At 42.5% G+C, this 132778-nt stretch overlaps 1 protein-coding gene and 2 pseudogenes across 3 annotated transcripts; 2 read left to right on the plus strand and 1 right to left on the minus strand.

Annotated features, from left to right (window-relative positions):
- Positions 1-5265: 5265 nt before the first annotated feature.
- RAB30 (RAB30, member RAS oncogene family) lies at positions 5266-101218 on the plus strand. 3 transcript variants are annotated; one of them, XM_069564890.1, is made up of 5 exons: positions 5266-5477; positions 83101-83201; positions 87644-87727; positions 95119-95302; positions 100266-101218. In XM_069564890.1, exons 2-5 carry the CDS (start codon positions 83109-83111, stop codon positions 100514-100516), a joined length of 612 nt encoding a protein of 203 aa, XP_069420991.1. In that variant the 5' UTR covers positions 5266-5477; positions 83101-83108; the 3' UTR covers positions 100517-101218. The 3 variants fall into 3 exon arrangements, with proteins under 3 accessions (XP_069420991.1, XP_069420989.1, XP_069420990.1); XM_069564888.1 differs by having other exon boundaries at positions 5269-6109; XM_069564889.1 differs by lacking the exon at positions 5266-5477 and adding an exon at positions 81854-82860.
- On the plus strand, positions 56823-57218 carry LOC138427274 (ER membrane protein complex subunit 5 pseudogene; annotated as a pseudogene).
- Positions 62070-63134, minus strand: LOC138427275 (N-acetyllactosaminide alpha-1,3-galactosyltransferase pseudogene; annotated as a pseudogene).
- Positions 101219-132778: the final 31560 nt, after the last annotated feature.

The following is a 132778-nucleotide window of genomic DNA, read 5'->3' on the forward strand; positions in this document are numbered from 1 at the left end:
GAACCCAAAACAGCAACAAATTCAAAATAGGTTCCAAGAATGAGGAAGATGAGTGAGCAGAGTTTATCTGGAAAACAAGAAAATCCAGGACACATCTTTGGCAAATACGTTGCCAGATGAGATGCAACAAAAACTGTTCATCTCAGAACTATCAAGAAACAAGCAAACAATTTTAGAAAGACACAAACATGAATACTGAAAACAGAACAGCCATGGGACTGAAATTCAAAAGGCATAATGCCTAACATTAAAGATACCAACAGTAAACAAGAGCTGAAATGGAATTCTTCCATTGAGACTGTCAAATGTAAAATAAATAAATGTAAAGTTCATCACCAAAAACAGCACTTAATTTTCAATACATTATCAATTTTTGCATCCCATTACTAGAAAAGTATTCCACTGAAACAGCACAGGACCAATACGGGTCTTTTATATCACACTTATGTAAGATGCTGCTCAGCTGCAGTTAAGCAACTGCAATAAAGTGCTCTATTATGTTACTGTTATTTGCAATATACTTTTATACATCACCACTTAGGCAACTGCTTTATTTCAGCATGTTTAACATTTAAATTAACGTTTTCTATCATTTTTCTGTCTTAAAAGACTATGAAACATTCACTAGGAAATGCCTCTACATATGCTAACACTGAGTCAATAGCATAAATGCTCTCCAGTTCAATGTGGACAACTGCCAAGAAACTATGAAAGATTCTGCTTAATACTGTATTAATGGTCTGATGGTACAGGAATAGGAAGGAGGAAAGCTGAGTTTTATTTTGGCTCAAAGGTGGAAAAAAAAAAGATCATTTAGATTATGTCAAGGGTTATGGTTACTGAACTTTACCTTATGGAGGTGGAGGAACTCAAACAAGTCCCCAGGCTATTCCATTTACAAGCACCTATGTGCCAAATTCACCAAATCATGGCTTAGGAGTAAATAGATGATTCTGATGAACATTTCCTAAAATGTTTTAAGACAGAACTCACTGAGGATTAACCTTTACAGCAAGTTCAAAAACAGTACTATAAATAGTTCATAATTGAATTATGAATTATATGGACCTTACATAATTGCTTAAAACTGTACATCTCTGCAGTTTCCTTAAGTGGCTATATTCATGAACATATTTATATTGGATTAAGTTCAGCTTTATATACTTATTCTTGCAAAGAAATGTTGTTCTAGTGCCACTTTAATTATCCAAATTATCCTACTAAAAACTGAGAAATAAAAATCATGGAAGGCTAATTTTTCTGGCACAGCAGCTACAATTATATCAACCTGTTACAAAAACAAGTGGGTCAACTAAACAAGACTAGAAAACATATGTTTTAGTTTTCTGAATGCTGTTAAAGTGAAAGTGTAAATAAGAAATATTAGTTTCCAGAATAAGTTAAAAATCTTCCTGAGAAACTCCAAATGCTGAACCCTGTATAACACGCTCATCTGTGTCCACTTTAAAAATAAACGGTGTAGAAAACATTTAACTCAATATAAGTGTATCCAATATGATAATTTTGGTAAAATGTTTTTCATTTTCCCCCTTAAGTTTTGTCTTAATTCTGTGACCAACTTAAAATAATTCTTACTGTAACTGCTGGGGTTTACATCACCTTTGGATTGCTGGCATTTCATTTCTGAGGATGGTTAAGAAAAATGATTTTATTTTGGAAGAGATAAAGAAAGGCAGACAATGTAACTGATAGTTGCTCTCTCAAAGTTCATAGCTTGAAATATCAAAGCATTATTTTAGATCTCTGCAAGCATGAAACAAGTGTAACATTTTTCATAATTTGGGACATCACCTTTTAGAGAATTAACTAACTACACTGATTCTCAATGAAGACAGGGCCTAATTTTCATAACCAATTGAGGGTTTTTCAAACTATACAAGTACACAAACAAAATTTTATTGTTATGTAATTTTTTTCAACTTCAGCTATCCCAGGCACTACCATGAAAACACTAACAGGAATTTTACATTCCTTACGTGGTATGGGCTGAAAAAAATTGTCTTATACCATAATTCTATCAAAGGAGAAACTGGAACTATACTTTGTTAAGAATTTGGTCATACAAGTTTGACTTACCAACAAACTGTGAGAAGAGTTCATTTAAGGTAATCCCTGTCCTTGGGTCCTAAGTACTTTGAGGCTACTTTTTAAAAACTTAAAAAAAAAAACCCCACAACAAATTTACACGTTCCAAAGTCCTCTACTAAATGCTTTACATAACTTTGTTTAATCTTCCCCATCATCCCTGAGACTTAGAATGTTACAAATTTCCTATAAAAAATTAGCAAGCCATTCAAAACAGATCAGACACTGAAGCTGCAGGAACCCAGATAGGCCATTAATACTATCCAAAACACTAAAGTCAGTCTTCACATACTACTTCTAAGAGGATCTCCTTTTATAAAAGGACTCACAAAGTGTTTGACTCTTGGCGTTGCTTTAAAATTTTCATATATTTGTTCTCTGTCTTTATTCTTTAGTAGATATGGATAAAAAGAATGTTACATGATTTTGAATGTAAAGATCATAAATTTAGTAATGTCAAAGAATTTGCAGCTAAAAAAGATACTCTCTTTATATATCATGTACCCAAATACCAAGAATACTACAGATGATCAGTAATTTTTAAAAATTAGGATTGAGAGCAAGGAGTTAAAGAAAAATTATTTTCAGAAATTCAAATATCTTGTTGATTCCATCTAGATACTTCAGATAATTATCTGAATAACTTACCGTAAGGTTGTCATAGCTCTGAGCTTATTGCTAAGTGTCTTTTGCAATCAGAGTTTCTTAGACTAAATTTCACTCAAAGAAATATACAATAAGTCAGGATATTATGGTATTCTTAAGGTAAAATCGATGCCCCCCCGTCTACCATGCATAAATTAATCCTTAGGTCATCTACACGTCTTGCTAATTCATTTATGAATATATTAATAAACCTAAAATCTTGGCCAAAACTTTATTACCCATGTCACACACAAAAAGCTACTACCCTACTGCTGTAAAGCTACAAATCTGGGATGTAGAAGCTCTACCCTACTGCTGTAAACTCACCGATAGTGTTTTAAAGATATACAACAGCTGGTGACAACCCTGAACAAAAATAATTCAGCTGGGTGAATGGGTGGGAAATAGCTTCACATATCTAGAGTTCCACAGGTGATCCACACACTTGACCCTATTGAGAAAACCCTTGACCTAACAACTAACTCAATATTCTTTAATGAGGTATCTATAATATAAATCAATGTCTTAATTTTGTTTTGAGATGAAAAGAAAGCAGGTTTATCTATGTAAGGCGTTCCTAACTGCACTTCTCTGTTTTCTTTACTTCGGCCACCCCCCACAGCATGTGGGATCTTACTTCCCTGATGCTGCTGCTCAGTTGTGTCTGACAAGAGGGCCCCAAGCTCCGCTGTCCATGGGATTTTCCGGGCAAGAATACTGGAACGGGCTGCCATTTCCTTCTCCAGGGATCTTTCAGACACAGGGATCAAACCCACATCTCCTGTACTGGCAGGTGGACTCTTTACCACTGAGCCAGCTGGTAAACCTACACCTGCTGCATTGGGAGGTGGAGGCTTAACTACAGGATCAACAGGGAAGTCCCTAACACAGTTTTTATTCTGGAACACTGATGTTATTCTTTTAGAAGTTGGCATCATCAACTCTTGTAATACTAATTTTTTAAACAAAATATCCACATAGAGTACATAATTTTTTTCCTAAAAGTTAAGGGTCAGGAAGTTGTTTTTTGAGACAGTAACTAGATTTCATTTCTTTATGGCTTGATGCCCATTAGATAAAAGGCTGAAAAAAATTTCTAACTACCCAAACACATGACAAATTACAGAAATCACGATATTATATAGGTCTCATTTCTCTCATACAATGTTTCGGAGAAATCTGCTGGGTTCTCCCACCCCCAGCAAATTTTTTTTTAATAGTAACTTGAATTGAGGAGGTTATTGCTTATATAAAGAAGTCTCTTACAAAATGAACAAGATAAGTTCATATGAGACACAACAAAACCCATGAATCACCAACTCCTAAAAATAATTTGTATGAGTTTGAAAGGAAGCCTAAATGTAAATCTGTTCAGTCTATTTTCTCTCTCTTAAGGTTAAAACATATCTATAGTTATGCAAAGAAACGTAGATCACAAAGAAAACAGTACACATTTTGCTTCTTTTCCTATACTTACCAACATTACTTGTAAAGAAGGTATTTCTGAATAACAAAGAATTCCATGAGCTCCATGCATAACTGAGACCTACACATACTACCCCTGTTTAAAAATGAAAGCCATTCATCTGACTTGTTCCTAGAAACAGGACAATATGTAAGATCATTCTTTATAAAACTTTTTTGTAATTATCATCTGCATACATCTGAGAAATGTTTTGACCATGTTTTTGTCATTTATAATCACTCTGCCTAGTTTTTCCTTGATACAATAATCCATTTACCAGCTATAATTTTAACTCCTAAACAAGTGAAGCGCATACCCCTACTGACTCAAAGCGATGTTATGTTTTCAGGATAATATGCAAAAGGAAAGGAGAAAAACAGCATTAATATATCAGCCTTTTTAGACCTTCCGACACCCTCAGGAAGAAAGAAAATTTCTCATCTTTTCATAGTGTAGACAGACTCTGAAAAAGAACAAACACAGCATTGTTTTAATAACACAACTGGAGAAAATATAAATACAGTTCATTTGAGATATTGGGCAAAACAACTTAAAAGACCAATGACTTTTGTTTCAGCTTAGTTTGAAAGCAAATTAGTTGCTAAAGTAGTGGTATATATAGAGTCCTACAAATTAAACACTAATCGTATTTTAAAAATAAGTTGGTGGTCCATGGTCCTGAAGATCCCGTCTGGACAGTAATTTTAGTATTCACTCTAGGTTTATTCAAGAACCCTCTTACTCAGTAACCGATCTCCAGCCGTCAACAGGGCGATCATCAGTATTCCCTTTTAACGTCTCCCTGCCTTCGGTGGCAAGTATGAAGATGTCATTTTAAACAGGGACTTTGTGTTTTCTTTACTGCGGGGCCAAAGCGCCGTTCCCTTACAGCTTAGCTACCTTTCAACACTGGTATCTTTGGAACCTTTTGCAAATCATTTCTGCATGAAAGACCAATGAGGGTCCAACACCTTGGGAAAGGAGTAAGGAAGGTTGGAGAATGACAAAACAATTAAAAAAAAAAAATCTGGGAGCGACAGCCCAGTTCCGTAGGCTAAAGGCTGTGACGAAAGGCTAGAGGGTCGCCACCCGGGATCCCCGCAGCGCACCCCACTCCCCGAGGAAAAACACAACCGCCCCTTACTATCCTGTCAGCGGATCAATCTGATGCTCTGAGCCCAAAAGTAAACTGACTCCCTCAATCCCGCTGTCACAACATGGGGCAAGAGGCGTTGGCGACCTCCGCAACTCCTGCAGAACCGTAAGTCAGAGATCCACTCGGCCTCTCATGCCGCCACCAGCCGGACACGTCCTACTCGGCCCCAGACGCCGCCTCCATCCCCCGGTGCCCAGGTTCGGAACCCAGGCTCACCGACCGACTTGTCCTCCTTCTCACTGTCCCCTCTGCACCACCACTCGGCTCCCGCGTTCCCTAAAACCTCAGCCGGCTCCGCAGAATCTTTCCAGCACCCCTAACATGGCGGCCTTGGCCACTTCGCTCCCTTCGCCCGCTCCGGGCGCGTCCGACCATGGCGCATTTTGGGCATTGTAGTTCCGGGGGATGGCCCGGCTGTTCCACCGGGCCTTGAGGGAACTACAATTCCCAGAACACACTGCTCCTGAGCATGGCTATTGGGGCCTTTTGGACAGTGGGATGATGTCATTGCAAAAACCCCACTGCATTCATTGTGCTACGATCTATCCACCCCCCTGCTGCTGCTAGGCTTGCGATTGCCGCTCGCTCCAGCTGAGCTAAGCGTAGCAGCAGCACCAGGGCAAGGACTGACTTCAGCCCTTGGACTTAGGACATCGCAATACCCTCCATTGCTTGCGTGACTCATTCGCACATCCTTTCTGTTTATGCCTGGGGTGGGGAGAAAAATCCCAAACCAGGTGAGTTGAAGTGATTTATTCAAATGATTCTACCAAGTTATTCCTCCCGCTTAGTTCTCAAGGCTTTCTTTTGGGAAGATGGGGGCGGGAGGATTGGGAAGGTTGCTCGCAAGCGCTGCTAAGCGAAAAGCTCTCTGCAATTTGGGTCACTGCAAAGAACAACTCCAGCAGCCTTCCCCCGCCAGAGGACGGATGCTTGCCAATTCCCTAGTCGCAACTCCCCTCAACCTTTTTGAAGACTGGGAGAGGGAGCTGGGTTGGGGAGGATGTTGGGAAGTGCTCTTGGAAAATAATCAGAGGAAGGCAGTGGTGGGAGACTGCAGTCCTGTCACATACGGCCCGAGTGCTGAGATTTGAGTGGGAAGGGGTGATGCGTGGGGAGAAATGGAGACAGTGATTTCATGTGGTCGCACTACTTTGGAACATTTCGTGTCACTTGGGCGAGCACACACTATTCATTTTTAAGATGAGCGTGCTTCTGAGTAGGTTAAGTTTTGTGGGGCTTTATTTTGTGTGTGTGTGTGTCTACGTCGTTTGTTTCGCCTTTTCTGCCGATTTGAGGTGACAGTGTCCTTTAATGGTGCACTCCGTGCCAGTCAGAAACATTTCACGTGTCTGGGCAAGGTTCTCTGAGGCTGCTGAAAGCAACATTTTCGTTGAGTGTTTTTCCTCTCCCAACTGCAAGGTTTCAGGATTGTTTGGAAGTGGAGCCGACAGATTTGTACTTGTGCAAATGTTTTAAATTATATAGCAATAGGCTTCTTGCCACTGACAGTGGTACCGTAATGAGCTGTCCTTTCCTGAGTCAGTCACCAGTCGCAAATAACGGTTTGGAGAATGGATCATTAGGGTTCATTTTTAAGGCATTAGAGAAAGGAAAAGTTAGAAGCACTGTTAACCTTCATTTGCCATTACTGAAAGGTACGGCATGGAAGAGTGATCCTGGACTTGGAAACCGAAAAGCAGGTAGAGCTTTTTTGGCTTTTGGTTTTGTTTTTTAAAGCAAACTGACACGTCTAACAGGACAGAGAGCATTTTGACCCATGTGATACTAGCTCTGTTCTTGTAAGAGTTACTAGGATGATTAGTACAATAAATATGTCATTTTGGAATAAACAGCTGGCTGACTCCAGAACAGATGGGGCCAGTCTTAGCTGAGAGATCTACAACCTTTGAAATGAATGGACCTGGGGTCAACCACACCCCCTCTTGGAATGTCAAAAGGAGAAATGCCAGAGTGTTTTATGCTTAACTCCAAAATGCCAAACCTTTTCGGAGCCAAGTCAGCCTCTGGGGGAAAGTCATTACTGGTTATCTTCTGCTGCTGGACCAATTTTGTTCATTTTTAATTCAGACCCTTAGGTCTCCAAAGTTGCAGCAGGGCGATGCTTCATTACATGCCGCTTGTTACTGAATGCAAAGGGCAGTCCATTGTATGGGCTTTGTAGTAGAGTGATTTATTGGAATGCAACAAGCAGCTTTGGGATTTGGGGAAAAATGGTCTGCCTGGCTGTGCTTCTCTCTGTGTCCCTCTGTTGCTTATTGTCTGCTTTCCTGAGCACCCCTTCCACGCTGTCTTCCTTTCCACACCCCTCTGTGTCTCTTGAAGTTCTTCCAGTTTCTCTCCCTGTCTCTCAATTTGCAATTCTCATTTTTCCCTCTGTGTTTCAAAATCTCCCTATCACCAGTATATCACATCTCTCTCTCCAAGAGTCCTTCCCGGCTCTTGATACCCTTCCATCCCTTCTCTGCCTCACCCAGAACATCCAGCCTAGTTGAGACTTCAAATATTTATTCTACTGAGTCCTCATTGAAGAGGCTTTGCCTTTTCTTCTTATTGCAGTTGGTGCTTGGTCGGGTGAATGGCAATGAACCTAACCCCTTGGCCTGGTTTGTGGCTTCTGTCACGGATATAATTTGACCCCCGCAGCCCGAGGACAGTGAACTGTTCCAGTTGAGCTCATGATACTTTTCCTTTCATCGGTACCTGTTTTAAGAGCTGCCGGTGCATTAGCAAGTTCTGCTTTTTGTGTGTTTTTTAAAAAAATATAATTTAATTTATTTCTTTATTTTTGGCTGTGCTGGGTCTTCGTTGCTGCAAGGGCTTTTCCCTAGTTGTGGCGAGCCAGGGCTACTCTTGGTGGCGGTGCCTGGGCCTCTCGTTGCAGCGGCTTCGCTTGTTGCAGAGCGCGGGCTTCAGTAGGTGCGCTCCGCACACAGGCTTAGTTGCTCCACGGCACGTGGTATCTTCCCGGACTGGGGATTGAACCCGTGTCTCCTGCATTGGCAGGATTGTTTACCGCTGAGCCACCAGTGAAGCCCCTGGCAAGGTTTTTAAATGCTCTACACAAAATGTTCTCCTAATTCTCAAAGAATCAGTAGACTTTGAGGGGCTTCTTCCTAATTTATTCCTCCCCTGCCCTTCCCTGTGGCAGTTCAGTCTTTTCTACTCCCTTCCTGTTGATTGCTGAGGAGCCGGTCCAGGTGACCACACTGCCCATTTGGGTTTTTTTTTTGAAGATGCTTGGAGCAGTAACAGCTTTTCTTCCTGTCATTTCTTCTCTTCTTTGGATGAAAGAAGTCTGTTGTTTTACACCCACCGCCCCATTAAGGCACAGGAGGCGATAGTGGTCCTTTGTGTAGTAAGATGCTCCTCTAGGCAGGAAAAGTCTAACTGCTGCCCATCCAGGGGCAACTAGTGTGACAGGCAGATTCAGAAGCTCTCACTCACCACCTGAGACCTCTCACTCACCATCTTTTCATTCCTAATTTTCTTCTAAGTTGCTTCCTCTTCTACCCAGGCTTTTTAGTGTTTTAGGGAGGAGAAATGAGCTGAATGGGAGGTTAGTTTTGGCCCCATTTCTGCTATCTCTGTGACCTTGAATAACTCTGCATTTCTTTCTCCCTTTGTTTATATCCTTTGCAAAGGGCTAAGGATCCTTGCCCCTTTATTTAAGGATCCTTGCTTCTTGGCCTGGTGATATGGCCCTAGCCTGACCTTCTGACAACAGATATTGAGAGCAGCTAGATCTTCCCTGTAGCTCAGTTGGTAAAGAATCTGCCTGCAGTGCAGGAGACCTGGGTTCAATTCTTGAGTTGGGAAGATCCCCTGTAGAAGAAAATGGCAACCCACTCCAGTATTCTTGCCTGGAGAATCCCATGGACAGAAGAGCCTGGCAGGCTATAGGTTATGGGGTCGCAAGAGTTGGACATGACTTAATGACTAAACCTCCACCACCACTGTGGTCTAAGGACTGTGTGTGTGTGTGTGTGTGCGTGCACGTGTGTGCAGGCTCAGTCGTTCAGCCCTGTCTGGCTCTTTGCAACCCCGTGGGCTGTAACCCTCCAGGCTCCGTGAAAAGAGATGCTTCCACCACCATCAGGTAATTTATGTTCTGATAGGGGAGATAATCATTGGAGAAGCAATTGCAAGTGTGATGAATTCTCCTGCTAAAGTGGGATGTACAGCAAGATTAGAAGTGGAGTGATTAACTTGGTGTGCTTCCCTTGTCTGGAGGAATCAGGGAGGGCTTCCTGTAGGAAGTGACATTTCAAGAGACTTAGAGAGTGAGAGGAAGTAATTTAGGATGGCAACAGGAGGTGCCAAGATGAGGACGAGGAGTTTCTAACACGGGAACTATATGTTCAAAGTACAAAGGAAATAGGTGACTATAACAATTTAAAAGTTAGTTAGTTATGGAGGTTAGACAGTTTATGGGCATGAAGCAAGGAGAGAGAGACCAGAATGAAGAAGAATGAAGCTGGATAGGTGGACAGAGTCTAGAGAGTGGGCAGTTTTCTGAGTCACTGGTGAATTTGGTCTTTATCCTAAGTGAAGGATTTTAATTAGCTGGATGAATTCCATATGCAGGTAGGATGATATTAAAAACATCACCTTGGCTGTTACGTTGGAGAAGAGACTGGAGAGAATTAGCTAAAGTGAATACAAGATGAGGTGGAAAGTCATTTTTGTAGTCTTCCTGTGGGATGGTGGTAGCCTTCGATCTAGGGTGGTGGCTGGGGGCTTGGAGAGAAGGGAAGAGATTGGGAGACACTAAATTTGAACACTACAGTTGATACAGTTGTGGCTAGATTGGGTGTGGGGATAGAGAAAAGATGGAGTTAAGATGACTTCAGTTTTCCTTAGGCTACTAGAGATATCACTTCCAAGAGAAAGAGGTCGTTGGATGGGGACCAGATTTTTATTTGTTTTTTCAAGGAGGACGGACTTTTGGACATACTGAGTTTGAGGTTCCATGAAGACATCTAAGATCTCTAGCTCACTTTGTCTGTGTGTAGAATGCATCATGGTGGAACAGAAGAGACCTCTGGTGAGGCTTTTTATGACTAGCAACTTCTTATTTATGATTTTAGACACATCATATTGTTTTTGTGAGCTTTAGTTTCCTCATCTGTAAAATATATTTATTCCACTAATTTATACTGATTCCTGGCAGCTGTATGTGCACTGTGTTAGGAATGCAGCATTGAATAAGACAGGGTTTGCTTTGGAAAAATTCATGTAGGTGAGGGAGAGGAATATCAACAAATAACCACACACAGGGAGGTTTGTTGGCAGTGCTAGGAGAGGACAGTCCCAAGGGAAGTTTTCAGACTTCTTTGGGAGCTGAGTGGGGCGGAGAAGGGGGTGACCTGTGGTAGGTGACCTGTGACCTGAGACTTGGAGGCAAGAAACAACTCTCCACACTGAGTTACTATGCATCTAGTAGACTGCCTTGCACAAACTGGGGACTCACTGAATGTTTGTCGATTGAGTACATCAAAGGCAGGAAATATCAACACATCCAAAGAGGGCAATTAGTAATGCAAATATAAAATGTAAAACGCTTTTAACAAATGCATTGACATGAGGAGACCCGAGGCTGAGGAGACCTTTGAGATGTTTTGTGGATGACTTTCAGGGAAAATTCAGAATTATTTCAGACCTGGTTTCTTTGGGGGCTGAATTTCCTTTATTCCAGTTAATTTCTCAAAAATAATTTTGATTGTATAGAATGCCATAAATAATGGGTTTCAGACTTTTATTGATAAGTGAAAATACAAAAAATTAAGATAAAATTGGGTGAGATTTTGCCAACAGTTGTTCTTCTATAGTTAAAGATGTTTTAAAAAATATGTCCTCCTTTACTTTATCTCATGAAATAAAGTGTATTTAATACCAAAGCTTGTGGAAAGACCATCATTTTAAAATTAGAAATATATTTAGAAATTATATTTTATATAGAAATCTAATTAAAATTCGAAATATATTGTGAAAAATTCTCTACATTGTCTTTTTTTTTTTCATTTTGTTGCAGAATAGTAAAAAAAACAAGCCAAATACCAGAATGTTATAATAATTTATGGAGCCATTGCCCTATTTTCTTGGCTATGGTGGAAAGGTGGCCCATCTCCAAATAAGGTTTCCAAGTGTGGAAGAATTTTATGTGGCCCACAGATAATTTATTTTCAGTTTCTTCTCCATAGGAATTCAACTCTTGAAAGCTAGCTAGGCCTCCTCAAGACTAGTCTAAGGTAGGGCTTCTTAACTTGTCCCTGGAAGGTCCTCAGGGAGACCATGAACCCCAGAGATCGTATGTTGATGTGTGTGTGGGGGTTTGTGTGTGAGAATGAGTCCACGTGTGCAAGTGTACATTTTTCCTATCACTACATATGTGTCACTGGACAAGCAACTTAACCTCTTTGAACCGCTGCTTCTTTACAAGATTGTTGTGAAGTTTAAATGAGATTATATATTTTTAAATGTCTGGTACTATATCTGGAATAGCTGGTGTTCATTGAGGCTGTTTTTGGCTTTATTTACTATTTTGAATATCTTATTTATTGACCGATGGCTTTCCTGGTACCCACAGTGACATAAAGAAGAGGAAGATATCTCAGTGTAACTAGACAACCGAATGCAATGGCAAGCACACACCCATTGCCAAGGTAGAATTCTTGCCACAAATGTTTAACCTCAGTCTAATCATGAGGAAATAATCAGGCAAATTCAGATTGTGGGGCGTACTGTAGAACAGCTGGACTGTGATCTTCAAAAGTGTCAACGTCATCACAGAGAAACGAAGCAAAAGAAAACAAAATGTAGGGGACTGATCTAGATTAAAAAAGACTAAAGAGCTACGGCGGGCTTCCCTGGTGGCTCAGAGGTGAAGAGGCTGCCTACCAGTGTAGGAGACATGGGTTCGATCCCTGGTTGGGAAAGATCCCGTGGACAAGGAAATGGCAGCCCCCTCCAGTATTCTTGCCTGGAAAATCCCATGGACAGAGGAACCTGGTGGGCTACAAGGCCATGGGGTCACAAAGAGTTGGATATAACTTAGTGACTGAGCAAGCGTGAGCAAAGAGCTATGACAACCAAATGCCACATGCAACCCTTGATTGGATACTGGATTTAAAAAAGAAAAAGCTATAAAGGACATTGAGGGGACAGTTGGGGAAATTTGAATGGGAGCTGCATGGGAGATAGTCAGTAACAAGGTTAGTTTTCTTGGATATGGTAATGATTCTCTCTGCTTAGCCTGTCATGTGGTGAATGTTATTGTTCAAGTCAGTTGCCCACTCCTGAATGTCATCTTTAGGAATGTCACAGCAAATCTAGATGACATCAAGGCCTGCTTCAGAAGATAGTGACTATTTTGGTCACTGCATGTATTTAATCAGCCTATAGGCTGGAGTACTGTTTGTTGGCAGATATTGTAGGTGATCATTTCTGTCCTTTCTGACCACGATTCTGTCATTCCCTAAAGAGTGCAGACTCTGCAGCTGGCACTGTTTATTTCTAGAGGTAATGATGCAGGTGGCTGTTTCCTGAGTGAAAAAGAGAGATAGTAAGGAAATAACTCAGGAGTGGAGCATTTGACTGCAAAGAGGAAAGGATATGAAAGAGAACATAAACGTATATCTTAAATTAGTTTTTTGACTCTAGACATAAGAGAAATCAAAATCCATTACAGAAATGTCTAATGAATTACAAAGGGAAAATTCTCTTAATTCCACCTCACATAGTCAACTGTTGCGAGTTTGATGTGTGTTGCTGTCATTTTTCGGGCCTCCCTGGTAGCTCTGATGGTAAAGAATCCACCTGCAATGAAAGAGACTCAGGTTTGTTCCCTGGGTTGGGAAGATCCTGCGGAGAAGGGAAGGCAACCCACTCCAATATTCTTGCCTGGAGAATCCCATGGAGAGAGGAGCCTGGTGGGGAAGAGTTGGACGCAGCTGAGTGACTAAGCATGGACACACACGCTGTCATTTTCCCTCACATGTATGCTAATGATGTTATTATAATATGTATTCTGCTTGTTCTCTGTCACTTAATATCTTTTGGGCATTTGCCCCACGTATTTGCATGTTCCTCTAACTTACCCTTTACAGTGCCTGCCAGACATTGCTGCAGTGAGCATTTGAGCATTCATCCTTTTGTAATAAACTTGTGGGAGTATTTCTGTAGGATTCATTTCTAAGGTAGAAATGCTGGGGCAAAGGGCATAGATATTTTTCATTTAAACTGCCCCCCAATTTAAATTCTTATCACAATCTTTGATATGTCATTTTTATATACTTTTGCCAAGTCCATTTAGCCACTTAGACTAAGGGGAAGGAAGTTGTAATGGTTTTTGTGATCACTGTAAAGGTTGATACATCGATAACATGGAAACCTCTGGAAGAGAGAAATAAAATATATTATCCCAGACTGCAACAAAGCATGATGTTTAAAAAGTGAATAGGAACAGTAACACAGTCATGAGTCTTCCCCCAGAAAATTTTGCAGGGAAATTTTATTTTTGAGTTAAGGTTAACGTCACTAAAATGCAGACACCGTCAACCTTGAATTGAAAATCATCTCTTCTGCTCACTTCCTCTCCATCTCTGTTACGCAGCCACACAAGAAAGGGGAATTTAAGCTCTGCTGTTTTTATATCTGAAGCTGGTGGCTAAAAGGCCTGATTTTTCATCTTTTTGAATAGCCAGAGGAGCAATCCCAAGGCAGATTTTTGGCATTTTTTTTTGTAGAAAAGGCCTGAGTTTAGGAGTGGCCATCAGTGACTCACTGTCCTACAGAGACCCTGGGATCTCTGAGCTGTGAGGTATTTCCATTCTTTTAACCAGTTATTTTCGTTCTTCTGTGGTTGGGTTGGGCAAACAGAAATTTGAGTTGTGTGCTCAGTGGGTAATTTATTTTTTGAAACCTCAGTTTATTCATCTCTAAAATAAGGATTACTTTGAGGCTCAGATGAGATAATCTGTGTAGTAGGACTTTTGCTAATTTTGTTGTTCAGTCACTGAGTTGTGTCAGACTCTTTACAACCCCATGGACTGCAGTATGCCAGGCCTCCCTGTCCTTCACTATCTTCCAGAGTTTGCTCAAACTCATGTCACATAAATTGGCAAATTTATGTGCGCATAAATATGTGCTTTTGTTAAGGTGCTGCAGTCTCTGGCTGGGCCAGCTCATGTTAATCGTTCCTCTGATTCCAGTGGCATTTGTAGCCACAAAGACTTTCTTTAGGTATTCTATCTCATAATGTTACTATTACTTCTTCATCCAATATTTGGAGCATAAGCTAAATGCAAATTCCTGTGCTGGGTGTTCTGATAGGGAAACAAAGGTGGAACCCTCCTGGAGCTTTCCTTCTCTGCTTTTATTCTAGGAGATTAATCTTTTACTAAGTCTTCAGTAACGTATACTTTACAGAGGTGTACTATGTATGCTATCTTATTCTCTCAAATTAGCTTGTAGATTCCAGCTCCATTTTTCCATGTAAATGAGGAAATAATTTTTAGTGAGGTTAAGTAATGGTTCTGTTTTGTTTTTTAAAAGGTTACCGAACTTTAAAAAATTCACAGATGTAGGTCCCAGGTAGTTATTCTGGAACCAAAACCTTACTGAATCTCCAGGTGTTTCCTGTTTTTGTCTTGTCATCTGATCAGAAGTGTAAGCTTTCTGAAGGCAGCACTGTCTGCCTGGTGGCATTTACTTTGATTTGATTTGTGCTGGTGGTGCTAGTGGTAAAGAACCTTACTGCTAATGCAGGAGACATGAGATTTGGGTTCAATCCCTGGGCCAGGAAAATCTGCTGGAGGAGAACACGGCAACCCACTCCAGTATTCTTGCCAGGAGAATCCTATGGACAGAGGAGGCTGTTGGGCTTCAGTCCATAGAGTCACAAAGAGTCAGACATGACTGAAGTGACTTAGCCCAGCACATAGCATGGTTAGAGGGCAGGAGCTTTCTGTAGATCTGTTAAGTTGGTTGAAGCCATGATGGGAACTCTTATAGGACCTAATGGATGTCAGGTGATTTCCATGTTTTGTTTGATTTCCTCCCTCCCAACTTATTTTGAACATTTTCAAACATAGAGAAACTGCAAAAATATTACAGCAAAAACTCCTATACTGTTCATCTAGATTTATTTGCTTTCCCATCCTGATTGTGCGCATGCACACACACACACACACACACTGGCACACACATTGATTTTTATTTTTCAAAATCATTTGAAAGTAAGTTGCAGACACCACAACACTTTATATCTAAGCGCTGAAGTGTGTATGTCTAAAGAATAAGGACAGTCTCCCCTGTAACCACAATATCATTACACTGGAACAATAATATTTTTCAGATTTCCCCAGTTGTTCCAATGATATTTATAACCTTTTAGGGGAAGAAGGATGCAGAATTTAATCAAAGATTGCTTATACAGTGTAGTTGTGTCTCTTGAATTTCCTTTAATGTGGCTAAGTTCCCCTGCCTTTTTTTTTTTTTTTTGTCTTTCATAACATTGACAGTTTGAAAATTCTAAGCTGCTTTGTAGACAGTAGTTTGGATTTGTCTGCTGGTTTTGTCATTCTTATACTTAGGTTAAACATTCGCGATAAGAATTCCCCATAGGTGATGCTGTAGCCTTCCCCTTGTACCACATCAGGGTGACACATGGCAGTTTGTCCCGACACTGGTGATGGGAAGTTTGTATTTTCAATGTGGTGGCCTTGCCAGATCTCTACATTGTAAAGGAACCCTTTTCTCTTTCTAATTAATAACGTTGCCTTTGGGGTGATACTTTGAGATTGTTTCAATCTCCTGTTCCTCGACATCTTTTATCTCTCTGGTTTAAACATCTATTGATAATCCTGGCCTAGATCAATTAACATCTATAAAAGGATGATTTTCTATTTCTTTTTCTAAACTTTTTATTTTGTATTGGAGTATAACCAATTAACAATGTGATAGATTCAGGTGAACAGCAAAGGGACTCAGCCACACATACACGTGTATCCATTCTCCCCCAAACTCCCTTCCTGTCTAGACTGCCACATAGGACTGAGCAGTTCCCTGGGCTATGCAATAAGTAAAAGGATGATTTTTCTAATTTTCTCTTTTGTTCTGTATTTGTTTTCCAGCATTTTTCTGATAGATTAGCTTTCAACTCCCCTATTTATTTATTTTTAGTATCACTTGGATTCCTGGATTCTTCCCCCATGTGTTATAATCCATTTCCAACCTTCTGCCTCCCCTGCTCCCATATTTATGCTTTTTGATACAAAAATTGTCCCAAATTTGGCCAGTGGGAGCCTATTGAGCCCTAAAAGCAACCTGATAAAGGAGGTGGGATTTTGCCTACTTTATGAAGTGATGAAATTAAAGCTCAGAAGATAAAAGAAACCTTCCCAGTCATGGAGCTAATAGCTAGTCAGCAAAAGAGATTGTGCCTTCTCTAGTAGCTCAGATGGTAAAGCATCCGCCTGCAATGCAGAAGACCTGGCTTCAATCCCTGGGTGGGGAAGATTCCCTGGAGAAGGAAGTGGCAACCCACTCCAGTGTTCTTGCCTGGGAAATCCTATGGAGAGAGGAGCCTGGTGGGCTACCGTCCATGGGGTCACAAAGAGTTGAACATGACTGAACGACTAACATGCGCACGGACAAAAGAAGCTGTATGCAGACCCAGTTCCAGCTAACTCTGAGGAGGTCCCGCTGTTGATGCTGTCTCCCTTCAGTCCAGAAGGAGAATGTTACCTGATGAAACCAAGTTAAGAAGAAAGCACAAGCATTGCGTCACCATTGCTAATAGGAAACTATTGGAGACCACCTAAGTGTGCATCAGTGGGAAGCTGGTTAAATAAATGGGTATGTTCACAAAAGGGAAAGCTATTAAACTACCAACAAGAATTAGGGTTTCTCTAAGTGCTGATATGCAAAGATCTCCAAGGATATTTTAAGTGAAACAAAGATGTTTCTTCCACACCCCTCAAAAAGAAGACTGATGCAGAAGAGTGCATGTTTTGTGAAAGAAGTAGGGGGCTAAGCAAATAACATTTGAATTTGCACAAAGGAATCTGGGAAGGATATAAAATAACAAAATGATTACTGTCACATGAACTGTATGTATTCAGTCATTTGATTTAGGATGTTCACAGAGTCATGCAGTCATCACCAAAATTAATACTTAGAGCATAGTGGTATTGTGAGGGTTAAATAAGGCTCTGTGTTTTGAGTCTCAGTCTGGTGCCCTTTACCTGGTGGGCCTCGAAGTCCTGGCTGGGGAAGGCATTCAGTAGCCCTTAGCTGTTACTTGGGAGACAAATGAAAATTGACCTGTGGCATATAGGGGGCTTCCCAGGTAGCCCTAGTGGTAAAGAACGTGCCTTCTAATGTAGGGAACATGAGACTCGGATTCGATCCCTGGGTTGGGAAGATCTCCTGGAGGAGGGCCTGGAGAATCCTACAGAAAGAGGAGCCTGGTGGGCTACAGTCCAGAGAGACACGAAGAGTCCGACACAACTGAGCGACTAACCACTAGCGTTTGAACAACTTTCTCTTTCCTTCTCTTTTTCTTCCCTTTCCTCTCCTCCACCACACAACCAAGTTTCTGATTTTTGTCTCGGAGAGTCATTTAAATTAGCCATGAGGAATGTTAATTGTTTCAGCAGACAAAAAGAAACTCCAATAAGTTTTCCTTCTAAGACTTAAGAACTCTACTTTCTAAGAGCTAACTTTGGAAGGAATGTTTCTGGTCTGGAAAATTTGGAGAGCAACCTCAAAAGGAGTTCATGTCCAGGAGGAACTAGGAGTAGGGCGGGGAGCTCAGTTTCCTTTGAGACAGATTGAAATAAATATGTCTGTCTGAAATAGTCATAAAGATCTATTTCTTTCTTTCATCATTTTGCTAAAAAGTTCAAACTTGAATGATCAAATTCAAGACAGACTCAGCCAAGGCACCAAAAAAAAAACCCCCCAAACCCGTCAAGTCATCCTGATTAAAAAATGTGAGATCTTTGACAGGCTGCTTTGCTCAGTGAGGTGGTCCTCAGTACAATGTTTACGTCTGTCCCTTTGAAGTGGCAAAATTTCCAACATCCAGACCTGTAGCAGAATAGCTCAAGATTTCGGTAGACCGATACCAAACCGAATTAATTGTTTCTGCTGTGTAGTGTCTTTCTGTTTGGACTGTTACCTGTAATGACTTGTTTGCTTTCAGAATCCTGCATACTCTGCCTTTAAAATTATCATGGCCAGAAAACTAAATGGCCTGTTAGTATGTGCAGTAAGTTACTTTTATTACATAACTTTATAATCATAATACTGGCATACATTTTTTTTAAGTTTATGGTGTGCCAAGTGCTGGGGCCAACTGCTTTACATAAGTTATAATATTTAATTGTGGCAAAAACCACATAAGGAACTGAAACTCTGAGAGCTTAAGTAACACGCCTAAGATCATATGAGTAGGAAGAGGCAGATCCAAGATCAGAAATCAAGACTGTCTTATTGCAAAGCCTGTGTTTTTCTGCTGTGGAATACTGCCATTTGCAAATTCTTGCCTGGGAAATCCCATGGAAAGAGGAGCCTGCAGGGCTAGAGTGCATGGGGTCGCAGAGTTGGACACGACTTAGCCACTAAACAACTGTCTTATTTACTTGATAGGTATTTATTAAGTGCCATCACGTGTCAGGCACCTTGAGAACTATAGAGATGACTGAGACTCATCCATTGTCTTTGGGAAGTTCACATTTAAGTAGAGGAGGTAAGACAGATAAACCTCTATACACTCATGTTCATATCAGCATTATTCATGATAGCTAAGAAGTAGAAGCAGCTCAAGCCCCCATCAACAGATGAATGGATAAGCAAAATGTAGTATGTACATGCAGTGGAACATTGAATAAGTATTCCATGTATTCAGCCTTGAATGTATTTCAAAGTTAATAGCCTTTGAAGGAAATGCTGAACACATGCTACAACATGGATGAACCTTGAGGACATTTTGCTAAGCAATATAAATCAGACAGAAATGGACAAATATTGTATAATTCCATTTAAATGAGGTACCTAGAGTAATCAAACTCAGAGACAGAAGGTAGAATGCTTGCCAGGGGCTGGAGGAGGAAGCAATAGGGGGAGTTGTTGTTAATGAGTATAGAATTCTGGTTTCACAAGATAAAAAAGTTCTGGCAATTGGCTGCACAACAATGTGAATGTACTCAACACTGCTGAATTGTACACTTAAAAATGGTTAAGTTGGGGGACTTCTTGGTGGTTCAGCGGTTAAGACTCAGCTTCCACGGCAAGGGGCACAGGTTCGATCCCTCGTTGCAGAGCTAATATCCCACATGCTGTGTGGCACAGCCAAAAGGTGGTAAATTTCACATTGTGTGTATTTTACCAGAATTTAAAAAGCCAAACGGATACACCCCTCTGCTATATTAATTAGTGAGAGAGGAAGGACTAAGGACATCATAGGAATCAGAGACAGCTTTTTAGACAAGGTGTAACTTGCTGGGTGACAGAAGATGGGTAATTTGTGGGGCAGATTTGTGAAGCAAGGGCAACCAAGGTGAAAGGAACAGTGAACAACATTATAGAGGCTACTTGGCTTTAAGGTCTAATTCCAGCAAGAAACAAATTCCAAGTACATAGCTGTGTAATTATGGGTGATCCAGCCACCTTGTATGCAGGCAGAGATTTAAATACAAAGTCTAAACCAGGTTCTTGTGGTATGGTGGACAGGGACTCATTCATGATTCATTCAGTAAACGTTTGTTTGGCACTTAATGCTGGTTCTCTGCATGGCGCTTCATGTGTGTTGGCAGGTTTTATACCCCCAATAACTCTGGAGTTATTCGTAGCCCCAATTAACAGATGTAGCCATTGTGACTCAGAGAAATAAAGTAATTTATCCAAAAATCACATGACAGATAGGTAGCTGAAGACTTCACCCGGGAAGCCACCAGGCTACACTGCCTCCCCTTGGGAGTGAGTGTGAAGTGATATCTGTCTTTGAACTCACAGTCAAAATGGCATGTGACTGCTGCCACTTGTCATCTTCTTGCTGATTTTGAGGCCACGTGGGCTGAATCTTCTTATACCTCTGAGCCTCAGGTTCCTTATCTGTAAGATGAAGACCTTGGATTAGACCAGATGATGTCTAAAGTTTCTCCCAGATCTTTGTTGTTGTTGTTTAGTCACTTGATCGTGTCCCACTATTTGCAACTATTGGACTGCAACACGCCAGGCTTCCCTGTCCTTCACCATCTCCCAGAGTTTTCTCAAACTCATGTCCATTGAGTTGGTGATGCCATTCAACCATCTAGAAACCCTATTTATTTATTTATCCATCTGATACACCTCCAATATTAATTCAATGTCTATTACACACCAGGTACTGTTGTTGGTAGGTACTGGTAACTGAGATATGGCCGAACATTGTTCTTGCCTGAAAGGAGATTGTAGGGTAGTGACGAAAGCATAAAATAGACAGCTATTGTGTAGTATAGTCAAAGCATTGGTAGAGGGGTATATGAAGGACTGGAATATAGAGGATGGGTATGACCCTGACTTGGATAATAGCATGTCAAGAGGAAATGGTCCCAAAGACCCGGAAGATAATGAAGAACTCCACAAGAAACTCATCCGTGCTGTTGTTCCTATGTTCATAGGCACACTACACATTGATTGAACTCTATAAAGCTTTGGTGAACTCAGAACTCTTCGTTTTAAGCCTTGTGGAACGTTAGTTGAACTTGACTATTGTTAAGTTTTGAGGTGCAGCTATGTGCCAAATATCCATAAGCTTTGGATTCTCTTTCCAGCTGGAGAAAAGATGATAAGGTTGCAGGGTTTTTTGTTTGTTTGTTTGCTAAGGGAATTTAGGAAGCATGAAGTGGACTACTAAGAGACCCAGGGGTCTAGACTTACTTGAGATGTTCACAGCCAAAATCACAGATGGTTCTATTTCAAAGAGACTAGCAAAATGGCCAAGATATACATGATTCTCTCAAGACTACTGACTAGTGAATTTCTAAGAATTAAAATGACCAAGTTTTAAAGTTGCAATAATAAGGAATTGAAGTGAGGATTGCGAGGGCTCGCAAAAAGAGCTCACATTTATTGAGTGGCTCCTGTGTGTCAGGTGGTATGCCACGCCCTTTACATTTATAATTTTTCTTCATCCCCCTCCAAATCCTGAAAGGTCAGCCTTGTATCCTCTACAGATATTAAAACTGAGGCTCAAAGAGGTTGTGAGTTGTTTAAGGTCACAGCTAACAAGACACTGAGCCGTGGTTCAAGCCCAAGTTTGTTCAGATCAAGGCCATTGCCCCTTCCCTATTCCATATTCATCAAGATCTTGGATTTTCTATCTCTTGGGAGGTGCACCAGAATGAAGGCCCTTCCTCTCATCTTTGTTGCCTGGGAAGTAGTGATATTCAGGAGAGGCCCACTCGTCAAGTTTTCTAACACCCCAAAGGGCAGGTCCTTCAATTTCCCATGTCTTCTTTCCAAGGTGGTGGACTGCCAGCTGCCAGGGATAAATGGCTCTTGTGTGTGTGCTCAGTTGCTAAGTCATGTCCAACTCTTTGCAAGCCTATGGACTGTAGCCCGCTAGGGGCCTCTTTTCCATGGGATTCTCTGGGCAAGAATACTGGAGTGGGTTGCGCCTGCATCTCTTGTATCTCCTGCATTGGCAAGCAGATTCTTTACCACTAGGCCACCTGATTTTTTTTTTTTCTCTTTTTTTCGTCTTTCCCAGGTAATATGTGAGTGTTTGATCTTGGCAATTTGCCTCTCAGAGGTAGCTCATGAACTGTCTAAGGCCAGCTGAGTTTATGTATTTGATCCTCTTTCCCATCCCAGCAAAGGGTAAATTCAGTTCCTTTGCCCCAGATTCTATCTTTAGGATCCTGAGAGAGCTTGTGGCCTGGTTCTCAGAGGCTTCCGACTCTGAGGTTCTGCCAAGATCACACGGAGGCCTTAGCTCTCCTAACCCCGTGCCTCAAGCTCCTTCTTCTCTCAGGGCCTGCCGTTGGGCACAAGCTATGGTGTCTTGTCAGAGAGTATTTTCCCAGCTGAGTTTGGAGGCAGACCAGGCATTTATCCCAGGCCCTGTAACCCCCACCCTCCACTCCCCCCATCCCCTGCCACCACCCCCCCCACAAAAGTTCCCACATATGGCTGCACGAAGCAAAGAAAACCACCCTCTAAGTGGGTTGATGGATGTTATGGCATTGGGAAAAGTCTCCTCCAGCTGGGCCCTCTCTGCGTTCCATCATTTGGGGGACACTGAAATGGACAGCGGATGTGGGGTCAGGAAATGGGAGCTCAAGTCTTGGCTCAAACCACAAAGCCTGCGGCTCTGAGCACTTGACCTGTCTGAGCCTGTGTTCTTAGCTGTAAATAAAGAACTGATGACAATCCCAGCTTCCTACTGTCCTTGTGAGAGTCAGATTACTCGATGTGTAGTGCAAAAGTGCTCTGTAACTAGCCCCTAGAATGCATTATAGACGTCAGTGCTTGTTATAAATCTTGGCTCATTGAGAGACATTTCTCGAAAGTGAGCAGGATGCATGCTGTTGTCATCGCTGGCTCCCAGTTCAGGCAGAACTTTTCCTTGCTGATGTAGGCATTCATGGCATCGCTCTTCTGTTTATTTTTGTAATCTTTTCATTTATAGTCTTATAAATGCTCCCTTAAGCTTTATTGAGTCTTGAATATTTGTTTTTGAAAACTCTAGTCAGCCTTGTACTCTCATACCCAGAGCTCTGAGGTGCAGGGTAGTTATCTGACTTCTCAAAGTTGCTTGTGGGCCCATTTCCCAATAAGTCTGGGGACAACAGGGCTGACTTTGTGTGATAACTGACGTTTATCTTGCTTGCTAGGATTCTAGGTGGGTGTGAACTCATGAGTGTATATACCCTAACGCATGGCTATTACAACTTTATACGTGCTTCTGGTAGTAGAAGGAGACTGGAGAGAGGATCTCACTCTAAGTGGCTTATGAGTTTAGAGCTGGAAGCTCTTGGACACTGGAAAGAGTCTTGTGATTTGCCATTAGTTTGTTGGACTTATTACTCTGTTCTGAGAAATTTTCTGGTGTTCCCTAGACACTTAGGGACTGTTGCTTACCAGTCTATGTTCTTGCCATTTCAATTGATTGTAGTTCATTTCCCAGAACTCTTCAAGTTGTAAAGGAAAGACGTCCAGCTCCAACTAGTTTGGGTGAAGAGGGAATTTATGCGAAGAATAGTGGGGTGTTTCATGTAACCAGGGGAGGGATGGATATACCTGGAACCAAGGAAGATTAAAGCAGGTAATTGCCCTAATAATCCCTCCAAATATCAGTGCTTAACACAAATGAAGTTTATTTCTTGTTTATTCACCAGGTCAACATAGTTTTTCCCAGTTAGGCCACTTTCTATAACACACCAGGCTCCTGCCATCTTGTAGTTCCCTTCTCTTCTAGGTATTCCAGAGTGCTCTCCTTTTAATCTGCAGATGGAGAAGAAGCTTGGAGCATCTCATGTGGCAGGTTTTCATGAGCCAGGTCTGAAAGTAGTTTATATTACTTCTGGCCTCATTCTATCAGTTATTACTCCGTACCTGACCCCACCTAATGGTAAAGGAGGCTGAGAAATAAGGCCTAAGAAGAAAAAGAAATGGGTTTGGTGAGCATGTAGCTAATATGAGCCACACAGGGACTCAAATGATGTCAAGGCTCCATCTCTTGCCTTTGATTCTCTCCTCCATGGCAGGGAGCATGCCCAGGGATTGCTCCTGAACTCTCAATCTCACTGTGGCTAACACCAGAGACAAACTGACCTCCACTCTCATTGGGTGCCTGCGTGTATGCTCAGTTGCTAAGTTGTGTCCAATTCTTTGTGACACAGTGGACTGTAGCCCACCAGGCTTCTCTGTGCATGGGATTTCCCAGGCAAGAATACCAGAGTGGGTTGCCATTTCCTCCTCCCCCAGGGGATCTTCCCAACTCAGGGATTGAACCCGGGTCTCCTGAATTGGCAGACAGATTCTTTACCACACTCTCATTGGCTCCAAGTGAAAAAATCTTAGAGTAATGATTGGCTCACTTTGGATCATGTGACCACTGCTGGACCAATCAGTAGTGGGCAGAAGGACATTTATTTAGCATAGACTGGCCTCTGGGCTGCTTTTAGAGAAGGGGCAACCATGGTGAGAGAAATAGCCACTCCACTTGTACTGTGCTGTTGCTCAGTCGTGTCTGACTCTTTGCGACCTCATGGACTATAGCCCACCAGGCTCCTCTGTTCATGGGGATTCTCCAGGCAAGAGTACTGGAATGGATTGCCATGCCCTCCTCCAGAGGATCTTCCCAACTAAGGGATCAAACCCAGGTCTCCCACATTGCAGGTGGACTCTTTACTGTCTGAGCCACCAGGGAAACCCAAGAATACTGGGGTTGGTAGCCTATCCCTTCTCCAGGGGATCATCTGGACCCAGAAATTGAACCAGGGTCTCCCACATTGCAGGTGAATTCTTTACCAGCTGAGCTACCAGGGAAGCCCCTAAAAAGCCCAGACTCTCTTATTGTTTCTACTCTTGTGGAAAATTCAGTGCAATTTTACAGTTGTCTTTCCGACCCTTGTTACTACAGCCACATCAAACAGTTATATTTCACTAAATCTATGACACCATTATTTTTTAAAAATATTTTTTAGTTTTTTTAATTTTGGCCGTGCTGGTCTTTGTTGCCATGCGTGGGCCTTTCCTAGTTGCAGCGCATGGCCTTCTCTAGCTGTGGTACACAGATTTAGTTGCCCCATAGCCTGTGGGATCCTAGTTCCCCGACCCGGGATCAAACCCAAGTCCCCTGCATCGCAAAGCAGATTCTCAACATTGGACCAGCAGGGATGTCCCAATGCCATTATTTTTAGCATGTAAGACTTTTCTGTGTACCACTGAAGGAGGAAGGAAGAGAAAGTTCCAAATAAACTATAAGACAATGCCAAGTTGCCATCCATTGCAAAATGCATCCTGATTTACAAGCTGCCAGCAGGTAAGAACAGAGAAGGCAGTGGCACCCCACTCCAGTACTCCTGCCTGGAAAATCCCATGGACGGAGGAGCCTGGAAGGCTGCAGTCCATGGGGTCGCTGAGGGTCGGACACGACTGAGTGACTTCACTTTCACTTTTCTCTTTTGTGCATTGGAGAAGGAAATGGTAACCCACTCCAGTATTCTTGCCTGGAGAATCCCAGGGATGGGGGAGCCTGGTGGGCTGCCGTCTATGGGGTCACACAGAGTTGGACACGACTGAAGTGACTTAGCAGCAGCAGCAGCAGCAGAAGGTAAGAAAACATGTTTTAGAACTGAAGAAAGATGATACTTATTATGCCACAACCAAACTCTATATTTTCATGCTCTAATACCACTGCGCTTTTATTTCTTTCATCCATTCATTCAAAAAATATTTATAGGCCAGGTAACAATGAATAAGACAGATTCAGTTTCTGCTCTCTTAATACCTACTGCGTCTCTTGCTTTTCCATCTGGGTGTTGTGAAATACCTGCTAGGCGCTAGGCAGTCTCTTGGGTACTGAGGACTCAAGAAGGAATATGATGGGGTCCTTGTCTTCAAGGGACTTATAGTCTAGGGTAGTGAAGTGTGAGGAGAGTGAACATATGAGTAAATAAGAGGTCATAGGTCCTGTTATTAACATCCGTATGGGGTCCAGTGGGTCCACAAAGTGGAGGAAATAATTATTTCTGCTTTAAGGAGTAAGAATGGTTGTACCGTGTTTATAAGATGATTTGTTGTTGTTGTTGTTGTTCAATCATTAAGTCATGTCCGACTCTTAGCGACCCTGTGAACTGTAGCACACCCACTTTTCCTGTCCTTTACTTTCTCCCTGAATTTTCTCAAACTCCTATCCATTGAGTTGGTGAAGCCATCCAACCACCTCATTCTCTTTCAACCCCTTCTCCTCTTGCCCTCAATCTTTCCCAACATTAGGTTTCTAATGAGTTGGCTCTTTGCATCAGGTGGCCAAAGTATTGGAGCTTCAGCTTTAGCATCAGTCCTTCCAGTGAATGTCAGGGTTGATTTCGTATAGAATTGGCTGGTTTGATCTCCTTGCAGTCCAATGGACTCTAAAGAGTCTTCTCCAACACCGCAGTTCAAAAGCATCAATTCTTCAGTGCTCAGCTTTCTTTATGGTCCAAGTTTCACATCCGTACATGACTACTGGAAAGACCATCAGTTCAGTTCAGTTCACTTCAGTCACTCAGTCGTGTCCGACTCTTTGCGACCCCATGAATCGCAGTACGCCAGGCCTCCCTGTCCATCACCATCTCCCGGAGTTCACTCAGCCTCACGTCCATCGAGTCCGTGATGCCATCCAGCCATCTCATCCTGGGTCGTCCCCTTCTCCTCCTGCCCCCAATCTCTCCTAGCATCAGAGTCTTTTCCAATGAGTCAACTCATCGCATGAGGTGGCCAAAGTACTGGAGCTTCAGCTTTAGCATCACTCCTTCCAAGGAAATCCCAGGGTTGATCTCCTTTAGAATGGACTGGTTGGATCTCCTTGCAGTCCAAGGGACCCTCAAGAGTCTTCTCCAACACCACATAGCTTTGACTATACAGACCTTTGTTGGCAAAGTGATGTCTCTGCTTTTTAATATGCTGTCTAGGTTTGTCATAGCTTTTCTTCTAAGGAGTAAACATCTTTTAATTTTGTGGTTGCAGTCACCATCCACAGTGATTTTGGAGCCCAAGGAAATAGTCTATCACTGTTTCCATTGTTTCCCCATCTATTTGCCATGAAGTGATGGGACCGGATGCCAGGATCTTCATTTTCTGAATGTTGAGTTTTAAGACAGCATTTTCACTCTCCTCTTGTACTTTCATCAAAAGGCTCTTTAGTTATCCTTTCTGCCATTAGAGTGGTATCATCTGCATATCGGAGGTTGCTGATATTTCTCCCGGCAATCTTGATTCCAGCTGTGATTTATCCAGCCTGGATGATGTAAGATGATGATGCACTGTTAAAAGAATAAGCTGTAGTGTATTTTGAGCATTAATATGCATTTTCCCATATACAGTTTTTTCCATATATACTTGATAATAATATCTGAGTAGTCCATTGTGTTTTCTAACACCTACTTGAATCACCTTAAACCTTCCTATGAAACGTCACATTCAAAAGGCACATGTAGGGGACTTCCCTAGTGGTCCAGTGGTTAAGATTCCACGCTTCCAATACAGGGGCCCAGGTTCAAGAACTAAGATCCTTCATGCTGCAATTAAGACCTGGCATAGCCAAACTAACAAGTATGTTTTTTAAAAAGGCACATGTGGGTCTCTTTTCTTTATGCAAATATTAATGAATAGCCTGTAAATCTTTTATAGAGACAAAATCAGTAGATATTAGATTTATCTTATGTTGGAGGGGGTCTGCATTTCTGTACATTAATTACCTAGATGCTTTCTAGGGATTTTTTTTTTTTTTTAACCAAGTGATGATTTTCTTTTGGTGCTAAGGAGGGTCTGGATCCCATGCTCAACAGGGAGAAGAGCCAGAAATAGGTACTCAGGTCTGTGCTGGGTCCCCCAGCAGGGGTTACAGTGATGGCCATTTCCAGAAAATATAGGTGCAGCTGTTTGCTCCTGGAATCAGAGGACAGTCATTGCAGGATTCTTCCCTAGGGGCGGGGGGAACTCAGAGCTTCAATAATATAATCCGAGGAGTTGGATTCTTAACCTTTCAAGCAAAGATGCCAGCTGAGATTAAACTCATTTTTAATGGTTGAGAAACTCATGAGAATAACAAGCCTCTGAGAAGGAATGGGATTTCTTTTTTTTTTTTTTTTGAAGTTCATGCAGAGGTTGGCAGTGGGTCAGTGTCTGTCTGTCTGTCTTGGCTATTGGAAAAAGCTTACCTAATAAGTCAGGAAAGAATCCAAATTTAAACTGTTCTTCTGTCCTTTGGTTTCTGGAAGTAAGCTTTGAGATATACAGGTTGTTGTTATTGTTGTTTTTAAGCTTCCAGCTCAGTACATCAGGAGCATGGTGCCAGGGGCTGGAGGTGGGAGTGAGATGTGTGAGTCCACCACGTCACTGGGTGTGGGGGACCTTTCTCGGCCAGCTGGGAGAAGGGAGAGTTCCAAGTGTCTTCTTTAGAGGAGAAAGGAGAGGGCAGAAGCCTGGGATCAATTTGGTGATTCCTAAGGCTCAGTCTGATGAACGAGGTGGTGGTTGGCATGTGCTGCACGTGTGCTGAGGATGCTCAACTGAGGGATCTTAGAAAGCACCCTCAGGCCCATTCAGGAAGGTCCTCTGTAAGTATCCAGAAACAGGAGGAGTGAAGGCAAGATAGGAAAAGAAGGAAAACCAGAAGCCTGTACTTTGAAATCAGCAAGAGGTATATGCCCAGGAGTGAATTATGGATGTACAGAGAAGGAACATTAAAAGAATAATTGCTGGCTGTTTATTTTGGAAATGTACGTGCAGTGAGAGCGGGGGCAGGCTTTATTGTCTCTGTTAGCTTGCTTCAACTTCCATTAGTGTTAATAGGATCATATATTCTAGGCTTTCCTTGGCTTGCTGCCCTGACATAAATGTTTGAATTCCTTGTTTTGGTATTATGTATCCTTAACAACAGAGGGAAAGAGAATGTGGTGAGCTAAATTGTTCTATGTGCCTTGTTTTGGGTGGGATTTCCTCTCTTGGGTCCATGGCTATTAAGATAATCTGTTGAGATGATCTTTGTTTCGATAGCTACTTCTTGATAGCTTTATAATTTATCCGAGGGGTTTGTGCAGGGGATGGCTAAATGTATTTTTTATTTGGTGGAGCAAGGTGAGTCTTAATCCTGGTTATCTGAGCTCTGGGTCAGTTTTGGTGCCACTGTCATCCAAAGAGCCAGTGGAGCGGCTGCTCTGTCCCCTTGTTGTGGCAAGCGGATGCTGGGGACATCTATTAGGGCTTCATTTGATACACATTGACCCAATTTACCCTCTTAGTGGGGGATTTAGTTCTTAGGGTTACTGATGCAGAATCCATTTATTCAGTTAGACAAATGACAATTGAGCTCCCGCTGTGTGTACTGGTTGAGACTTGGGAATGCTTGGTACATGGAGCCAGAATGGGGCTGATCAAGCAGAATGAGAATGCAAAAATGTCCAGGTTTAAAGGGACCGTGTGTGTGTGTGTGTGTGTGTGTGTGTGTGTGTGTGTGTGTTAGTCACATCTAATCCAGAGTCTGCAAGCTTTTTTCTGTAAAGGGCCAGAATGTAAACATATTAGGTATAAAGAACCACATAGGCTTGGGGTTCTCTGATGGATGTTATTCTTTATTTGCTTTTATAACCCTTTAAAAAAATGTAAAAATAGCCCTAAACTGGAGGGGACCGTAAGCTGAGCTGGGTTTGGCCCAGGAGCCATAGTGTGCCAACCTGTGATCTAATCCTCATTTTATCAGAGAGGAAACTGATGAACTTCCATGGTGGTCCAATGGTTAAGAATTCACCTTGCAATGCAGAGGATTTTAGTTTGGTCCCTGACTGGGGAACTAAGATCCCATGTGCCTCGGGGCAGTTAAAGCCCTCTTGCCACAACTAGAGAGCCCAAGAGGAAAGCCTGGTATGTTGCAACTAACACCCCGTGCAAAGACATAATAATAAAAAATATTTTTTTAAAAAGAGGAAACTGAAACGATCCTCCCTCTCCCCTCCTACCCCAGGTCCTGCAGTTATTTCTTGACACTACTGGATCGGTGACCCTCTGTGAAGGATCCTGAGAGGTTTAGGCCCGCACCTCAAAATGCCTAGTCACTTTGCAAATGTATGGTTTTGTTCCTGAGGGCAGTATGAATTTTAGATAGTTATTAAGTCATTAGGTATCTGACACATTGCAGGCACTGGGTTGGGATTGAGGATGCAAAGTTAGCATGACAAAGTCTCAGCATGCAGTCATTCTAGTTGCTGACGCAGGCAGATAAGATGGCAGGGTGGGGAGTGGCATACTGGACAAATCAAGGTGCCCTGGGAGCAGAGGAAGGCCATCTTCCTTCAGTATTGTGCGAGCGAGTGAATGAATCTGCTCATTCATTGCAGCTCTGCCAATTGTATTTTGAAAGCCAAATCTGCCTGCAGTGCAGGAGACTGGGTTACCATCCCTCCATTGGGAAGATTCCCCTGGAGGAGGGCATGGCAACCCACTCCAGTATTCTTGCCTGGAGAATCCCATGGACAGAGGAGCCTGGCGGGCTACAGTTCAGGAGGTCTCAAAAGAGTCTGACATGACTGAGCGACTAACGCGTTCCCTTTCACCCAGCCTGAAGGAAGAGGGCATTGGCCTGGCTTTCCCTGGCCCTGCCTGTTTTCCTCTCTGAGGACTCATTCCTGTGCATATTCCGTATGTGCATAGGTAGGCTAAGAGATGAGAGGAACAGAAGGGAAAAAAGATTCAGTCACCAGGGAAAGGTGCTTTATTTGACCATTGTTCTGTTGTGCTAGTCTATCTAAGCAGTGATACTGAGGCACATACGAAGTCATATAACTCAATCACAGAGTCTTAAAAATTTGTTTAATATACCTTAAAATTTATTTGTTATTTATTTGGCTGGGTCAGGTCGTAGTGGTGGCACGCAGAATCTTTGTTGCGCTATGCAGCGCACGGGGTCTCTAATTGTGGCTCTTGGGCTTAGTTGCTCCAAGGCGTGTAGAATATTAGTTCCCTGACTAGGAATCATACCTGCATCCCCTGTATTGAAAGGCTGATTCTTAACCACTGGACCATCAGGGAAGTCCCATAGAGCCGTTTAATATTCTAGAGCTGGAAGGATTTTTAGAGATCCCTTAGCTATACCCTTTCATTTAACAGATAAAGACCCAGAGATGTTAAATTTCTTACTCCAGGTCAAAGCTAATTATAATCTCAAGGTCATAAAGGACCCAAAAAGATGTATAATGCAACTACCCAGATAATAATAAAGAATAGTAATCATAGCCAGCATTTATTGAAAGTTTATTGGCATGTGTAGTAATTTATTATATATTGGGTTTCCCTGTGGCTCAGACAGTAAAAAATCTGCCTGCAATACGGGAGACCCAGGTTCAATCCCTGGATCAGGAAGATCCCCTGGAGAAGGAAATGGCAACCCACTCCAGTGTTCTTGCCTTGAGAATTCCATGGACAGAGGAGCCTGATGGACTACGGTCCATGGGGTTGCAAAGAGTCGGACACAACTGAGCAAATAACACACACTGTAATATGTATTATCCCATTTGATTCTGACAATAACTCAATGTAAGAGGTGTGGTTACCATTGCTACTTTATATATAGCTAAGGAAGCTAAGCTTGGAGAGATTAAATAAAATTTGCCCAAAGTCACCCAGCCAAGTGGAAGAGCCTGGATTCATGTCCAGACTCAAGTGATTGACCTGTTCAGAGCTCTCTGCTCCTGCCTAAGTGTTTGTGCTGTGCATCTCTGTTAGTTTATGAGCTTCTTGTGGGAAGGGACTAGGCACCATATCCGCTTCATCTGTGTTTCCCCATTCTAGGTTTGGCATGCAAAATTTCCTCAATAGATATTTTCTGAATGAATGAATCAATGACCATATCAATTAATCTATGCTTTAAGCAGTTAACACTTTCAGTAAACAGTGAGTGGGGACTCAGTGGCTGAACCAGACCCGCACCCAGGTCGGCTGCTGTCTAGTCCGTCTACCAGACAGATATGCTTACATGCAGATGTGGGCCAGGAAAGCCTACCATTCAGCAGCTGTCTTCACAGTGTTAATGAACAATTTTGAGAATTAATGTGCACAGAATTCTCTTTGAACATAAAAGTTCCCTTGAAAACATGACAGCCTAGTGGTTTTCTCTGGATCAAGTTTGTGGAACCATTGGAGATACTCCCTGTATGTGATCTCTTCTTCCTTTTGCACAACCGTTTGAACCTACAGTGCTAGGTTCAAACTGTAGTCTGAGACGTCCTGGGGTTTGTGGGCTAGAGAACTGAGGGATTGTATAAGAAAAAGTGGGCATGGATTTGGCTTTGAGTCAAATGATGCCTTAACAAGTATTTCTGCTGCACTGAACATTTGGTTTTGATGGATGAGAACACCCAACTCATTAAAGGTATAGTACCATGAGACATTTTCTTTCCTATCTTATATTACTTGAATGTTTTTCTCACCTGACAATAGAAGTCCTGGGAATGCTTGATTGGAGCTTTTTGAAGTCAAAGAAATTTTAATAGATTTGTAGAGATTGTTCTAAAAAATTAATCGCTCCACCTAGATTACTTTTTTTATATGAGGAACAGTGCAGGCTTTGTTTGCTGTTCATTGTTAAGCAGACTTAAGGCACAGGAAAGCCAAGGTCCTTGAATTTCAGCTCAGAAAACTATATTCTTTGAACCTAGGCCCTTGGGTTGGTTCATATAAGTCAATATGCAGCGTTAATAATTGCTGCATATCACTTGGAGGAAAATTCAAATTAAATAATGGAGGCTTTCATCCAATTGTGAAAAAACGGATTTCCGCTCTATTGGTAAGAATCTTGAGGGATTTTCAGGGAGAAGAGATGTAATACAAGATACTCTTCTCATTTGTAGGCATTGGAGAAATCCCTTAAAATAGAGAAACACATGAGTATTTGTTTTCTAACCGAAAATAATTCAAAGACCTGCCCATGTTTCTTGCCAAAGCTTTTTCTCTTTTCATGCTCTAGCCAGCTTGGCATAGTTTTTTTTTTTTTTTTCCTGATTATATTAGGGAGAAAACCTCAGTGATTGCTTGCTACTTTTAAACATTTCTTATCTATGAATGAGTCTTTCTTTTAACTCTACCAGAGTATACCTCTGGTTTACCGTACTTTCTGTTCTGCCTCCCTTTTCAGCAACAATTGTGCTTAGTCGCTTGGTCATGTCTGAGTCTTTTCGACCCTATGGACTGCAGCCCACCAGGGCTACAGCCCACCAGGGCTGCAGTCCACTGGCTGGCAAAGAGTCAGACACAACTGAAGCGACTTAGCATGCCTGCAGACACGCATGTATGGACTGCAGCCCGCCACGCTCCTCTGTCCTTGGGATTTTTCGGGCAGGAATACTGGAGTGGTTGCCGTTTCCTTCTCCAGGGGATCTTCCTCACTCAGGGACTGAACCCGTATCTCCTGTGTCTCCTGCAGTGCAGGCAGATTCTTTACCTGCTGTCATCAGGGAAGCCTCAGAAACAGTAGTCATTATCAGTACAAAGGGGTGGGTGCGGGGAGGATGGAAAAAAGGCTTGAGAAGGATCTGTTCACTGCTAGGTGGTGTGCTGGGCTCCCAGATAAATACGCAGCATCACCATGTTCTGGAGACAGGTGGGTTATTTTTCCTTCTAACTGTATATTTTGAAAAATCTCAAATGAACAGATTAGTGCAAAGAACATTAAAGAAAACCCTTAGGTTTACTATTAACATTTTGCCACATTTGCTTTCTCTATATACACAGATTTATGTTTGGGGGGGCAGACATCATCATACCTGGTTTCTAAATATGTCAGCATTTATCACCTATGTGTAAGGACAACCTTCTGTGTAACCACAATACCAGTCTCATGCCCTGGAAACTTACATTGACTGCATATTGGCTAATATACAGTCTATATTTAAATCTTACTTTCGACCAGTTACCTTTCACTGCATAATAAATCCTTCCAAAACTTTGTGGCTTCACATAACCCCTATTTAGTAATGCTCATAATTCTGTGGATCAGCTGAGTGCTTCTTCTAATGTGGATCAAGCTCAGCTGACCTTGACTGGCCCTCTCAACACTTGCAGTCCATGCTGCATCCCCTAGGTGCTGGCTGGGTCTCTGACCCAGAGGGTCTCTCAGCTTCCAGGAGTACAGCCCAGACTTACCCACTGCACACAGGCAGAGTCTGAGAAAGAGTGGAAGTGTGCAAAGCCTTCTGAGGCTTACACTTGGAGCTGGCACAGCATAACTTCTGTTGCAGTCTTTTTGCCAAAGCAAGTCACAAGCTCCTTTTGAAAGGAGATGCTGCAAAGTCATTTTGCTCAAGGGCACGAGCAAGTGCAGGCATTTTCGCAAACAATCTATCGTACCCCTATTGGCCAGATAACATGAATAATGTTAATTTTATAATGTTGATGACAGTTATTATTTTTAATTCTAGGAGCTAATCAAGGATTGTACATTAAATTTAAGTATGTGTCTTTAGTCTTTTTCTCTTTTTAAGTCCTTGTTAATCTACAAGTCTCTTTCTCTTTTATTGTGTTTTATGACATTGATATTTTTAAGATAACAGGTCTGTTTTCTTAAGAATATCTCACAAGCTGAGTTTATCTATTTCTCTATGATTATATTTAAGTTAGCCATTTCGGGCAAGAATTCTAAATAGCTGATATTGTGTACTTCCCATTGCTTCTTCACAAGAGGACGCAAGTAATGTTAGTTTATCCCATTACTGGTGCTGTCTGGTGTAATCACGTGGCTAAGGTAGGGTCTACAAGATTTTACAATCCTAATGGTATATTTCCTGTAGGTAGATTTGTATTAAGTCTGAACATCTGGTACTAAAGTTCTTCCAGTGACATGAACATATATTTATTAGATACCTATTGTGCATCTAGTCTTGAATTTAGTACTATGGCAGATGTAAAAGAAAGGTAAGGAATGTTACCTGTCAGAAGGAATGTATAGTTTGAGGCTGAGTTACTCTTAAAAACTGAACAGAGTACAGGAGTGGTAATTCTAAGTTAACGATTGGTTTATAAAAACTTTTTATTGATGTATAATATACATACAGAAAAAGTGAAAGTTGCTCAGTTGTGTCCAACTCTTTGCAACCCCATGAGCTGTAGCCTGCCAGGCTCCTCTGTGTGTGGGATTTTATAAGCAAGAATACTGGCAGGGGTTGCTATTCCCTTCTCCAGGGGATCTTCCTGACCCAGGGATTGAACCTGTGTCTCCTGCATTGCAGGCAGATTCTTTACCATCTGAGCCACCAGGGAAGCCCACATACAGAAAAGGGCATGTGTAAGCATATAGCTTGATGAAGTTTTCAAAGTGAACACATCAGAGTAACAGTACCCAGGTTAAGAAACTGAATATAGGCACGTCTCAATAAGCCTAGTTTTGAACCGTATAGGACTGGTATCTAAATGATGTTTATCTTTTTAATACCAATTTTTGAATGGCTTAGGAAAATCAGTATCATTTTGCTATTGATTTCAAAATGGTGTTAGAGAACTTGATTACTCTGTATTCATCCAGCTTGATGAGAGTCTCTTTCATAATGTTCGTACAGCAGTCTCTCCTCCTCGATTCCTGTCCCAGGGCAGAAGGTGACTTCTCCTTTCCCAAGGGTATCCTTTGTCTGTGCATTCTGTCCCTCCTCTTTGTCTTCCTTGGGTCTAGTCCTCTTGCCGTTTCTTACTTCCCTCTCCTCCATCTACCTATTGTCTTCAGTTTCTCCTTTCCTTTGGCTCCTGCTTCTTAACCTTCTATACTTATCAGTGGTCCTTCTGATTCTCCTCATCAGCTGCTATTCTCTCCCTTTCCTTTTTTTTCCTCCCCCACAATATTTGTTTGTTTATTTGGCTGCTGTGGGTCTTAATTGTGGCACATGGGGGGATCTTCGATCTTAGTTGCAGTGTGTGGAATCTAGTTCTCTGACCAGTGATCGAAGCTGGACCCCCCCTGCATTGGGAGTGGGGAGTCGTAGTCACTGGACCACCAGGGAAGTCACTTTCCCTCTCTTTTTAATCCCCAAACTTATTAAAAGATTGGGCTTCCCTGGTGTCTCAGACGGTAAAGAATCCACCTGCAATGCAGGAGACCCCAGTTAGATTCCTGGGTCAGGAAGATCCTCTGGAGAAGGGATAGGCTACCCATTCCGGTATTCTTGGGCTTCCCTGGTGGCTCAGACAACAAAGAATCCACCTGCAAAGTGGGAGACCTGGGTTTGATCACTGGGTTGGGAAGATCCCCTGGAGGAGGGCATGGCAACCCACTCCAGTATTCTTGCCTGGAGAATCTCCATGGAGAGAGGAGCCTGGTGGGCTGCAGTCCATGGGATTGCAAAGAATTGGACATGTCCGAGCGAGTAAGCACAGAAGCACGTTAAAAGATTGCCTCCCCTTCCTCTTTAACCCATTCTTCCAAATGCCTTATACGATTTGGTTTCTTTCCCCACAATTCTAGTGAAGTTCATCGGAACACCCCAAGTTCCTAAGTCAGCCTCTGTTCTCTTGGATTTCTGCTTCCTTTGGTGGTGGTACTCTTCTTTTGCCTGAGACCCCCTCTTTACTTGGCTTCCACGTATTGTGTGCGTCTCCCTACTGCTCTGTCTCTTGAATAGTTTTGACTTCCCAAAGAAAAACAACAGTAATCCTAGCTTCCTTTGGTCTGTATGAGGATATTTTTTAGAACTTTTTTTTGTGGAATATGGGTCATTATGTTGACAGTTTATCTGAAGTTTGAAGATTGTGGTTTTAATAGCAAACTCTCAAGTAAAGTGAAGTGAGGTTGCTCAGTTGTGGCTGACTCTTTGCGACCCCCTGGACTGTAGCCTACCAGGCTCCTCCGTCTGTGGGATTTTCCAGGCAGCAGTACTGGAGTGGGTTGCCATTTCCTTCTCCATTAAATTAATGTAAGTTCTCTGTAACCTTAGTTTCTTGATGCTTTGCCTGATTATTGTTGTTCGGTCGCTCAGTGAGGTCCACCTCTTTGAGACCCCATAGACTGCAGCACACCAGGCTCCTCTGTCCTTCACTCCCTCCTGGAGTTTGGTCAGATTCATGTTCATTGAGTCGATGAGGCTGTCTAACCATCTCTTCCTCTGCCACCCCTCTTCTCCTTCTGCTGTGCCTGGTAGGAGCTCAATAAATGTTTGTTGGAATCACTTATTCATTCAATTATGCATTTACATGTTCAATACATATTTACTAAATTAATTGAATTATTTGTGAAATGTAACAGTAGCTTGCACGTGCTCAGTGGCTCAGTTGTGGCTGACTCTTTCAGACTCTATGGACTGTAGCCCCCTAGACTTCTCTGTCCATGGGGTTTCCCAGGCAAGACTCCTGGAGTGGGTTGCCATCTCCTTCTCCAGGGGATCTTCTTGAACCAAGGATCAAACCCGCATCTCCTGCATTGCAGGTGGATTCTTTACCACTGAGCCACTGGGGAAGTCTGCAACAGTAGGTTTCATTTTTTCAAATGATGGAAATATGAGTTTCTTTGTCTTTTTCTTTCAACCTTTGTTGAAGTCTGTTTATTTACTTGGTTCCCCTTCATCCCCCAATTTGAGTATTATTAGCTACATGACTCTTGGATAGGTTGTACTCAGTTGCTTCAGTTGTGTTCGACTCTTTGCGGCCCCATGGACTACAGCCCACCAGGCTCCCCTGTTCGTGGGATTCTCCGGGCAAGAATACTGGAGTGGGTTGCCATTACCTTCTCCAGAGTTGGATAGGTTACGTAACCTCTTATGTCTGTTTTCTAATGTTTAATACAGGGATAATAAGTGATGGAAAAAATGTACTTAGAACACATAGCACATGCTAGCATATAGTAATGGCTCAATAAATGTTAGTTATTGTTATTAATCTTACTATCACGTGTGAGATGCTAGACCCAATCACGTGTGAAATGCTGGACTTGGGTCTGCACAACAAACATCCCAAATCAGGCATTGTTTTTCCTATTTTTCAAAGAGAAAAACCAAGACTTAGAGGATTTAAATACATTGCCCGATGTCACAGAGCTAATAAATTACAAATCTAGGATATCTGATTCTGTAGCTTCTGCCTTTTGCTTATACAGAAAGCCTTTCATCATTTTGTATGACACTTAAAAGTAAACTAGGAATCACTTTATAGTGAATGACATAAGCCAATATTGTTTTTATTTATCTTCTAGAAGGTAGAACATACCAGAGAAGCTCTGCCCTATTGGGCAAGCTCCAAGTCTGAAGATCAGATTAATATTTTATCTTAAAACCACAGAATTCTGAAAAGATTTTAGACTTAGAAGGATTTGCCTACCCAGTTATTGAATTCGCTAACCATCTAACCAGGGGGTCATTTATTCTTTAACCCCTCCCAGTGAGAGGGAAGTCATTATGTCTCTGGGCACCTCATTCCACTTTCCACAGTTCTGACCATAAGACAGCCCTTCCTTACCTATAACTGAATTCTGTTCCTGAGTCTCCCATCCATTGACCCTGGTGTGGCAGTGATGAATGGCCCAGGAAGTAAGTGGAACCCCTGTTTCCTAAGTCAGCGTTTCAGATTCTAGCTATTTATTTTCCACTTTCACACCCAACACCTTCTCTTTACCAGGTTAAGTAGCTTCAAGCCTTTAATTCACAGCTTTCCCTGAACAAACACAATTGGGTCTACTTGTATACTTTATTTTTTCTTCTCGATGTGATAAGAATAAAAAGCATGGCTGTCTCATGAGCATTTTGCTTTTTCCTCTTGTCTTTCGCGTGATACATGCTACCATCATCTACCCAGTTGTTGAAGCCAGAAACCCAGGAGTTTGGTTCCTTCTGCGTTTACTACAGTCCATCAGCGAGTCTGTGAAGTCCTATCTCCAAACATAAAATCCATCTCTACTACCATCATCTTGGTCCAAGCTACCGTCACCTCTCCCCTGATTCCTAACTCTTGCCCCCTCCCTGCTCTCTGTCCTCCACATGGTAGCCAGAATCATCTCTTTAAAGCACAGATCAGATCACAGCACTCCTTTAATTAAAACTCTAATTTCCCAGAGACCTCCTGACAAAATCCAAACTCCCTTCTGTGGTTAACAAGGCCCTGCCTCATCTCAAACGTTTCTTCATGCAGCCTTGGTCCCTGGTGTGCTTTGTTTTATAGACACGCCAAACCTCTTCCTACAAATGGTGCTGGCCCTTCTCCTTCCTTCTGCCTGTGCTCTTCTCCGAGTTTTGCAAATGCCCAGCTCCTCCTCATCTTTCAGGTCTCTGCTAAAATGCCTCTTCTTCAGGGCAGCCTGCCCTGATCGCTCATCTGAGGTCCTGATCTTATCGTCTGCACCTCTCTTTCGGATCACCTCGTCTTGTCTCCTCCTGGGATGTAGGTTCTTTGGTGACTGGCCCTGCGTGACATGTTAGCAGTCGGATCTTCTACAGGTGGCAGAATAGCTGTCCAGAGAAGGGGCTCAGTACGTGTCTGAGGAATAAATGCTTGGCCTCACGACTGAACATTGAGAGTCCTGTTGGAAATGCATTCGAGTCCGAGCGTCGCCACTTTCTGTGTGGCTTGGGACACAGCACGGCACACTCCGAGCTTCAGGTGCCTTGTCTGTGTGACAGCCATCTTATATACCTCATCTGCCTATCAATCTGTGATGATTAATGAAGACAATAGCTGTGACAGTGCCTGCCACAGCCCTCGGCAGCATCAGGCGTTCAGCCCTCCCCCAGCCCGGTGCTTAGCTGTGAGCATGTGAGAAAGGACCGCGTCAAGCTTCAGCCCGGTTTATGGAGCTGCTCGTATGGCGTGCCTGTGAGTGTGTGCCCCGTAGTCTGGGTATAAGACCCCTGTGACTGCCCTCAGGTAACACTTGCTGAGGCTGGGAAGACAGTTCCAACCCTGCCCGTTGGCTGTGGTACAGAGTGATGCTTGGTCTGATAGCCCAGAGACACCAAGCCCAGGGCCTTCCCTGGGCTGCTGAACACAGACTCCCCCCAAAAACTAAATGAGCAAAGCTGACATCGTGTGGCCCATCTCTCGTCAAGATGGATTGGGATGCTTTGTCTAGACAGTAGTCTCCCTTGGGAAATCACAGTTGCTCTGAGAGAAGGCACATGGTCTCCTGTTAGGAATATAAAACAGGCCTGTGAGCTGTTGATGGGGGAGGGAGGGGGGCTGCCGTGAGGTATGTGGGCCTGTGGAGCAGAGCCTGAAGAAAGGAGCTGTCGGGTTCTACAGGCACTGGTGTCACAGGTACACCGTCGTGGTGGTGGCCTTCTCCTTCATACGCGAAGTGTCAACAGAGCCCACGGTCGGTGGGAAGCAACCCTGTCAGCCTTCCCAGAGTCACGATTCTGAGGAGCGCTTGGAAGAACTGAAAGGTAATCCTAGAATGTAAATTACCTGTTAAGAAGTGGGCAGTTGTCTCTCTGCAGCTTGCTGCTTAGCGTGATGGTGTCTGTGGTTCCCCTCTGTAGGCTTTGTGTGTGTTAGTCATTCAGTCATGTCCAACTCCTTGGGACCCCATGGACTGTAGCACTCCAGGTTCCTCTGTCCATGGAATTCTCCAGGCAAGACTACTGGAGTGGGTTGCCATTTCCTCCTCTAGGGGATCTTCCCAACCCAGGGATTGAACCCGGGTCTCCTGCCTTGCAGGAAGATTCTTTACCATCTGAGCCACCAGGGAAGCCTGCAGGCTGTTAAGGTGAGCGTTTGATTAATACGTGGAAGAGCGAGGTGGCTCCAGAAATAGATAGATTTGGGTTCAAATCCTGGTAGTGTCATGACTTTGGCCAAGTTACTTAGCATCTAGTGTTAGTTTCCTCATCAAAAATGAAGATGATAAAGACTTTTATCTGGTTGCTGTGAGGATTCGATGTTATCGTGTGTATAAAAATCTTAGCTTACTTCCAGGCACAAAGCTGATGTTCAGTAAATGATCCTTCTTTTTATTAAACAGGACAAATCAGGATGTTGAGTTTATTTCTGATGAACTTTGAACTTTGAGTCTTAGTTCCCCCACTTGCCAGCTGTGTGCCTTGGACAAGCTATCTAACCTCTCCCAGTCAGTATTTTTATGTGTTAAATGCAGTTTATAATTCCCACCTTTTAGTCAAGGCGGAATCATAGTCAAATGGAATTCATAGTCAAATTCATAGTCAAATGAAAATATCCCTTTCTTCCCCTTTGGTTCCCCAGTATCTGAAATACGGTCCCTTTAAGCTTGTTAAGATTCCTCGCTAGCCTTGTATGCAGCTGTGTTCAGACAGCTTTGGCAGAAGGAAAGAGGCTTTTATTTATTTATTTTGTTCAAATGACTGTTTCATAATCTCTTGGCTCAGACCTGCTGCTGCCACACCCTGTGCTTCTCCGGGTCCCCGGGTCCTGCTGCAATTAGCCTGTGCCTTGCCGCTCACCTAAATGACCCTGGAAAGTGGCCACCGTGGAAGGCATTGCTGAATACGAAAGGGATCTTCTTCCCTGCTCTTGGGAATGAAGCTTGCTCAGGGATTCTCAGCCGCAGGGGGAGGGGCTGGCAGGCCTGGGCTGTAGCTGGACTCAGCGGCCAGGAGTTTTCTGGTTTTCATTAAAATTCTCTGGCTGTCTTTCGGGACTGCTCCGTTCGCTATGACTCTGCCCTAGGGCTGGTTGTGCTGTTCTCTCGGCTACGCACACCCATCAGATCTTGGCGGCCCCAAGGATGAGAGAAAATTGCAGGTGGGGAATAGGCTGGCTAAGGGGTCTTGCTCGGCAGTCTTTGTGATAAGGGATCCCCATCTACAATGGCAGAACTTGACCTCTGCAAAGTCTTCAAGTACTGATGGGGAGGTAGACAAAGGTAAGCTGGGAGCGAGTGGCCCAGAGAACCCTCTTGGAGCTTACTCCTGAAGACTAACTTGCCCTTGAGAGCAGATAAATGTTTCTTGGTAGCTGTCAGAGGATCCCCAAGTGTTTAATGAATGAAATCAGTCTGGTCAAATCCTTTTTCTAAGGTGCTGATACCCTCATATGCCCCAGGGATTGGGGTTGAATGGCACTTCTCTGAGGGTGAGAGATGGCGTGAGAGTAAAGAAGATTCTGGTTTTGAATGTTAATTTCTGGCAGCTGAAGAAATCTTATTTGAGGTTGAAACTTAAATCTGAAAACCTAGGTTCAGCCTAGCAAACTAGGTTGCTAATTGAGTTGCTTTGTGACCTTGAACAAGTGACTTCCCTGGGTCTCAGCTTCCCAGTGAGGTTGTGAGGATTAAACGAGATAAACTCTGTTAAGCTCTTGGCATATCCTATGTTCTCGGTAGATGGTAGATGCTGAGATAAATTTGGCTAGTTTTGACCTGTCACTCAGCCTACCAAGATATTTCCCAGGTCTGTCATCTAAAACCTTTGTTCTGCCTCTGTCTCAGCTCTGTGTCTTTTAAGAATTCAAGGTAAATGTGTTTCCTAGGGCAAGCTGGATTTCCTTTCATTGGAAAAATACTTCGAAACCATATTACATGTCTCTCTGTGAGAAGCTTACAATGTTGGATATTTCTTCTTCAGGTAACTTAGTAGAAAAAAAATTTTTTTTTTCCCTGTCCTTCTCCATGGATAGATTGTGAGAAAGCCATTTTAATGGACCTTGGGTTTAAATATCCTTGATGATCCTCCCAAGAGAGCATCACTGAGACTCCCATTTGCCTACAGAGTTAGCTCCATTTCTAGTCTTTTCTCCTTTCACTGGAGTCTTTTTTTTTTTTTAATTTTATATTGGAGTATAGCCGATTAACTGGAGAAGGACATGGCAACGCATTCCAGTATGTTTGCCTGGGGAATCTCATGGACAGACCTTTGTGGGCTACAGTCAACATCCATGGGGTCACAAAGAGTCGGACACGACTGAGCAACTAATAGAACTACTACTGTAGCCGATTAACAATGTTGTCATAGTTTCAGGTGCACGGTGAAGGGACTCAGCCATGCGTATACATGTATCCATTCTCCCCCAAACTCCCCTCCCATCCAGGCTGCCATATAACATTGAGCAGAGTTCCCTGTGCTATATAGTAGGACCTTGTTGGTTATCCATTTTAAATATAGCAGTGTGTACATGTTGATCCCAAATTCCGGTAACTAGTCCTTCTCCCTGTCTCTCCCCTCTGGTAACCATAAGTTTGTTCTCTAAACTTGCCTTTCACTCTACTCTTCAGACTCACTATTCTAGCCACGGTGGACTGCTCACAAAAAAAGAATTCATACGAAACCTTTCATAAATACCAAAGAATGCTTTCAATATATATTTACAGGTAAAGAACAATAAAGTGAAAATTGTGTATCCACCATCCAATTTATCGAATTGAACATTACTGATCCCTGAGAAGCTACTGGTATACCCTCTGTCCCAAAATCATGTCTGTTTTTCTAAAACTATACACTGTTTAGTTTTTTAAAATAAAGGAGCAAGCACAAATCTAGCAAACTTTGTTTAAAAGGGGGAACACCACTGTTAGATCTAAAAATGAACTGAATGAACTCAGGTTCATAGTCTGGCATTAGCTTCCCTGAGGGTTATACAAGGTCTTGATGGGAAAGTCAGTGGGCAGGGTTGTGACTGACTCCTAGGAAATATAAGGCTGACCACTACTGGGGCTTCGCGTGGGTCAGACATCAGACATCTGGTAGGATATGGTCACAGAGAATGGTCTGCCATGTCTTTTCTACTTCTGATTTCTCTGTGGCCTACCTCCGTTCTCAGCAAGTAGGTCAAAGCAAAACTGTTCTGTGGGAAGCAGGGAATGCCCTCAGCTAACTCAGATGGACAGCGTGGAAGGGATGAGCAGGTACTTCACTAGCTCATGGATAAGGCCAGTATTGCCAGAAAAAGTCTGAATCCAGTTTACCAAATCATTCTTTGTCAGGTTGAAGAGAGGATGCAGTACCACCTATAGAACAGTCTTACCTTAAAGTTGACCTCTAAGTCAATCAGGCCTCTAGAGCTAACTTGTTTTTTTTTCAAATTTACTAATGCACTTTAAAATAATAATAATAACAAATTGAATCAGTTCTTAACATGAATAAAAACGATATTTTCCAAAACAAAAAGGAATTAGCAGGAATATTTTGTTTACATTTTTGCAAATTTCCTTTTTTCTTCCAGTATTATTAAGATATAACTCCTGGTGGCTCAGAGGGTAAAGCATCTGCCTGCAATGCGGGAGACCCGGGTTCGATCCCTGGGTTGGAAAGATCCCCTGGAGAAGGAAATGGCAACCCACTCCAGTACTCTTGCCTGGTAAATTCCGTGGACTGAGGAGCCTGGTAGGCTACAGTCCATGGGGTCGCAAAGAGTCAGACACAACTGAGCTACTTCACTCAACCCTGTATAGGTTCAGTGGATACGGCATAATGAAATGATTTACATTCACCATGAAGTGATTATCATCATAAGTTTCATGAATATCCATCATCACATATAAGTATAACATTAAAGAAATAGAAAAAGAATTTTTCTCTTGTGATGAGAACTCAGGGTTTTCTCTCTTCTAACTAACTTTGGTTTATTAGAAAGAGGGGAAAGGATGACAAATTATACTCTAAGGAAGCAAACAGATGAATTCAGAGTGTTGGACAACTTACTTGGCTTCTGTAACAAGTCAAAAGCATGAAAAAATAATATGAGTGAAGAATCAGAACCAAATGTGGAATTGTTGGCTACGACTGTCATAACAAAATATCAGAGACTGGCTAGCTTAAACAGCAGAAATTAATTTTCTCACAGTTCTGGCAGTTGGAGGCCCAAGATCAAGGTACCAGTGGTTAATTTCCTCTGCAGCCTCTCCCCCTGGCTGGCCATGCCTACCCTGTTCCTGCCTCTTCACACGGTGGACCCTCGGCACACACTTGGCACTGGTTTCTCTCCATAGGTTCTAATCTCCTTTCCTCTTCTTCTTCTCCTTATCTTCCTCCTCCTGCTTCTAATTTATTTTATTGATACATGGTTGTTTTACAGTGCAGTGTTAATTTCTGCCATACAGCAAAGTGATTCAGTTATACGTATTCATGTTCTTTTCCATTAGTCTCCTTTCTTCTCTTAAGGACTTTAGTCAGGTTGAAATAGTTCAGTTCAATTCAGTCGCTCAGTCATGTCCGACTCTTTGTGACCCCATGAATCGCAGCACGCCAAGCCTCCCTGTCCATCACCAACTCCCGGAGTTCACTCAGACTTGAGTCCATCGAGTCAGTGATGCCATCCAGCCATCTCATCCTGGGTCGTCCCCTTCTCCTGCCCCCAATCCCTCCCAGCATCAGAGTCTTTTCCAATGAGTCAACTCTTCACATGAGGTGGCCAAAGTACTGGAGTTTCAGCTCTAGCATCATTCCTTCCAAAGAAATCCCAGGGCTGATCTCCTTCAGAATGGACTGGTTGGATGTCCTTGCAGTCCAAGGGACTCTCAAGAGTCTTCTCCAACACCACAGTTCAAAAGCATCAATTCTTTGGCGCTCAGCCTTCTTCACAGTCCAACTCTCACATCCATACATGACTACTGGAAAGACCATAGCCTTGACTAGACGGACCTTAGTCGGCAAAGTAATGTCTCTGCTTTTTAATATGCTATCTAGGTTGGTCATAACTTTCCTTCCAAGGAGTAAGCGTCTTTTAATTTCATGGCTGCAGTCGCCATCTGCAGTGATTTTGGAGCCCCCAAAAATAAAGTCTGACACTGTTTCCACTGTTTCCCCATCTATTTCCCATGAAGTGATGGGACCGGATGCCACGATCTTCGTTTTCTGAATGTTGAGCTTTAAGCCAACTTTTTCACTCTCCTCTTTCACTTTCATCAAGAGGCTTTTTAGTTCCTCTTTACTTTCTGCCATAAGGGTGGTGTCATCTGCATATCTGAGGTTATTGATATTTCTTCCGGCAATCGGGATTCCAGCTTGTGTTTCTTCCAGTCCAGCGTTTCTCATGATGTACTCTGCATAGAAGTTGAATAAGCAGGGTGACAATATACACCCTTGACGTACTCCTTTTCCTATTTGGAACCAGTCTGTTGTTCCATGTCCAGTTCTAACTGTTGCTTCCTGACCTGCATACAGATTTCTCAAGAGGCAGGTCAGGTGGTCTGGTATTCCCATCTCTTTCAGAATTTTCCACAGTTTATTGTGATCCACACAATCAAAGGCTTTGGCATAGTCAATAAAGCAGAAGTAGATGTTTTCCTGGAACTCTCTTGCTTTTTCCATGATCCAGCGGATGCTGGCAATTTGATCTCTGGTTCCTCTGCCTCTTCTAAAACCAGCTTGAACATCAGGAAGTTCACGGTTCACGTATTGCTGAAGCCTGGCTTGGAGAATTTTGAGCACTACTTTACTAGCGTGTGAGATGAGTGCAATTGTGCAGTAGTTTGAGCATTCTTTGGCATTGCCTTTCTTTGGATTGGAATGAAAACTGACCTTTTCCAGTCCTGTGGCCACTACTGAGTTTTCCAAATTTGCTGGCATATTGAGCACAGCACTTTCACAGCATCATCTTCCAGGATTTGAAACAGTTCAACTGGAATTCCATCACCTCCACTAGCTTTGTTTGTAGTGATGCTTTCTAAGGCCCAGTTGACTTCACATTCCAGGATGTCTAGCTTTAGATGAGTGATCACACCATCATGATTATCCAGGTCGTGAAAATCTTTTTTGTACAGTTCTTCTGTGTATTCTTGCCATCTCTTCTTAATATCTTCTGCTTCTGTTAGGTCCAGACCATTTCTGTCCTTTATCAAGCCCATCTTTGCATGAAATGTTCCCTTGGTATCTCTAATATTCTTGAAGGGATCTCTAGTTTTTCCCATTCTGTTTTTTTCCTCTATTTCTTTGCATTAATCACTGAAGAAGGCTTTCTTATCTCTTCTTGCTATTCTTTGGAACTCTGCATTCAGATGCTTATATCTTTCCTTTTCTCCTGGCTTTTTGCTTCTCTTCTTTTCACAGCTATTTGTAAGGCCTCCCCAGACAGCCATTTTGCTTTTTTGCATTTCTTTTCCATGGGGATGGTCTTGATCCCTGTCTCCTGTGCAATGTCACAAACCTCATTCCATAGTTCATCAGGCACTCTATCTATCAGATCTAGGCCCTTAAATCTATTTCTCACTTCCACTGTATAAACATAAGGGATTTGATTTAGGTCATACCTGAATGGTCTAGCGGTTTTCCCTGCTTTCTTCAATTTAAGTCTAAATTTGGTAATAAGGAGCCTAAAGGCCTTATGTTAACTTAGTTACCTCTTTAAAACCCCTATCCCCAGTTACAGTCACATTCTGAGGTATACCAGAGCACATGGATTCAACATATACAATTTTTTTTTGAGGGGAATACAATTGAGCCTGTAACAGCCTAATTTAAAAAAGGCATTTTTGAGATGCGGGGGATGTTTTGTTATGGACCAATATCAAGGGAGTATCGTTATTTTTTCTAGGTGCCTTAATAGTAATGTGGTGTTAAAAAATGGGTAGTGTAGAGATGGATTCTGAAGTATACAGAGGTGAGATGATACGATGTGGAAACAAGGTTTTAGAATACTTCAAGAAAAAACAGAAAGCAAGAAGATCGATTGAGTAATAGGCCAAAGTATTGATAATTATTGAATCTGGGTGATTGGGTGTCAGGGGCTTACTTCTGAGTATGTTTGAAAATTGTATAAAAATAATTTTAAGTATTTGGGTTAACAGAAGCAAAGAGAGTTTAATGGCCGTGGGGCTGTTGGTTATGGCTGTCTTCAACACGCTCACTACTTGGGTTGCGCTTCGCTAGTCTGGTTGGCTTCTACATGTGGTCTTCTCGGGAGTCTCTGTTGCCTGTCTCTACTAGATCCTCTTTCTTGAATACAGCTTGGTGAAGGACATCTACAGGAACTTCTTAAGAAAATGTTCATTGGAATGTGAATTTCTCAGATCTTAAATACCTGAAAAATTTTTAAAAAGTTCTGTTCTCACACTTGATCAATAGTTTGGGTTCTTAGATTTCATTCTAAGTTGGAAATAATTTTCCTTCAGAATTCCTAAGTCATTGCTCCATCATCATCTTGCTTTCATTGATGCTGTTGAGCATTACTGTACTGACTTCATTGTTTTGTCTTTTTTTCTGTTTTTTTCTTTCTTGGAAACTTCTCTTGTTCAGACATTGAACCCCTGTATTGGTTCTCTGGAACATTGTTACAAATATTCTCCCTCCTTTTTTCCATATTTTTGTCTTTCGATTTTGCTCTCAAGGAGATCTCCTCAACTTTATCTTTCAATCCTTTAGTTGAATTTTTAAAATTTCTGCTATTAAATTGTCAATTTCTGAGAGCTCTTTTTGGTGGTTGTTCTCTTAGGGTTTTAATAGTATCCTATTTTTGTTTCATAGGCACAGTTTTATTTCATTTTTTGTGAAAATATTAATGGTATTCTCCACCCCACCTCCCTATCCCCCTCCAAAAGTAGCTGTTTCCTTCAGCTTGTTTTTGTGTGTTTGCTGTGGTCTGTATCTTCATTAGAGGCATTCCCAGTATGTCACTGAAATGTGATCTTTCGCTGTGTTGCTTCTGATTAAGGGCAGGACAGGGGAATTTAAAAAGAGCTCTCAAGACCTTGACATTGTGGTAAATGAACGAAGCCACTCACAAAGTACCACATGGTGTATGATTTCATTTTAACGAAATGTCCAGAATAAGCAAATTCATAGAGACAGAAAATAGATCAGTAGTTGCCTGGGGCTGGAGAATGGGATGACTGTTAATGGGCATAGCATTTTCTTTGGGGTGATGAAAATATTCTGAAATTGATTGTGGTGATGGTTGTACAACTCTGTGTATATACTAAACACCACTGAATTGTACACTTTAAAAACTGAATTGATCAGGATGGGGGACACATGGGCAACTGTGGCTGATTCATGTCGATGTATGCCAAAAAACACCACATTATTGTAAAGTAATTAGCTTCCAATTAAAATAAATAAATTAATTTAAAAGATGGAATCGAGTTACATCTTAATAAAGCTTAATATTCTAGCTTAATAAACCACTCAGTGATGATGGTTATACTACTAAACACCATTTAATTGTATACTTTTTAAAAGGGTGAACTGAGTTGTGAGTTATGTCTTAATAAAACTGTCCAAAAAAAAAAAAAAGCTGTCAGGAAAGCGAATATGGGATGGAGATCATTAGCTCTGAGCCTCCCTGTAGCTTGATCTGGGAGGGCTGTCTCCTGGGAGCCTCTGGAGCAGCGTCTTCTGGTTTTCCTTCTGCTCTGTTCACCTGGAGGAGTCTTTCATCCTCTTGCAGAGTGTGGGCCACCTGACAACATTATGGCAGTCAACAGGAGAGAGCGTACGAGAGCCTCTCCTCTGACATTTCACCGTCAGTAGATACAGTGCCCTGACTTTTTCTGTTCGCCTTCAGCCGTGCTGGTACTCCTGCGCCAGAGACACTCTTGCTTTTTACTATGGAAAATTTCAAAGATTGACAAAAGTGGAGAGAATAGTGCAATAAACCTCCATGTTCCCACTATCCAGGTTCACAAATGATCCCTTCATGAACACTTTCTTTTCATCTATATCCCCCACCCCCTTCCTTAGACTATTTCACAGCAAGTACTAGACGTTTCTCTTTTATGCTTTCTAGAGACTGTGCTGTGCTATGCTTAGTTGCTCAGTTGTGTCCGACTCTTTGTGACCCCATGGACGATAGCCTGCCAGGCTCCTCTGTCCATGGGGAGTCTCCAGGCAAGAGTCCTGGAGTGGGTGGCCAGGCCCTGCTCCTGGGGATCTTCTCAGCCCAGGGATCAAATGCAGGTCTGCTGCATTGCAGGCGGATTCTTTACCATCTGAGCCATCAGGGAAGTCCTCTGTTCAGTTCAGTTGCTCAGTTGTGTCCGACTCTTTGTGACCCCATAGACTGCAGCATGCCAGTCTTACCTGTCCACCACCTCCCTGGAGCTTGCTCAAACTCATGTCCATCGGTCAATGATGCTATCCAACCATCTCATCCTCTGTCATCCCCTTCTTCTCCCACTATCAATCTTTCCCAGCATTAGGGTCTTTTCCAATGGGTCAGCTCTTTGCATCAGGTGGCCAAAGCATTGGAGTTTCAGCTTCAGCATCAGTCCTTCCAATGAATATTCAGGACTGATTTCCTTTAGGATGGACTGGTTGGCTCTCCTTGCAGTCCAAGGGACTCTCAAGAGTCTTCTCCAACACCACAGTTCAAAAGCATCAATTCTTTGGCGCTCAGCCTTCTTTATGGTCCAACTCTCACATCCATACATGACTACTGGGAAAAACCATCGTTTTGACTAGATGAACTTTGTTGGCGAAGTAATTTCTCTGCTTTTTAATATGCTATCTAGGTTGGTCATAGCTTTTCTTCCAAGGAGCAAGTGTCTTTTAATTTCACAGCTGCAGTCACCATCTGCAGTGATTTTGGAGCTCCAAAAAATAAAGTCTGACACTGTTTTCATTGTTTTCCCATCTATTTGCCATGAAGTGATGGGACTGGATGTCATGATCTTAGTTTTCTGAATGTTGAACTTTAAGCCAACTTTTTCACTCTCCTCTTTCACTTTCATCAGAAGGCTCTTTTAAGGGTGGTGTCATCTGCATATCTGAGGTTATTGATATTTCTCCCAGTAATCTTGATTCCAGCTTGTGCTTCATCCAGCCTGGCAATTCTCATGATGTATTCTGCATATAAGTTAAATAAGCAGAGTGACAATATACAGCCTTGACATACCCCTTTCCCAATTTGGAACCAGTCTGTTATTCCATGTCCAGTTCTAACTGTTGCTTCTTGACCTGCATACGGGTTTCGCAGGAGGCAGGTCAGGTGGTCTGATATTCCCATCTCTTGAAGAATTTTCCACAGTTTGTTGTGATCCACACAGTCAAAGGCTTTGGCATAGTCAATAAAGCAGAAGTAGATGTTTTTCTGGAATTCTCTTGCTTTTTCAGTGATATAATGGATGTTGGCAATTTGATCTCTGGTTTCTCTGCCTTTTCTAAATCCAGCTTGAATATCTGAAAGATCATGGTTCACGTACTGTTGAAGCCTAGCTTGGAGAAGTTTGAGCATTACTTTAGTAGCATGTGAGATGAGTGCAATTGTGCAGTAGCTTGAGCATTCTTTGGTATTGCCTTTCTTTGGGATTGGAATGAAAACTGACCTTTTCCAGTCCTGTGGCCATTGCTGAGTTTTCCAAATTTGCTGGCATATTGAGTGCAGCACTTTCACAGCATCATCTTTTAGGATTTGAAATAGCTCAGCTGGAATTCCATCACCTCCACTAGCTTTGTCCGTAGTGATGCTTCCTAATGCCCACTTGACTTTGCATTCCAGGATGTCTGGCTCTAGGTGAGTGATCATGCCAGCTTGATTATCTGGGTCATGAAGATCTTTTTTGTATAGTTCTTCTGTGTATTTTTGCCACCTCTTCTTAATATCTTCTGCTTCTGTTAGGTCCATACCATTTCTGTCCTTTATTGTGCCCGTCTTTGCATGAAATGTTCCCTTGGTATTTCTAATTTTCTTGAAGACAGCTCTAGTCTTTCCCATTCTATTGTTTTCCTCTATTTCTTTGCATTGATCACTGAGGAAGGCCTTATCTCCCCTTGCTATTCTTTGGAACTCTGCATTCAAATAGGTGTATCTTTCCTTTTTTCCTTTGTCTCTCACTTCTCTTCTTTCCTCAGCTATTTGTAAGGCCTCCTCAGACAGCCATTTTGCCTTTTGCAGTTCTTTTTCTTGGAGAGAAAGAGGAGACAAAGCATCCTGAATTCTGTCAGTAAGGGGGTTGTCTAGGGCTCTAACCTCTTTTCAAACTGCTTTCCCTGTGGTCCTTACTTTAGCATCCTGCTCCCCTGCTCTAGGTCCCCTGGAGGAGGGCATTGCAACCCACTCCAGTATTCTTGCCTGGAGAATTCCATGGACAGAGGAGCCTGACAGGCATTAGTCCATGGGGTCTCAGAGTCAGACACGACTGAGAGTGTCTGAGTGCTTCTTTTCAGGAGCACCCAGTATGGCTAGTCTTGGGCCCGGTAAGGATTCTGTGGTTTAAGTCAGTCGAATTCTCAGCTTTCCTTGCATCTGATTTAAGATTCAGATTTCTTAAGTCTGCTAAGTCTGTTACTAGTTAATCATTGTATCCCAAGCTTCCCCAATTTTACATCATCATCTTCTCTCCACGTTCCCTGTCCTAAACTCTGTTTTTGGCTGTGGTAGGTCTTCATTGCCGTGCCCACGCTTTCTCTAGTGGTGGCACGTGGGGGCTTCTCTAGTTGTAGGTTAGTTGCCCCACAGCGTATGGGATCTTCTTTGCCCGACCAAGTATCAAAACCACATCCCCTGCAATGGAAGGTGGATTCTTAACCACTGGGCCACCAGACAAGTCTCCTGAGTGGTTTTGTTATTAAGGAAAAAGCAGGAGTTGGTGAAAGTAGAGGCGTCTGTTCAGTATGCCAGCCTGTCAGAAAGATCAACTGCTTTTTAATTTTTTTCCCTCTATTATTTATTTATTTATTTTTGCTCTGTCCAACCCTCTTCTACTCAAACTGGAACCCTTTTTTATTTCTTTATAGATGATTGATCTATTTCCCTGGAAAACCTGATCTATTTGCCTGGAAAACCCCTTTCCAATCTTCAAGAACTAAGAGGAATGTCCTTGTTTTAACACGCCTCTGTTCCAACCTTAAGCCCAGGCAAGGTTACGGAGTCCCTGCATTATGCCTTGCAGGCATTTTTGTCCTCGCCTCTTATTCTGGCATTGTTTGCCTCCGAGTGCTGCATTGCTATTTGTTTTCATCTTCCTTGCTGGCCTGGGAAGTAGGGCCTGAGACTAGGAAGTAGATCTTGTTTTCCTCTGTACCATGAGCAGCGTCTGGTTCCCAGTAAATGTGTGTTAACCCCCAGACTGGGTCTTGGAGCACTGTGCTTCCAGGGTGGGGACAGGAAGTGGACAATGACCCTTTCCTTCTTGCCTCTTACAGGCGTGACAGTTTGCTAAATATTAAGGAGTAGAACATGTTGTCGGCTTGTTGTTATGCAACGTTGCTCCCTTTGCTTTCAAGTCTGGTGTTTTTTAGCCAGTCAGCAGGTCAGAGAGGGTGGGAGGGCCGCTGTAAGGGCGTAAACATCCTACCAAAGAAGGAAGGGACTCACTCACAGATGCTGAGTTTCCCTCCCTTGAGAGAAAGGCCCCAACCACGCCCCGCTCCAACTAGGGAAGGGAGGCAGTTCATCCTGTCTTGACAGCTATTCACTCAGCTCTGCATGGTCTTCCATTATGTTTTCCTTTGGATGTGATGCCAGGAGGATTTTTTAAATTGATGATTATGTTATTAAAAAAAAATCTGATGTTAAGATATTATTTCTGAGAGGTCCTATTAAAAATGCAAATATATAACTTTGAAAGGATTTAACATGTTGTTTCTTTATATATGAATATATATACACGTTTGGCTGTGCCAGGCCTTAGTTGCGGCACATGGGATCTTCCATCTTCGTTGCAACATTCGGGGTCTTTAGTTGTGGTCTGCAAACCCTTAGTTGCAGCTTGAGGGATCTAGTTCCCTGACCAGGGATAGAACCTATGCCCCCTGCCTTGGGAACTCCGAGTCTTAGCTACTGCACCACCAGGGAAGTCCCTGATTTCGTGTTTCTTGAAGTGTGATCCTCAAGAAGCTATAAATATCATCCTGGGGCGGGGGAAGGAAATTAAGAACTCGTGACCAAACAAATGTGGGATGCTAGATTAAACAAAGTTAAATAGGGTCCCTTCAAGACCTGTCAGCATCTCGCTGCTGTGCCTTGTGACTTCGAGAGGGGTGTGTAGTAGCAACGTTTCCTGAGTTTATTTTATGTTTCATCTGAGGAGCAAGAGCACTTCAGTAATGTGTTTTGTGGAACACAAGTAATTCTGGAAACAGCCCCTCAGCTTAAGTTCATCCTTTGAGGTCCCCCGGACGTGCCACTTCATCTAAGCTGCCCCTGGAGATATGTAAACTTTTCTTTCGTGAATTGCCTGACTTTCCTTTGTCTCGTTGTCTCCCTACCTCTTCTCTACCCACTGTGGTGGTGGTGGTCTAGTCATCAAGTGGTGCCCGACTCTTGTCGTGTTGCGACCCCATGGACTGCAGCCCTCCAGGCTGCTCTGTCTGTGGGATTCTCCAGGCAAGAATACTGGAGTGGGTTGCCATTCCCTTCTCCAGGGGATCTTCCCGACCTAGGAATTGAATCCGGGTCTCCTGCATTGCAGGCAGATTCTTTACCGACTGAGCTACAAGTGAAGCCCTCTCTACCCACTACCTCCTTGTCCATATTGTACCAGTCTCACTGCATCTGGAACATCCTTGTCTTGCACAGACGTACTCAGGAGATACTTGCAGTACTGTATTGGTGCCCTAGCTGAGTCAGCCTTAGAGTTCAAAAGGCACCGGCAGGAGTGGGAGCCCAAGAGAGGTCCGGGGCTTGGGACCCTCACTGCTCAGGGATGGGGATCAGGGAGAGGACTTAGGGACGACACGGGACCAGTGTAAGAGCCTGGACACAGAGAACAGGAAAAGAGAGCAAAGTCTGGACACGCTGAGAATATAAATCAAATGTACTGAAGGCCAGCTCTGTGTCTGACACCCTGTGGTAGGCTCTGGTTTTTGTTGTTGTTTGTTTCTGTGTGTGTGTGTGTGTGTGTGTGTGTTTAACATTTCTTTCTTTATTTGGATGCATCAGGTCTTAGTTGCGGCACATGGGCTGTTTGTCGTGTTATGCGTGATCTTTCATTGCGGCACGCAGACTCTTCAGCCGTGGTGTGGGCTTAGTTTCTCCTAGGTAGGAGGGATCTTAGTTCCCTGACCAGGAATCAAACCCATGTCCTCTGCCTTCGAAGGTGGATTCTTAAGCCCTGGATCACCAGGGAAGTCCCCTAACCATTGACTATTTAAACTTAATTCTGACCTTTCAAATAGGTGATATTCTTCCCATTTCCTCAATGAAGAAATGGCATCAGCAAGGTGAAGCAGACATCAGTGTTTGTGCCGAGGATACAGAGATGAATAAAGCCCAGGCCCTTCCCCCAGCGAACCCTTGTTTTATGGAATAGGTGGTCCTGTAAATAAATAAACAGTGGGGTGACTACAGTGATTAAGCTGTGGTCAGGGTCACAAGCAAGAACCCAGTGTGTTTATGTGGGGAAGGGATGGGAGTTGACAAATCCAGAAAGGCTTCCAGGAGTGATGCTGGAGCCAGGTGGGCTGAGAGTGTGAGAACAGCAGGGACCGAAAAAGCAAAAGCTTGGGGGTGAGGAATATCCCAAGAAATTCATTGCCATTGGAGTATGGCATGTGAGGTAGGTGAGAAGTGAGGCTGAGGAAGTTGTAGACAGGTTGAAGAGTTTTGGATTTGATTTTTGAAAACCACGGGAAGCCGCTGCAGGGTTTTTAGCAGAAGAACAGGCCCGTGTGGATACATAGTGGTAGGTAGTATTATTCCCATTGTCTGTGAGGGAAGCCAGGCTTGGAAAGAGACTTGCCCAAGCTCACTCAGCTTATCAGAGGTGAAGCAGAGCCAGTTTCAACTCAAATCCATCTGGATCTTTCCATGACTAAGCTGCCTCTCAAAGTAACAATGGCCAATCATCACACTGAGTTTCCTACTGAAAAGTACTCTCATTCTGATATTGGAATGAGACAATAGTTTTAAGACTTAATATGGAAAAAAAAAAAAGACAATATGATAAAAAAAAAGTTGTTCTTTTTTTTTTTTCTGCCTTCTTATTTATTTTCAGAGTAAAGAAACACTGGACAAAGTTAGGAGATAAAATATGCTTTATAATAAAACCCATTTTACTTCCAATAAAAGTTCTTATTTTCTAGAAGTTTTAGCTTCTAATACATTTAAAGTTTTAGCTTTAATACATTTAAAGATAGTCTAATGATGGACGAAGATAATGAGAATTTATCAGTGTAAAATGACATTCTTTATTCATTTTTCCTTATTTTATTTTATTTTTTAATTTAAACTTTTAATTTTATATTGGAGTATAGCAGATTAATAATGTTGTGATAATTGCAGGTGCACAGCAAAGTGACCCAGTCAGTTCAGTTCAGTTCAGTTGCTCAGTCATGTCTGATTTTTTGTGACCCCATGGACCACAGCACACCAGGCTTCCCTGTCCATCACCAACTCCCAGAGTTTACTCATCATGTATATTGAGCCGGTGGTGCCATCCAACCATCTCATCCTCTGTCGTCCCCTTCTCCTCCTGCCTTCAATCTTTCCTAGCACCAGTCTTTTCTAGTGAGTCAGTTCTTCGCATCAGGTGGCCAAAGTATTGGAGTTTCAGCTTTAGTATCAGTCCTTCAAATGAATATTCAGGACTGATCCCCTTTAGAATGGACTGGTTGGATCTCCTTGCTGTCCTAGGGACTCTCAAGAGTCTTCTCCAACACCACAGTTCAAAAGCATCAGTTCTTCAGTGTTCAGTTTTCTTTATTGTCCAACTCTCACATCCATACATGACTACTGAAAAAACCATAGCTTTGACTAGATGGACCTTTGTTGGCAAAGTAATGTCGCATACATATATATGTATGACTTTTTTTTTGAGCATAAGCCCATCTGTTCTCCTTGGTTGGCCCTTGTAATAAACCTTTTTTCTGATTAAAAAAAAAGGCTTAATGTGATCAAGAGCTAAAGTTGGGCTGCTCTTTTGGAGTCATGGTGCCGTCGCTATGGAAGGGGCTGGTGGGCATCGACCTCTTTGCCCTAGCCCACACGGCCTTTTCCTCTGCGCAGCATCGTTCTTATATGCGATTAACAGAAAAGGAAGATGAATCACTGCCAATAGATATGGTTCTTCAGACGCTCCTGGCCTTTGCAGTTACCTGTTATGGTATAGTTCATATTGCAGGGGAGTTTAAAGGTAGGGATGCCACTTCAGAACTAAAAAATAAGACATTTGACACACTAAGGACTCACCCATCATTTTATGTATTTAATCATCGTGGTTGAGTACTGTTCCGGCCTTCGAATACAACAAATTCTTCAAACCAAGATGCATTGTCCTCTAACACATCATTGAAGTTACGAAAACTTGAATGACTGCGTTGTTAAGATTTTTACAAATTATAATAATAGGACAGGACACAAAGCTGGAATATTGGAGTTTGGGATACAAAACACTCCCCCATCAGTATTTATATTGATTGCTCAGACCTAATGAAAAAAGTCCACAACCCTTATTTGTACACTGTTAACCAAGTCATTAATGCAGTATAAGTTATCTGTGAAATGAGTCTTTGATCTTTCATAGAGAGAATTCTTTTTTCATTTAAAACAAATTCACATTTTTGTAAAAGTCACTGTTTTGAGCACATTTCTTTGAAAAATGTTGATGGTTTTATAATTATTTATTTTCTTGGATTTCTTTTGCACTACAGTTTTCAGGATCCTTTTGGAAATAGTGTGACTACTGCATTTTACAGCATGAATGGTAGCAAATGGTCTTAAGTTCTTAACCACAAATGGATTTCTCTAAAGAGACCAAAATGGTGACTTATCAGTTTTTCTCATGCCCCCTAAAAAGTGGCTCTGCTTCAGCAGATACTTGCCAGTTTTTAACTTATCCGTGACTTCTCACCCTACCCCACTCCCATATACCTCCTAACATCAGCTGTCTTGTTTCATCACTTCTTCGGAGTTCAGTGTGCAGTGAGCAAGTTTTGTGTCAGAAATCCCTTGTCATAACAAATAGATTTAACAAACTCAGCTTACGTAAAGCTACCTGTGTTCTCTTCATATATCTGTAAAAAGATGTCCCTAATTGATTATGTAGTGTAAGAATAGTTGAAGATAGACCAGAAAGACTATCCATGAATTATCCTACCTATGTAGAAGAACAGTGATCACTGAAGAAAACTAATTAGTTGTTACTAGCCAGTTTAACTTATTCAAAGCCTCTGTTATTTTATTGCGTACTAAACTAGTGAATTAGTTGGAGAAGGCAATGTCAACCCACTCCAGTGCTCTTGCCTGGAAAATCCCATGGATGGAGGAGCCTGGTGGGCTGCAGTCCATGGGGTCGCGAAGAGTCAGACACGACTGAGCGACTTCCCTTCACTAGTACTTAGTGCTGTAAAGGTTCAGAGAAGGAGGAATCAGGGAGGACATCATGGGGGAGATGGCATCTGTGTTGCCCTGAAGGAAGACGTAAACTAGAACAGATAATGCGAAACCAGGTGAGAGAACGATGGGGCTGAGGGGGTGGAGTTGTGCATCCACGTGGTAGAGCAGGAGTGGGCGTGGGAAACAGATGACAAGAGGCCACTTCCTGGCATAGCCATAGCCACTCCCTTCCAAAGATTGCTATGTAAAGAGGAAAGAAACAACGATCATATAACTTGATTTCCATCTTCACTTTTGCTAAATGTAAATACACAACTGACATTCTTAAAATATTTTTAACTGCCTTATTGCAGCCACTAGAGAGTTTATTTCCTGTCCTGTTCCCCCTTACTCTGCACAGTGATATATCTCAATGTCCCCATCCCCTCCTCAAAGCCACTCTGTACATAAAAGGACAACAAGGAAGATTCTACGGCTGGTAGGACCGTAGTCAGATGTACACACATAAATGACATTTGAGTGAAAATGCAATCATAGGATTCTGTATGATGAACAGAGCTTGCTTATGTAGAAGGGGGTGTGTGTTTGTGTTAATTCTCCCAAGTTAAGATTCCTTCTAACTGTTCTGATGATATTCAGAGCCTGGAGTTGGAGTCTTTTGCAAATGCTACTCTATTATATTACTGTTGATGGTGTGGGGAAAAAAGGATGTATATATGAATCAAACAGACCCGGGAAGGTATTCCAGCTCCCTTCCTACCAATTCTTTTACCTTGAGCACATTATGAACTGTCTTAAGACCAAGTCTTATGGATCTTTGATCTTATAATTATGCCGCTTCTTTCTGCCATTGTGAAATTACCCATCACTGGATAATTTTCAGTAGCAAATAAGTATGCTCTAAGGGGACAACAGAGGATGAAATGGTTGGATGGCATCACTGACCCAATGGACATGAGTTTGAGTAAACTCTGGGAGTCGGTGATGGACAGGGAGGCCTGGCGTGTTGCAGTCCATGGTGTCCCAAAGAGTTGGACACAACTGAGCGACTGAACTGAAGTGAATATTTCTTACCTGAAAACAGCCCCCCCCAAATGAAAAATGTTTTCTAATTTTGTTTCTCAAATGTTACAAGATAAATTCATTAACTTAAAACTCTGTTGATCTTATTCCCCTCTTGAGCTATCTTTTAGTTTCTGCATTCCCTTTCTCAATAAAACTTAACAATGGTCTCTTGTTTTGGCTTTGACTACCTCCCCTCACTCTAATCTCTTCTCATTATTCCGCAGGGACTATTCTTGTCTGTGCCATCCAGTGACCTTCATGTTGCCAAGCTGAAGGCCACTGCTTTGTTTTGGTCTTCCTTATTCTCTCAGCAGCATGTGACAAGGCTGATCTCTCTTTGACACTCTGCTTTCCTGGGTCTCTTCATACCTCCCTTGACTCTCTTCACGTCTCCTTCTCTCAGGACTTCCCTGTGGTCCAGGGGCTAGGACTCTGCTCTCAGTGCAGGGCCTCTGGGTTCGATCCCTGGTCAGGGAACTAGATCCCACGTGCTGCAATTAACAGTTCCCATGCCTCTACGAAGATCTGAGATCCCATGTGCCACAGCTGAGACCCAGTGCAGCCAACTAAGTAAATATTTTTAAAAACCAAACTCTTAAAAAGAAAATCTCTGTCTGTCTTCAACCTCTAAATAATAATATGCCTCATGTTCTGAAATTGGCCTCTTCTCTATTTATTCACCCTCTGTAGATGTCCTGTTTTAATCTGATGGCTTGCCATAACATCCGTTAGCTAATGACCCTCAAATCTGTAGCTGCATCCTCAGACTTTCTCTGGAACTCTAGATTCCTATCCAGAGAGATGTCTAGGCAATGTTGCAAATTTAATGTGACCGAAAGAGAACTCTGGATGTAGTCTAAACCTGTTCTTTCAGTCTTCCCCACCTCAGTAAGTGGGGAAGTGCTAGTATTCCTTCTAAGTACTCATGCCAAAATATCTAGGCCTTACTTTTTTTTTTTTTACTGAGAAAATAATTTATTTAATTGTAAATCAGGAATTTTAGTTTTTTAACATTATTAATAAGATTTTTGAGTTTGTCCATTTGGATTTTAAAAAGTGAACTTAAAAAAAATCAAGATCCCTTCAAAAGGAAACATCATTCCTTTTCTCTGATCTTTGAGGGTATATTTTCTTTGCTTTCAGGCTTAAATTATGAACTTTCCCTACTCCAGAATGGATCCCAAAAAACTTGAATTATAGAGAGGTGAGAGTCCTAACCGACCTTTGATCGCCTTTTTCTTTTACAAGCCCACTTCTTCAGGACTTTTGTTGGTTTTGTTTTACTGGGTTGTGAAAAATTTTGGCAAGAACTGAAGAGTAGGGGGCACAGTGAAACAGCAGAGAAAATGAAGGTTTCATTCTATCGAAGAAGCTCACAGTGCTGAGCATCAAGCCAGTGCAGTGGCTCTTCCAAGTCAATTGCTTAAAAATGGAAAGCAGTGTCGTAAACTGGAACACAAGCAAAATATAAACGTGCCTGCATACGTAAATGTTGCCTCCTAACCTCCTTTACATCGACTTGCTTAGCTTTAAAGAATATATAAGATCTGATAGCGTCTAAAGGAACTGAATGACAGGATGTTCAGTTACAAGGACTGGATCTCCCATTGCCATCCCCTCTACTTTTGATATAAAATCAATTGCCCATTTTTGTTAAACACGTCTGGTTGTTATACTTCAGTAGTGCAAGGGGACATGAGAGGTTCCTTGATGTTAGCCCTCCAGCTTGGGGCTTGATGGGCTGAGGGTTGGAGCGGGGGCAGCAGAACTCACTGATGACTGACTGTCATGAAGTCCAGGTCTGGGAAATGTAACCCCTGGCAAGCCTCTTCAGTCCCCTGCAGGTCTTTGTCTCCTGTGACACCATCCACTTCTTCTGGCCTAGGGTCTGAAGACTCAAGCTTCAGGGTCTGGCACGCTGAACACGACTTGGGCAGGACAACACTGGTTCAGCTGTCGTAATGGTTGAGGAGACTGGAGACCGTCCACACCGCCTCCCATTCAGCGCCCGGATCCAGGCCATATTTACGTGCCAGCCGCATGCCCTGTGCCCCTCAGAGGAGGCACTGCCCCCCAGTGATCAGCTCCCTGTCTTTCTGCCCTCTCTTTGCTTATTTCATGCCAACTTACAGCAACGCATTGCCAACTTACTTTGAGGCTTGGTTCTCACTTCATGCAGAGCACCCACTGGCCCATTCAGATTGCTTGTGACTCCCAACATCTCCACCACATCCACTGGGAATCTCGACTAGTCTTGGCGCAGAAGCCAGACAATGTCCTGATAAGGAAAGGACGTTGACTAAACCATTTGAGGATCAACAAGGTAGACTGGGGCCTACTAAGAGTCCTCCTGAGGCAAAAGCAACCCTGTGTTGCTTCAGACCCAGCAGAGATAGGAAGACACTGAAATCAAGAGGACAGCCCCTCACAATCGTATCTTGTTGCCAAACACTTCCCTTCGCATTCTTCTCTTCAGTACGTCAGCTGGCACACATAGAGTGTTTCTGGCTTTTTCTTTCTCTGTGGCAATTTTTTTTGTTGTTGTTCAACTGATAGTGTATCCTCTTCCCTGCCTCCCCAACGCAGAATAGATAAGAAATCACTGGGAATTTACATCTGATTACCACAGGTTCATTCTCTCATATTACAAGGCTCAAAGTTACAAGGAGAAATAATACGTACTTGCTGTGTTGGTCTTTTGTTAGTATTTTTTTTTTAAGTTAAAATTAAGTGTTACTTTTCTGAGGAAGTAGCCAGAATAATACTCTCTCAAATTCAGAAATGTACTGGCACAAAGTCAAAGTTATTTCTAACCACATGATACTCTTTTGTCTGCCAAGATAGCTTGACAAGCTTAATATCCGAAGGCAGGCCTATATGATAATCCCAGCAGTATTCCGGGGATAAGATTTTAGTGGGTTTGTTGAGAAGGAAATACTTGCTGAGATGGCTTTCATCATGCCTTTGGGTTTCTATGTCATTTTTCTTGTCCTTGAGGACTCCTTTGAAGCACTTCTGAGTGATGTTCAGGACCTGAGTGGGTGCTCCCTCCGAAATGGCCGCGTGGTAATAAAAATCCCCTCTGCCGAAGCGAATATATGCTGCAGACTCCTTCCACCTCTCATAGGTGAATTTATGGGGATCTGCCTTGTACCACCAGGCCTGTAGCTTTGCTCACCGACTTGCCCAGGGTCTCCACTCCAAACTTGTCCTGGAAGACCTGGTCCAAGTCCATGCAGAAGAGGAAGTCAACCTCATGCCAGACGGGGGCCATGATGTACTCCCCAATGGTCTTCACATGCATCGTGAGGATGTCCGGCCAACTCCTCTCAGGCTTGATCTCAAACACTTTGATGGAGCGCAAGAGGACCCAGGTCTATCAAAAGCATCTTGGAGACATCATCCACCATGATGTAAACTATGACTCTGTGGCCAACCATGAAGTGCTTATTAGTAGATGTTAAGAACTCCTCCAAGTAATGCTCAATGTAACTTCCGACAGCAAAAACTCAAAGGGCCTTCCCACACTGCAGGCGCCTTCCATTCCATGGTCGCAACCTCGGGGCATCTAAGTGGGTTGAATCAGTCTGAGAGATGAAGTTTTCTTTCGTCTTCCTTTCTCTGTTCCTTTTCTTCTGTGTCTTCGTCTTCCTCGTGGTAACCGTTGTTAAGCCATCTCGGAAACCACCAACCCTTCTGAATACTGCTGCCACCAACTTCGGAGTTTTTTGACGGATTTATCCAGAACAGAGAGCCTTCTGGGCTGTGGCTGTATTCCCCACATACAACAACAGCTGAGACAACCAGCATTGACAAACTCACTTTTCCTTTGACATTCATTCTTTTCTCTGTATCGTCTGCTCCTCTCCTCCCAGAGTGAAAGGCAAAAGCCACCAAGCTCTGTTGAGCTCTGCTCTGCAGAAGGAGGCAGGGCTGGGAGGCAGGGCTAGGAGGCAGGGAAGGTCCGGGACTCCCACTCTGCAAGAGGATGCGGAGAAGCCGGGTGCGCTGGGGCTGGTGGGCGCCTCTGCGGCTGCCTTTTCCCGAGCCCCGCGGGGCACGCCGGGCAGTGCCATGCTGGGCTGTGCTGGGGCGGGGCTCCAGCAGGCCAGCTGCCGGGCACTCCTCCCTGCCGGGCTGCAGGTAGGGGACCCTGGGCAGCTGGTAGCACTCTCCACGCTCTGCCCCACTCGCGCAAGGCCCTAGGCCTTACTTTTGATTTCTTTCTTCTTCCACCATCATCATCCAGTCCTTCAGCAATTTCAGTCTTCTAGTTCTATCTTCAAAAACATTCCCAAATCTTATCACCTTCCTGCCCTCTTCATTCAGTTTCAGTTCAGTTCAGTCGCTCAGTCGTGTCCGACTCTTTGCGACCCCATGAATCGCAGCACGCCAGCCTTCCTGTCCACCACTAACTCCCGGAGTTTACTCAAACTCATGTGCATCAAGTTGGTGATGCCATCCAGCCATCTCATCCTGTGTCTTCCCCTTCTCCTCCTGTTCCCAATCCCTCCCAGCATCAGTCTTTTTCAGTGAGTCAACTCTTCACATGAGGTGGCCAAAGTATTGGAGTTTCCATCTTCATTGCTAACACCCTAGTCCAAGCCACATCATCTCTCACCTAGGCTTCCTGCAGTAATCTAACTAGTTGCCCTGCTTCAGCCTGTATCTCTGCCACAAGACCCTACTGTACAAGGACCAGAGAAATCTCTGGAAAAGGTTAAGTGGTTTATGTCACATTCCCAACCATCCCTCCCCCTCCAGGTGGCCTCCTGTTGCACTCAGAATGGAATCCTGACTCCTGGCCGTGACTGACTGAGCTGTGTGTGACCTGCCCCGTGGTCTGTTAGCCTTTTCTCCTTGACCATGCACCCAGCCTCATTGTTCTATTTTTGGCTCCTTGAGCATGCCAAGTCCATTCTTGCTTTTTAGGCTTCTTTGTACTGCTTATTCCTTCAGCCCAAAATGCTCTTCCAGTTTTTTTTTTTTTGGCTGCACTGGGTCTTCATTAGGGCATGTGAGCTTAGTTGCCCCATGACATGTAGGATCTTAGGACCCCAGCCAGGGACTGAACATGTGTCCCCTGCATTGGAAGGCAAATTCTTAACCACTGGACCACCAGGGAAGTCCCTGTTCTTCCTATCTTCATGTGCTTGACATTTTCTTATTCTAATCTTATTTTAAATAGAGCCAGCCCAGAGAGGGCTTCTCTGACAACTCACTCTAAAACTGCTCTCTGGGGATTTCCTTTGTGGTCCAGTGGTTAAGACTCTGCGATTTCAATGCAGGGGGCACAATTCCAATATCTGGTCGGTGAATGAAGATCCCATATGCCACATGCTGCAGCCAAATAAAATAAAATTGCTGTCTGTATACACTCTGTCCTTTCCTTTTATTTTTGTTCTCTACTGGTAGTTGCCATTATCTGATATTTTTCTTGTTTATCTATGTATATGTTCCTTTCCCCATTCATTCCTTGCTCTCTTTTCTGTTCAGCTAAGATGTATACTCTGTGAGGGGTGTGGAGAATTTTGTCTGCCTGTTCATCACTGTAGCCTGGGCTCCTGGGTCAGTGACTTGCACAGAGAATATGCTCACTAAAAATGTATGGAATGATGAATATGTTTTTCTCATCTATAGAATGCAGAGGGAAATACTTAGTTCTCAGAGTTGTTGAGGACTAGCATTATCAAATCTGATGATGCATCTAAAGTGAATGGTTCTGTGTCTGGCATCTTCTGCTTAGTAAATAGAAATGGTATTATTTTTAAAGTAGCTGGCTCACTATAGACATTCAGATGTAGCTGTTCTTGTAGTCTGGGTCCTGTGTAGTACTTTATATTGAAATAACCTGTACTCTGAACAAGGTAAAAAAAATACTTCCCAATCAGCTTTTTTTTTTTCCCCCTAAAGAAAACATTTAAAACCTGCTGTTCAGTGATTAGTCAACATCAGTTAGTTTAGAACCATTATTAATGTTACTTCTCCTCCCCCTCCTCCAACACACACAGAGACCCGGCATTATAATAAGGTTTGGCTTTCCTCTGGGAAATTATCATTTCCTTTCTTCTCTGTGGTTATATGATCTTTGCCAATTAACCCTCCTCAGGATCAAAGTGTTTTGGGGTTTGGTTTCCTCCTCCTGGTGTTGAGGTTCTCTGAAAACTAGTCCTAGCTTTTGCATGTTCTGATCAATATTTCTTTTGCATTTATTTAGCAACTGTTTACTCAGGATCTCCTGAGTGCCAGGCAGTGGGGGTACAGACAGAAATTCGTAGGTGCCTCTGTCCTTAAGGTCTAGTGGGGGAAGCAGGATCCCTGAACCAGTGAGGATAATGAAGTATCTGTGAAGGGAGTCTCATGGCACACGGTGGAAGTATAAAGGAGAGAGGGGCTAATTCCCACAGGGGAGGGTGGAGGGGTCCAGAGCTGTGTGATTGCTCACCAGCAACAAGGAGAGAATGGCCTCTCCTTGTGAGTGGAGCCATGGAGGGATGAACCTGCCTCAGGGGCCACTCTCTGGGAGCTTGGCATGGCTGTGTGATCATCGTGGTGGTGGTGGTGGTAACTCAAAGGTCATGAGAAACGAAGCCAAAGAGATGAGCGGGGACTGGGTTATGGGTGGCTCTGTGTGCCCTGCTAGGGAATTTGAACTTTCCAACAATGACTTAATAAGATTTATAAGTACTTAAAAAAATTTTTTTTTTTTTTTTACTTTTTATTTTGTATTGAGGTAGAGCCAGTTAACAATGTTGTGATAGTTTCCGGCTGACAGTGAAGGGACTCAGACATACACATACACGTATCCATTTCCCCCACAAATTCCCCTCCCTTTGAGGCTGCCACATAGCATTACGCAGAGTTCCATGTATAAGCACCTGAGATTTACTGGGTGCCAGGCTCTCTTCTTTGTGCTTTGTTGTATTAAATCTTTTCATCTGTAAAATAACCCCATGAAGTAGGTGCTGTCATTATCCCTATTTACAAATGAAGAAATGTGGGCACCGAGAGGAAAGGGAACTTGCCCACAGTCGCCCAGCTCTTCGGGGCACAGACAGGACTCAGACTCGGGCAGTTTGGCTCCTGGGTTTACCTCCTTCACCAGGGCCCTGTTCTTCCTCTCACAGTGAGCTTGTGTGGGCAGCCAGGATCTCCGAGGAGTTTGAAGTCTGGGAATGGCATGGTCAGATTAGTTCTTTGGAAATTGATATTGTGGTGGAGTAGTCACATTGCCACATCTTGTCCACGAGTTCGTTTCCAAAAACTTCTAAGGCAAAGAATGCATTGTGACTTTTTACCTTGATGTAGGCAGTTTCTGAATGAGGTTGGCCGTGTTCACAGTGGCATCTTATGTCTTCATCAGCCTAGCCCAGCCCAGCCCAGCCGCTTTCCCCCAGCCTTGTGACATAGGACAGAGGCTTTGCTAGACACACATGGAGGAGATGAATAGTCAGTTTGTCTCGAGGGGCCCTGTTGTTTGAAAAGCCCCAAAGTGTCACACTCCTGCAGAAACTGAGCCCGTCCATGAGGAAAGCAGACTCAGTCTCACCTCCCTGTCTGCAGGGCCCACATTCAATGGGCAGCGGAGCCCAGGCGTTGCTTACATAGTGATCCCTGTTTCTCTTTCTGGAGGGATCCTTGCTGGTGAGGTTGTCACTTCGGTGTCAAGGAGGTTAAATATGCTGGATCAAGCAACCAGTTGGATTGGATCCCTTCAAGCTTTTCCTGATTTGAAAACTTAATCCATTGTTATATCTATTATCTTTTCTTTTTTAAATTTTATTTTTAATTTAAAACATTTTTATTTAGGCTGTGCTGGGTCTTTGCTGTGGCTCATGGGAGCTTCTGTAGTTAGTTGTAGTGTGAGGGGCTTCTCTCTAATAGCAGAACACGGGCTCTCGAGCACATGGGCTCAATAGTTGTTGTTCACGGGCTTTGTTGTTCAGTAGCTTATGGGATCTTAGTTCCCTGACCAGGGATTGAACCCATGTCCCTTCACCGGAAACTGGATTCTTAACCACTGGGCTACCAGGGAAGCCCCCCATTATCTTTTCCAAATCTGAGAAAATTCCTTCTAATTTACAACAATGTCAGCTTTAGTAGCACAGCACTCTCCACGCTCCTGGCTTATGGCTATTGATACAGGCCTAAGAAGGCTGAGCGCTGAAGAATTGATGCTTTTGAACCATGGTGCTGGAGAAGACTCTTCAGAGTCCCTTGGACAGCCAGGGGATCCAACCAGTTCATCCTAAAGGAAATCAGTCCTGGGTGTTCATTGGAAGGACTGATGTTGACGCTCCAGTACTTTGGCCATCTGATTCGAAGAGATGACATACTGGAAAAAACCCTGATGCTGCAAAAGACTGAGGGCTGGAGGAAAAGGGGGAGACAGAGGATGAGATGGTTGGGTGGCATCACTGACTTGAGTTTGAGTGAACTCCGGAAGACAGTGAAGGACAGGGAAGCCTGGCGTGCTGCAGTCCCATGGGTTTGCAGAGTCAGACACAACTTAGCTACTGAACAACAACAACACAGGCCTAAGAGTCTTCCGCAGGCGTTAGGGACTTTGATCATTCCAGCCACCATGGTGTGAAATTGCTGTTTTGTTTACAGTCAGACATTGTATGAGGTCAGTTCTCTTGACAGCACTTGAAAAAACCCATTGGTATATGTTCCTACAGGTCTTTGTTAAGTACTCTGGTTTTAAAAATTGAAATGATTTTTTTAACTGCTTTGGAGGAAATCTTGTCATGATTACAGTGATCAAAACCAAACTAAATCATGTAGTGCTCAGGAAAAAGAGAGGGAGGAACACATCAAAATGCTGGTAGTGTTTGTGTTGCTTTTGGTAATTCCTTTTTCTATGTCTTCTGCGTTTTTAAAAAATGTGTCTATGGTATATGCAAAATGTTAAAACTTGTTTAAAAGGTGGGGAGGATGAAACTTAAAAAACAAAAAGCTCCCTGTGATCTCATAAACTAAGCGCAATATATGTGCTTGCTTTGGAAATGCTCTTGTTCACATCCATGCTTATTTTTTTATAGCTACAGTCCTGATAAATGCAGCTTTGTGTATTCTTTTAGTTTTGTAGCCTATGTTCAACATTATTTCATATTTCTACATAGTTTTCATAACTGGCATTTCTAATAGCTGCCCTGCATTCCATGGTGTTGATGTTCCATACAACAGTGCCCGAGCTGGACAACTGGATTGTTTCCAGTTCTTTTAGGTAAGATGTAATGAGCATTTCTGTTCATATTGCATTTTGAGTTTATTCCTTAAAGTGAATTTCCAGAAGGGAGTTCCCAGCATGGAAAGTGTGAATGCAGTTATGGCTTTTGGTTTGTACCTGTAGGAAGATTCTGCTTTCAGAAGAGCTAATTAAATGTGGATGGTCACTAGCTGATTATGTGTCTACCTGTTTCATGTTTCCCTTACCAGTATTGAGTCCCTATATTTTAATAAAGCGTGTTATTTCTAAATAAGTCATGTTTATTGAAGAAAGTTTAGAAAAGATATAAATAGATCAAGAGGAAAATAATCTATAATCCCACTGCTTAGAGGAAGCACTTTTAAAATGCATTTTCTTCCATGTATATGTTTCATAATGTTACATCATGTGGTTCCATGTAACCATTTCTCCACTGTTGGATAGAGGCTTTACCGGCCCCTTTTTCGGGGACTATATTAAATAACATTGGAACGAATTTTCTTTGTGCTCTACTGTGAATAAATCTGTGTGTATGTCTTGGAATCATTCCTTAGGGAAAACTCCCGGAAGCGAAATTGCTAAATCAAAGAGCGTGGATGTTGTTAAGGCTTTTGATAAATATTGAAGGCCTGCTAGTGAGGACAGTCATTCCTTGTTACACTTAACACCTGGTTAGACATCGCTGGCTGTGTGAGAGGTGACAAGGGCTGGAGCCAGGCTGGTGCTGTGGAGAGAAAGGTGCAGAGGACGGGGGTAGTCAGGCTACATTTCTTTCTTCTTCTTTCTTTTTCAATTTTATTTATTTATTTTTGGCTGCACTGCATTGCTTTTGTGCAGGCTTTCTTATTGTGGTGAGCAGGAGGCTACTCTCTCACTGTGGTGTTTGGGCTTCTCATGGCCTGGCGTCTCTCGTGGAGCACAGGCTCTGGGCGCACGGACTTCAGTTGCAGCATGCGAGCTCAGTAGTTGTGGCACAGGCCTGACTTGCTCTGAGGCATGTGGGATCTTCCCAGCTTGGAAACCCATGTCCCCTGCCATTGGCAGGTAGATTCTTATCTACTGCACCACCAGGGAAGCCCCAGGCTACATTTCTGACAGCACATCAGCAGGCCTTGGCGACGAATGGCTTGTGGGCTTCTGTGTGTGTGTGTGGTGTTCGAGGCAGACTGGAGAATTTTTATCCCATATTCCATATAGGAATTTGCAAGGATACAGATACACCAGTCTTCCCTGGTGGTGCGGATGGTAAAGAATCCGCCTGCATTGCAGGAAACTTAGGTTCCATCCCTGGGTCGGGAAGATCCCCTGGAGAAGGGAATGGCAACCCACTGCAGTTTTCTTGCCTGGAGAATTCCATGAAGGAGCCTGGCGGGCTACAGCCTGTGGGATCGCAAAGAGTCAGACACAACTGAGCAACTAACACATACAGATAAGATAATTTTTAGGACAGCAAACCTGAGGCCTTCTATAGATGTAAACGTTTATTGATAGTAATAGTCACCAAGAAATCTCACCCCACAAGCCTGTTTCAAAGGATGAAATAGGCTGATGTGTATAAAGCACCTACGCTTAGACAAATAGGCATTCTGTGTTGACAGCAGACCTGGCAAGGTCTTGGGGATAAAACTTGGGAGAATTGCTACATTTTATCCTCCTCCATTTGAGTCACAGAGCATGTGGACACTTGCTTCCCTTTTTCCTTTTCTCCTGCTTCCAGTGAGGAGGGAATCTGTTTAACAGTTGAGGGTAGGGTCCAGCCTGGAGTGACAGGGAAGGAGATACCCCCAGCCCTGGTCTGCCTTGGAGGGAAGTGCTTGGGGCTGAAGCTCTCACTTCTGGCTGCCTGGCCCTGCTGCTCTGAATCTCAGCCCGGGGGAGGAGCCTAAGGATGCTGATAACGAGGTCCTTCTGGTCCAGCCAAACAGGCACAGGAAAGCTGCTGCGGAGCAAAGATTAGACACACTCCCTGATTTACACAACGTGGAGAACAGACCTTCCCCGCCTCCCCAGAGCTCTTGGCGGGTGGTATTGTTTATTGTTGGAGGAGGACAACAGAGGGAGCCTGGCAGGCTTGTGCAGAAGCCAGAAACAACGAGTTGGGTCTGGGAAGGTGTTTTCTTCGATCAGTGCAACAAACATGTTTTGCAGACAGAAGCTCCCCATCTTGGAAAGGGATTAATGAGTGGAAGGATATCTTCCTTCTCCCTGGTAGACAAGGGGCCTGAACCACCCAGTGTATCCTGTGCCCAGGTGCTGTGGTGCAAAACAAATTAACTGCCTGCCGGGGGAGTGCGCGGAATGGGGCCCAAGTGGGTGGAGGGCGGCCCTCCCCCTCGTCTCCCTTCTCTGGGAAGACACATCTGGGCCCAGGGCAGTGATGACTTCTCACTGCGGAAAGTGAAAGAGCGTTGTTTACTTAAGCAGAATCGTTCGGATGTGGCCTTTGGTGAACTGTTCCCGTGAAATGCCATTCCTTGGATTACTTTTCACTCTCCTTATTCCTCTGGATTCCCAAATCCATTTTGTATTTAGAGCAAAGAGGAAAATATGGAAGATAATGTGTACAAAGAATAAGATAAAATACCTTACTGTCTTGCCCTTGAAAATAATACTGTGGCGATCTCAGGCCTACTTTGTTTTTTATGTTTATTTTTTCATGTGTCTCAAAAAATATTCTTGGGTCTTCCCTGGCGGTCCAGTGACGGGAGACTGCTTCCAAAGCAGGTGGCCCAGGTTCGATCCTTGGTCAGGGAACTAAATTACACATGCTGCAAGGAAGACCTGGAGCGGTCCTGGCCACGGCCCAACTGCTCACCCCCCGCCCCCCTGTGTGTGTGTTTTCTTCCCTTTTATTGGATTCATAATATGCCGCCCAAGTTGGAAATGCAAGCAAACCCAGGGCTGCTTTTGACCTCCCTCCCATCCATGGGTCCCTGCCAACCTCCCTGGTGGTTAGGCCCCAGCCTTGCCCAGTGGGGATGTATAGTTGCAGACTTTATTTGTCCTGGTGGCAGCTCTGATTCAGAGTCAGAGGACCCAGGTGTCTCTTCTGACTCTGTTGCCTGCATGCTGTGCAGCTGGAGGCAACTCACTCTTCATCCTTTCAAAGGCCATTTCTGTAAAATGGGGAGAAGGAGACAGGTTCCTCCTGCCTTCTCAGGAGGATTCTGTGTCAGAGCCCAGTGAGAGCAGGTTCTGAGCGGCAGTACATGATCCTCAAGGGCAAGAGTTTTGTTTTTATTAGGGACACAAATAGCCTATAGTTCTACCCGTTGGATTTGGCTGTCACACACACGATGGATACTTGGTTTTAAGGGAATTTGGCGTGAAAGAATGAGCCCACTATGTAGAGAGACATGGTTTAATATACACCACGAACTAGAAAAGGCAACTCCAGAACCTGGGTGGGACATTCCCTAAAGGGTTTCTGTCACAGTAAGGGGTGCAGCAGGGCAAACAGAAAAGAGAAAGAGACAGAGCACCTCAAATAGATATTTTTAAAAGGGCCCCTTGCACTGTATTAGGATAGCTACCTGGCCTTTTAAGCACTATTGTAAGACTGAATGAAAGGGCAGAGTATAATTTTCTTTTTTAAAAATATTTATTTGTCTGCACAGGGTCTTAGTTACGGCATGTGGGATCTAGTTCCCTGACTGGGAATCACACCTGGGCCCTCTGCCTTGGGAGTGTGGAGTCATAGCTACTGGACCATCAGGGAAGTCCCTATAATTTATTAAGAGTTGGAGGTCATCCTTTTTCCCAAAAAGAGCTAGATACTACAGTCTCTCCAAAAGCAAACACTGCACTAGTTTTCTTTTGTAGTTTTTCTGGAGATATTTTATGCAGATATGCTGGGCTGCGCTAAGTTGCTTCAGTCATGTCTGACCCTTTGTGACCCTGTGGGCTGTAGCCCGCCAGACTCCTCTGTACCTGGGATTCTCCAGCTAAGAATACTGGAGTGGGTTGCCATGCCCTCTTGCAGTGGATCTTCAGGGATTGAACCCACAGTCTCTTACGTCTCCTACGTTACAGGCGGATTCTTTTCCACTAGGGGACCCCATGCAGGTGCAGTTAATTGATTATATGCCCTCTTTTCATACTATGGACTTCCCCAGTGGCTCAGTGGTAAAGAATCTGCCTGCAATGCAGGAGACTCTGGAGACATGGGTTTGATCCCTGAGTCAGGAAGATCCCCTAGAGGAAGAAATGGAGACTCACTCTAGTATTCTTGCCGGGAAAATCCCAGAGGAGCCTGGCGGACTACAGTCCATGAGGTCTCAAAGAATCAGACACGACTGAGCAACTGAGCACAGCAGCAGCTTTTCATACTATGCACACTGTTCTCCACCTTGCTTCTTTCACTTAATGTACTTTGCAGATGTCCATAGTGGGCTGCATGGAATATTGGTGTATAGTTTTCACAGGCTGTACAACTATTTTCCTACTGATGGAGTTAGGCTGATTTCTTACTTGCTATTATAAACATTGTTGTAATATATCCCATTCCCTGTGTCTTTGCACATATGTATCAGTATCAGTGCAGGGTGAATTCCCTGAAGTAGAATTGTTGAGTCAGAGAGATTATAATAGTCTTTTTAGTTTCCAGTCGATATAGCCTTGCATAGAAATTGCATTGGTTTGCCTCCCACCAGCGGTATACAGGTGCCGTATTTCTCTATACTCTGTCCAATACAGAGTGAACGTTACCAATGCGATATGAAAAATGGCCTCTGATTACAAATTCATTGTAGTTTTCATCATAAATGATAATTTATAAATTCATTGTAGTTTGAATTTACTCATGAGCGAGGCTGATTTTTTTTTAAATGTAAGTACCATTTTAATTTCATCTGATAAACTGTCTGCTCATGTCTTTTACCCTTTTTTTTTCTATTGGGTTATTCATCTTTTCTTATTGATTTATAGGAAATTAGCCCTTAGTTATATGCATTTCACGTATTTTAGTTCATCTTTGTTTTATGATGCAGAATTTTAAAAAATTAGTCAAATGGGTCAATATCTTTATTTAATGGCTTTGATTTTGTGCAATTCTTAGAAAGCATTCCCCACTTTAAGATTTCTGTATTTATGTATATCATGCTTTCTTCTAGCACTTGCATGTTTTCATTTTAAAAAATCCAAATCTCTCATCCATCTGGAATTTATTTCAGTAAGAGGAGTGAGACAGGATTCCAGCTTAATTTTTTTCATAGAAAAACATGGGTTTTGAATCCTGGCACTTTAGCTCATTAGCTGTGTAATTTTAAACAAATAAGTTAACCCCTCTGAACCTCAATTTATCTGTGGAATGGAAATAATAATGCCTACCTAGTGAGGCTGTTGAAAAGGTTAAATAAGATTATGTATGGAAACAGAATAGTTCCTGGCATATAGTTAAGTGTTCAAATCTTGGTCCAAATACCCAGGAACCTGGGAAAACAGGGCGTTCCCACAAGGGGGGAATTTTGAGGTACGTGGGATACAGAGGTCACCTTGCAACTCGCCAGCGTGTGACTTAGGGTGAATCACTTAAACCCTTGGTTTCCTCACCTGCATAATGAGTGATAAGAACTAGTTCTTGTGGAGAGGCCCAGATTAGATCATGTCTGTGAAAGCATTTGGTCAACTGTAAAGGGCCATGACAGAAATGCTGGAGATTATGGCCTGATGAATGAGAAGCAGCCACGACACAGGTGGGTGTTTGCCATCCCTGGCCGGGGAGAATAATTAACTTGCAATAACTTGAAATTAGCAGCTGATGTAAAGCAAGTGAGCTTGCAGTACTTGATTATAGTAATGTTTAGTAATTGCCTTCTAGTAATTAAGCAATAATGAGCTTCCTGAGACAGAACCTTGTTAGAGCAAAAGACAGATCAAGCCCTTCCAGTTCAGTGTACGCTTCTTGAACACAGCCAGGGGAGTATGCAGACACGAGTACCTTGAGGAAGTGGTTCTTGTCTTTAAGAACAGACGGGAGGAGCCGTAGACGTGTAGGGCATAGCCCCCTGCAGCGGACAGAGCACATGTGGAGATAAACTGGGAGGAAGGTCCGCAGCGCCCTGTGATTGTCCAGGAGGGAGAGAAGCACCTGCTCAGCCCTGTGTGTCTGTCTGCACCCATTCCCTGCAGCCCAGCCCAGACTGAAGAGCCCCAGCTCAGTAATGCTTTCTTCAGATGTTACTTGTTGCCCTTTTCTGCTCCTCATTTGGTTGTTTTGGATTCATCAGTCTCATATCTTGTTTCTCGGGCCCTACCCGTCTTCCTCCACAGCTGGGGCTTTGTTTAGGGTCTCTGTTTCTCCTAGACCTGATGAGTCCAATTTTTCCCAGGGTAGGAGTTGCTATATAAAGTGTAGGATGTCTGGTTAAATTTGAATTTCAGATAAACAGCTAATAACTTTATAGTAATAATATAAGTATGCTCTGTGCAATATTGGGGTTATACTTATCTACTAAAAATTATTCATATGTCCCATGTAATATTTGGAGCAAACATACTGAAGTCTATTTGTTGCTATCTGAAATTGAAATTTAACTGGGTCTCTTCCTCCTTCCCTCTTCCCTCCCATCCTTCCCTCCTCCCTCCCTCCATTCCTCCTTCTAAAACCCTATCTGAATAGCCCTGATTTCAAATGCTATAAAATAGCATTTACCACACTCATGTTTCATGGAGTCCAAGTAGCAAGGGATAGTAAAAGGTATTAATCTTAGAAAAGATTTTTCAGCTAAAATGTCTGGTAAATTCTGGTTTAAACAGTTAACCAGTTTTCTTCATTGTGGAAAAATTTTCAGAACCTTTTAAGTCTCCAACCCTGGATTATAGTATTTAGTGTTTCTCGAAGTTATGTCACTGTCTTCCCCCTCCCACTTCCTGCGTTTTTAGGGTCTTAGGAGCAAATGTTGAGTGAATGCTGATGGGCCTTCCGGGTATCTGTTCTATTTGCAGACCATGAGTTCTGATTTGGGGTTTTGGAAAAATAGCCCTCAGTGTGTAGTCACTCAGTCGTGTCCGACACTTTGCAGTCCTATGGAGCATACGTAGCCCACCAGGCTCCTCCGTCCATGGGATTTTGCAGGCAAGCATACTGGAGTGGGTTGCCATTTCCTTCTCCAAGCCCTCTGTAGAAAATAAAAAAGAGTTTGTATAATATTATGATTCTGTTTTTGTTTTAAAAATCTTTAAATTAAGAAATAAACACATTGATATGAGAATATATGTATTAAAAAAGCTAGAAGATTGTAGAACAAATTATTAACTGTACTGTCCCCAGGGCAGGTGTGGGTAGGGAAAGAGATTTTCCCTAGCGGACTTTTCTTTCCTTCTTGTTTGACTATATGCTCTGCAATCAGTATATATGACTCTTGACTGACGGTTAGGGATTAAAAAAAGTTTGATTATTATACTTTTGAAAACATTTGATTATTGTATATTTATTTACATACTGCTTTTCTGTTTATTTCCTGATTTGCAACTCAGTGATGTAGGTTCTAATGTTGTTGTTGTTTAATCACTAAGTTGTGTCCGATTCTTTGCGACCCCATGGACTGTAGCCCTCCAGGCTCCTCTGTCCATGGAATTCTCCAGGCAGAAGTACTGGAGTGGGTTGCCATTTCCTTCTCCAGAGAAATTTTCTGGACCCAGGGATTGAACCCACATCTCCTGCTTGGCAGGCAGATTCTTTACCATTGAGCCACCCGGGAAGCCTCATAAATCCCCGCTTTCTGGACGAGGAAGCTTTACACAGCTCTTTGGCTGACCCAAGTCTCTCTCGTTCCTGAAACACTCATGCTGCCTTTTTGGGTTAGCGAAGGGGCGGCACGTGCAGTGCTGGGGAGGGACCACGGCTCCTGTTCACCGACCCTCTCAGTTCATAGAGCACGGTTGAGACCTTGAACGGGAGAAGGACCTGCATGAGACATATAGCCTTTGAACAGGACAAGTCCCCCAAATATCATTCTCTTTGGCAGGGGCTAGGGGACAGAAGGCAGGGCAGGGATCTGGCCCTGTGTTCACCAGAAGCCTTGACTTTAATTGGTTGTGCTGAGCCCAAAAGAGCAAGGGGAGAATGTTCTGATGTACAGCAGTGAATACAGTTTGTTTTGTTTTTTGAAAAGGTCACTTTGATAAATGCTTTTAGGTTGCCAAAATCACATTGGTTAGAATGTTTTTTTTTTCCTTTTAAGCTTTTCACAGTACATTTTGTTTCCTTATCTTTTTAAAAACATATATTTAAACACGATTCATTTCTTTATTTTTGATTGTGCTGGTTCTTAATTGCTGCGTGGGCTTTCTTCTAGCTGCAGAGTGGGGGCTACTCTCCGGTTGCAGTACGCGGGCTTCTCCCTGCAGTGGCTTCTCTTGTTGTGGAGCATGAGCTCTAGGGCATGCCGGCTTCAGTAGCTGAGCAGACGGGCTCCGTCGTCGTGGCTGCGTGGCTCTGGAGCACAGGCTCAATAGTTGTGGTGCAAAGGTTTAGTTGCTCTGAGGCATGTGAGATCTTCCCCAACCAGGGCTCGAACCCATGTCTCCTGCGCTGGCAGGGGAATTCTTTCCCATGGAGCCACTAGGGAAGCCCCTCCTTGTCTTTTTTAAAGACATTTTTTTCTTTTCCTCATCTGTTTTTCCTTTTTTGAATTTTATGTACATATCCACTTACTTAGAGCTATTGCGGTATTTACGGTATTTGAGGCTTGGCTTGTTTATCTGAGCAGAGTTCCTGTTTATATCCCTTGTGCCGATACTTGGTTACAGGACAGACTGAATGGTGGATGTGGTTTGCTGGGGAAAGTCTGGATCCAGCTCTGAAAAGAGACCTGCGCACGGAGGGTGTAGCTGTGCTTGGATGACTGGCATCAGTCTGCGGCCCTTTCAGTGCGGTGTGCTGCTCCCAGAGCAGGGAGGTTCCAGAACACTGCAGTTCAGAGAGGCCTGGGGGTCCATTCAGCTTAGCCTCCAGTCCTCATGACAGTTACAGCAGTGCTCTCTACCACCAGGCAGAGGGCAGCAGCATTCTACTTCAGAAGGAGCTGGAATTAGGAGTTAGATGCATCTGGCTTTGAATCCTGGTCTTAAGACTAACTAGCTGCATGACTTTAGAATAACCCCTGTGTGCCTCAGTTAGAAAAGGCAGAGGAACCAGCGATCAAATTGCTGACATCTGTTGAATCATAGAAAAAGCAAGAGAGTTCCAGAAAAACATCTGCTTCATTGACTCTGCTAAAGCCTTTGACTGTGTGTTTCACAGCAAATGGTGGAAAATTCTTCAGGAGATGGAAATACCAGACCACCTTACTTGCCTTCTGTGAAACCTGTATGCAGGTCAAGAAGCAACAGCTAGAATTGGACATGGAGTAATAGACTGGTTCCAAATTGGGAAAGGAGTACATCAAGGCTGTATATTGTCACCCTGCTTGTTTAACTAATATGCAGAGTACATCATGAGAAACACTGGGCTGGAAGAAGCACAAGCTGGAATTAAGATTGCCGGGAGAAATATCAATAACCTCAGATACACAGTTGACACCAACCTTATGGCAGAAAGCGAAGAGGAACTAAAGAGCCTCTTTATGAAAGTGAAAGAGGAGGGTGAAAAAGCTGGCTTAAAACTCAACATTCAGAAAATGAAGATCATGGCACCTGGTCCCATCACTTCATGGCAAATAGATGGGGAAACAATAAAAACAGTGACAGACTCTATTTTCTTGGACTGCAAACTTACTACAGATGGTGACTGCAGCCATGGAATTAAGAGACACTTGCTCCTTGGAATAAAAACTTTGACCAACCTGCTGCTGCTGCTGCTGCTAAGTCGCTTCAGTCGTGTCCAACTCTGTGCGACCCCATAGACGGCAGCCCACCAGGCTCCACCATCCCTAGGATTCTCCAGGCAAGAACACTGAAGTGGGTTTGACCAACCTAGACAACATATTAAAAAGCAGAAATACTACTTTGCTGATAAAGGTCTATCTAGTCAAAGCTATGGTTTTTCTAGTAGTCATGTATGGATGTGAGAATTGGACCATCAGGAAGGCTGAGCACTGAAGAATTGATGCTTTTGAACTGTGGTGTTGGAGAAGACTCTTGAGAGTCCCTTGGACTGCAAGGAGATCCAACCAGTCAATCCTAAAGGAAATAAACCCTGCACATTCACTGGAAGGACTGATGCTGAAGCTGAAGCTCCAATACTTTGGCCACCTGATTCGAAGACTCACTGAAAAAGACCCTGATGCTGGGAAAGATTGAAGGCAGGAGGAGAAGGGGACAACAGAGGACGAGATGGTTGAATGGCATCACCGACTTGATGGACATGAATTTGACCAAACTCCAGGAGACAGTGAAGGACAGGGAAGCCTGGCTTGCTACAGTCATGGGGTTGCAAAGAGCCGGACAAGACTGAGTGACTGAACGACAACAGCAAGTTAGGGGTGGTCGTAATAGTACCTACCTCATACATTTTGGGACTTCCCAGGTGGCACTAGTAGTAAAGAATCTGCCTGCAATGCAGGAGAACCAGGTTTGATCCCTGGGTTGGGAAGATCCCCAGGAGGAGGGCATGGCAACCCACTCCAGTATTTTTGCCTGGAGAATCCCACGGACAGAGGAACCTGGGGAGCTACAAGTTCATGGGGTCACACAGAGCGAAGCAACTTAGTATGCACATACGTTGTGAGGAGTAAATGAGCAAATACATGTAGAAGAATACCTTTCATGTAAGAAACATTGAAGAGAAGAAAATGGCACCCCACTCCAGTATTGTCGCCTGGGAAATCGTATGGACAGAGAAGCCTGGCGGGCTGTGGTCCATGGGGTCACAAAGAGTCGAACATGACTGAGTGACGAGACAGCAGTAGCCAGAAACGCTGACTTACAAGAGAAGCCACTGCAATGAGCAACCTGCAGACCAGCTGGAGAGTAGCCCCCGCTCGCCGCAACTAGAGAAAGCCTGCTGCAGCAACAAAGACCCAACACCGCTAGAAGCAAATTTTTAAAAACTTTAACAAGAGAAACATGGAGTAAGTGTCAGCTATTATTAACAATAATAGAACATACAGTTCCTAGAATTGTGCTTGGCCAGTAGCATATCTTGCGACGTGTTTGCTCCAGACAAGGCGTGACTTTTGTTGTCAGTTTTGGCACGGGGTGTAACTGACAGCTTCTGAGTGGATACCCCCCTCCCGGGACGCTGTGTTACCACGTGGCGCTTGGTGATGCTTGGGCTGTTCTGTTACTTCCCAAACAGAAAGACTTCCTCAGAGCGCAGTTTCCAGACAGTCTTGTGAGGTTTTCACCCAGCGGTATGTCTTCTATTAAGAACGAAACAGTAACCACAGCCAGTCCCCAGGAGTTTATAGTGCAGCGTTCACCACGGGCAGTCTGCATTTTTAAAGGGACCAAACACTTTCCCTCTCAGAGGTTTATTTAAAAAAACAAAACAAAACAGCCTCTCAATGGAGCACTGAAGTAATTTCTTACAGAAAGGGGCGGGACCTTTGCTTTTAGTCTGTGGCTGCTCCAGGTGGTCACTGCCTGCGGCTTGACTCTGAGCCTGACTCTGGGCAGGTAACTTCCTCTTCTTTCCCTGAAGCTGCATAATTTGGGCTCTGCTGACCTTCTCTGAGGAGCCCTGTATCTCAGCCCTTTATTTTTGGACATTCTCCTCTTGATCTTCTGCTTTGTTTCTTTGAACTCTGCCCAAGATGGAGACATCGATGTGTTGCAAATGATCTGAGCACAGAAAAAGCACATGATCCAAGGCTGCGTTCTCTTTTCGTTGACTTAGGATGTGTGAGTTGTGGTCTGTGTGTGAGCCACACGGCCGCACATCTTCCCGCTCTCCTTGCACCTAACTCTGAGATTTCTTTTCTTTTTGCTTTTAACAGCTTTATTGAGTTTTAACCCTTGCGTTTTTAGCCGGAGTCTGATCTTGATTCTTATCTTAACTGCTCCAGTGTGGTAGAAAGAATTTTGGATTTGAACCCAGAGGGGAAAAGAAAAGGAAAGTCACGTTTACTGAGTCTTGCCCTCGTCATTCGATTTGTCAGGATTTTCTGAAGTTGCTAGTATGAGCCGGGCTTTGTGAAAGGCACCCTAGGGTGGTGCTTCGGGCAATGTGGGTGCTGGACCCAGGCTATCTGGGTTTGAATTTCAGCTCCATCAGCTCTTTAAGTGGGACCTTAATGACGTCTTATCCCGTGTGTCAGTGTCCCCATCTGTCAAGTTAGGATGCTAATAGTGTCTACCTGATAGGAGTGTTGTGGGGATTAAATGAGTTAATAATATAGAATGAGGTGATGATGGTGGTGGTAGTAGTGGCGAAGGCGATAATCACAGCAATGATGATGACTGGGGGGACTAGGATCGGAGCTCAACCAGAGAGACGCTTCACTGGTTTCATGCTGCTCACAGTCCCGTATGCACGTGCCCACGTGTGCTAAGGGATGCACTTGGAACATGAGACAGATATAAATAAATAAGTACTGTAAAACTTGGCGAGGGGAGGGGACAGGGGAGGCCCCTTTTGATGGCATGTATATCTTCTGGACTTGAAGTCTGGCTGTTGTCTTTATGTTTGGACTACCCTCAGTTTACTCGCCTGTAAACTAGGTTACATGAAACACCCGCCTTATAAAAAGAAATGGAAGTAGCCACAAAGCGCCAAGTATGGTGCCTGACATATAGTGAGCTGAGTGACCATTTATGGACCCAGATTCTTGACAGAGAGATACTTTTCCTCCGCTGTCCCAGGGAACGGAGACCTGCACGTTGGCTTTGGCTGTCAGTCGTCTTTCTGAGGGTCGTTGGAATCCACATAGAAATCACCCTTGTTCACATGGAACTGCCCTGGCTCCTTCACAGGTTGCTTTGCAGTGGCCTCTCCCTCCATGCCTGCACCCTGCAGCCCTCAGCCCGTGGAGCTCCAGAGGCAGGTGGGCGTCACCCTTGGCGGCCCCCGCTCCCCAGGCTCCCTCGCCCCCGTGTGCTCACTGACCCTTTCTGCTCACCTCCTTTACACTGACCCTCCTTTGCTCCAGAGTCCATCAGACTTGTTCGGCCTTCACCTTATGAAATGAGCTATGCTCCTGTTGTTTTGAATTGTGACTAACTTTGTTATTGTTCTTTAGCTTTTCTCATGTTGATCTCAAGGGCAGAGACTGTTTCATCTCTGTATTTCCTAGGATGACTGTTTTTATTGTTTAGTCACTAAGTCTTGTCTGACTCTTTTGCAACGCTATGGACTGTAGCCTGCTAGGCTCCTCTGTCCATGGGATTTCCCAGGCATTCCCTTCTCCAGGGGAGTGGGCTGCCATTCCCTTCTCCAGGGGATCTTCCCAGCCCAGGGGTCAAACTCGAGTTTCCTGCTCGGCAGGCAGATTCCCTACCTCTGAGCCACCAGGGAAGTCCAAGTGACTAGCACACTGCTATAGTAGGTACTGAACTTTACCAGGATGGGGCTTTGTGGGTACCAAGGCTCTTTTACATGGTCTTCTTTTTTCCTTTAAGTCTCCATAAGAGTTCTCTGAAGGAGACAAAGCAGGTAGTCTTTTTAGCACAGTCGGGAAACTGAGGCCTTTACTTCAGCCGTAGGCTCATTAGTTAATTATTTAATTCTACAGAGTAGATATTGACTAAGTGTAACTGTGTCCCATGGGCTAGGGAAATAGAGCTGAAAGACATCATCCTTTCCCTCAAAGATGAGGCAGACATTAGAACAAAGAATTGTATGACGTTTTAGGACAGAGGAACGGTGAACCTGTTTATTTGGGGAAGATGAGCAGAAAATTCAGAGAGAAAGAGATGCTTCCATCAGTCCCTAAAGGACTAACTTTCCAAACATAGAAAGGTTAAGGATTGTTTTTTATATACACTTGATTCCCTACAGTGACAAGTACTCAGTAAACATTTGTAATATGAAAACACACGCAGAAAGTGATCGAGAGGGCTTCCCAGGCAGAGGAAATACTGGTACGTAGTCCAGGGGGACGAGAAGAAGGGTACTTTGAGAGGTGCAGTAGCATCCACACGGCTAGCAGGAGGTGAATAGCAACGGGGAGGTGGTTGAGGGGAAGATGGCAGCATCTCCCCCTGGTAGGACCCCAGGTCCCCTAGGACTTGCAAGGGACTGAAAGCTTCCTGCCTTCATTCACACTCCCAGTCTCTAGCCCTTCCTCCCAGAGGCACTCACAGTATCTACATAAACCACCTTTCAGCTTTGCATGGGCTCCGCTTCGCTCCGCTTCCTTGCACCCCCAGCTTGTCTGCTCAGAGATTCATGATCTCCTTTTTGTGGCTAAAAGAAAACTGCTGACCAGAGGAGCAACCTGCAACCTGACTGCTTGGAAGAATAAAGGTTACCAGGTGAAAGGGCGGCTGTGTCATTTGCTCTCCGTGGCGTGAAGGGACCGGGAAGGGTTAAAGGCCATCTGTGACCACACACCTGTGTTCCTCTCTCGCTGGCAGGGTCACTGGAGGGGAGCATTACATTGCTTCTCTGATGAGTCAGCCCCGTGGTTCCCGGGGAGACGGGCTGGCGCAGCTTGAGCTCTGTGGGCAAGTCTGACCAGGCCCATCTCACTCGTGCCTGTGTTTGCCTTGCAGCTGTGTAAATGAGTATGGAAGATTATGATTTCCTGTTTAAGATTGTTTTAATCGGCAATGCTGGTGTGGGGAAGACGTGCCTAGTCCGACGGTTCACTCAGGTAAGAACCCTGGAGTCTGGGTTGGGTTTCTCTGTGTGGCCGGTGGAGCTGCTGGTGCTGGTTTAGTTCCTGAGTCGTGTCTGACCCTTGCAGCTGCATGGGCTGTAGCCCGCCAGGCTCCTCTGTCTGTGGGATTCTCCAGGCAAGAAAACTGGAATGAGTTGCCATTCCCTTCTCCAGGGGATCTTCCCGACCCAGGGATCGAACTCGAGTCTCCTGCCTGGCAGGCGGATTCTTTACTGCTGAGCCACCAGGGCCTACAGGGTTAGGGGATCCTAATAGGATGGGTGAGCGGTACCCGCCCCAGCCTCTTGGCTGCCAGTCCTTTCCAAGCCCTTTCCAAGTGTACCAGCTCTGTAGCCTCAACTATAAGGTTTGTTTTTGACATTTAAAATTTTCCATCTTATTTGAAATCTCAGCAGTGGTGAACACGACCACTCCTTCCTCTGTGAAATACCCTTTGCTCTTTTCTTTCCTTTTGTTTTGATTTTTTAAATTGAAGTATAGTTGGTAAGCAATATTATATGTTACAGGTGTGATTCACCATTTTTAAAAGGTTGTACTCCATTTAGAGTTTAAAATATTGGCTGTATTCCCTGTGTTGTGTAAAAGGTGCACACAGCTTATTTGTTTAATATGTAATAGTTTGTATAGACTAGAGCTTTTAAACCATCCCCAGGGAGCATGGCTCAGTGAGTTACCACCAACCCTCCCAAGCCTCCCATGGCTTCCTCTAGTGAAAGGGGTGAGTGGTTTTGCTTTCAGTCTTCAGTATCAAAAATACCTTTGTTGGTGTTTAATCACTAAGTCGTGTCCAGCTCTTTGCGACACCATGGACTGTAGCCCTCCAGGCTCTGTCCATGGGATTTTCCAGGCAAGAATATTGGAGTTGGTTGCCATTTACTTCTCCAGGGAGTCTTCACAATCCAGGAATCGAACCCATGTCTCCTGCTTGGCAGGCGAATTCTTTTACCACTGAGCCACCTGGGAAACCCATCAAAAATACCTTATTGGATTAAAAAACCCCGCAGATTACTCATTAATAATAATACAGATGAAAACCAATGATAATTAAGTGGAAACGAATCTGTACATCAAGTTAAACAAACATGTTAACTTTTTAAAAACTCAGATTCAAATTAAACCACTCAAGCTCCCTGCTGATGCCCTCTCAGTTCCTCCCAGAAAACGGAATCATTTTGGTTTAGAATCAAATATGCTGATTTTTCTAACCTACTCCATGAGAATGAAATGAGAACAATGAAGGACCATTTGAACCAAATTAGATGTTCCCTCTGGGTTGGGTCCTTTGTCCTAAGTATAAGTTCCCTTTAGGGGGCTGCCCTTTTGAGAATTATTGCCAGAGAGTATATACCCGATTTTACCCAGAAATGGGTGGGAAATCATTCTGAGATTGACCTTGTTTTGTGTTTCCCGGAAAATGATGAATGGCATCCTTTTCAGGATTTATCATGCATGCATCTTGCATTTTCATCAAGTGCTAGTGGGGAAGTTGAGAATAGCTCTCCTGTCTAAGGCAGAGGGCAGTTTGATGCTGGGGAAAGCACACTGGCTTGAGAAGACCTGGACCTTCATCCCAGCTCTGCCCCGGCTTGCCTGGGAGCCTTGCCCAGCCTCCCTGCTTTCCTTTGATCTCCAAGGCCTCTTCCAGCTCTGAGAGTCTGTGGTTCTGTGGAAAACCAGAGAGGCCGATTGGATAACACAAACAGCTGGGGGGCACAGAAATGTCAAGGGAAAATGTCAAGGATTTTCCCAGGATAATGAACACAGAATAGAACTTGTTACTCAGCCAGGTGGGCCTGTGTGCTAAGTTGCTTCAGTTGGGTCCGACTCTTTGCAGCCCTATGGACTGTAGCCCACCAGGCTCCTCTGCGTATGGGATTCTCCACCAAGAATACTGGACTGGGTTGCCATTCCCTTCTCCAGAGGATCTTCCCCACCCAGGGATCAAACCCACACTTCCTGCTTCTCCTGTGTTGCAGGCAGATTCTTTACCACTGAGCCACTGGGAAAGCCTACTAAACCATGGTCTGGTGAAATAAAAAATGACAAGCTTACTGGCTTCTGGGTGCAGTCAGCCACCAGGGCATAATATTTGAAACTTCAGCTGGTTTTACTTCCATCTAACGTTAGTAATCTTTTCTGCTTTTGGCAAGCGGATGAGATGAGACTGCAGAGATGTAGAGAAGTTTGCAGCCCCTTTATTGAAAATTCTCTTGACCTTGTCTTATTACTGAAAGTTCCCTTAGACATTTTTCAGCCCACTCTTCTCATTTTATAGGTTAGAAAACTCCTGAGGTCTAGAGGAAGGAAATGACTTGTTAGTAATCTTGTGTCATGTTAGTGGCAAGGCTGGGATGAGAAGCTAGATCTTCTAGCTCACAGCCTGACCATTTTTATCTCCTTCATGTTCTCTCCTTGGAGACCATAGGAATCTGGGCTTTCTTATTTAAAAGCCTAGTTCTTATCATTAGGGATAAAAGTACCTCCCCACCCCTTTTTTGGTCACACCGCTAGGCATGTGGGATCTTCATTCCCTTACCAGGGATCGAACCTGTGCCCCTGCAGTGAAAGCTTGGAGTCTGAACTACTGGACCACCAGGGAAGTCCAGACATGTTTCCATTTTTAAACAGTTATGTTTAGTAGACTCTTTGTGACCCTATGGGCTATACCGTCCATGGAATTTTTCAGGCCAGAATACTGGAGTGGGTAGCCTTTCCCTTCTTCAGGGGATCTTCCCAACCCAGGGATCAAACCCAGGTCTCCCACACTGCAGGCGGATTCTTTACCAGCTGAGCCACAAGGGAAGTCCAAGAATACTGGAGTGGGCGGCCTATCCCTTTTCCAGCAGATCTTTCCCATCCCAGGAATTGAACCAGGGTCTTTTTCATTGCAGGCGGATTCTTTACCAACTGAGCTATGAGGGAAGCCCAACCAATAAGCACACCACCCCTTAGTTTTTCTTTTCTGTTTACTTTATACCCCTCTTGGCTCCTCAACTCTACCCTCCCACCCCCCGCCAGAGTTCATATTTCATAGACAGGAGTATGTTTGGTTTTGTTATTTAGTTGACAGTTAAAAATGGATTGGATTCAGCTGTTTTGGAGGCATGAGGAATTGGGGAATGAAATGATGAGGGAGACATTGGGAAGGGTTTGTTTTATTTTTTGGCATTTGTTCCACTGCAAAACAGCTGGAGCTATAAACTTGAAGCTTGGCAGCCTTGTGTTTGAGCCAAACCAAAATAGAAGAAAATTGATTCAATATTTGTACGTAAAGTTCTGAATGTTTATATTTACAGGGTTTGCAGACGTGCAGAGGAACATTTGCTATTGGTGTGATGCTCAGTCTTTCAAGTTCAAACTTTAATGAAAGACCTCTCTTATTAGGGAATAGACTTAATTAATGATGCCCCCAATCTTAGCTCCCAGAGCTAATAAAGTCCATTTTATTTTAATTTCTGGAAGTTCTGGAGTGTGAATGTGAAGAGGGAAGAGAAACTAGGTGGAGGGTTTTTTCTTGATAGAATTCCTTCCCTCCAACTTCCTCTCTAAGCTTATGGGAAATAGTATGCAACAGTAAATTACAATATACATATGATTTTACTAAACTCATACCTTTTTAGTTCAGCTTCCAATTTGATGTAAAGCTTTGTTTTGAAGTACTTACGTTAGACGAGAGAGGGACTGGTTTTTCTGAGGTCACCCGGAGCCCCTTAGGCTGCTTACTGCCTCTTGGGTTGGTGCTATTTCGACTATTCTGTCCCCCTGGATGAATTTATCTTTTTCAGTTGTTGTCCCAGGGTCGTTGGCCCTGATCTCATGTAGTTGTATCTATATAGAGGAAATAGTTATCACTGTCAAGGGAGAGGGAAATTCAGATCATCAGCTGTCTCCTTCATGTTTCTTGTGTTGATTTCTTGTTTGTTTCTTCAGCCTGGTGGTTCACACCGATGGCTGTTCATGCCCCAGACTAATAGCCAGTTGTCATCTTCCTTGGTCTTATCTTTTAGAGCACCTATCCGTTTTGTCTGCACCCTAACCATCCCAGTTTCATCCCTATGGCTCCATGTTCCTGAGTCTTATCCTTGTGTCTGACTTTTGTTTCATTCTTGGGCGTTAATTCCCCCGTCCTTTCCCAGTTCCCTTCCTTTACCCTCTCTGTTTGCTTCCTTCTTTCTTGGTCCCTCTTTCCCCTTCCTTCTTCTTTCAACATTTCTTTCTCCCCCATTCATCCTCCTTTCTCCTCCCTCAAAACATACACACAAAGGTAAATTAAATAGGGTTCCCATGACACTAACCAGAGTTCTCTCTTCCATCAGTTAACTCAGCCAAAGGAAGGGGCTGGCAATGGGGGTAGGGGAGGATTTCATTTAATTGAAAGATTTGCTTATTGTTACTTTCTATTATTTCTGCTTTAGGGTCTTTTCCCCCCAGGACAAGGAGCCACAATTGGAGTTGATTTTATGATTAAGACAGTGGAGATTAATGGTGAAAAAGTAAAGGTAAGATGCTAAATGTCCAATAAGGCTTTCATTGTGCTATGTGAGAAGAAGCAGTTGTTTTCATAACATTTATTAAATCACCTAGTGGAAACCCACACTGAAAATGACGTACTCAGCCGTGACAGCTTATTTCCAGACAGAGTTCCTCTGTTCCCTTCACAGGGTCAGGAAGGGGTTGAGGATAATATGTTTACAGATCAGAAGACAATGAGAGAAGAGCTAAGGCCAGTTTCTCCTGCTCTTGTCATGTCGGATGAGATGTAAAAACAAGGAAGAAATTTCTTCTGGAAATGTCTTGAGTTGGGCTCTTAAGACTTAGGTACTTCTTTTTTTCTTTCTTTCTGTTTCTCTCTCTCTCCCTCCCTCCCTCCTTTCTTTCCACACTGTACACTTTGCAGGGTCTTAGTTCCCCAACCACGGATCGAATCTGGGCCCTCGGCAGTGAGAGCACCAAGTCCTAACCACTGGACTACCAGGGAATTCCCTACTTCTTTCTTAATCGCAGCCTCATTAGAGAGCCTGCTGATTTCTACATTCATCATTTTGCCATGTGAATCATTTATTAGAATTATTCCGTCTCCCACCTACCCCAAGCCCTGATAAGTGAGAAATACTAAATGAGGGGTCCAGGAAGGGTCCATGATCTGCCCCCCACCCCTGCTTTGTGGCCTCTGGATAGTTTAGTACCTGAAAGAGCTACATTGGGTTCAGTAACAAGAAAAGGGAGGGGGTGTTTTTCAAGCGCCTAATATGTGTCAATCCCTCCACTGCCTTCTTTTACGTTTAACTCAATCCTTATTGTAAACCCTATGAGGTAAGTGCTAAATTATCTTCATTTTGTATTTTTTAGAGAGGTCGAGTGATTTATTCATCCATGATTACACAGGTAGCAAGGGAGGTAGGTGGGATATGAATTGGTTTTATATGAGCCAGTGAACACCGTTGCCTCCCTGGGGTCTCCCCTGCTATGGAGCAGGGGAGAAGGCAGGCATAATGAGCCGTTACCTTGGAGCAAGGGAAGAGTGAGATGATGGAAAGAAATGTGCGGTAAGACTAAGTTACTTGGAAGGAGGGTAGAGATACTGATCTTTGGTGCTATGCCCATCAGAGTGAGTGAGATTCCACAGTCAGACCTTTCAGAGCTGAGTGCCATGGAAAGAAGGGATGATGCTGGGATCAACAGGACAGTGAGCACTGTGGCATCAGCATTCCAGCCAGACCCAACTTCAGCACTTCAACCTCAGCACCCCAACCTCACACCCCAACCTCAACATCCCAACCTCATACCCCAACTTCAGCATCCTAAGTGTGAGTCTGTGCCACTTGCATCCTTCTCCCATAGGTACCTGCAGTCCTGCCTTCGGATGCCTCAGGAAGGACACAGAAGCTCCAGGGTGCTCTTAGAGCATGCCACAGGCACACAGAACTGTGTTTAGGAGGAGACTCCTGAGTGGGGGACAGAAACTTTGCCAGTGTCTCTTCCAGCTCTGACTCCTGAGAGGGGTTCGTTACTGCAGACATGTACACCAGATACAATAGTGATGGAGAGCTGGGCCCTGTGGATTCCATGTGAGCGTCCACTGGAAAGTTCAGAAAATCAGTGCATTGAGGTGGAGAGAAGGAGCTAGGCTGTGGGGAGAGGAGGGAGCCAGGAGTGTGCACTCAGGAAGCAGTGGCAGGAAGAGCCACGTGTAGTTCTCTCTTGTTCCAGCAGAGGGAGCTGGTTGCCATCCCAAGGGTTGGGTTAAGATCACTAGGCATTTTATTTCCAGAGATTTGGTTTTCTCTTATATCCATATATATGTATGAGTTCCTTCCTTTGACCAAAAAGGTTCACGCCTGCCATGTGCCAGGTTCTGGAAATAGAAAGCAGCAAATAAAGAAATGGTCCCCATTTTTAAAGAACAGGCTTATTTTTCTTTCCTCAATTCCCAAGTTTAGTTATTACATTTATTCCACTTTCTGTGAACCATAACCTCGTTTTTAAGTACTTATTATACTTAGCTAAAAATCCATCTTTTTATAGCATCTGAATCTACCATAGGCTCCCTGAGAGGAAGGTTTGTGTCTTACTCATCTTTGGATCACAGCACAGTTCCCATTTCTATCATCACTTCAGGCCTCTCTGTGAGAAGTGAGAGCTGGCTCATCTCCCAAATCCAGCTTTAATGACTTTTTGCCTGTGAATCTTTCTAGCCATATATGTAGAATCAAGACAGAATATGACCCTCTTCAACCACAGTAATCCAAGGGTCTCATGAACACGGACATAGGAGGAGAGCAGCCGCGTCTCACTGAGGAAACAGTTATTTTCTCATTATTGTCAGTGTTCTTTAACACGAACCAAGTACCTCTTCTTAGTGAGAGTTTAGTGACTTTTTGCTGGGAGTCTGCAGGCTTTCCCAGTGCCCTGGAGAGCCCGTGGAAAGAGAACTCACTGCTGGTTTGCACAGAATCACACAGCTGGTGAGAGGCAGGGCAAGACCTGAATGTTAATTTTTCTCCCAACTGCTCACCATCCTCTCTCAGCCTTCCCTACAAGTCCCTTTCTTTCTAGGATGGCTCCCAGGATCACTGGCAGCTAATCAAGGGTATTAGAAGGATTCCCATAGCTATTAAGAGAGAAAGTGGAAGTGTTAGTCACTCATTTGTGTCTGACTCTTTGCGAGCTATCCCATGGACTATAGCTTACAAGGCTCCTCTCTGTCCATGGAATTCTCCAGGCAAGAATACTGGAGTGGGTTGCCATTCCTTTCTCTAGGGGGTCTTCCCAACCCTGGGATCGAACCCAGATCTCCTGCATTGCAGGCAGATTCTTTACTGTCTGAGCCACCAGGGAAGCCCATAGCTATTGAGGCTTAGAGTCAAATCAAAGTTAAAGAAGAGGCCCTTCTCTTAAAGTGGTCTGTGTTATGAAGGTGACCTTGGGTAGAAAATATAATTAAAACCTATATAGAATTTTCTCTTATCCATTGATTTCTCTTAGCCTGTCATAAATTAATGTGTATTAAGTAAAACTTTAAGCTCAGTCTATGACATTTTAACCTTAGGAGATTTGTTATAATAGAAATAGAAGATTTGCTGGATTTTTCTCTCATCAGGTATGCACTGTGTAGATAGGAAAGTCTTGAGAGTATGTACACGTGTTTGCTTTTACAACCACCTGTCCATCCTTTTGTTCATCCAGCCATCCTGTGTCAGAGTGAATGCTTTGTACCAAGCACTGTGGTACGGTAAAGCGTCTTTCTTCCCTAGTAACTTCCTGTCATCTTTCACAAACATTTCATCTGTGAAACCTTTTTAAACTCCCTATTAATCATTTAAGCAGAATGAGTCCGTCCTTCCTTTGTGATTGACGAATGATGACCATCCTCAGGTCATTCAGTTAGCCATCGCGTCAGTGGGTCCACCATGAACCACAGACTGTTTTAGGTGGGGCCCTGGGGTATATGGTTAAATAAGAGACAGCCTTCGCCCTCAGAGAACTCAGTCTTATAAGCGGACACAGTAGATTGCAATACTTTTTTATTTTTTTGGCTGTGCCACGTGGCATGTGGGATCTTAGTTCCCTGACCAGGGTTCGAACCTGCGCTCCCGGCAGTGGAAGTACAGAATTTTAACCTCTGGACCACTCGGGAAGTCCCTGAAGTACATTTTTGTAGCAGTGAGGCAGTAGAGGTGTGAGTGGTAGTGCAAAGAAGAGAGTGGACAATAGCCCAGCCTCATGCTGGAAGTGAGAGTGGTTAGAAAGCCCCGGGCAGGGTTATTGAGAACATATTGATGGACAGAAGACCCATACCAGGAGACACTCTCCTGCTGGCCCCTCTTTAATAGAACATCTCATATCTTACCATGGGCTTCCCCAGTGATGCTAGTGGTGAAGAACCTGCCTGCCAGTGCAGGAGATATAAGAGACATGGGTTCAATCCCTGGATTGGGAAGATCCTCTGGAGGAGGGCACGGCAACCCTCTCCAGTATTCTGGCCTGGAGAATTCCATGAACAGAGGAGCCTGGTGGGCTACAGTTCATAGGGTTGCAAAGAGGCAGACATGACTGAGCGACTTCGCATGCACACCTATCTTATCATAGTTAGTCAACTGTGTATCTATCCTGCTTTACTATGAGCATTTTGATATCAGGGATTGTGTTTTATTTATCTTTGTTTATCTTTCCTGTGCTTAGCACAGTGCTCTGCATCTATTTATGATCTGTAAATGCTGCAAAAGAGCAAACAAATTGCAGAGACAATAGTGAAACTAAGTTGAGTAATAAAGGCAGTGGAACCTGGATCTCCTCAGAAATTAACCATAAGACTAGAAAGAGGAAGCTCCCTTTGGGAAAGCAGCCTGCATCTCGGCCAAGACATCTAATCACTTTTCTGGAAGATATTTTGGTGGTTTTAATTCTCAGAACTGTTCTCAAGATGGGCCTGTCATGAGAACATACTGATGTCTAAGGATCAGCAGTGTTAAATCCAATCACAAGTGTTTTTCAAGGTTCACTGTGGCATTAAGATAATGGTCTTTTGTTCTAAGACACAGCCTGGAGAGGGGAATCATGTCCCTAGGTTTGAGACAAAGAGAAGTAGCTTTTGTCCTGGCAAAAGCTGTAACATCTGTATGGCTGCCTTCAGCGTACACAGGCTTTCATGTACAGCATCAAAGGGCAGCTGTGACTTCAAATCAAAGGAGAGCCTGTGTGCCTCTCTTTGGTGGCAGGGACCACCGGTCACTCTCGGTCTTCTCAGCTAAGCTGATCTGAGCAGAGGGTGACACTGACTGCCTCATCCTCTCTGGATGCAGTTGGGCGTCTAAATCAGCCTCTGGCAGCAGAGCAGCACGGTGTATGGATTGAGTCCTCTCCTGGGGGGTCAGAGTCTGGAGTCTGAGTCCCAGCCTTGTGAGTTACCTGCTAATGAAAGGAAGGCGTAAACTTGCCTACCTCACTGGGATTTGTTGTAAGGATGAGATGAGACCATGAATAATTATTTGAATATTTACTATTTTCCAAACACTGTAGGGGATAACTGAGAGGAAAATGGACCCCAAACTCCCCCCTGCTCATGAAACTTTCCATCTAGTGAGAAAGATGGTTATGGAACACGTTATTACAAATGCATAAGTGATTCAAGTGTGTCAGGTGGGACTTCCCTGCTGGCCCAGTGGTGAAGAATCTGCCTGCCAATGCAGGGGACACGGGTTCGATCCCTGGTCTGGGAAGATCCACATGCTGCGGGGCCAGCTAAGCCCGTGTGTCCAGCTACTGAGCCTGTACTCTAGAGCTCGCGGGCCACAGAGAGAGAAACCCCTGCACTGAGAGGCTCATGCAGTGCAACTAGAGAGTAGTCCCTGCTCATTGCAACTCGAGAAAGCCTGCAAGTAGCAACCGAGACCCAGGGCAGCCCCAAAGGAAAAGTGTGTTTGGTGCTGTGATAGGAAATTATAGGCTTGGTTGGAGTTGAGATGATTTAGGGGTGGAGATGGGGAACCTGGCCTAATCTGAAGGTTCCAAAAGTCTTCCCTGAGGAAATGATGTCCTGTTAATGGGGTGGATGTACCTTGTGACACGTGAAATCGATGCAGTGAGAAGGGAAGATTTCTGTTAGGGTGATTTCTCAAGGCCTCGGATTTGTTCCGCACTCAGCAGTCTCTGGGGAACAGTTTCTCTCTCAGAAGTCTGCTCTGTGCAGGGAAATTAAGGTTGAAGTGAGAGGTGTTTTGCCTTCTTTGTCTTTAGAACCATCAGTTATGAGGTCTTCAAACTGGTAAATGACTTCAGCAGGTTTGCATGTTATTAACCTCTTTTAATAAAGAAGCTGTCGAAGCCAAAGGAGGTTAGGTGACTTGCCGAAGGTTGGAGGGCTTACGGGTGGCGGAGGGAAATTATTTTCCTTGTCTGCCGTGGCATTGCTCCTGTTTTCATGAACAAAGATCACACCTTAATATATTCATGTGAATGGGTTTTTTTTGCCCTCTCCAGTTGTTGGCTGAAATGCCAACAGTCACAGAGTGACACCTTGCCCTGGATCCTGACTTTTGTACTGGGGCATTGTGATGAAGCGCAGACTCTGGGACTTCCTGGCAGTCCAGGGGTTGAGACTCTATGCTTCCAGTGCAGAAGGTGTGAGTTCAGTTCCTGGTCAGGGAACTAGGATCCCACAGGCCACTTGGCATGGCCTATAAAAAAAAGAGCAAGGACTCAGACCACACTGCATGGTTGAATCAGCTCTAGGACATATTGGCTGTGAGACGCTGGGCAAGCTAATTAATCTGTCTGTGCCTCAGTTTCCTTACATGAGAAATGATACAGGAACAGTGTTTACCTACCTCACAGAGTTATTGTGAGGAGTAAATGAGTTATTATGTGTAGAGTACTTAGAATAGAGCTTGGCACATAAATGCTCAACAGTTTGGTTGTCTAGTGTTTTTTTTTTTCTTAATTAAAGAATTGCTCAAAACAAAAATGAGAGCATTTGAAATATGTTCTAAGAGTGTAAACCTTTAATAAGACCTAGGAATATACTTTCTGATTTAGAAAATAAACAAAAGGGAAAATTAAAGATATGAGCAATGAAGAATCTATGGATAAAAATAGCAGTTCTTATCTGGCAGAAACCAACACAGTATTGTAGTTATCCTTCAATTAAAAATAAATAAAAAAATAGCAGTTCTTAGGGGAAACAGGCTTATAATAAAAGTTAAGTAGATTTTACCTTTTAAATGAAATTGTGTGAAAATAATCTGAATGCCTTTTAAAAAAAAAGAATAAAGGGGAAACAAAATTTAGCAAAGAAAAAGCAAAGCAAGTCCCTCTCTTTTACCAGAAGGAATTAAAAAAAAATTAGAGGTGCCTTTCTTTTACAGCAAAAAACAGCCATGAACTTATTTGGGTGAAGGTGTCTCTATTTCTACGCACTGGAAGCATATTGGAATGGGTTGCCATTTCCTTCTTCAGTGAACCACGTTTTGTCAGAACTCCTTATTGTGACCCCGTCCATCTTGGGCAGCCCTGCACAGCATGACTTATAGCTTCATTGAGTTACACAAGCTCCTTCACCATGACAAGGCTGTGATCCATGAATGGGGTTCATTGGAAGGACTGGTGCTGAAGCTGAAACTCCAGTACTTTGGCCACCTGATGCGAAGAGCTGACTCATTGGGAAAGACCCTGATGAGGGAGAGGTGGTGGCAGATGATGAGATGGTTGGATGGCATCAGTGACTCAATGGACATGAGTTTGAGCAAACTCCAGGAGACACTGAAGGACAGGCGTGCTGCAGTCCATGTGGTCGCAAGGAGTCGGACGTGATTGAGCGACCAAACAACAAGAAGGCAAGGCTTTTCTTTCTTCTTTGCTCCACCAACCTGATCCTTCTTTTATGCCTTTACAGCTTCAGATCTGGGACACAGCAGGTCAAGAGAGATTTCGGTCCATCACCCAGAGTTATTACAGAAGCGCCAATGCCTTGATCCTTACCTATGACATCACCTGTGAGGAATCCTTCCGTTGCCTTCCTGAGTGGCTGCGGGAGATAGAACAATATGCTAGCAACAAGGTCATCACTGTGCTAGTGGGTAAGTAAGGACTAATGAGGAGGGAAATTGATTTGTGAGCATCAAAGAATGTATAATCACATAAGGCCTTGGCACCTTGCAAGAATAGTCTTCAACAGGGGTCCCCAACCTCTGGGCCGCGGACCACTGCCTCGTGTGAGATCAGCAGCAGCGTTAGAGGAGACCTAAAGTGTGCAATGAATGTAATGAGCTTGACTCATCCTGAAACCATCCCCCCACTCCACCCATGGGAAAATTGTCTTCCATGAAACTGATCCCTGGTGCCAAAAAGGTTGGGGACCACTGGTCTACAGCTCTATAATTCATACAGTCAACGTTCAGTTCTTCTGACTGAAGTTGAAGAGAAAATGAAATAGAGTCTAACCCACGGTGATGATTTAGAAAAGTAGAGAATACTCCTGATTGATTTTCCTATCAGCATAGTCTCTAGAAGAAGGTGGATTGCCATGAAAGTTGTATGGGCTGCTAAGCATTAAAAAAGGAACTTCCCTGTAGCTCATATGGTAGGGAATCTGCCTGCAATGCAGGAGACCCAGGTTTGATTTCTGGGTTGGGAAGATCCTCTGGAGAAGGGTATGGCAACCCACTCCAGTATTCTTGCCTGGAGAATCCCATGGACAAAGGAGCCTGGCAGGGTACAGTCCGTGGAGTTGCAAAAAGTCAGGCATGACTGAGCAACTAACAGTACTACTACTAAGGATTAAAAAAAAAAAAAAATCTAGGCCATGGAAACTGCTGATCTAGAAGATATATCTAAGTTGATAAGAAATTCATTATTGAAGTAATTGTGTTTTGCTTTAAAAATGGATTTTGGTTAACTTTTTTCCCTTCTTATGCTTATACTGATTTGAGAAATTCTAGTTTTCAGAAAGAATCCCTTAAGGGAAATTCTGCAGTTTATTTCATCTTATAGAAGGGTAGAACCTCTATTTAGTATGAGGGGAAAACAGAAAACAACCCATGGTTTTTTTGTGGTAACAAATGCACGTTATAAATGGAATTGCAGTGAAATGGACCAGATTATTAAAAATCCTCTACTGGTGATGGAAAAATGTTAATAATATATGGTGGTTAAAAAGTTTCCTTCCTGGGAATTTCGTGGTGGTCCAGTTGGGATGCCACACTTCCACTGCAGGGGGCACAGATTTGATCTCTTGTTTATGCCTTGTCGGGAAACTAAGATCCTGCACACCATGTGATGTGGCCAGAAAAAAATTTTTTTCTTCCTAAGAAGTAACATTGTTGTATGTTCTAGAAAGACCCAAATTTTGGAAATCTGGTAGAGATTCTCAGAAACATTAAGTTAAAAATCATGATTAACAGTAAGTTAAACAAACACATTATAGAATCAAGCATTATAGCTGGTGTATATGTGCGAGGAATCATTTTAAGAACATTGTGTGTCACGATCTCAAATTTACAGATGAGGAAAGCAAGGCTCAGAGAAGTAAAGTTCTTTGTTCAAGGTCACACAGCATGTTAGATCGACTCCAGAGGCTGTGTTTATCCAGCTATAATGTGCTGCCTTGTAACAAATTGCAGGCTGCTGGGTTAAGTATTTGCTTCTCTATGAGAACCAGTGCCCCCTGTTCAGATCTGAAAACCCACCTGCACATTGGAGAATCTTTGGTGGGAAGAGCTTGAAAGCCCTCTGCTCTGGACAGAAAGCCCTGAGATTGAGTCAAAGCATTACTACTTGGGATTCTGTTTAAGGAAGTTGAATGCACAGATGAGGGAACATAATTAGTCAGCTCGATATGAAAGAGGCACTGGCTGTTTTTAAAAAAACTTTTTATTATGGGAAATTTTAAACATAAGCAAAATAGAGCAAACCGTATAATGAACACCCATATGCACGTCTCTCAGAGCTGACAGTGAACAGCTCACAGCCAGTCTTGTTTTATCTACTCCCTACCTCTTCGTCTGCCCTCCCCTTCAGATTATTTTGAAGCAAATCCAAGATGTCGTATTAATTCAGTTTGTATTATGTCAGTATGCATCTCTATAAAAGATATGTCTTTTAATTCTCCTTTTAGCTGGAGGTTATCCTTCCATATTTGCTTCCTGGGGATTTGCTTGTTAAAGCATTTGTTTGTGCTGTGGCGTTTTCAAGTCTGAATTTTACTATTTCAGCCTGGTGGTGTCATTTGATGCATTCCTCTGTCACTTAAATCTCTGGCGGATTTGCAGGTCAATCTAGAGCCTGCTCAGATTTAGGGTTTTTGTTTTTTGTTTTAGCAAATATATTATGTGGTTGGTATTCTGAGGTGCTGTTCTCAGGGCAGTCTAGAAAAATGCTTGATTCTTTGTTTTTATTTTTTAAGCTTAGTCACAGAAGTTTTGTAAAAAGTTTTTTTATTGTGTGTGTTTGGGCCGTTCTGGGTCTTCATTGTTGCGTGCCGGCTTTCTCTAGTTGCAGAGATCAGGGGCTACTCTTCATTGTGGTGCGGTCTTCTCCTTGTGATGGCTTCTCTTGTTTCAGAACACAGGCTCTAGGTGCTTGGGCTTCAGTAGCTGTGGTGCAAAGGCTAAGTTGCCCTGTGGCACGTTGGGATCTTCCCAGACCAGGGATTGAACCGGTGTCCCCTGTGTTGCAAGGTGGACTCTTAACCACCGGATCACGAGGAAAGCACTCTTTTTCATTTATTACTTTTCAAAATAATGAGTTGGTTCCCAAGTCTTCCAAAAGTAACTATTAAAGTTTGTTTTTGTTTTGAATATTGTTATAGATTTAAATATATTTGATGTATTCTAGTCCTTTGCAGTTATTATTATTGACGCTTCTATATTGTTCCAGCTTTGACAATGGGAGCCTCTTCAAGTGCACTCTTGAGTCCTTTTGACATGGCCTAGGAATCCTTGATGATTTTCTTGTTTTCTGGGATGACATGTTGCAGGTGCATCTAATGCATTTCCTACCCCTGACCTGCAATTAACCATTTCTTTAAGAAATGCTATTGATTTTCAATGGGAAGTTGTATTTAGAAGCTAAGCCAAGGTGATAGGAATCTTTACTGCAGAGTTGGCGGGGTGGTGTGATGGCTTTTAGGCTTCCCAGTAGACAGAGCTAGTGTATGTGTGTCTGTGTGGTGGACTCTGTAGCTTCTACAGGGGAGTGTCTCATTAGGCTCTCCTGAACACTTTGACCCACAAGACTACCATCGGCCACATGGCATCACAGACATTTAGGAGGATACAGGACAGCAAACACAGCTTAATAGCAGGTCAGTACCAAGCATTCCTCTTCAGTGGAAGCAGCCCTCATAGAGTGAGTCCACAGAGCTGCCCAGGACCTCCCGGGACAGTTCAGGTGTGAGGCAACCAGGCTCACTTCAGGCAAGTGCAGGGTCTGCTCTGGCAGCAAGCCTCAGTGGCCCCGTAGGAGCCAATCTCTCTTGTAGTAGCCCGGCAGCCCTAACTTTCAGGGTCTTTCCAAATGAAGAATTGCCACACTTAGGGAAGCCCAAAATTAAGGCTTTCTACTAGGTATTTATAATTCATACATAGAATTCCCAGGTCAGATGGAATTTATCAATCAAGGGTCACTTTTACCGTGAGCAATGTTGCCAAGCATCACAGTTGACATATTACCTTTGTCAGATTTCCAAAATTCCAGAATTCTCAGAAGTAGAACAGTCTTAAAGATAAAATAACACCATGAATTATTCACACCGATACTTCCATTTGTAATTCAGGACTACAGGAATTTTCCTTTACTTCATTTAGCGTATATCCGTGTTTCCGTTCTCCCATGTCCCAAATCCCTGACCCAGTGTCACCAGCATAATTACTTATTCGCTTTATCCCCTAAAACATGTACAGCAGCCACAGAGTAATGCTGCTAACATGACCACTAACAAGATGATTTCTGCAGCACTTAAAGATTTTTTCCTTCAGTTCTGTTTGTCCTTATATGCCACTGGGGATGCGTGGTTCCATTACTGGTTAAATTCCCTTCAACTTACCTGAAATAGTTCCTCTTTGTGTGGTCATGCCACTTCATGATGAACAGCTTCATTTGTTTAATTTTGTTTTCAATGTTAGGAATTGCTTTTTTTTTTAATTTAATTTCATATTGTATAGTCATATAAAACATTGATAAGGTTCTGAAGTCAAATCTATGACACAGAGTATATTTAGAGAGGTCTGATTTTCACCCCTCACCCTTGTTCCTTTCACAGGTAATTGTTATCTTTAAAATTAAAATTTTGTTTCAGTCTCTCATTAATAAAATAAGACACTGTATGTATGTATTTTTTCATCCCCTTTCCTTGGATCGAGAGCTGGGTCTTATATATACTTTTTTCCTGCTTTGCTTTATTTGCTTAACGACCTATCCTAATGTCTCATTCCATGATAGCCTGTAGAGATAGTCCTCATTGCTTTTTTAAAAATAATTTTGTTTACTTTTATTCATTTATTCAAATTTGACTGCACTGGGTCTTCCTTGCTGAGTGCAGGCTTTCTCTAGTTGTGGTGTGTGGGCTTCCCTTGTTGTGGAGCACGGGCTCTGGGGTGTGTGGGCTTCGTTAAGTGTGATGTGAGGGCTCAGTAGCTATGGTGCATGAGCTTAGATGCCCCACAGCATGTGGGATCTTCCTGGACCAGGGACAGAGCTCATGTCCCCTGTGTTGGCAGGCAGATTCTTAACCATTGGACCGCCAGGGACGTCCTTCCTTATTGCTTTTTCCCGGGGCACATAACTCCAGATAGCTACGGTCATAATGCTTTATTCAGCCAGTGCCCAGCTGATGGGCTTCTGGGTTGGTTCCAGTTCTTTGCCATTACAAATGGAACTGATATGTTAAAATAAACAACCCAGGAATCATAGTCCCATTTGTTTCGCTTTACTTTCCATCTGTCTGGTTTGACTTCAGATACGGAGGTGAATTGGATGTTTCCGAATCTGCAAAAAGGTCAAATGACAACCCTCTCTCTCTCTCTGATTTTACTGCTGTTTTAGGCAACAAGATTGACCTGGCTGAAAGGAGAGAGGTCTCCCAGCAGAGAGCCGAAGAATTCTCAGAAGCTCAGGACATGTATTATCTGGAGACCTCAGCGAAGGAATCCGATAACGTGGAGAAACTCTTCCTTGACTTGGCTTGCCGCCTCATCAGTGAAGCCAGGCAGAACACCCTGGTGAACAATGTATCCTCACCTTTACCTGGAGAAGGGAAAAGTATCAGCTATTTGACTTGTTGTAATTTCAACTAAAGGCTGAGGCAAGGTGAGGCGAGAGGAATCCGCAGCTGCCCTGATGGGCCACCAGTTGCTGGGGAGACCTGGCGATGACTGTGGCTCCCACTCTGGGACCTTCTGACTCCTGTGGGCTCCCGAGCTTACAAAGCATGGTGGGCCAGGGCCTCGTCCGCAGGCCAGCATTCGCGGAACATACAATGGTTTCACCCTTTTGCAGTCTGGAGTCGGGTCAAGGAGAAAATTGCACTAGGCGCTCCATGACCTGCAGAGCATGTTGCTTTTGTTTGTTTAAACAAGCAAGTAAAATGCATTCCTGAACACGGTCCAGGGGGAAACGTACTGTAGGGACCCCTCCTGTACGTCAGTGGCTGCATGTGGGGGCTGCTCTTTAGGGCTTCTGGAGGCCCTGGTTTTCTTGTCTACCAGATAAACCAAAACCAGGAAGGCCAAGTCCTGTCTCTGTGGTGCGTGTGGATGACTCCACAGAGATTTTGGCAAGTGTTATTTCTCTTTTTACCACGGGCACTTTCAAGAACTTTGGGATGTAACAGTGAGATGAAACCTTTACCCATGACAACAGTAACAATCATTGTTTTAATACTGTACACAAGCTCCATGATCCTTCTGGTGCTAATGATTCTGCTCTTTCACAGACCAAGCATTTTAGTACATTGATGTCCTTACATACCTTACATAGAAATAAAAACGAAACAAAAATTAAGGGAAGTCCATGAATCAGCTCTCTTTCTCGAAGTCTCATTACGACCTGTCCTAGGATAGATTTATTGGAAAAGAGAATGCTTTTCCTTTCCTTTCCTCTTCCCCTCTGTCTCTACCATTTTCTACTTTATCTTTCCTGCCCCTCAAGTAAATGAAAATGTTTGAAAATGAAAAAAAAAAAAAGAGAGAATGGTTGACACCCCCATATAAGAGATTAGCTCTAAGACATGAGTAGTATGAAAAACCAGACCTGATCTGACCAAAATACTGTGGATTAATGGACTGCAGTGCGGAGTTCCAAGCAGAGCACAGTCCTTGATAGCAAGTCTCGCCTTTTGCTTCCGGGTACTATCCATCTTGGACAGACCAACGCTTAGGATTTTTGTAGATGTTTGTAGTATGGTAAGTGAGAATTGCAGTGGATGAAAAGTCTCACGAACCATTTTTGTATCTGCAGTGATAACCTTGGAAAAAAATCTGCTTATGGAAGCAGATGGAGTAGTCATTTGTCATCTCCTTGTAGTAATGTTACTCTCAGACTCATGACCATTCATTCTTTCCCATATCTTTTTCTTTTCCTCACTTTCTTTCCTGATTTTCCCCTTTTTACCGTATCCCTCTCCTCCCCGCCTCCCTTGTATGCACACGCCCCTGCAAATCTCCAATTCAGATGGAAATGTGTATGCCTTTACTTAGCCAATTTAAAAAACAGGACTCAAATGGAAGCCGTGATGCTGAATATGTGTTGCTGTTTCTTCAGTGCCATACTTCCAATTTGTTCACGGATATAAATGCAAATTGGGAAAATGATTAAAGCTGTTTGCTGTTGATGCTGTCAGATGTTTCAGTAGCTTGCTGCTTAGCATAACTGAGGGATGAGTCATGGGATTAGGATATGATCGGTAATTCCACTGTTGTAGATGGTGGCAGTCTTGGTCCTGATATATTGATGTGTGAAAGCTATTGAATTTTTAACCAATGAGTCATGTACAGACACAATATTGGTGAAGCCTTTCTAGCATTTCTAGGGCAGGTTTCAGAGTGACCTGTCACTTGCACATGGGAACTGTACATATTGTTTAAGGGACTGATGCTATGGTTGGCTTCACCGTGGTTATCCTGATACTGTGGGTAAAAGAAAGGGATCCCAGAAGTTTGAGTTGCTTTTATTTTAGAATCTATCTCTATAGGAAAGAAAATCATTTTCATCAACACCAACCAAAATAATTTATCATAGTTGCCTTTCCCTCCCCATCTTCCTCATCAAGCCAGCAAAGAAAAGGTATTCAGAAAAGTTGATCAAGATGAGCAGAAGAGCTCTTTTTACATCGTGAGGAAATGCCCTTAAGTTTAGGTCTCATTTAGAGCAAAATCCAAAGTCCTCAGTACATCATGACCCAACTTTGTTTTATAGCAGCAAGTATGTTGAAAATAAAGTTGCTTTATGAAATAGAGGCTAGAATGCTGTTAGATTGGACATAATAGTTGTAAAATAGCAGGCTGTAGGGCCACTGTTGCATCCTGAGATTATTTCCTAGGGAACAGTCTTCTTTATCTACTCTTGGCTGAATTTTAAGGCGATTAGAAGGCTCTGCTCTTGGCCCCTTTCCTCCTTTATTCCTTGCAGCCTTTCTGTACTTAACACTCACCCATCTACACCACATCAGCAGGGACATATGAGAATGTAGGGCTTTGTTTCTTTTTTTTTCCTCTCTTAGCTGTATGAATTCTACATTAGGCTTTATGGACACTGATGTATCTTATGTTCCCTGATGCATCTCAAGTTGGAGAACAAGCCCTGACAATATTGTAGGTGCTCAATAAATATTAGTTGAATAAACAACTTAGTGCCAAGAGGAGCTTTTCTGGTTAAACAGAAATTTCTAAAATAGAACTTGAGAAAGGACACTATTTGAATATGGTCATCTTAACCCAGGCCAGGTCCTGAATGTGTTGATTTGTCTATTAGTTGCTATTGCCTTGGTCATATTTGCTAAGATGAGCCTTCTTAAATGAAAATGAATTCTCATTTAATGATGGATGAAAAAGAGAGTTGTGTTCTCATAGTTCAGTTTGACCTGATCTGATTCGTGAGACCACCAGAGTCCATGTCCGCCTCCATTTTGGTGTGATCTTTTTATTTTTTTCCTTTAAATGAAGTTACTAAATATATGGCAAACTTTTTTCTGTTTACAACACATCATAATCATGTCATAGAACCAGATCTGGAGAATCTGTGAAATCATATAGTTTACTCATATTAATGATATTATGGCTCTGTATAGGCTGTATCCTCAAAGGATTTTATGCTTTGTCCTTTACCTATGCAAGGCTTTTTAGTCCTCCATGTGTTTTGTTAGAGCTATTAAATTATAGTCACATTTAAGTTTGATTATATATAGCCAGTTATCCTTCTGTGGATTACTTAGAGTAGGCCGTTAGCTTTCCCTGGCCTTTTCTTTTTCTTTTTTTTTTTTTTTTTAAGTTGTTTCATGTTAGCACCTCTAAGTGAAGAGGCAAGAAAATAAATAAAAGTGAAAATGAAATGGATTGACAGTGTGTTAGTTTCTGAGTTACAGTTTGGTAAGAGAGGCAAAAGCCATTGGCCAAAATAAGATACTTGGATTAGGGTTATTTAAGCAATTTAGACTTGTTGGAGAGAAGAGGCAGTATTTAACCAAGGACTGGATTCTTCTTTCCTCTTCTGTTTATGAAGATATGTCTTTGGAGGACACTGGTGACTTCTAGTGTTAGATAATGATTTGCCTCATTTACCCTTTAAACTATCCCATAATTCTTCCAGATCCACTATCAAATTTCAGTTAATGAATCTTTCTGAGTAAATACCAGTTGCAAATGATTTTGAATTGGTCCTCTGACTAAAATGAAAACTTATTCTTCCTTTTTAAATAATCTACATGAATGGGATCATATTATAGTCAGAAAAAAAGCTAGTTTTTTCCATGTATCAAACCAACAGTTTTAAAGATAGATATTGTCTGTTTCTCAATCCTGCAAAACTCTGTGTATTTCATAATCATAAGTACTTTAAGGATCACTGCCGTGTTAGCCTCTGAAAGAGCTCTTCTAGTGTTTACCCTTTGTTTTTTTCTAGACGTTTTTAGTTGTTTTTTTTTTTTTTTCAACTTCAACGGGTTATTTATTCTCTTCAACCATGGCCCTGACAGATGTGTTTTAGTGCAACTAATACTTTTGAGACTTAACTAGAAAATGAAAAGCAGTGAAAAAACATGTTACCCTTCTGACAAAATGTACTCTACATAAGCAGTATGGTTAAACACTAATTTGGGGCTAAGAAAGGGATGTGCTTTGTGTTTTTTTCTTCTTCTTCTTGGGTTTCATATCTGTGACCTGAGCCTATTTGTGTTTGGAGGGAAAAATGATTTTCCTTAGATTCTTCAGACTGGGGAGAGAGCATACTGAACTGAGAAGTTATCATCCCTTCCAATAGCTCATTAATTATAGTAATGTTAGAGCAGGGGAGACAACATTTCATCTCCTTTCCTAAGTCCATGGGAACTTTGCAGTCATTTTGGGGAGCCATTGTTTAAAAACAAATTGAGATCAGCTATAGCCCAATACAAAATGTTTCTGGTGATTAAAAAAAAGAAACCAAATTGAGGCAAAGCAAAGATGGTGAAGGAGTTTTAGATTTAAAACGTTTGAACAATATTTGTAGGGTTTGGGGACGTTTAGCTTGGGAAAGAGAGGAATACAGTGGGTATATTAGAATAAGACTCTGGTTTGAAGGGGTGGAATAAGACCCACTGAATAGAGGTCACAGGGCCATGGACTTGAACTTCACATTAGAAAGAACTTTCTCAACAAGTTGGTTCCCCATGGAAGGGGCTGCCTCTGTCAAGCAAAGGCTCAATGAGAACTTGGCAAAGATGGTGTGGAGAGGATTCCAGCACTTCTTGGGGTGGACGAGATGACCTATTAAAATTCTATTTCTAGCACTTTGCTCCTCATAACATGTTCAATTAAATATCTGTTGACCCACAGCTAATAATTTTTTTAAGGTTTTGCTCTTCTGCCCAAAGTGCATGTCCCTCTCCAGGAAGGAGGTTGCTTACATGTCATTAGGTCAAGACTGGCCGTTATACCCTTAGCCTGGAATTGCCTTTTTTGGTCCATTCATTGATGTCCTGTTGAATCACAAACTGGATCTTGAGTTAAAGATTAAAAATGTATTGCTTTAGTAGAAGTTGCATGAACTGTTCCCTTCTCTAGGGGATTTTCCCAACCCAGGGATCGAATTCAGATCTCCTGAATTGCAGACGGACTCTTTACCGTCTGAACCAACAGGGAAGCCCCCATGAAATCATGGAAATTATGTATCTGTCACTTGCCAAGCATAGGCCATGCTCAGTTTTAGTGAATAGTTGCTATCTCCTCAGGGCTTCAGGATAAACCTTTTTAGCAGAGCAGAATCTTCAGTAAAAGATCCCATAAATATACAAACATGAAGTTGTACAGCTCCCATCACAGATGGGCTGGTGGTCACTGGCATAAAGCAGTCCCCGAGGTCGATCTTGGAAAAATCTCAAATGACGTTTGGTTAGTTTGTTTGATTCTTTTGAAAAAACATGATGCGAAAATGGTTTTAAAAGAATGGAGACCAAGTTGCTTCATGTAGAAAGTAACGACATATAGATCTTTGATTTGAAAATCAGAGATAATTATAAGCAATATTTACTAATAAAGCCCATGACTCTAATGATTCTACCTGCAAAATAACTTGCATCCTTGCAAGGCTGGTAGATGGCTCTTTATTGGTCTTCTTAAACAAAAGTCATTGGTCTTGCATCACTATGGTGAGAAACACTTGAGTTTGGGTGAGACTTTGTTTGATTCCTTTGGATGAGAAATCAGCACAAAAGCTAGCCTCCTCTTTAACTGACTGCATGATGTGCATGAGTCAAAATTTTACTTTTCCACTGAGTTAAAGCAAAATTTTTAGAGGTGTTGTGTTCTAGTTCCTGATGGAATCCTTGGTGGGTTGTGACTTTGACACATCAGGGAGGTGTGATGTCGGGAGGTGATTAGAAGATGGAACACTAGGCCAGGGGTGAGGAGTCCTAGAATCCCCTTGAATTAGCTGTAACATTATGCAAAGCACAATCTCTTGGGCATCCGTTTCCTCATCTACCAGATAGACTAATAATAATATACCTGTCAGGATTATTGTGAAGATTAGATAAATTGAAAGTACTGAACTTGGTAAACAGTAAGCACCCAAATATTTGTTCTTTTCTCCTTGATGAAGAGCAGACTTTGGATGGTTTGATACAAGTATAGATCATTTGAGCAAAACAAGGAGCCCTCCTGACTTCAGAAAAACGAAAACTCCGCTTCTGAAAGAGCCTTAAAAGAAAGTCATGTATTTAATCCATTTTTCTGCCTTAGTGCATAACTGTTACCCAAGAGACTCCACTTCTTTACCTACTTCAAGAAAGGTATTCTCTCTCTTCCAATGGGCAGTTCCAGGGTTGTAAACTCATCATCAGGAAACTTAACCTTATTACTGAAATACCTCACAGTGCGATCTGAACCTCTTTCTTCTTGATCCCATCCTCCATGAGAAGAAAAATTGGCTGATCCTGTCTTCTTTTTAAAGGGCCATGTTTGCCATTTAGTATTACCCTTTTGCCTCATTAAAAAAAAAAAAACTGACAGAAAAAGCTCATTAAGGTGATAATTATTATCCCCTTGGAGAATGTCAGGATTCTTATCGATGGCGATCAGATTTAGATCACAAACACTGTTGTAACTCTTCAGTCAGTATTTTCTTCTTTAGTTAACGTATTATTGATAACCAAGTGTGCTTCTGAAAACTTATTCTGGTGGTGTGGCTCTCATTTTCTCCTCTTGGTAAAAGTGGAGTCACGAATCCCAGCTTCTGTCAACTACTTTTAGAATGTAATTTCATATATGACATAATTTGATGGACATAATTGCCAACACCTAATATTAGCAGGGTTTCTTGCCTTTTTTTACATTCTGAATTAAAAATCAGAATACCAAATGCCTAATAAAGCAAAAATTCTTGCACAGAATAGCAAAAGGTAAGAATCTGGTCTGCTAGAATAATTTGTCACTAGTTGGTTAAATGGTGCAGAGCTTTTGTTTAAAGTTACACAGTTATGCCTGGATTAAATAACAATAGCAAAACTTGAGAAGCCCTCTGAAAAACAGCTGCTAAACATACTGCTTTCTGGAAAATAATCATTAAGAATAAATATTCTCTTGTTCTATACAATTGCCGAATGTTAGTGGAAATTTCTTGTAGGCTACTTGAATGTCAATTGATTTATTAAAAAAAAATTTGTGTTTGAATCCTTTTATTCCTTTAGGGCATTTTGGGGCTTTCGTGTTCCTGTTGTAGAAAATTTCAAATGACTGGAATGCTGGCTTCTAATTTCTGCTCACTGAAGTGGCCTCTAGGCATATCAGATGGTTGGGGCCTCTTTGATGATCTGAAGGGAGCTACTTAAATACACTTACATAAAGTGTGTGAATAAAATTGCTGTTTTCAGCAAACAAACAAACAAACAAAAACACTTTTGATTAAAATTTCAGATAATAAAGGGTTAAGAAGAGTTTTTTTCATAATCTAAAGGGAAACGTATGCCCCATATATATTGTTGCCTACATTTTAATGCATGACTTTTAGTATAGGGATGAAATAAAATACAAAATATATAATTCTGGAGGTCTTCTCAGCAGCTAGTTAAAATATTTAGATAAGCTGTTTTATGAAGACTTAGAAAACCCCTAGTTTCCCTTTCTATATCTCCATTGAAATGGATCTTTAACATAAACATAGTTGTAACCAACAAACATAAACAAACTTGTTCATCATGGAATCTTATGAACTCAGCTCTTTATTGGTTATTGGTTTTAAGCATAGGCTCTCAATAATATCTAAATACATCAATATATAAAATCTAACTATTAGCTTCAACACAAGCAAAATACTTGATTTTAAATGTTAATATGCAGATATTAACGGTATGCTGTATCATGTCTTCTGTGTTCATGTATTCCTTTTTAATAAAATGCCTGTTAGAAGTATAAGCCGATGATGATGTGAGTGCAATTATCTGAAAACATTTTGTAGAAAGGTGCTTGTCTGAACACTTTAATCCATATTAAAAAGTGGTAGAGGGAGCAGGAATCTGACAAGATATTTTAAAATGAAGTTGCATTTCTCTTTTCAAAATGCAGACATAATTCGTACATCATGTAATTTACCCCTGTAAAGTGTACAATTTAATGTTTTTTGGTATTTTCACAAAGTTGTGCAACCATCACCATTCTTTGACTCCAGAACATTTTCATCATCTCCCAAAGAAATTCTGTACCCATTAGCAATCACTCTTCTTGATTCCCCATCAATCTCTCACAACCACTAATCTATTTTGTTGCTACACATTTGCCTATCCTGGGCATTCCATAGAAGTAGAATCATACAATATGTATTCTTTTGTGTCTGGCTTCTTTCACTTAGCATAATGTTTTTAAGTTTTATGTTGTACCAAGTATCATGTTGTAGCATGAATTAATACATTTTTTATGGCTAAATAGTATTCCATTGTATGTATACACATACCATATTTTACTTGTCCAGCAGTTGATGGACATTTGGGTTGTTTTCACTTTTTGGCTATTATAAATAATGCTGCTATATGTGTGTGTGTGTGTGTGTGTGTGTGTGTATTTGTGTACAACTTTTCTGTCTGGGGATATGTTTTCATGTCTCTTAAAATTTAAGCAATTAGTCTAGTAAATCAAGTGACTTGTGTTCATTTAAGCAGAGCTTCTTAAAATCCTTAGAGAATGCAACTTATAATCTTAGATCAGTTGATCAACTAGGAGACTCTTGAATAATGGCTGACACACTACTGTGTCTATAAGAATTTTTCTATGAGGCCATCATTTACATATGATAGTCAATGTCATGAAGACTGCTTCAGTCTTGTGCAAATTGGGTTTTCATCACATGGAGAATTTCGTGGGAAAGGACGGCTACAAATCATACCGGAGAGCAGCACTCAATCTTCAAGGATTCAGTGAAAGAGCACTTTTAATATACAATTCCTTTATGAATATGGACTGTGTTTCAAAGTGTGGATTTTCCTTCTTGAAAAAACATTGTCAAATTGCCAAACCACTTGACTGTCCATTGTAGCTTTGGTTTTTATTATAAGAAATAATTCATACTGAGAGTAAAAAGAATGTATTTTGTGTGCAAAGGATGAATGTATTAATAACTTTTTATTTGTAACAGAATTTTTTTAAAAAGATGAATGGAAATTGCTTTCCCATGTACTTGTAAATAAATAAACATTTCTTGTTGCCCACATTTGGACGATCATATGCCATCAAACAATGAAAAAGCTAACCAGTTTTAAGTACACTAATGTCTTCCAGCATGACACAGAATGTGCTATGGATCCGGGATCTGAAGACTTGAGTTTGAATGTCAATTTTCTAACAAGTTTACTTTAGACAAATTTTTTGCACTATGGATTTCTTCCCTGTAAAATAAGAGGCTGTATTGAATAATCTTTAAGGCCTTCTCCAAATATAATATTAAATAAGTTTCCTATGCTGTATTCAGGATGGGAAAATTATAAGCTAATTATAACTAATGATTGAGAAGGCAATGACAACCCATCCAGTACTCTTGCCTAGAAAATCCCACGGACAGAGGACCCTGGTGGACTGCAGTCTGTGGGGTTGCGAAGAGTCGGACACAACTGACCGACTTCACTTTCAGTTTTCACTTTCATGCATCGGAGAAGGAAATGGCAACCCACTCCAGTGTTCTCGCATGGAGAATCCCAGCGATGGGGGAGCCTGGTGGGTGCGGTCTATGAGGTCGCACAGAGTCGGACATGACAGAAGCAACTCAGCAGCAGCAGCAGCATTGCTAATGATGAGAAAGTTGCTTTCAGTTGAGTTCATTTCAGTCACTCAGTCATATCCAACTCTTTGTGACCCCATGGACTGCAAAACACCAGGCTTCCCTGTCCATCACCAACTCCCACAACTTACTCAAACTCCTGTCCATCGAGTCGGTGATATCATCCACCATCTCATCCTCTGTCGTCCCCCTCTCCCACCTTCAATCTTTCCCACCATCAGAACTGCCAATGAGTTAGTTCTTGGCATCAGATGGCCAAAGTATTGGAGTTTCAGCTTCAGCATCAGTCCTTCCAATGAGTATTCAGGATTGATTTCCTTTAGGATGGACTGGTTGGATCTCCTTGCTGTCCAAGGGACTCTCAAGAGTCTTCTCCAACACCACAGTTCAAAAGCATTAATTCTTTGGCTCTCAGCTTTTTTTATAGTCCAACTCTCACATCCATACATGACTACTAGAAAAACCATAGCTTTGACTAGATGGACCTTTGTTGGCAAAATAATGTCTCTGCTTTTTAATATGCTGTCTAGGTTAATCATAGCTTTTCTTTCAAGGTGCAAGCATCTTTTAATTTCATGGCTGCAATCACCATCTGCAGTGATTTTGGAGCCCAGGAAAATAAAGTCTCTCACTGTTTCTATTGTTTCCCTAGCTATTTGCCATGAAGTGATGCAACTGGATGCCATGATCTTAGTTTTTCTGGATGTTGAGTTTTAAGCCAGCTTTATCAGTCTCCTCTTTCACTTTCATCAAGAGGATCTTCAGTTCTTCTTCACTTTCTGCCATAAGGGTGGTGTCATATCTGAGGTTATTGGTATTTCTCCCAGCAATCTTGATTCCAGCTTGTGCCTCATCCAGTCCAGCATTTCTCATGATGTATTCTGCATATAAGTTAAATCAGAAGGGTGACAAAGCTTTGATGTATTCCTTTCTGAATTTGGAACCAGTCTGTTGTTCCATGTCCAGTTCTAACTTGATCTGCTTCTTGACTTGCATACAGATTTCTCAGGAGGCAGGTCAGGTGGTCTGGTATTCCCATCTCTTGAAGGATTTTCCACAGTTTGTTGTGATCCACACAGTCAAAGGCTTTGGCATTGTCAATAAAGCAGAAGTAGATGTTTTTCTGGAACTCTCTTGCTTTTTCAGTGATATAACGGATGTTGGCAATTTGATCTCTGGTTCCTCTGCCTTTTCTAAATCCAGCTTGAACATCTGAAAGTTCACGTTTCATGTACTGTTGAAGCCTCGCTTGGAGAATTTTGAGCATTACTTTACTAGCGTGTGAGATGAATGCAGTTGTGCAGTAGCTTGAGCATTCTTTGGTTTTGCCTTTCTTTGGGATTGGAATGAAAACTGACCTTTTCCAGTCCTGTGGCCATTGCTTAGTTTTCCAAATTTGCTGGCATATTGAGCCCAACACTTTCACGGCATCATCTTTTAGGATTTGAAATAGCTCAACTGGAATTTCATCACCTCCACTAGCTTTGCTCATAGTGTTGCTTCCTGCTGCTGCTTCTGCTAAGTTGCTTCAGTCGTGTTCAACTCTGTGCGACCCCATAGATGGCAGCCCACCAGGCTTCCCCATCTCTGGGATTCTCCAGGCAAGAACACTGGAGTGGGTTGCCGTTTCCTTCTCCAGTGCATGAAAGTGAAAAGTGAAAGTGAAGTTGCTCAGTCGTGTCCGACTCTTAGCGACCCCATGGGCTGTAGCCCACCAGGCTCCTCCCTCCATAGGATTTTCCAGGCAAGAGTACTGGCGTGGGGTGCCATTGCCTTCTCCGAGGCCCACTTAACTTCACATTCCAGGATGTCTGGCTCTAGATGAGTGATCACATCATCATGATTATCTGGGTCATGAAGATATTTTTTGCATAGTTCTTTTGTGTATTCTTGCCACCTCTTAATATCTTCTGCTTCTGTTATGTCCATAGCGTTTCTGTCCTTTATTGTGTCCATCTTTACATGAAATGTTCCCTTGGTATCTCTAGTTTTCTTGAAAAGATCTCTAGTCTTTCCCATTCTATTCTATTCCTCTATTTCTTTGCATTGATGACTGAGGAAGGCTTTCTTTTCTCTCCTTGGTATTCTTTGGAACTCAATATTCAAATGGGTATATCTTTCCTTTTCTTCTTTGCCATTCACTTCTCTTCTTTTCATAGCTATTTGTAAGGCCTCCTCAGACAACCATTTTGCCTTTTTGCATTTCTTTTTCTTGTGGATGGTCTTGATCCCTGAATCCTGTACAATGTCACGAACCTCCATCCATAGTTCTTCAGGCACTCTGTCTATCAGATCTAATCCCTCGAATCTATTTCTCTTCCACTGTATAATCGTAAGGGATTTGATTTAGGTCATACCTGAATGGTCTAGTGGTTTTTCCTACTCTTCATTTTAAGTCTGAATTTCACAGTAAGGAGATCATGATCTGAGCCACAGTCAGCTCCCAGTCTTGTTTTTGCTGACTGTATAGAGCTTCTCCATCTTTGGCTGCAAAGAATATAATCAATCTGATTTTGGTGTTGACCATCTGGTGATGTCCATGTGTAGAGTCTTATGTTGTTGGAAGAGGGTGTTTGCTATGACCAGTGCATTCTCTCGGCAAAACTCTATTAGCCATTGCCCTGCTTCATTCCATACTCCAAGGCCAAATTTGCCTGTTACTCCAGGTGTTTCTTGACTTCCTACTTTTGCATTCCAGTCCCCTATAGTGAAAAGGACATCTTTTTTGGGTGTTAGTTCTAAAAGGTCTTGTAGGCCTTCATAGAACTGTTCAGCTTCAGCTTCTTCAGCATTACTGGTTGGGATGTAGACTTGGATTACCATTGGAATGGTTTGCCTTGGAAACGAACAGAGATCATTGTTGTTTTTGAGATTGCATCCAAGTACCGCATTTCGGGCTGTTTTGTTGACGATGATGGCTACTCCATTTCTTCTGTGGGAAAGGTATTCTTGCCCACAGTTGCTGCTGCTACTGCTGCTAAGTCACTTCAGTCGTGTCTGACTCTGTGTGACCCCATAGATGGCAGCCCACCAGGCTCCACCATCCCTGGGATCCTCCAGGCAAGAACACTGGAGTGGGTTGCCATTTCCTTCTCCAATGCATGAAAGTGAAAAGTGAAAGTGAAGTCACTGAGTCATGTCCAACTCTCAGTGACCCCATGGACTGCAGCCCACCAGGCTCCTCCCTCCATGGGATTTTCCAGGCAAGAGTACTGGAGTGGGGTGCCATTGCTAATGGTCTTCTGAGTTAAATCACCCATTCCAGTCCATTTTAGTTCACTGATTCCTAGAATGTCAGTGTTTACTCTTGCCATCTCCTGTTTGACCACTTCCAATTTGCCTTGATTCATGGGCCTAACATTCCAGGTTCCTATGCAATATTGCTCTTTACAGCATCGGACTTGACTTCCATCACCAGTCACATCCACAACTGGGTGTTGTTTTTGCTTTTGCTCTGTCTCTTCATTCTTTCTGGAGTTATTTCTCCACTGATCTCCAGTAGCATATTTGGCACCTACGGACCTGGGGAGGTCATCTTTCAGTGTCTCATCTTTTTGCCTTTTCATACTGTTCATGGGGTTTTCAAGGCAAGAAAACTGAAGTAGTTTGCTATTCTCTTCTCCAGTGCACCATGTTTTGTCAGAACTCTCCACCATGACCTGTCCGTCTTAGCTGGCCCCACAGGGCATGGCTCACAGTTTCATTGAGTTAGACAAAGCTATGGTCCATGTGATCAGATGGGTTAGTTTTCTGTGATTGTGGTTTTTCATTCTGTCTGCCCTCTGATGGAGAAGGATAAGAGGCTTATGGAAGCTTCCTGATGGGAGAGACTGACTGAGGGGAAAACTGGGTCTTGTTCTGATAGGCGGGGCCATGCTCAGTAAATCTTTAATCCAATTTTCTGTTGATGGGTGGGGCTGTGTTTCCTCCCTGTTATTTGACCTGAGGCCAAACTATGGTGGAGGTGATGAAGATAATGGCGACCTCCTTCAATGGTCCCATGTACGCACTGCTGCACTCAGTGCTCCAACCCTGCAGCAGACCCACACCTCCGCCAGAGACTCCTGGACATTTACAGGCAAGTCTGGGTCAGTCTCTTGCAGGGTCACTGGTGCACACAAGGTTTTGTTTGTGCCCTCCAAGAGTCTATTTCCCCAGTCCAGTGTAAGTTCTGGCGGCCCTATGGTGGGGCTAATGGCGACCTCCTCCAAGAGGGCTTATGCCATACCCAGGTCTGCTGCACCCAGAGCCCTGCCCCTGCAGCAGTCCACTGCTGACCCGTACCTCCGCAGGAGACACTCATACACAGTTCTGGCTCAGTCTCTGTTGGGTATCTGGGTCCTGGTGCAAACAGGGTTTGTTTCAGCCCTCTGAGCATCTCTGGTAGGTTCATATGTAACACGTGATTTCACCCTTCCTACCATCTTGCTGGGGCTTCTCTGCCCTTGGACATGGGGTATCTCCTCAAAGATGCTTTATCCTATCATATATTAGAAAGAGTATTACCCTGAGAATTAGAAGTCAAATTCTAGTCCCAGCTGATACCGAGAAACCATATGGCTTTCAAGTCTTAATTTTCCCAACTACAAAATATGGACATGACATTAGATATTTTTAAGATCCCTTCCAGCTAAAACACATTATATGGTTCTATTTTTTAGAGATAGGTTTTAAAACACTATCCTTCATAATTAGGAATGAGACTACTTACACATTACTAAGGAGGCACTCATCCATTCACCCATTCATTCATTCAGCATTTATTGAGCAGGAAATCAACCCTAAATATTCACTGGAAGCACTGATGCTGAAGCTGAAGCTCCAATACTTTGGCCTCCTTATGCAAAGAGCCAACTCATTGCAAAATACCCTGATGCTGGGAAAGATTGAGGGCAGGAGGAGAAGGGGGTGATAGAGGATGAGATGGTTGGGTGGCATCATTGACTCAATGGACATGAGTTTGAGCAAACTCCAGGAGATAGTGAAGAACAGGGAAGCCTGGCATGGTACAGTTCATGGAGTTGCAAAGAGTTGGACATGACTTAGCAACTGAACACTACCAACAACATAGGGGAGATGCAAGAATCTGCTTTTAGATGTCTCCCACCTCCACTGTAGGAGTCATTTACAGAATGAATTTGCACCTTTTCTTAAAATTCATCCCCACTTCAACACTTGCCCCTCACTGTCTGCCTTGAGATATGCATCTGAGGGACAAATGTCCTGGATTGAGACTGAGTACAGTGGGTCATGGAGCATGGTTGAGTTAACAGGGTAACAAAGGAATAACACTATGACTCTGGGCTGTCTGGCATTCTAGCTGCAGCAGGTCAGGGTTACTCTCTAGTTGCAGTGCATGCACTTCTCACTGCAGTGGCTTCTCTTGTTGTGAAGCATGGGCTTCAGTAGTTGCTGCACTTGGGCTCAGTCGCTTTAGCTTGTGAGCTCTTAGAGAATGGGCTCAGTAGTTGTGGTACATGGGCTTAGCTGCTCTGTGACAGGTGGAATCTTCTCAGGCCAGGGATTGAACCTGTGTGCCCTGCATTGGCAGGCAGATTCTTAACCACTGGACCACCAGGGAAGTCCTAAGTATTCTATTATTATTTTGGCAATTTCATATGATTCTAATGTAACCTATTCAGTTGTAAACAGCAGAGACTGGGAGGCAAATACCACTAGCTGGAGGAGAGACTGACTCTTTTAAGTTTTTTGACTCTTTCTGCTTTTTGCCACTAAGCGAATTTTGACAAGTTTATTTCAACTCGCACATTGTTTTTTTCTATTAGTTAAATGGAACAAATTGCAAACTTGAATAGAATTTTTTTTAATTGTCTGGCTTTTATTATTTTTAAAATTTATTTTTTATTGAAGGATAATTGCTTTACAGAATTTTGTTGTTTTCTGTCAAACTTCAACATGCATCAGCCATAGGTATACATATATCCCCTCCCCTTTGAACCTCCTTCCCATCTCCTGCTCATCCCACCCCTCTAGATTGATACAGAGACCCTGTTTGAGTTACCTGAGCCAAACAGCAAATTCTAGTTGGCTACCTATTTCACATGTAGTAATGTAAGTTTCTATGTTACTCTTTCCATACATCTCACCCTCTCCTCCTCTCTCCTCATGTCCATAAGTCTATTCTCTATGTTTGTTTCTCCATTGCTATCCTATGAATAAATTCTTCAGTATCATTTTTCTACATTCCGTGTATATGTGTTCAGTTCAGTCAGTTCAGTCTCTCAGTCGTGTCCGACTCTTTGTAACTGCCTGGACTGCAGCATGCCAGGCTTCCCCATCCATCACCAACTCCCGGAGTTTACTCAAACTCAAGTCCATTGAATTGGTGATGCCATCCAACCATCTCATCCTTTGTTGTCCCCTTCTCCTCCCCGCTTCAATCTTTCCCAGCATCAGGATCTTTTCAAATGAGTCAGTTCTTGGGATCAGGTGGCCAAAGTATTGGAATTTCAGCTTCAGCATCAGTCCTTCCAATGAATATTCAGGATTGATTTCCTTTAGGATGGACTGGTTGGAATTGATGCTTTGGAACTGTAGTGTCAAAGTATATGCATAAGAATATGATATTTATCTTTCTCTTTCTGACTTACTTACTCTAATAGGTTCTAGGTTCATCCACCTCATCAGAACTGACTCAAATATGTTCCTTTTATGGCTGAGTAACACAAGCTGGAATCAAGATTGCCGGGAGAAATATCAATAACCTCAGATATGCAGATGACACCACCCTTATGGCAGAAAGTGAAGAGGAACTAAAAAGCCTCTTGATGAAAGTGAAAGAGGAGAGTGAAAAAGTTGGCTTAAAGCTCAACATTGAGAAAACGAAGATCATGGCATCCGGTCCCATCACTTCATGGGAAATAGATGGGGAAACAGTGGAAACAGTGTCAGACTTTATTTTTGGGGGCTCCAAAATCACTGCAGATGGTGACTGCAGCCATGAAATTAAAAGATGCTTACTCGTTGGAAGAAAAGTTATGACCAACCTAGATAGCATATTCAAAGGCAGAGATATTACTTTGCCAACTAAGGTCCGTCTAGTCAAGGCTATGGTTTTTCCAGTAGTCACGTATGGATGTGAGAGTTGGACTGTGAAGAAGGCTGAGTGCCGAAAAATTGATGCATTTGAACTGTGGTGTTGGAGAAGACTCTTGAGAGTCCCTTGGACTGCAAGGAGATCCAACCAGTCCATTCTGAAGGAGATCAGCCCTGGGATTTCTTTGGAAGGAATGATGCTAAAGCTGAAACTCCAATACTTTGGCCACCTCATGCGAAGAGTTGACTCATTGGAAAAGACTCTGATGCTGGGAGGGATTGGGGGCAGGAGGAGAAGGGGACAACAGAGGATGAGATGGCAGGATGGCATCACTGACTCAATGGACGTGACTCTTGAGTGAACTCCGGGAGTTGGTGATGGACAGGGAGGCCTGGTGTGCTGCGATTCATGGGGTCGCAAATAGTCAGACATGACTGAGTGACTGAACTGAACTGAATATTCCATTGTGTATATGTACCACAACTTTATCCATTTGTCTGCCGATGGACATCTAGGTTGCTTCCATGTTCTAGCTATCGTAAATTGTGCTCCATTGAAAAATAGGATACATGCATCATTTTCAATTTTGGTTTCCTTGGAGTGTATGCCTAGGAGTGGGATTACTGGGTCATATGGCGCTTTTACTCCTAGTTTTTAAAGGAATCTTCATACCGTCTTCCATAGTGGCTGTATCAATTTACATTCGCACCAACAGAGCAAGAGTGTTCCCTTTTCTCCACATCCTCTCCAGCAATTATTGTTTGTAGACTTTTTGATGATGGCCATTCTGACCAGTGTGAGGTGATATCTCATTGTAGTTTTCATTTGCATTTCTCTAATAATGAATGATGTTGAGCATCTTTTCATGTGTTTGTTAGCCATCTGTATGTCTTTTTTGGAGAAATGTGTTTAAGTTTTTTTTTGCACTTTTTGATTGGATTGTTTATTTTTCTGGCATTGAGTTGTACGAGCTGCTTGTGTATTTTGGAAATTGATCCTTTGTCAGTTGTTTCATTTGCTATTATTTTCTCCCTTTCTGAGAGCTGTCTTTTCACCTTGCTAATAGTTTCCTTTGCTACGCAAAAGCTTTTAAGTTTAATCAGGTCCCACTTGTTTACTTTGGTCTTTATTTCCATTACTCTAGGAGGTGGGTCAAAGAGAATCTTTCTTTGATTTATGTTGTAAGTTTTCTGCCTATGTTTTCCTCTAAGAGTTTTATAGCTTCTGGTCTTACATTAAGGTCTTTAATCCATTTTGAGTTTATCTTTGTGTATGGTGTTAGGAAGTGTTCTAATTTCATTCTTTTACATGTAGCTGTCCAGTTTTCCCAGCACCATTTATTGAAGAGGCTGTCTTTGCCCCGTTGTATATTCTTGCCTCCTTTGTAAAAAATAAGGTACCCATAGGCACATGGGTTTATTTCTGGACTTTCTATTTTGTTCCATTGGTCTACATCTCTGCTTTTGGGCCAGTACCATACTGTTTTGATGACTGTAGCTTTGTAGTATAATCTGAAGTCAGGAAGGTTGATTCCTCCAGCTCCATTCTTCTTTCTCAGGATTGCTTTGGCTATTCGGGGTCTTTTGTGTTTCCATATGAATTGTTAATTTTTCTGTTCTAGGTCTGTGAAAAATACCGTTGGTAATTTGATAGGGATCACATTGACTATGTAGATTGCATTTGGTAGTATAGTCATTTTCACAATACTGATTCTTCCTGCCCAGAAACATAGAATATCTCTCCTCTGTTTATATTGTCTTTGATTTCTTTCATTCAGTTCACTTCAGTTCAGTCACTCAGTTGTGTTCGACTGTTTGTGACCCCATGAATTGCAGCATGCCAGGCCTCCCTATCCATAACCAACTGACAGAGTCTACCCAAACTCATGTCCATTGAGTTGGTGAAGCCGTCCAACCATCTCATCCTCCATTGTCCCCTTCTTTTCCTGCCTTCAATCTTTCCCAGTATCAGGTTCTTTTCAAACAAGTCAGCTCTTCACATCAGGCGGCCAAAATACTGGAGCTTCAGCTTCAACATCAGTTCTTCCAATGAACACCCAGGACTGATCTCCTTTAGGATGGACTGGTTGGATCTCCTTGCAGTAAGGGACTCTCAAGAGTCTTCTATAACAGAACAGTTCAAAAGCATCTATTCTTCTGTGCTCAGCTTTCTTTATAGTCCAACTCTCACATCCATACATGACCACAGGAAAAACCATAGCCTTGACTAGACGGACCTTTGTTGGCAAAGTAATGTCTCTGCTTTTGAATATGCTGTCTAGGTTGGTCATAACTTCCCTTCCAAGGAGTAAGCGTCTTTTAATTTCATCACTGTAATCACCATCTGCAGTGATTTTGGAGCCCAAGAAAATAAAGTCAGCCACTGTTTCCCCATCTATTTGCCATGAAGTGATGGGACTGGATGCCATGATCTTTGTTTTCCGAATGTTGAGCTTTAAGCCAATCTTTTCACTCTGCTCTTTCACTTTCATCAAGAGGCTCTTTAATTCTTCTTTGCTTTCTGCCATAAGGGTGGTGTCATCTGCATATCTGAGGTTATTGATATTTCTCCCAGCTATCTTGATTCCAGCTTGTGCTTCATCCAGCCCAGCGTTTCTCATGATGTACTCTGCATAGAAGTTAAATAAGCAGGGTGACAATATACAGCCTTGATGTACTCCTTTTCCTATTTGGAACCAGTCTGTTGTTCCATGTCTAGTTCTAACTGTTGGCTCCTGACCATTAGTGCCTTATAATTTTCTGTGTACAGTTCTTTGTTCTCCTTAGGTAAGTCTATTCCTAGATATTTTATTCTTTTTGTTGCAATGGTGAGTGGGATTGAGTCCTTAATTTCTCTTTCTGATTTTTCATAGTATATAGAAATGCACGTGATTTCTGTGTATCAGTTTTGTATCTGCAACTTTGCTAAATTCACTGATTAGCTCTAGTAATTTTCTGATACTATCTTTGGGGTTTTCTATGTGCAGTATCATGTCATCTGCAAACAGTGAGAGCTTTATTTCTTCTTTTTTGATCTAGATTCCTTTTATTTCTTTTTCTTCTCTGATTCCTATAGCTAGGACTTCCAGAATTATGTTGAATAGTAGTGGTGAACGTGGACACCCTTGTCTTGTTCCTAATCTTAGGGGGAATGCTTTCAGTTTTTCACCATTGAGAATAATGTTTGCTGTAGGCTTATCATATATGGCCTTTACTATGTTGAGGTGGGTTCCTTCTATGCCCATTTTTTGAAGAGTTTTAATCATAAAAGGGTGCTGAATTTTGTTAAAGGCTTTTTTGGCATCTATTGAGATGATCATATGGTTTTTATCTTTCAGTTTGTTAATATAGTGTATCACATTGATTGATTTGCGTATGTTGAAGTATCCTTGCATTTCTGGAATTAACCCAACTTGATTATAGTGTATGAGCTTTTTGATGTGTTGCTGAATTCTGTTTGCAAAATTCTGAAAATTCTGTTGAGGATTTTTGCATCTATGTTCATCAGTGATATTGTCCTGTAGTTTTCTTTTTTGGTATTGTCTTTGGTTTTGGTATCAGGGTGATGGTGGCCTTGTAGAATGAGTTTGGAAGTGTTCTTCCTCTGGAATTTTTTGAGAGAGTTTTAGAAGGATAGGCCTTACCTCTTTAAATGTTTGATAGAATTCTCCTGTGAAGCCATCTGGTCCTGGGCTTTTGTTTTTGAGATTTTTTATCATAATGTCAATTTCAGTGTCTATAATTGAGTTGTTCATAATTTCAATTTCTTCCTGGTTCAGTCTTGGAAGATTGAACTTTTCTAAAAATCTGTCCATTTCTTCCAGGTTATCCCTTTTATTGCCGAAGAGTTGTTCGTAATCGTTTCTTATAATCCTTTGTATTTCTACAGTGTATGCTGTAACTTCTCCTTTTTCATTTCTAATTTTGTTGATTTGATTCTTCCCTCTATTTTTCTTGATGAGTCTGGCTAAAGGCTTGTCAATTTTGTTTATCTTCTCAAAGAACCAGCTTTTAGTTTTATTAATCTTTACTATTGTTTCCTTCACTTCTTTTTCATTTATTTCTGCTCAGATCTTTATGATTTCTTTCCTTCTACTAAGTTTAAGTGTTTTTTTGTTCTTCTTTTTCCATTTGTTTTAGGTGTAAAGTTAGGTTGTCTATCGATGTTTTTCTTGTTTCTTGAGGTAGGATTGTATTGCTATAAACTTCCCTCTTATAACTGCTTTTGCTGCATCCCATATGTTTTGAGTTATCATGTTTTCATTGTTGTTTTTTTCTAAAAATTTTTAAATTTCCTTTTTGATTTCTTCAATAACCTGTTCATTATTTAGAAATGTGTTGTTTAATCTGTGTGTTTATGTTTTTTACAGTTTTTTAAAAAAATAATTGATATCTAGTCTCATAGCATTGTGATTGGAGAAAACGCTTGATAGCATTTCAACTTTCTTAAATTTACTGAGGTTCGATTTGTGACCCAAAATGTGGTCTATCCTGGAGAATGTTCCATGTACACTGGAGAAGAAGATGTATTCTTCTGCATTTGGATGGAATGTCCTGAAGATATCAATGAGATCCGTCTCATCTAATGTATCATTTAAGACTTGTGTGTCATTATTAATTTTCTGTTTTGATGATCTGTCCATTACATGATCTGTGTGAGTGGGGTGTTAAAAGTCTCCACTATTGTTGTGTTATTGTCAGTTTCTCCTTTTATGTCTGTTAGTGTTTGTCTTATGTTTTGAGGTGCTCCCATGTTGGGTTCATAGATATTTACAATTGTGATATCTTCCTCTTGGATTGATTCCTTGATCATTATGCTGTGACCTTCCTTATCTCTTGTAATATTTAAGGTCTATTTTGTCTCATATGAGACTTGCCACTCCAGCTTTCTTTTGCTTCCCATTTTCATGGAATATATTTTTCCATTCTCTCATTTTTAGTCTAAATGTGTCTTTAAGTATAAAGTGACTTTCTTGTAGACAGCATATACATGGGTCTTGTATCCATTCAGTCAGTCTGTGTCTTTTTGCTGGAGCATTTAACCCATTTACATTTAAAGTAATTACTTATATATATGTTTCTATTGCCATTTTCTTAATTGTTTGGGGTTGATTTTGTAGATCTTTTTTCCTCTTTTTTATTTCTTGATTATGTAAGCCCCTTTACCATTTGCTGTAAAGGTGGTTTGGTGGTACTGAAGTCTCTTAACTTTTGCTTGTCTGAAAAGCTTTTGATTTCTCCGTCAATTTTGAATGAGATCCTTGCCAGGTACAGTAATCTTGGTTGTAGATTTTCCCCTTTGAGTACTTTAAATATTCCCTGCCATTCCCTTCTGGCCTGCAGAGTTTCTGCCGAAAGATCGCTGTTAAGCACATGGGGTTTCCCTTGTATGGTACTTGTTGCTTCTCCCTTGCTGCTTTTAATATTCTTTCTTTGTGTTTAGTCTCTGTTAGTTTGATTAGTATGTGTCTTGGTGTCTTTCTCCTTGGGTTTATCCTGTATGGGACTCTTTGAGCCTCTTGAACTTGATTGACTATTTCCTTTTCCACACTGGGGAAATTTTCAACTATACTCTCTTCAAAAAATTTCTCCTACCCTTTCTTTTTCTCTTCTCCTTCTGAGACCCCTATAACTTGAAAGTTGGTGCATTTGATATGGTCCCAGAAGTCTCTGAGACTATCCTCAGTTCTTTTCATTCTTTTTACTTTATTCCACTCTTCCGAAGTTATTTCCACCATTATATCTTCCAGCTTACTGATTTGTTCTTCTGTTTCAGATATTCTGCTATTGACTTCTTCTAGAGAATTTTAAATTTCAGTAATTGTGTTGCTTGTCTCTGTATGTTTATTCTTTAATTCTTCTAGGTCTTTGTTAATTGATTCTTGCATTTTCTCCATTTTGTTTTAAGGTTTTTGATCATCTTTACTATCATTATTCTGAATTCTTTTCCAGGTAGCTTGCCTATTTCCTCTTCATTTATTTGGATTTCTGTGTTTCTAGTATGTTCCTTAATTTGTGTAGTATTTCTCTGCCTCTTCATTATTCTTTTTTAAACTTATTGTATTTGAGATCTCATTTGCCCAGGCTTCAACACTGAATTCTTTCTTCTTTTTGGTTTCTGCTCTCCTAAGGTTGGTCCAGTGGTTTGTGTACGCTTTGTAGAGGGTGAGATTTGTGCTGAGTTTTTGTTTGTTTTTCCTCTGATGGGCAAGGTTGAGTGAGGTGGTAATCCTATCTGCTGATTACTGGATTTGAATTTTTGTTTTGTTTGTTGTTTAGATGAGACATCCTGCACAGGGTGCTACTGGTGGTTGGGTGATGCTGGGTCTTATATTCAAGTGGTTTCCTTTGTGTGAGTTCTCACTATTTGGTACTCCCTAGGGTCAGGTCTCTGGTAGTCTAGGGTCTTGGAGTCACTGTTCCCACTTCAAAGGCTCAGGGCTTGATCCGAAGATTATTTATGGGGGTTCTGGTATCCATGTTCTCATAATGCTGGACGTGGACCATAATGATAATGTTGAGATCTCTCCCTGTGTGGTCAGTGTTGCAGTGGCCCTGTGCCCTCATGACATCTGCAAGGGCCCTCTCCAGCTTTCCAAGTACATGGGAGAGAGTGGAACAACACTTGTGGAATGAAGGGAGGGCAGGAGGGTGAATAGAATTTTTGAATGCTTATCTGTGTACAAACTAGCACAGATCACTAGAAGGAAATTATAAACGTGGTTTATTCCCCAGATATCTAAATGTTTAGATCATTGTGCTTCTCATTTGGGTAATGTAATGCTTTAGACACACAATTCTTTGGCAAATTGCAAACCAGTCTTTTGAAAAAACTTGATGATCACTATCATTAATTTACTCAATTATTTCACAATAGTTAGTCTGACTGGCAGACTATACCTGCTGTATGCTCTCTATATACTTGCAAACACATCTGCAGCTGAGAGATGAAGCCTGGAGCTATTTTTAAACTACAATCATGTGACTGTCATTTTTAGCCAGGTGCTCGCCTCTGAATATTTCAAGAACCAAAATACCTCATTTCCATTACTTGCAGGAAACCACACATTAGTAACATAAGACAGCCTATCCAAATTTTAATGCTTGGAATTTATTCAGGCTTCCCAGAGAATAGTTGTATTTTCATATCTATATAAAAAGAAGCTTGAAGAAATAGGCTACTCTTTCTTTGATCTTAAAGATAAGACTACAAGAACTGTAACTTGTATATGGCCTAAAATTCTATGAAGTTAATTGATGTTCATATTTACATTTAATCCTCATTGTAACCTTGTGAAATACTTTCAGCATTTTGGAATAGAAAGTGCACAGGTATAGAAGACAAAGATTAAGACCCTGCTTTGAACATGGAAACACTGTAGGTGAAAGGAATGAAGAGTACAAAGGCTTTAGGCCAAAAGTATATGTATTATTTTGGGCACGTTACTAAACCTCTTTTTAATCTAAATTTCCTCATTATAAAGTAGAGTGAGGATCTCAATACTAGTATTCATTTATCTATCAAACACTTACTATGTCCCAAGTCCCAAGTAGTGTTCTAGTCACTGCAACTATACCAGTGACTAGCAAAGAGTTTAAGGAAGAAACCAAACCAAAGCAAAAGCAACTTACTTTCATGGAATTTATTTAGCATGGGAGGGGTAGAAAATAAAGAAATACATAATAATGTCAGGGGCTGATAAATAGTATGGAGAAAATAACCAGGACAAGGGAGAGAAATAGTGATGGTAGAGTGTTATATTACAGAAGGTGGTTAAGGCAAGGCCTCATTGACAACATGTCATTTAATAACAGACCTGAAAGAATGAATGGTGTATGTGTCTTGGTGAAAAGTGTTTTAGGCAGAAAGAATGGAATACACAAAGGCCTCAAGGCAAAGGGATACCAACATGGCAAAAACAAGATGAAAAAGTGAGGGGCAAAGGTTTGAGGGGAGTGGTGGTGTAGATCATTGCACCTTGGAGTCCATCGCAAAGACTTTGGTTTTTACTTAGTGTGATTTGGCAGCCCTTGGAGGGTTTTGAATAGAAGTGTGACTTGCCTTATATTTTAACAGGGTCACCCTGCTGCCCTGTTGAGGGCATAAATGGACAAAAGTAGAACAAGAGAGACTATTTAAGGAGATTACTGCTATAATCCAGGAGAAAGAAGGTGACTTGGGACATGAGAATGGGTCTGGATTTGTGGGAAGTGTTTGTATTCTGACTATATTTTAACTGTAAAAAAATGTTTGAGATATAATTGACATATAACATACTAATTTCAGGTGTATAACATAATGATTTGACATATATATATATATATATATATATATATATATATATATAGCAAAGTGATTGCCACCATAATGCTAGTTAACATCCATTGGCACACATAAAAATGATTTTTTTGATGTGTGATGACAACTATTTAACTTTTTGTTAAAGACAATATCAAACATAGGTAAAACATAGCAGACTAGTATAACAAGTCTCCATCTATGACATTGTTCACCATCAACTCACAATCAACCTTATTTCTTCTATATTCCAATTTTCTCCATTACAATTATCTTACAGCAAGGCCCACATATCATGTAACTTCATCTAAAAATACTTTTGAATGTATCACTAACAGTTTTTAAAACAACCACACCATTATAATTCTATCTAAAAAGTTTTGAGTAATTTTTAATACTCTCAAACATGGATTCTGTAAATATTTTAAAGATAAGGCTTAGAAGTCTTGATCATGGTTTATTTATTTAGTATTATTTTATTTTTTTGGCCATTCCATTCATCTACTTGTGGGATCCTAGCTCCTTGACCAGGGATTGAACCTGGGCCCTTGGCAGTGAAAGAACTGAGTCCTAACCACCAGACAGCCAGGAAATCCTTTTGTTCATGGTTCAGATGTAGAGAAAGAAGAGTCAAGAAAGATACTGAAGTTTTTGCCGTAAGCAGCTGGTAGTGTTGTATTGACATTTATAAGGAAAATACTGTTGGAGTAGTTTTGGCAGGCAAGATGAGCCAGGGGTTGGTTTAGGACCTGTCCAGTTTGAAATGTCTATTTGTATCCAAATAGGAATATTGAGTTGGCAGATATATATATATATATATATATATATATATATATATATATATATCTGAAATTTTGGAAGAGATCAGGCTGGAGGGAGAAACTAGATGCTGATACCACAGTGATAGTATTGAAAATCATAAAGCTGTTTGACATCACCAAAGAAGTGAATTTAAGTGGAAAAGAGGCCTGAGGACTGAACCCTTGGGGCCCTCCAGTATCTAGCCAGGGATAAAAAAGAACCCCTGGAGAAGGAAATAGAAATCCACTCCAGTATTCTTGCTGGAGAATTCCTTGGATAGAGGAGCCTGGCTGGCTATAGTCCATGAGGTTGCAAAGAGTCAGATATGACTGAATGACTGACACACAAGAAAGAACCAGCAAGGGACAGAACACGTGACCAGTGAAGCAGGCAGTGGTATTCTGAAAGCCTAGGGGAGAAAGTATTTCAAGGAAGATGTGATCAGCTGTGTCAAATGCTGCTAATATATCAAGAAAGACAAGGACTAAGAGATGACCATTGTACTAGCAACATGAACGTCATGGGTGATTCCAAAAGGGTTATTTTATCTGAGTGATGGGGATGGGAGAATGTCTTGCTTGGGTTCAGGAGAATCAGAAGAGAGGGGGTGAACAGCAGCTGTAATATAAAACTTTTAAGTAGTTTTTGCTGATAAGGTGTGTTGAGAGGACTATGAGGCCAAAAAAGAACTTTGTTTCTAAAAGATAGGATATATTAGGATAGGATATATCCTATATTAGATAGGATATATATAAAACCAGGATATATTAGAGATGATGGGAATGATCATGGAATGAGATCGAATGTGAAATAATCTGAGATAATATATATTGGTAACTAAAACATATAAGGCATACAAATGTTAGTTCTCTTCTCTTTGGACCTCTTTAATAAAAAGTTAAACAACCTGGAGCCACAGACAATGTTTAATTAGTGGGTCATTGAGAGCAACATTATTTGGCTTTAGGTAATTGTGCAGACAAAATGTGGGTAGAATACTGATATATGTGGCATATTTTAGTTAGGATAATTTGGTTACATATAATAATAAACCCTGGTCTTCCCTGGTGGCTCAGATGGTACAGAATCTGCCTGCAATGCAGAAAACCCAGGTTCGATCCCTGGATTGGGAAGATCCCCTGGAGAAGGGAATGGCAACCCATTCCAGTATTCTTGCCTGGACAATTCCAAGGACAGAGGAGCCTGGTGGGCTACAGTCCGTGGAGTTGCAGAGTCAGACATGCCTGAGTGACTAACACAAACAATAATAAACCCAAGAAAACAAGGCAGAGATTTCTTTTTCTCACGTGGCAGGAGTTTCTTTTTCTCGTGTGAAAAAAGTCTAGAAGTTAGCAGCTTGAAAAGGCTAGCCCTATGGTTTTATGGTGTTGTCAGTGACCTGGGCTCTCTCTCACACAGGCCTCTATTTTCAAGGTCACTTTCCTGTACAAGATGGCTGCTAGAGGCATAGCCATCACATCCTAGTCTCAGCAGCAGGAAAGAAGAGAAAAGGAAGGAGGAAGAATGGCCTGATTCCTTCATTCTAAGGAAACTTTTTGGAAGTTCCACACAACATTTCCATTTATATTATCTCTCTGGCCAGAACTTGACCTGCAAGGGAGGTTGGGAAACATAATCTTTCAACAGAGCATATTTCTTTCCTGAATGAAATAGGATATTTATTTCAAAAGAAGAAGCAGAAAATGGACATTAGGGTAGGCTATTATAAATCTTTGCCTTAAGCTTTGTGGGCAGAGCATAGTTTTATAGACAAAAGACTTATGCTTGAACCCTAGCTCTACCATATACTGGCTGTGACCTTGAACTGGTTATTTTATCCGTGTTTTAGTTTTCTCTCCTTTAAAATTGAGCTAGGGGCTTCTCTGGTGGTCCAGTGGCTACGATTCTGCACTTCTAATGCGGGGGGCTTGGGTTTAATCCCTGGCTGGGGAACTAGCTCCTTCATACTTCAACTAAAGATACCACACGGTGCAACAAAGATCAAAGATACCAAATGCCACAACTAAGACCCAGCCAACCAGATAATAAATATATAAATAAATAAAATTTAAAAAAAATTGAGCTAGTGTTCAGAATACTAGCTTTGAATACTAGTACTAGAATAGTGCTGCTTTGAGGATTAAATGAGGTAATACAAGTAAAGTGCCATTGTGCCTTGCATATAATAGGCACATGATAAATCAAGCTGTATATAGATATATATATGAAATGAAAATCAGTTATCTAGTAGGCCATTGAGAGACGGTATCAGTCTTTTCAGGCTGCTGCTGCTGCTGCTGCTAAGTCGCTTCAGTCGTGTCCGACTCTGTGCGACCCCATGGACTGCAGCCCACCAGGCTCCTCCATCCATGGGATTTTCCAGGCAAGAGCACTGGAGTGGGGTGCCATTGTATTCCATAGACTGTAAGGCTTATAAACGCCAGAAATTTATTTATTACAGTTCTTGAGGCTGGGAAATCCAAGATCAAAGTCCTGTACATCTGATATCTGGTGAATGTGTTTTCTGGTTCATAGATGACCATCTTTTCATTGTGTTCTCACATAGCAGAAGGGGTGAGGGAGCTCTCTGTGATCTCTTTAATAAGGTCTCTGCCCTCATACGTTTAGTTCTGTTCAGTCGCTCAGTCATGTCTGACTCTTTGTGACCTCATGGACTGCAGCATGCCAGGCTTCCCTGTCCATCACTAACTCCCAGAGCTTACTCAAATGCATGTCCATTGAGTTGGTGATGCCATCCAACCATCTCATCCTCTGTCATCCCCTTCTCCTGCCTTCAATCTTTCCCAGCATCAGGGTCTTTTCAAATGAGTCAGTTCTTCCCATCAGGTGGCCAAAGTATTGGAGTTTCAGCTTCAACATCAGTCCTTCCAATGAATATTCAGGCCTCATTCCCTTTAGGATTGACTGGTTGGCTCTCCTTACAAGACTTTTCTCCAACACCACAGTTCAAAAGCATCAATTCTTTGGTGCTCAGCTTTCTTTATAGTCCAACTCTCACATCCATACATGACTACTGGAAAAACCACAGCTTTGACTAGACAGACCTTTGTCGGTGAAGTAATATCTCTGCTTTTTAATATGCTGTCTAGGGTTGTCATAGCTTTTCTTTCAAGGAGCAAGCATCTTAATTTCATGGCTACACAGTCACCATCTGCAGTGACTTTGGAGCCCAAGAAAAGAAAGTCTTTCACTGTTTTCATTGTTTCCCCATCTATTCGTCATGAAGTGATAGGACCAGGTGCCATGATTTTCATTTTCTGAATGTTGAGTTTTAAGCCAACTTTTTCACTCTCCTTTTTCACTTTCATCAAGCGGCTCTTTAATTCTTCCTTGCTTCCTGCCATAAGGGTGGTGTCATCTGCATATCTGAGGTTATTGATATTTCTCCTGGCAATCTTGATTCCAGCTTGTGCTTCATCCAGCCAGGCATTTCACATGATGTATTCTGTATATAAGTTAAATAAGCAGGGTGACAATATACAGCCTTGATGTACTCCTTTCCCAATTTGGAACCAGTCAAGACCCCATGTGCTATGCTGTGCTTAGTCGCTCAGTTGTGTCCGACTCTTTGAGACTCCATGGACTGTAGCCTGACAGGTTCCTCCCTCCATGGGGATTCTTCAAGCAAAAATACTAGAGTGGGATGTCATGCCCTCCTCCAGGGGATCTTCCCAATCCAGGGGTTGGACCCAGGTCTCCCTCATTGCAGGCAGATTCTTTACTGTCTGAACCACCAGGGAAGCCCCAAAACCCTACCTCCAGATAGTATTGCTTTGGGGATTAGGTTTCAATACATGAATTTTGGGTGGACACAAATATTTAGTCTATAGCATATAGTATTATAGATGGGGAAACAGTGACAGATTTTATTTTGGGAGGCTCCAAAATCACTGCAGATGGTGACTGCAGCCATGAAATTAAAAGATGTTTGCTCCTTGGAAGAAAAGTTGTGACCAACCTAGATAGCATATTAAAAGGCAGAGATGTTACTTTGCCTACAAAGGTCCATCTAGTCAAAGCTATGATTTTTCTGGTAGTCATGTTTGGATGTGAGAGTTGGAGTATAAAGAAAGCTGAGCACCAAAGAATTGATGCTTTTGAACTGTGGTGTTGGAGAAGACTCTTGAGATTCCCTCGCACTGCAAGGAGATCAAACCAGTCCATCCTAAAGGAAGTCAGGCCTGAATTGTCACTGGAAGGACTGATGCTGAAGCTGAAGCTCCAATTATTTGGTTATCTGATGGGAAGAACTGACTCATTTGAAAAGACCCTGATGCTGGGAAAGATTGTAGGTGGGAGGAGAAGGGGACAACAGAGGATGAGATGGTTGAATGGCATCACTGACTCAATGGATGTGAGTTTGAGTAAACTGCAGGAGTTGGTGATGGACAGGGAGGACTGGTGTGTTGCAGTCCATTGGGTCGCAAAAAGTTGGACATGACTGACCAACTGAACTGAACTCACATATTGCTAATTGGGCTGATGGGCTGCTTTAGTTACAGGTTCAATATGAGAGTTACCATCTTCACTTCCCCTTTGTTGCATAAGAAATATCCCAAGAGCTAGGAGAGTCACAACATATTGTCAGCAGCATTTATTGGCTCTGGTTAACTTGATCACATCCATTTAACTTGTTCAAATTATTTGTACAAATGCTTTCAATGAATCCCTTCATCTGATACCAACCAAGCTGTAAATCCTGAGAAAAGTAATCTGGTTAAGGCCTGATGAAAAATGCCCATTTTAATGAACACATATATCTTAAGCTTAGATCTTCAGAGTGTGGGAAAACTACTTCTCTGGCTCCTGCTCATTTTTAGGTCTGTTTTAGCCATCTTGGATAACATTTGTTTTCAAGATGCTTTTGGTTGGTTGACTTTATAATTATTGGAGTCATAATCAATGTGCTGTGGTGTGCTCAGTGGCTCAGTCGTGTCTGACTCTTTGAGACCCTATGGACCGTAGACCACCAGGCTTCTCTGACCATAGAATTTTCCAGGCAAGAATACTGGAGGAGATTGTCATGTCCTACTCTAAGGGATCTTCCCCACCCAGGGATTGAACCCATGTCTCTTGTGTTTCCTGCATTGACAGGCGGATTCTTTACCACTGTGCCACCAATTGCTGGTATATATGGCTCTTTTAGGTCCTATTGTGTCTACCAACCCACACTCCAAGCCCTCGTGGTTTCTGTACACGAGATGTAAAAACCACTGGTCAGCCCGGGGTTTTGTAATGCCATGAGTTATCATTTCCCACTCAAGGCAGGCAAGAGATGGACAAACACTTGTTTCTGGCAGAGCTGGCACCTCTAGTTAGTCAGCAGAAAATTCTTGAGCCAGTGAAGGATCTGCGACAAAGGGAGATACAGGCCAAGTGGTCATCCACTTCAGCTTGGTACCTAAAGGGAACTGCAGGAAACACATTGACTCCTATTAGAGAAAAGGCAAGATTTTTATAGATGTGTTCATTTCTTTCCTATGGAGACAATTTTCTCTTATCATATCACAAACTACTTTAGGCAGAAAGTGCAAGTTATAGACCAGGTGAAAATACTGCAGAATACTTCACCTACCTTCAACCCTAAATTATTCGAATGGCTGCAGCCATTGGCCAACAGGAAGGCAGAAAGTGTCTTAGAGAGAAATGCCTGGCCTAAGAGATGAGGACTCATGCAGCGTTCCCTCTAAGCCCCTACAGGCAGCACAGTGCACTGGAAAAATCAGAGCTTTGGCTCCGCCACTAGTAATGTGGCCTTGGCCTTGAGTGAAGTATTTGACTTCAGTAAATGACACAATATGTAAAATGCCCAAGAGGACAGGCCTGGAGGAAGCTCTACATTGTCAGTGCCTTTTGTTTCCCTCATTACAATGCATCTAGTTACAATTTTTTTCAGTTAGTTTAAAAACATTAAAAAATATAAACTAAAACATGAATGAAGGAATATAAATGTATCATTTAATAAACTGTTAAAGGTAAACACCTTTGTATTTGAGCCAAGAATAGAACTTTGCCAACCATTCCAGAGTCTCCTCTCCTCTTCAGAGAAGCTGCTATCTTGACTTTCATAGTAATCAAGTGATGCTGATAAGTGTGCATCTATTTTCATGAGCTTTTGAAATGATTTACAGGCTCCTCCTCTATCTCCAGTTCCTTAAAATCATCTGTTGAAGAACATGCATTATTTGATGTGCAGTTTCCTACTCTGGATTTTGCTGATTTCATTTTTACTGATGTAGGTCCACATGGTCTTTTGTCAGTTGTATATTTCACAAACTGACTGGTAGATAAAGAAGCAAGATTCGACTCAGGTTCAATCCCTCTGGCAAGATGAAAGGAAATCATATATTCTTTCATTAGGAAGCATATAATATCTTGTCTTTTTTTTTTTGAAGACCTAATTGGCTTTATGGAATGAGTTATGAAT

The sequence above is a fragment of the Ovis canadensis genome, chromosome 21, assembly GCF_042477335.2.
Source record: "Ovis canadensis isolate MfBH-ARS-UI-01 breed Bighorn chromosome 21, ARS-UI_OviCan_v2, whole genome shotgun sequence".
NCBI classification, from domain to species: Eukaryota; Metazoa; Chordata; class Mammalia; order Artiodactyla; family Bovidae; genus Ovis; species Ovis canadensis.

What these genes read in the sequence shown, in the direction of transcription:
- RAB30 (XM_069564890.1), top strand. Translation starts at nt 83,109, where the DNA reads ATGAGTATGGAAGATTATGATTTCCTGTTTAAGATTGTTTTAATCGGC. An exon ending in TAGTCCGACGGTTCACTCAG is followed by an intron (nt 83,202 to 87,643) that starts GTAAGAACCCTG and finishes TTTCTGCTTTAG; the next exon opens with GGTCTTTTCCCCCCAGGACA. An exon ending in GGTCATCACTGTGCTAGTGG is followed by an intron (nt 95,303 to 100,265) that starts GTAAGTAAGGAC and finishes CTGCTGTTTTAG; the next exon opens with GCAACAAGATTGACCTGGCT.